The sequence below is a fragment of the Tenrec ecaudatus genome, chromosome 5, assembly GCF_050624435.1.
Source record: "Tenrec ecaudatus isolate mTenEca1 chromosome 5, mTenEca1.hap1, whole genome shotgun sequence".
Classification (NCBI taxonomy): Eukaryota; Metazoa; Chordata; class Mammalia; order Afrosoricida; family Tenrecidae; genus Tenrec; species Tenrec ecaudatus.
In genome coordinates this window covers 152348121-152491419 of record NC_134534.1, presented here as the reverse complement: position 1 = coordinate 152491419, position 143299 = coordinate 152348121, and the positions used below count along the sequence as shown (strand labels likewise).

The window sequence follows — 143299 nt, the reverse complement described above, 5'->3', positions numbered from 1 at the left end:
CTGATAGCTTATCACCGAAGAGCCAGGCTTCTCTTCAGTCTGGACAGGATGGGAGCCCTCCAAGTCTGCTGAGTCATGTGTTTACGGCAAGCATACTTGATCTGCGCAATTATCTTGGGTATTAGCACGGGTCCAGTCAGGAAAATAGAATAAACTGATGGCATTTAAGACATTTCTCACAGAGGAATGAAAATATTTTGAAACTGATTGTGGTAGCAATTGTATAATGCTGCTTGATGTGATGAACCGTGAATGCTATGCTTTCTGTAGCGCTCCCAATAAAACGATTATTTATTTGAAAAAAAATCTATCTCTATCATCTATCTATCATCTATTATCTATCTATCTATCTCGCAAGGATCTGGTGCTGGAATTCTTGGAAACCAAACAGGAGACAGAATCGGAACTCAAGATCAGTGAAAGCAGCAGGAAGCCCTGTAGCCACTGGAACTAGAGAAACAATGGACAGGGAAGGAGGGTGTGTCTGCAGAGCCCAGGCTGGGGCCATTTGGGGACCAAAGCTATTACAGGGGTTACCCGGTAGGCACTAGGGTCTCAGGGAGTAGTTGTAGAGGGTGCACAGAGGGCATTCAGCTCCCTCACCAACCCCAAACACAGGGAGAAAAGGAGAAATACCTGAACTTCTCTGCTCCTCCCACCCTCCTATGTCTCACCTGCATTTTTAATGGGTTGAGCTCAGGTATAAGTCAATTGGCAAGAGAATCTGGGACACATAATTCCCACAAAGGCGGGGACTGGAGCCTAGAACAAATAGACAAAGACTTGCTCCCTGGGAAATGATTCAGCCTGATTCAGCGAGCCTACCCACGGGGCCAGACATACTCATGCATACCTTCCCCGTTGGTTGTACCGAAATACTGCCCTCTCAGCAGACAGCACCATTCGCAGGGCATTTAGAGATGGATCCAGACAGCAAGGATGGGGAAGAAGAGGGACTACTACAGGCTTGGCATGCCCTGCCCCACTACCCAGCACAGAGCACACGGGAAGTTCCTGTGCAGATCTTCCAGGACAGAGCAGCCCCTGCAGCTGGGGCAGCCAGAGATGGGAGGACCGGTGTGTGCAGCACCGTGCTTATTAATGAAACACAGCAAGGAATTGCCTTCTGCCTGAGGCCTCATCCCTGCCCGCCCACTCACCCGCCCCGCAGTGAAATCGACTCTTCCCAGCTGTGCCCTGGGTGGGGGAGCCCCCACCCCCGCCCCCCATGGTTCATTCACAGGAAAAATGACACAGAATCTCCATTCTCTCTGCACCTTTCTTCCCTGTCCTGCTTCGCTAGGATGAATTGCGACTACAGTTGGTGTTACCTGGGGACTTATTTGGTAACTTTTAGTAACTTCTGTGGGGGGTCATTTTCATCCTACTGGGAAAAGGAGGTCTTCTCGGGGCTGGCTGGCGCTCAGGCAAAGAGCTGCATGTGCTTAGGACGCAGGCCGCTGCTTTCCTCCCTCCCACGAGCAGGTTGACACATTCTCTGAAGGATGCAGACTTCACACACTCATCTAGCCGTGGAGAAGGACTCAACTCTTCCACTCCGCTACGCCTACACCGTCCCCGCCCCCGCCCCCACCCCCGAAAGATGTCCTAACACACCTGAAGCCTTGCCTGTGCTCACAGGTAAGACATGGAGATTCAGAGGTAATAGGGCATTATCTACTTCCCCCCAGTCCTGTGTTCAAAGATTTTAATTATGGTTCATTTTCTTACAAGTGGTAATGGCAAGATGCTAATTTAGACTTAAAGCTTCCTCCAATCAACCTATACCCCTCTCCCAGGGGGATGAACAGAGGAAAAGTGGGTGAGCGGCGACAGAGGACAATGTAAGATATGAAAATAATATTATAACTTATCAAGGGTTCATGACAGAGGGCGGGCAGGCGGGGGAAGGAAAGGGAAGAAATTGGGGGCTGATAAAAGGGGCTCAAGTGGGAAGAGAATGCTTTGAAAATGATGATGGCGGCATATGTGCAAATGCGCGAGACACAATGGACGAATGGATGGATTGTGATAAGAGATATAAGAGCCCCAGTAAAAGTATTTAAAAGATAAAATAAATTAATAAAATTAAAGCGACCTGAAAAAAACATACCCATGAATATGTACATCTATAGTTGGCTATATATGTACAGTATATGGATTTATGCATACATACATACACACACAGATACATCTATAGTTGGCTGTACATGTGCGGTAGATGTATAGATACATACATACACACATGCATATATAAAGCAAACACTACAACTTACTAACAATTGCTGGTTTAAAAACAAACAACTTTTTAGTATACAGGTAAATCAGTGAAAGTCAGAACTGTTAGGTTTGGGGGATGTTTTCCCCCCGGCTCTTGCTTCTCAATGCTTTAGGATTCACCCGGCAGAAGCACTTTTGTAAGTCTAAGAACTTTGGTGAGGGGAGAAGGAAGTTTGGGTCACAGTCTCAGGCAGCACACGGGGTCCCTGGACAGCGTGCAGGGCCGCACGGGGACCGTGCACGTTCTGAGGAGCGCCAAAAACCATGTGGAGAATGGCCAGCAAGAATGTGTGCCTAAGTAGAAAGCAAATGTTTTGGGAAAGATGAGGGCAACAATTGTACAAATGTGCTTGACATACAATGGATGGATGGATTGTGATAAGAGTTATAGGAGCCCCCAATAAAATGATTTAAAAAAAAGAATGTGTGCCTGATTTCTTTCAAACCCCTTCATTGCAACCTGGCCCGCTGATTGTCGTTTAGAATAGACATTTAGTGGAGACAAACCCATTCCCCTCATCTTGTTGCCTGTCGGAACTTGTGCGAGGAGCGAGGCTGGCAGAGCAGAAAAGCTCAGGTACTCACAGTGACCAGAGTGGTAGGAGACTGGTAACCTGCACGTTGTCAAAGGCAGCAAACAGGACACCTGGAAGGACAGTCGTCACAAATTTCACTATATTTGTTTGTTTGTTTCTCACAAGAAAAGTTTGAGGGTGGATAGGGGGAGAAAGGGGGAGTTGATTGCAAGGATCTATGGATAACCTCCACCCTCCACCCCCTGCCAGGGTGACGAACAACAGAAACATGGGTGAAGGGAGACAGTAGACCCTGTAAGATATGAAAGTAGTAATAGTTTATAATTTATCAAGTGTTCATCAGGGTGGGAGGAGGAGGGGAAAAGAGAGGAGCTGATATCAAGGGCTCAAGTAGAAAGAAATGTTTTGAAAAGGATGGTGGCAACATATCTACAAATGCGCTTGACACATGGCTGTATGTATGGGTTGTGAAAAGAGCTGCAAGACCTCCAAAAAATGATTTTTTAAAAAAAGTTTGAGTGTGGGGGAAGCCAGCGCCCCACAACTAATCGCAGTGAAGGAGTCCTCAACCACTTCCTTCATTTGTAAATTTTTTATGTATATATTTTTAACTTTATATAGTTTTTTATTTCTGTATCAATCATAGCTTTAAATCTACTTGAGACACAACATGTCATCATTCTGAATCGACTGACCTAGGCAAGAAGAAGAAGAAGAAAAACGGCTTTCTTGTTCAGGTTTGGAAGCTGGATAGTCCAGGACTTGGCCTTGCTTGTCTTCTGAGACTTGGATGAGCTTTAAGGTTAGGAAGACCTTCTTCATTCTCATTCTCTGGCTCTCTCTTTCTCAGTTGTTTCAGTGAAAGTCGGGACAAAAGTTGAGGCTGGTAGGTGCCCAGCTTGAGGCCATGGGTGGAGAATGTGGCCCCTAGGCCTCAGGGGTCTGAGAGAGGGCCCTGAGGGCTTAGCCAGGAATGTGAGCAGTCTTTCCCTCGGGCAGAATACATTGAAGTGGATTACCTAACCAGCCCAGGGACGGGCAGCCTTGCCTGGGTGCATCCTTGATGGCCACTGCCAGGCTGGGGTTGCGTAGTCATGAGTCCTGTGCCCTGGCTGCCTCGGTCACAAGGCCCTGGACCAATCTTGTAAGCTCTTCTAGCTAACATAATGTCTGTGTCTCCATGCTGGCTCCATTCCTACTTCTGTAGTCCCAGCAGCTACTATGATCGCTGGATCCGCCACCAATCATGCTTTTGTGACAGTTTCACAAAACGTTGCCCTCCCCTGTCCTTTGCATCTCAGCAAACCCTTGAATGCCATTGTGACCCTGTGCTAATGGTCTTCCTCATCCAGGTGATGTGCCTTTGTCCTGTTCAAAACTAATAAATGTTCTCCTTAAGTTATATTTGGAATTTGAGGTCTCTTTTGTATTCTAAAATAGAACAGAGATTCCTGTCCTGGTAATTGGGAGGCCAGGGACTTCATACACTTAGACACTCCCCCTACCCAAATATGTACAAATGGACATCATATCTGGACCAAGAATCAAGGCTCTTAATACCTGCTTCTAATTATAGCTAACACTTGTCTTCACGTACACCCGCCAAAAGACTCCTCACATCCAGCTGGGGGTGCAGGCCAAGCTGTCGTGAAGTGAAATTTCTGAATACAGCTCTTCTGTTCATGTTTCCGTCACTCCCACCAAATGATTGGGTGGGGCTATCCTTCCCCACAACCCTCAGGAGAGGGTTTGAGTACTATCTTCATCTATCACCGAAAGAGGAAAACTCAGGAGCCACACTAAAAAGTGGCAGAACTGCCATCTCAACCTGAGCATCTGGGATCCAAGGCTGTCTGTCCACTCCCTGTAGCTTGACGGTGTCGTAAGGGGAGTCTGCTGTGTAGGGCAGGCGGGACAGTAGTTCTTATCACAATCCATACATCAATTGTATCAGGCACATTGATCATTTTTAAAACATTTTCTTTCTACTTCAGCCTTTGGTATCAGCTCCTCTTTTTTCCCTTTGCTCCCCTAGCCTCATGAACCTTTGGTAATTTATAAATTATTTTTATTTTCATATTTTACACCTTCTGCTGTCTCCTTTCACTCACTTTTCTGTTGTTGGTCCCCCTGGGGGTGGTTGTTTTACATATCAAGAAGAATTATACAATCATTACCACATTCAATTTTAGAACATCTCCTCCCCCCCACATCACAATCAGTTCCAGTGCTCCTCCCCCCTCCTGCCGTCATTGTTTACTCCGGAAGCCCCCCTCATTCTCCCCAGCTCCCACGCCACCCCACATTCCCCATAAACCCTTGCATCAGTTATTATCGCCACACACCCACTCCTGTGCTTCACAAACTCGGAAACCTTAGAAACAATAATAAAAAAAAAAGGAAGAAAGAAAGAAAATGGTGCGGAAAAACGGATAATAATATAAAGATAAAAATAAAATATTGCGTAAGAAAGAAAAGACCAAAAAGAAAGAAAAGACCACCCTCAATATTTAAAAAGCCAGGGAGGAAATTTTTGCCGTGGAACAAGCAAGAGACACTTGCACCTAGACAGAGAATCGGGTCACTTTCAAGAGAGAGGCCTGGTCAAGCCTGTGGAGAAAGAGGCTCAGGGAGCAAGTCAGCTCTGACACAGAGGGGGGCGTGGCTCAGTGGGTGTGGGTGTGGGTGTCTAGTACTTCAGGAGGCTTCAGAAAATGTCTTCATCCTTATATTGGGAGCGCTTCAGATATTATAACAATCCATAATTCAAGTTGGTCTAGCATAATTGTACAATTGCTACCACCATCAATTTTGAAATATTTTCTTCTTGAACTCTTTGATATCAGCTCCCCTTTATCCCTTTCCTCCCCCACCCTCCCCCCACAGGGACCCTTATTATATTAGATATTATTTTGCCATATCTTACTCCATCCAATGTGTACATTCACCTACAATTCTGTTATTCATTCTCCTCAAGTGGGGTGATACAGCCATCATTGCTAAGAGTTCCCCATCCCTCTCTTCTCCCCCTCTCCCCGTACCTTCAGGGAATCATTACTCCCTGTCTTCTATTCCTGAAGGGTTTATTGATCTCAGATCCCATGTATCGAATGATCTTAACTACACAAATGAACATACGAAGGTCTAACAAGACTAATGAGGTAAAACTAAGACCATACTAGTGAGGGGAGGAAATATTAAAGAACTAGAGGATAGTTATGTGTTTCATCAGTGCTGTGCTGCACCCTGGATATATCATCCCTTCCATGTGGTCCTTATGTGAGGGTCTGCCCAATTTTCTTACAGGTGAGCTTTGGGCCTCCACTTTGTCTATGCTCCTTCACATCAATGTGACTGCTTGTTTTTGAACTTCTGATACCTGTTCCCGTCGACACCTCGTGATCACACAGGCTGGTGTGCTTCTTCCATGAGGACTTTGTTGCTCCCCTGCTAGATAGCTGCTTGTTTAACTTTAAGCCCCTAAGATCTCAGATGTTATATCCTCTAATAGCCAAGCACCATCAGCTTTCATCACATTTCTTTATGCACCCATTTTGTCTTCAGTGATCATGTCGGGAAAATGAGTATCATACAATGCCACATTATTAGAACAAGCCGTTCTTGTACTGAGGTAAGACTTAAGTTGAGGCCCAAAGTGCCCATCTACTTCATCTATAGATATAGATGATATATAGATAGATATTCATACTCATACATATGCAAATACACCTATCTTTATATAATTACGTATTTTTATCATCTTTTCATTCCATTTTTCATCAACTTTGTGAAGCCTATATATATAATTCCCTGGAAATATAGATAGCATGTAGGGGCCTTGGTGGCACTGTGGTACCGGGTAAGCATTAGACCGCTGACCTCAAGGTAAGAAGAAAGTTACAATATAAATCTATAGAGTCATATCGTGTTTCAGTCGACTTGATGGCAGTGGTAGAAATACATAATTCACACACATGTGTTTCTAAATTTCTTAGATATTTTGAGGTGTAATTATCGTACTTTTCCCAAATGAACAATTGGCTTCGTTTCTTTAAATTTAGAGATTGTAAGCCTAAGGAGTTCTGGTGGTGTGGAGGTAATGTGTTGGACTTCAAGCCTCATGGTTGGCAGTTCAAAACCACCGGCAGCTCAGTGGGAGAACATCTGGGTTATATATGCTCCTAAACAGTTAGAATCTGAGAAACCCACAAGGCATCGCTACGAGTCAGCAATGACTGGTGGTGGGATACTTGGGAAAGGAGCTCTGGTGACATAGTAGTTACGAATTGGGCCGCAATCCATAAGGTTGGTAGTTCAAAACCACCAGGCACCCCTCAGGAGAAAGATGGGATTTCTACTCCAGGTAGTCTCAGAAACTTACACGAGCAGGTCTATCCTGTCCTATAGGGTCAATATGAGTTGACTTGAACTCAATGGCAGTGTGTTTGTTGAGTTTATAGCTGGAAAGAGAGCCATGACGGCATAGTGGTTATGTGTTGGGCTGTGAGCTGCAAGGTAAGCAGTTTGAAACCACCAGCTGCTCCAGGGAAGAAAGGCAAGGCTTTCTACTCCTATACAGTCTCAGAAACCCACAGGTGCAGTTCTACCCTGTCCTATAGGGTCTCTGTGAGTCGGCATGGACGTGATGGCAGGGAGCTTGGATTCCTGGATAAGGAGCAGTGGGGGCACCGTGGGTTAGGAATTGGGCTGTTCACTCAAAGGTCAGTGGTTTTGTTTGGTTGTTTTTTTTTTTTAATTAACAGAATGACTTTATTTTCTGGTCCTGCAAATTTTATATATTCAACAGGGTGGTTTCTTGTGTTATAGTTAAAATTCAACCTCATTGTATAGGTTTGAGTTTTCCTTCTTTGAAAATTGCCAGGTACATAGATTCTGGCATGTGTGTACATGCATGCATGTGTGCCTTGCTTAGTTTTTGATGTCCCTGAGCAGTATAATGGTTAACAACATGGATAGGTGTTCATGGAAAGTCGGGAAGTGTGTGTCTACTCAGAGTCTCCAGGGAAGAAAGCGGGGTGATGCACTTTGAGAAAGCAGTCACTGAAACCCCTCTGCAACATCCCTGTGCAATGACACACATGGAGTCTCCAGGCATTGGTGTGGGTTTGACGGCATGTGTTTGGGCTGGTTCTTTTCTTTTTTTTTAACAGAACAAGTCATTTATTACTCAAACAAGCTTCATTTGTATTTATTTAGCCTTTTGACTCTGTGCTTGTGCCTTCAACACTTTCACCACGATTTTCTGCTCCCTCAATCAGGAAAGCGCGCTTGATCCTGTCTCAGACACATTTAGCGCACATGGACCCACCATAAGCCCTGCTGACGTGTTTTTTGGTTTTGGACAACCTCATGAGAACTTTGGGTCTCACAGCACGGACCCCTCAAAGTTGGCCCGGGCATACGCCACATGCAGATTTTGGCGCTTTCCCGACCTTCTTTGTATACAGGTAAACGATTCTGTTACCAGGGGTTCGGGACAGTCTAGTTTTGTTAGAGGCTGTGTTGTAGGACAGCCTATGCCGGTAGGTCAGACGCTGAACCATTTTGAATGCCTCCACACAGCGTCTCCGGAAGAGAGGGCTGGGTCATTTCTAAGGGGGAGGGGAAGAGAGAATCTTGGCTTCATTTGCTACCCTCAGGCTGGAAGTTCAACTCCACCAGCAGATATATCCTTGTGGGAAGCTCACTCTAGCTCAGTGTGGGAAGCTCACTCTAGCAGCACTGCAGCAAGAAATAGGAGGCAGTCTGCTTAGGAAAGATTTACCACCCAGAGATCCTTCCATCTATCCTTTGGGCCACTGAGTTGGAATCAATGTAATGGCTGTGGGTTGGGGATTAAAGAGCTTATTGTTTAAGAAATGTAACTAGTATATTATTTTTAAATAAATACATCCTATGTTTTCTAGCCACCACGTGTCTGTCAGTTTGTCGTGCTGTGGTGGCGTGTGTGTGGCTGTGATGTTGGATGCAGTCACTAGCATGTCAAATGCCAGCAGGGTCACCCAACTGCCCACTTCAAAGGAAGTAGCCCCGGACAACCTTATGCAGAGCTTTGAAATCTTATCAGGCACTGCAGGCCTAGTGAACAGAAGCCGAACATTGTTGGAGACAGAGCCAGAAGGTGGACCACTTGGGTTGGAGGGCACGCGAAATGAGACTGAGGAGGAGCTGTTTTCTCACGATGACAAGAGAGGTGTAAAGGCTGTAGGAGTGGAACCTTCCAGATCTTCACTTGCCGGTGGGGCATGACTCAAAGTAAAAAGAAACAGCTGCATTGAATGAAGAAGAATGTGCCATCAGGATCGGAGGAAGGCCTCCCAACAGCCTGAGCTAGGCAGATGACACCACCTTGCTTGCTGAAAGAGGGGAGGGCTTGAAACACTTGCTGATGAAGATCAAGGGTTTTAGCCTTCAAGGTGGACTACAGCTCAAAGTAAGGAAGACCAAAATGCTCACCCACTCACTGGACCACTAGACGACATCATGAAAAATGGAGAAAGCGTTGACATCGTCAAGAATTTTTTTTCTTGCTCGGATTCACAATCAATGCTCATGGAAGCAGCGGTCAAAAGGTGAGTTGCATTAGGTGAATCTTTCATTTCTCTGTAGAGCGTTGAAATGCAAGGGTGTCACTCTGAGGACTCAGGTGTCACTCTGAGGACTCAGGTGTGCCTGACTCGAGCCATGGTGTTTTCAATCGCCTCGTACGTATGTAAATGATGGGAATTGAATAAGGAAGACCGAAAAAGAATGGATGCATTTGAATTGTGGTTCTAGCAAAGAATATTGAAAATACCCTGAACAACTAAAACATAACCCTGATCTGTCTTGTAACAAGCACGTGCGGAGCACTCTTGCTCCTCCAAGGCAAGGATGGTTAGACTTCCTTCCCATATGTTACACATGTTGTCAGCAGAAAGCAGTCCCTGGAGAAGAACCTCGTGCTCAGAAAAGCAGAGGAAGGCCTGCGACGAGGGTCCAGCATAGGAATAGTTATGAGGATGGTGCTGGACTGGGCAGTGTTTTGTTCTGTGGTAAATAGAGTCACTGTGGGTTGGAACGGACTCAATTGTACTTAACAATCCAGCAACAACATATTTTCTGACTTTAAAAATAGCGATAATAATTTATAAATGATCAAGGGTTCATGAGGGAGGGGGGAACGAGAAGGGAGGGGGTAATGGGGAGGGAGGGAAAAAATGAGGAGCTGATACCAAGGGCTCAAGCAAAATGCAAATGTTTTGAGACTGATGATGGCAACAAATGTGCCTGACACAATGGATGGATGGATGGATTGTGGTAAGAGTTGTACAAGCCCCCAATAAATAATTTTTTAATCTAGATATTCCCAAAAGGAGATAGATGTATCTCCATCCAAAAATAAAATTTTCTTGTTATTTTGAGGCTAGCACTGTTATAGATGCAATGTCTGTATGCCATGAAAGTGTTATTTATATCCGACATCTAACACATACCACAATTTTGTACCCCGGATTTGGTATGCCTTCACATCTAATCAGCCGGATTAGAAGTGGCTGAAGCGGGGCGCAAGTAGAAAGAAAATGTTTTGAAAAAGATGATGATGACATATGTACAGATGTGTTTGACACAACGGATAATATGTATGGATTGTGATAAGAGTTGTAAGAGCCCCAATAAAATAAAACTTTTAAAAAGGAATTGGCCCAAACCTCTATAATTTTCCGAGAGGTTATGCTCCAACTGATTTGAGTTCTAACAAGACTGACTTTGTGTCTCAAGTTGCAGCGAGAAGGGACCTTTTCTGGTCCCATTCGACTTGCAGGCCATGCGCAGGCAAAATATATTCACACAGAAATCAGTTCGCTGGCTTGGCAGTAACTGCCTAGGAATCTAAGTGGCTCCTTTCCGTTTTGCAGGCAGCTCAGATCCTCTGTATTTGTGCCCAGAACACAGCAGCTGTTGCCGTGTCCCCGTAACCCTCCTGGCCCTGTGGCTGGGCTCTAGCAGAGCAAGAGGCTATGTGCTAAATAGCTCTGGTTACAATTCTTTCTCAATATGGCCTCTCATCTGCTTTCCAAAGGTCAGTAGCTTGAGCTAATGTGTTTCAGGGATTTCCTAAGCAGAGGGAATTCTTAATAATTTAGAAAAAAAGGTAGAACTTCTGGGAGCTGAGAAAACACAAATTTCAAGTTTCTCTTTTTCCCCCCCATTCTTAATTTATACTTTTTACAATACAATTATAAGAAAGATAAAAACTATAAAAGCCCCAACAATCTCAGTATTTCCCCTTCTTCTACTTATCCACATAGTTATAATTGACACGCTGTAATTATAGCATGATACAAATTTGTGTTCTGTCTTTTCTCCTAATCTCATAAATACCTAAAAGAAAAGGAGAAGCCCCCCAACAAAAGTGGAAAACATATATATATATATATATATATATATATATATATATATATATATATATATATATATTTACCAGTGAAACATTTTACATGTATAATTTAATGTCATGAATTACCTTCATCGTATTGGCTAACCATCACCAAATTTTTCCAAATTTGGTTTCCACATTTTTCCATCATCCTCAATAGAAACTCAGTGAGTCAAAAAATAAATAAAAAGAGAAACTCAATGAGTCATCTTTATTTTCTCTCTTATTAATAAATAATAAACTCTGTTCCCTGTACACTTGTCTCTTCTAGATACTTCATATATGAAACATTAAGTTTACAGTGGGAACCCTAAATCCATCTGAGACTCCACATAAATTCAGCCTCCATTGAGTTCTTTCTGTCCACTGATCATGGTGTAAAAACTTCACCCTCAGGCAGAGTGTGTTTGCTGAGACTCCCCTTCCTAGGCCTGGGAGGGGCAGTCTCTCCCTCAGCAACTTCACTGAGTGAGTCTGTGATGGACATTGGAGTACAAAGTTTGCATGGTGATGTCATGTCCCAGCCAAGATGGTCAGAGGACCTCAGAATCAATCTGTGAGCCCTACCAGCATGTGTCCCAATCATGGTCCCTTTCCCACTTCTCTAGTCCCACCTGCAGATGTGATGGATGGATCTACGGCCAATCATGATTTTGTGACAGTTTCCTTTGTATATATGCCCTATGTAACTAGCCATGTAACGGTCAATCCTTTGAACACAATGATTGCATCATGCTGATGGTCTCCCACATCTAAATGGTTGGGTTTTGTCTTTGCCCTGGTTAAGATTTAATAAATCAGTGTGTTAGACAAGGTTCTCTAGAGACAAAACCAGACTGCTAATAATATAGATAGATAGATAGATAGATAGATAGATAGATAGATAGATAGATAGATAGATAGATAACACAAGAAATGAACAGTTAAATTATAAAGCAGTACAAATGGCTCAGGGCAACTCACTCCCGTGAGAGAGTTGTGGGACACTGGCAGTCCTTCAAGTCTTGAGGGCCATCAGGTAGTCCTCTGTAGAGAGAATTCTGGCTATCCCGGCACAGGCAGCAAACAGCAAGGCAGGTCAGCAACAGTCAGGCCACCAACAGTCATTCCTCAGCTCAAGAGATGTAAATTCCAATTGTGTGGCAAAGCAGATCTTGAAGGAACCTTAAATTACAGCAACACAGTCCACAAGTTAGGTGTCCCACAGGTAGTGTAGCTTGCAAATTGAGGCACAGAACAAGCAAGGCAGCCGTACACTGGTCCGATGATCAAAGAGCGAGAGAGAAGAAAGGCGAGGCTTGCCAAGTCATTTGTCTCTCTGCCCTTCAATTAATCCCACATGTGTTTATCGGCCAGGCTGGCACAATAAACTAACTACCTCAATCAGCCTTTCCAAGTAGAAAGAAAATGTTTCGAAAATGATGATGGCAAACATGTGTACAAATGTGCTTGACACATTGGATGTATGTATGGACTGTGATAAGAGCCCCCAATAAAATTATTTTTAAAAATAAATGAAAATAAATAAGCCTTTCTAAATTATATTTGAATTTGGGATCTTTTTTCCCTGAAAAGGGGGTTCCCCTTTAAAGAGGTTTCTTGCAGCTGTTTACCTAGTCTAGTGCAATACATCATTTAATTTATTGACTGCTGTTTCCATGGATGTTTATTGTAGAGGCAAATAAAATAAAAATTTTGACAATTTCAATATTTTCTCTGTTTATCAGGTAGTTGCTTATTGGGTAGATTCTGAAGACTTTTGTTTACTTTATGTTGAGCTGTAAACGTTGATATGTACCATTAAGTGCTTCAATTCCTTGTCTCTCTTTTTAGCAAGGTCATGTTATCTGCTTGAGGACCCCTGATGGCTTAGGAGTCATTGCCAACTTCAAGATCAGCAGTTCAAAACCACCAGCTGCTCCTTGGGAGAAAGATGAGGCTTTCTACTCCCATAAAGAGGTACAGTCTAGGAAATCCACAGGAGCAGTTTTACTCTGTCCTATGGGGTCACCATGAGTCACAATTGACTAAATGGCAATGAGAGAGAGTTACCTGCTAATCGCAGATTGTTAAGGAGCCTTCCTCCAATCTTAGTATAGTCCAATTTCTTGGATTAGTTGCTTGTCATACAGACTAAATCAGGGTGAAAGGATGTCACCCTGACACACACCTTTCTGACTTTAAACCATGAAATATTCCTTTGTTCTCTTTGAACAACTCCCTCTTGGTCTCTGTACAAATCCGGTGTAAGCACAATCGAGTATTCTGGAACTCCCATCTCTTGCCACATTACCTATAATTTGTTATGATCTACAAAATTGAATATCTTTGCATGATCAATAATATATGTATAAACGCAATGTTGGTGTTAACATAATTTAACGACGGGTTCGCTGCCCTACTGACTATTTGAAGTATAAAAAAATTGATTGACTGAAAGGTAGTTATTTATTTCATGCAGTTACCACTTAAAGAGTTGCACAAAACTATTATAAGAGTTTTAAGATGTTAATGAAAAATACTAATAATCTGACAAAAACAATAAGACTGTTATTTTAAGATATTTCCATATTTCTTCTTGATTGGCATTCTCGCTTGAAATATTCTTCGCTTTTATCCAAGCACCACCAGCTGTGTGATTTATCCTTAACCATCTTTTTATTTTTAATCGTTTTATTTGGGGGCTCAAACAACTCTTATCGCAGTCCATACATACATCACCTTAACCATCTTTCCACTGTAGGTGTAGGATCCCATTCCTTTAAAGATAGGTCAATTAGATGATATATTGGAAACAGGTGACTTCTATTTTAGAAACAGGTGATTTCTTTTCTCTGAACATATTATACTAATCTTTGAAAAACCCATTTCTATAGCTTCTTGCCTTTTGGCTAAGATCAAGGGTAGAAAAACCTACTTATGCTTCTGCTGGATTTACAGTAATTGTTCTGACACTATTTTTAGCTCTTTAAGCACCTCAGGAATTTCAAAATTCACTCCTAATATCTTCCGGGAATTTGTGGGACAACACAAAGCTGAAACAAAGGACACAGTGTTGCCCTCTGGTTGTTTGGCACCTTTTCTCTTCACAATATATGTTTGTTTCCTGAAGTAACAAATGCAAGGGAATAAAAAAGCAGTACCCATCAAAAGTATCATGAGTTTTATGAAATGAATAAATAAATATTGCACATCTACTCAAAACCAAATGCACTGCCATCTGGTCGATGCTGACTCATAGGCACCCTATGCTACAGTGCACAGTAGATCTGCCCTGTGGGTTTCTGAGACTGTAACTCTTTACAGGAGGAGAAAGCCTGTCTTTCTCCCGTGGAGCAGCTGGTGGTTTCAAACTGCTGATCTGAGGGAACCAGTGGAGAGTTCTGAGGGGCCACGCAAAACCCAAATACATGGACACCCGCCCATCCCCCCAGAAGAATTCACTTCAGAGGACAGCACTGAAGCTGCTGCTCAGGGAGAGGAACATGTCTGATCAGAGCACATGAGTGCAAATAAAGAGGGAGGAAGAGAGAGTGGAGCACATCCTGGCCCACCAAGTCGTGAGGATGATATTCCCGCTCAGAGCAGTCAATCTACAGAGAAGACCATATTGCAGCCCCACTATGAGACACGACATCCCTCACTGACCCACAGCCCTACAAGGGGGCAGCACTGGAGAGACAGTGTGGGAATTGCTCCCGATCTGATCCCACCACATGGAGACAAAGTACTCAGGGCCTGCACCAGAGCAGCAAGGGATGCAGAGCTTGCTGAACAGAGCAATGAAGTCCCCAGGGAATACCAAAAATAGACTTTGGGGCTAGGGCTTGGCACCCCATCAGACTTGACCAAAAGACACTCCTAAAGGCCAATAAACAGTCCTTGAACTAACTACAAGCTTGTCTTTCTTGTTGTGTTTTGTTTTTTGTCATTGTTTTGTTTTTGTTGTTTTGTTGTATATTGTTGCTTGGTTTTGCTCTGTCTTGTTTTTGTGCATGTTATTATCTCCCCAGGTCTGTCTAAATAAGATAGGCTGGACGAACAATCTTTCTATTTTTTTAAACGTTTTATTAGGGGCTCATACAACTCTATCACAATCCATACATACACAAATTGTATAAAGCACATCTGTACATTCATTGCCCTCATCATTTTCAAAGCATTTGCTCTCCACTTAAGCCCTTGGCATCAGGTTCTCTTTTTTTACCCCCTCTCTTCCCACTCCCCCCTCCCTCATGAGCTGGATGAACAATCTGGAAGAGAAAACAACTGAACCGACAGTTCTGGGGGGGCATGGGAGAGGGGGAGGTTGGGGGAAAGGAAGTGGTGTTAACAAACCCAGGAACAAGGGAACAACAAGTGATCCAAGTCAGTGGTAGGAGAGTGTAGGAGGCCTAGTAGGGTGTGATTAAGGGTAATGTAACCACAAGGAATTACTGAAACACAAATGAAGACTGAGCATGATAGTAGGACAAGAGGAAAGTCAAAGGAAATAGAGGAAAGAGCTAGGAGACAAAGGGCATTTATAGAGGTCTAAAAACAGGCATGTACATATGTAAATATATTTATATATGAGGATGGGGAATAGATCTACATGCATATATTTATAAGTTTAGTATTAAGGTAGCAGATGAACATTGGGTCTCCACTCAAGTACTCCCTCAATGCAAGAACACTTTGTTCTATTAAATTGGCATTCCACCATGCTCACCTTCCCTACATGATCGCTGAAGACACAGCAGTGCATAAGCAAATGTGGTGGAGAAAGCTGATAGCTATCAAAAATATAGCGTCTGAGCTCTTAAAGATATGAAGGTAAACAAGCGGCCATCTAGCTCAGAAGCAACAAAGCCCACATGGAAGAAGCACACCAGCCTGTGTGATTACAAGGTGTTAATAGGATAAGGTATCAGGTATCAAAGAACAAAAAATCATATCATTGTGAATGAGGGGGAGTGCAGAGTAGAGACCCAAAGCCCATCTGCAGATAACTGGACATCCCCTTACAGAAGGGTTACAGGAGAAGACAAGCCAGTCAGGGTGCAGTGTAGCAATGATGAAATATACAGCTTTCCTCTATTCCCTAAATGCTTCCCGCCCCCAACCCACTATCATGATCCAAATTCTACCTTGCAAGTGTGCCTAGACCAGAGGATGTACACTGGTACAGATAGGAACTGGAAACACAGGAATCCAGGGCCGATGATCCCTTCAGGATCAGTGGTGTGAGTGATGATACTGGGAGGGTAGAGGGAGAGAGGGTTGAAAAGAAGGAACTGATTACAAGGATCTACATGTGACCTCCTCCCTGGGGGACGGACATCAGAAAAGGGGGTGAAGGGAGATGCCGGACAGGGCAAGATATGACAAAATAATTTATAAATTATCAAGGGCTAATGGGGGTAGTGGGGAGGGAGGAGAAAAAATGAGGACCTGATGCAAAGGGCTTACTTAAGCGGAGAGCAAATGTTTTGAGAATGATGAGGGCAACGAATGTACAGATGTGCTTTATACAATTGATGTATGTATGGAATGTGATAGGAGTTGTATGAGTCCCTAATAAAATGATTTTTTAAAATTGCCAAAGGCAATCTAAAAAAAAAAACAAAGAAAAGAAACATACAACTTTCTTCTAGTTCTTTAATGCTTCCTCCCTCATTACTATCATGATCCCAATTCTACCTTAAAAATCCATCTAGACCAGAGCATGTACACTGGTGCAGATATAAGAGATGGAAACTCAGGGAATCCAGGACAGATAAACTCTCTAGGACCAATATTGAGAGTAGTAATACCATGAGGGGAAGGGGAAGGTGGGATAGAAAGGGACACTCAAACCCCTCAGGACCAGCGGTGGGAGTGGCGACACTGGGAGGGAAGGGGGTGTAGAAAGGGAGACCCGATCCTGGAGATCTATGTGTAACCTCCTCTCTGGGAGATGGGCAATGGGAAGGTGGGTAAGGGGAGACGCCAGGAAGTGTAAGATAAGATATAATAATTATTTATAAACTATTAAAGGAGCAGGGGAAATGGGGGAGCGGGGAGGGAGGGAGAGGAGGATAAAAAGGAAATCGAGCTGATTCCAGGAACCCAAGTGGAAGGCGAATTTTGAGAATGAGTGCAGCGAATGTATAAGGGTGCTTTGCTCAACTGATGTATGTATGGATTGTGATAAGAGTTGTATGAGCCCCAATAAAAAGATTTATTAATTAAAAAAATAAACAAAAAATAATTATGACCAACAAAAAAGAAAGGGATACCTGATCACAATGATCCACATATAACCCCCTCCCTGGGGGACAGACAACAGAAAAGTGGGTAAAGGGAGACATTGGACAGTGTAAGACATGACAAAATAATAATTTATAAATTATCAAAGCTTCATGAGGGAGAGAGAGTGGGGAAGAAGGGTAACAAATGAGCAGCTGACACCAAGGGCTCAAGGAGAAAGAAAATGTTCTGTGAATGGTGATGGCAACACATGTACAAGTGTCATTGACACAATGAATGGACGCATGGATTGTGATAAGAGTTGTACGAGCCCCCAATAAAATGATTTTTAAAAAAGAAAGAAAACAAGGTGACAACATATGTACAAATGTGCTTGACATAATGATGTATGGATTCTGGGAAGAGCTGTATGAGCCCCCAATAAAATGATAAAAAAAAAATTTTAATCCTCAGGGAACACAGACAATTCCTGGAAGTATCACCCTAAGATAATCTCCAAACCTCATACTAAAAACATCTGCTGAAGTCTTCTTAAAGCACAAACCATAATCTGCTTAACTAGTAAAGAATGTCTGCCTTAAGCACTACGCTCATTTAAGAACTGTGTGTTTTGGATCAAACTGACAACAGTAATTCAAAAGATTAGATAGGAACTTGAGGGGCAGTGAGTTTCTGTTAAGGGGGTGCCGGCGGGGAGTAATTCAGGAAAGTAAAGATGATTGTCCAACAGGAAGAATGTCATCGGGGTTACTGAATTGCATATGTAGAAACTTGAATTGGTATATATATATTTTTTTTTTCTCTTTTTTTGAGGGAGAAGTTCAGCAACGGCCCACTGAGATGGACTGTCTCCATGGCTACAACACAGCCAGCCCATTCCTCGTCTTCACCGCCCGAATTGGTATATATTTTGAGGAGTATATTCTTAACAAAAATAAAAAAAATAGTAAGATGTATAGGATACAATGGAATCCATGACTTATATTGAACTGGCTTGCTCTAGGGTGGGAAGGCCTAAAATATTTTATACATGAACTCTGATGACTCATTTGATTTTATTTCTCAGCAACCCAGTTCTAGAATGCAGGCTGACTATCTGAGGCTCTGTCTCAGAGTAAAATTTTTAAAAGCATTGTTGATAGTTGTTCTGATTCAGCACAATTTAGATTCCCTTTTGGCAAAGAAAGCTGAGTAAATCTCCTCCTTCCGGTCGATAGAGAAAGCTCTGAGCTCCTGGTCCAGTATTTTTCCTTTCAGGTCAGCCTCTGGAAAGTGGGGCCAGGGAGCCAGTGTGCCCACTGGTATTGCCAGAGACCCCTTTCTGACTATGTGACACTGAGGTGGCCTCAGCAAGGTCATTTACAAAATTAAAACTGACTTGTGTTGCAATGGTTTTAACTGGAAACAAAATGAAGGCATGCACATTTGATAAAGAATATATCTCCAGTCTGCATAGCTTCATACATTCCTGCTCGGGTGGCAATGCCAAGAAGCTGCTTTGTCTTCTTTTACCAAACACTGAGTCTGGAGTTTTGGCTTTTTGTTCATTTGTTAAATCCCTTTAAAATGGAGAGCCGAGGGAGATGTAGGCGCTTTGGAGAAGTGGTTAATCCTTCCAGATTGAAGTTGCAACTCAGACTCTTCTCGGTGCAGTAAATTTGTGGTCTCAGTTTTCAGGTCTGGGATTCTGCCAGGAGCAGGATGTGGCCCAAGTGAGGATGTTCTCAAGTAGCCTGCACACAATGTGCCCACTGCCTTGAGTTCATTTCCCTTCATAGCAACCTGACAGGACTGAGTAGAGCAGCTCCATTGAGTTTCTGAGACTTTAAATATTTTTTTTCAAGTTTTATTGGCACATAATCCACATACCATACAAGTCAATCGTATGAACTATGCCAAGAATTGTACCATCATCAGCACAATCAATTTAGAACATGGCTTCCTCCTCCCCCCATGAATAAGTCACCTTTAAAATGGGATGAGTAATCACATTCAGTTCTGGTGCTCCCTCTTCCTTGTTTACTCCCGAATTCCCTCATCCTCTCTATCTCCCAGTCCCGACCCCTGAATTCCCTACAAACCCTTGCAGCAGTTACGATCTCTATGCTCCACAAACTGGAAAACCCAATAGAAATAAAAAATAAACTCAAAATAAAGTATGAAGAGTAAAGTAAGAAGATAAAGATAAGAATACAAATAATGTGGTTGGCCCCAATCCCAACTATGTCGACAGCCCCCTATCCCCCAGAAGAATTCACTTCAGAGGACAGCACTGAAGCTACAGCTCAGGGAGAGGGACGTGTCTGATCAGAGCACACAGGAACAAATGAATGGGGAGGAAGAGAGAATGGAGCACATCCTGGCCCACCAAGCCTTGAGGATGATATTCCTGCTCACAGCAGCCAATCCACAGAGAGGACCACATTGCAGTCCCACTATGAGACAAGACATCCCTCACTGATCCACAGCCCTACAAGGGACAGCACTGGTGACACGGTGTGGGAATTGCGCCCGATCTGATCCCACCACACCGAGGCAAAACAATAAGGGTGTACAACAGAACAGCAAGGGAAGCAGAGCAAGGAAGTGCCCAGGGAATACCAAAAATAGACTTTGGGACCAGGGCGTGGCTCCCCATCAGACTCCACCAGAAAACACTCCTAAAGGTCAACAAACAGATCTTGAATTATTTACAGGCTTTTCCTTTTTTTGTCATTGTTCTTTTTGTTGCTTTGTTTTTCTGTCTTTTTTTGGTGCATATTATTATCTCTGCAGGTCTAAGGATGTCCCAGGTGGCACCCCAGGGCACCTGCAGCCCACCACTGAAGGTAGGACATGTTGGGGAGGGGAAAAGAGGGGAAACTAACCAGTACTCCCCCTACAGGGCATCTCCAAGGCCCCGGTAGGCAGCAGCCAGAGAGATCACATCTGAGAGGCGATCTGGACAAAACCTGGCCACACAGAGGTAGGAGTGGAGCTGATGGGCGGGCAAATCCCCTAGAGCTGCACATGCTGGGGGTGGTAGTTCAAGGCCTGTCTGCCTCTTCCTTCGTCTCCATGCGGTTTAGGGATGGCAAAGGGATGGCAAAGAGTGTGTAGGAAGCCTGGTAGGGCTTGATCAAGGCAATGTAACCAAGAGTAATTACTGAAACCCAAATGAAGGCTGAGCATGATAGTAGGACAAGTAGAAAGTAAAAGAAAATAGAGGAAAGAGCTAGGAGGCAAAGGGCATTTATAGAGGTCTAAATACAGGCATGTACATATGTAAATAAATTTATGCATAACGATAGTGAAATAGATCTATGTGCATATATTTATAGGTTTAGAATTAAGGTAGCAGATGGACATTGGGCCTCCACTCAAGTACTCCCTTAATGCGAGAACATTTTGTTCTATTAAACTGGCATTCCAAAATGCTTACCTTCCCTACACGATTACTGAAGACAAATGGGTGCATAAGCAAATGTGGTGAAGAAAGCTGATGGTGCCCAGCTATCAAAAGATATAGCATCTGGGGTCTTAAAGTCTTGAAGGTAAACAAGTGGCCTTCGAGTTCAGAAGCAACAAAGCCCACATGGAAGAAGCACACCAGCCTGTGTGATCACGAGGTGTCAATAGAATAAGGTATCAGGCATCAAAGAACAAAAAAATCATATCATTTTGACTGAGGGGGGTGCAGAGTGAAGACCCAAAGCCCATCTGTAGGCAACTGGACATCACCTTACGGAAGGGTCACAGGAGGGCGGGGGGGGGGGCGGGGGCGGAGATGAGCCAGTCAGGGTGCAGGGTAGCAATGATGAAACATATTTTTCTACTTCTTTAATGCGTCCTCCCCCCACTATCATGATCCCAATTCTACCTTACAAATCCAGCTGTCCAGCTAGACCAGAGGATGTACATCGGTACAGATAGGAACTGGAAACACAGGGAATCCCGGACAGATAAACCCTTCAGGACTAGTGGTGAAAGTGGGGATCTCAGGAGGATGAGAGAAGGTGGAATAGAAAGGGGGAACCGATTATAAGGATCTACATGTAACCCCTTCCCTGGGGAATGGAGAACAGAGAAGTGGGTGAAGGGAGATGTTGGACAGTGTAAGAAATTACAAAATAATAATTATAAATTATCAAGGGTTTATGAGGGAGGGGAGGGGAGGGAGGGTAAAAAATGAGGAGCTACCAGGGGCTTAAGTGGAGAGTAAATGTTTTGTGAATAATGATGGCAAGAAATGTACAAATGAGCGTGACACAGTGGATGGATGGATGGATGGATGGATGTGGTAAGAGTTGTACATGCCCCCAATAAAATGATTAAAAAAGAAACCCAAAAACTATAGCAAAATAACAGAAAAACCTCAATCAAAAAGCAGAAAATACTAAAAACTAGAATACATTTAAATGGGACAAAGGGGAGAAAATGACAGTGTTATATACTAACCTAAATACATTGCAATGATCCACTTTCCATTGCACTCGGAAGGACAGCAAGGCCATTCACACCTGTAGACTATGGTCAAAGGGGATTCACAGGAGCCTTGATCCATGTGGGGACCCTGTAAATCGATTGTGGACTTTCACTGTCACACATATCCTTCTGCAAATCAGGTGCTCAGAATTTAAATTTTAATACCATTCCCTCCTCCACTCTTAGATTTTATTATTTATAGGAGTCCCTGAGTGGCGTAAATGTTAAAGTGCTTGCCTATTAACCAAAAGGCTCTTGTTTTCAACACAAGCAAAGCTGCCTCTGAAAACAGACCTTGCAATGTGCTCTGAAGAACGTAGAGGCCTGGAAATCCTAGGGAGCCGTGCTGATCTGCGCTCGGGAGCCGCCCTGACTTGGAGCAGACGCGCCTCAGTATGTCTTGGTGTGCATTCTCTGTTTGCTTTTCCTTCAGCCTTGGGTTCTTTTCTGTTTCCCTACCCCCTAGCTCGGCTTCCCTTCTTGTTGCTTCAAGAATTCAATTGTAGTTGATCTTAGAGAATGTACTTAAACTGCTTTACACACTTCTTTTACTTATTTGTATTTATATATTAAGAATTTGGATGATTTGTTTTATGATAATTTTTAATTTTGGTATTATAATTTTGCTTATGTTCTCTATGAAACAAAGATATATACTTCCAGGTAGTCCTTTCAATCCATATTTCTCTCTATTCTTGCCTTTTCAAAGGTCCCCCCTATTCTGAAAGTAAATTAATATCTGAATTTTCATTTTATCACGTATTTGTTTACTCATTGCAGTTTTATGATTTACATTTAACTATTTAAACCATCTAGATTTTATTCTGCTGTGAAGTATGAGGCAAAATTTTTAATTATGTGCCCTTATAGCTAACCAACTGTCATAGTTTCATTACAGAATAACTTTGTCCGGTGACCTGTGATGCCTCATTTATTTTATTAATCATTTTATTGGGGGGCTTTTACGAATCCTATAACAATCCATCATTCAATTGTATTAAGCACACTTGTACATATGTTGCCATCAACATTTCCAAAACATTTTCTTTCAACTTGAGCCCTTGGTACCAGTTTTTGCCCCCTCCTTTCCCCCTCCTTCCACCCTTGTGAATTTTTATCAATTATATATTATTTCGTGTCTCCCACTGTCCATTGTTTCCCTTCACCCACATTTGTTTTTTGTCCCCCTGGGGAGTGGGCTATATATTCAACCTGTGATGGGTTTCCCCTTTCTCACCCTTCTGCCCCTAACATCCCCATACTCTCATGATATTGCTACTCCCACTATTGCTCCAGAGGGGTTCATCTGTCCTGAATTCCTTGTGTCCAGAGCTCTTATCTGTACCAATGTGTGTACTCTGGTCTAGTGGTGTTTGTAAGGTAGAACTGGGTCTTGGTAGGGGTGGGGGGAGGAATCACTCAGGAACTAGAGGAATGATGTGTTTCATCAGTGCTATACTGCACCCTGGTTGAATTGTCCCTTTCTTGTAACCCTTCTCTGGAGGCATGTCTACAGGTGGGCCTTGGGTCTCCATTCCAATCCCCCTCATTCACATTGATTTAATTGTTTGTTTTGGATCTTTTGATAACTGATACCTGATCTGGTTGACACCTCATGATCACACAGGCTGGTGTGCTTCTTCCATGTGGGCTTATTTGCTTCCCTGCTAGATGGCTGCTTGCTTAACTTCAAGCCTTTAAGACCCCAGATGCTATATCGTTTGATAGCTGGCACCATCCACTTTCTTCACCACATTTGCTTATGTACTATTTTGTCTTCAGTGATAGTGTCAGACGGCATCAAAAAGTGCAAGGTTATTAGAGCACAGTGTTCTTGTGTTTAGGGAGGCCTTGAGTAGAGGCCCAAAGTCCGTCTGCTATCTTAATACGCTAACATATAAACATATGTACATTGACCTCTGTCCCTTTCTTTATTAATATATTTGCATATATACGTGCCTATAGCTATACCTCCGTAAATAGCTTTTGCCTCCTCCTTCACCTTCCTCCTGTCCCACTATCATGCTCACCCTCCACTCGGCTCTCAGTAATTCCTCTTGGATACTTTGCACTTGATCAAACCCCACCAGGCCTCCTCGCCATCATTTTAGATCTCTTGTTGTTTCCTCATCCCTGAGTTTGTTTGCTTCCGGCTCCTGTGCTCTCCCGTGTCCCCCCAGGACTTCCGGTCCCGTTGTTTTCTTCTCGTGCTTGTTTGTCTGCCTATCTTATGTAGAAGGACATAGGGCAAAAGGAAAAAGAAAACAAAACCTGAGAGTTTCAGGTTTGTCGGCTGGCCCCTATGAGTGCTTTCCTGCCGGGTCTGATCAGGTACCAAGCCCTGTCCCCCGAGTCAGAAGTCTATTTTCAGGATCCCTTGGAGACTTGGTTGCTTTGCTCCCCTTGCTGCCCTGTTGCACTCCCTTCATGTCTCACCCTGCTGTGCGTGGGGCAGACCAGGCACACTTTCCACACAGTGTCTCCAGCGCTGTGTCCTACAGCGCTCTGGGTCAGTGAAGAAGCATAGTGTCTCCTGGTGGGGCTGGCCCTATGATCTTCTCTGTGCGCATGCTGCTCTGAGCTGGGATGTCATCCCCTGGGGCTTGGTGGGCCAGGTTGAGGTCCACTCTCTCTCTCTCTCTCTCTTTCCCTCTAGTTTGCACCCGTGTGGTCTGGACAGACCTGCCTCTCTTCAGTGCTGTCCTGCGTGTTACATTCTCTGGGGAGGGGACAACATAGCGTGGCTTGGTCCCAGCCCATTGTCCTCTCTGAGTTTGCTGCCCAATGCAAGTGTGCTTCTCTCCAGGCGTGGCGCTCCGGGATGGGCTCTGGCCCCTCTCTCCCTTTCCTGTGCAGACAAAAACAAGACCCTCCATCACCCTCATTTTGGGTTGTTTTTTCCTCTTGGCCCCTCTTTTTCAGTTGGCTGCCGTGTGCATCCCTGGGGCGGGTCAGACCCCTGGGTGATGCCCCATTTAGGAAGACTTGAATCTTACAAAATATTTTCTGCTTTTTAATCTGTCCTTTGCTGGAGCTTTGTTTTGAATTTCACTAGTTTGTCTTTATTGCTTTCATATTTCCTGATCACTCTTACAGATAAACTTTAGAATCATTTTCTAAAAACAAATAAAATAAATTTATTTTCATTGAGATTATATAAATACTATCATTAATTGGAAAGAAATGTCATTTCTTTAGTATTTACTCCTCTTAAAACAGAAAACACATTTACTTATTTTCTTTTAAAATCCTATTTCATCTTTGCCTTTTAAAATAGAGAACACTTTACTATGTTTATGGTGAAAGTTTATACAGCAAATTGAGCTCCCATTTAATGATTTTATATGAATTAATCCTTGATACTAGTTATATTTTCCACAACATGTCTGTATACTCTCATTATTTCCATTTTGTTTTATCTGTTTTCATTTATCTACCTTAATTTCCCCCATATTATTCATCTTTGCTTTAGGGTAAATTTTGACTGTTTGGTCTCATACAGTTGTGTTAGAGTAGACCAGCCTCTAACATACATGGGGGTCCGTAGGAGCAATTGTACGGTTGTAACATATAAAGATCGTAGTAAAATCATTGAAGATGGGAGCGATAGGAGAGTGAAATAAAGGAGTCAGACACTATGGGATTATAAAGAGACTTTTCCCCAGCTTTGTCTCCCCCAAAGACAGGTCACACATTAGAGGCTATTTGCCAGCTCATGGTGGGAGGTCAGATGCTTAGAGACATCCTCCCTGAAGGGGGTCACCTGCCAGACTACCTACTGGTCCCACCACAGGTAGGGCCTGCTCCCTGCTGTTAGGACAACTACTATTTCTCCCTAAAGGCTTACAACCATTAGTCTGGTTCCTGTAGGTGGGGTTCACACCCTACTGATAATGGTTTCTATGGAGATCTAGCGAACAGGTCAAACCAGCTCAGTGACATCCAAAGTTAGGCTACCATCCTGAATCTAGGATCTGTCCTTCTTGTCACATGTATGCCTCCAATCCCTCCTCTTCCTACTGCGTGTATATCCCTAGATTGTCCCCCTCTCATTACTGTATAACCTATAGTGCAACCCCTTCCTGTGACGTATGTCTTTACCTGTCATTAGTGGCTTGCACACGCTCCAAAGATATATAGGCCTTGGTTAGCAATAAAGAACCTCTCTTGGCCTCTTGTCGGTTCCCCCCCTCTACTCTCCTGTCCTCACTCCCCTGTTCCCTTTCCCCTTGCCCTCCTTCCCCTCCCTCTCTCTCCACGTGGACCACCAAGTGAGGCTGAGGTGAGCATGCTACCATGAAATGTGTCTGACTCCATTATTTCAATCTCTCTTCTGTCTCACATGCTCTCTATGACTTTACTATACTCTTTACTTATTATCACTGTATAATTGTGTCTATCAAACCCGCGATTAGTTGTGGGGGGCTGGCCTTTCCCCCCACAAGACACATTTCATGGTAGTGTTAGGTAGGCTAACGTTGGGCTAGGATGTCCGTTAACACATGCCCATTGGTCCGAGCTACGGAAACAAAGGAGTGGCACACTGCACATGCTCAGAAGTTCAGGTTTCCCACCGGGTAGGCATGGGTGGGTGCTGCACCTGGATTGGCCCACCTAGGCCAGGTGAATTCAATTCCGCCAATGGGGTCGACAAGGGGTCGTTCACCAGCCTCTCCGTGGAACCATTGAAAAGGCAGGAGCCCAGACTTTGCGGGACTCTGCGAGCCGTTTCCAGACAGGCTGCATGTTCGTGAGGAGCCTTGCGGGTGCCCGTGTAAACCTGAAACTTCTTCTAATGCTCATAAGACTCACTTGGATCACAAACCAGCCTTCACCGTGAATTCTTTCTCACGTGGAGCCAAGGACCGAGGTGTATCTATCCCCAGAGAGATCTAACAGTAGTATGCTCACCTCGGGATGGCCATGATCTCAGCAGCCACGTCTGAGCAGGCAGAAGGAGGACAGGGGGAGAGGAGAGAGCGTATGCTCTTTATTTCTGACCAAGGCTTATCTATACTTAAGAGGCATGATTACAGGAAGCCACATGGGTCACAGGAAGGAGCTGTACAATAGGCATATGGATCACAGGAAGTGGATGAGCTAGGGGTGTACACATAATAGGAAGGGGAGGGACTAGGGGTACACATGGGATAAGATGGGCGGACTCTAGACTCAAGATGGCAATGTAATCTTGGTCCCCCTTGAGTGGGCTTGACCTTCTCTCTGGGCTCTCCTTCAGGGAAACAACCCACAACCCTTATCAGGAGGGAGTGGGCCCTTCCAAGTGTACAGTAGTGTACTATGGGTAGCAACCAGTGTCTTAGGTTTGACGTATATTTCAGGGAGATAATCTGGGGAAAAACCCTTTTTCATTCCGCGTAGTTGACTGTTCAAGGGAGCACAATATTCCTGGTGCTATTGATTCTATAAAATATTAATGTACTATTTGGAGGAAAGGTGACGTCCAGGATTGGCTTTACTTCCCAGTTCAAAGAATATCTTATACAATAGTCTTAGCAGTTTTGCCTGTCTCAAATGGCCTAATAAATGTTTCATTATTTTCATCATTTTATTAGGGGCTCAAACAACTAATCACAATCCATACATACATCAACTGTGTAAAACACATTTGTACATTCATTGCCCTCATCGTTCTCAAAGCATTTGCTTTCCACCTAAGCCCCTGGCATCAGGTCCTCATTTTTCCCCTCCCTGTTTCCCCCTCCCTCATGAACCCTTGATAATTTATCAATTATTATTTTGTCATATCTTGCCCTGTCCGATGTCTCCCTTCACCCACTTTTCTGCTGTCCGTCCCCCAGGGAGGAGGTCACATGTAGATCCTTGTAATCGGTTCTCCCTTTCCACTCCACCCTCCCTCCACTAGTTTTGTTTTGTTTAAGGAATTTTAGTTTTGTTCTATATTTTTCTCCTATTCTATTCAAGGCTTTCTATTGTGTCCTTGCTCAGAATAATCAGTAGTGATAGCCAGGCACTATCAATATCTATAAGGCTGGCGGTCATGTGTGCTATTAATCTTTTGGACTAATTTCTCTTTGAATCTTTGATTTTCTCCATTCTCTTTTGTGTCAGGCCAGTGGAGATCAAGAGTTGTAACTTAGATGGGTGCTCACATACTTTTAAGACCCCAGATGACATTCACCTAAGTAGGATGTAGAATATTATCTTCATAAACTATGTTATGCCAATTGACTGAATGGTCCCATAGGATTACATTTCCATATACTTCAGTAGAAAATAATTCAAAACCAAAAATTAAGAGCAACTCTAGCAACGAATGTATGAGGGTGCTTTGCTCAATTGATGTATGTATGGATTGTGATAAGAGTTGTATGAGCTCCCAATAAAATGATTTTTTTAAAAAGAGCAACTCTATTCTTCCCATTCATTCTGGTAAATCTTTTAGATTGGAAAGTAAGAATTAATGAGATAAGAAATCTTGACATATTTTTCCCAAATGATTAACTAACCAAAAATGTTGAAGAATCGCTGCAATATAGGATGAAAATGACCTGGAATAATTACTTTTCATAAAATCCTGAGTTGTTCTCCAATATTCTAATAACAGTGTGAATAACATATTAGTTTATTTATATGCATTATCCTAAACCACACAACCCTCTCATGAAGTCATTTATTAATCTTCCTGTAGTATCATGTTGTTGTTATGTCAAGTTAGTCCCAAATTCACAGTGACCCTACCTTTTGGGGCCCTCAAACACCATGGAATTAAAAGTGGAATCCTCGTGGCTGGTGGTGATCTTTAGGATTTTCTTTTTTCTGGATCTCTAGGGTTTTCCTTGGCTGATTTCCAGAAGGAGATCATCAGACCTTTCTTCCTCATCTGGCCTGAGTAATCAGGAAACGACAGTAACACCTGCTCAGCAGCTGAGGAAATGACGACCTTCGCTGACTTCACAGAGGTCAGAAGAACGCAACTTCACATCTACTTTTGAGATGACTCCTCTGAGGCAGAGAGCAGTCCTGTCTCCATCCTCCAACCTTCCCTGTCCTTCTCTGACACACACCAGCCTGCCCACAGCACTTACTTCTCTGCTGGCTTCAACACTCTGCTGAATGGCTGCACAGAACTCACAGGCAGTTCCCACAGGGTTCATTAGGGAAGCCAGCATCAGAAATGTTAAGGATACAGTTCTTTAGCCATGCTGGCAGACACATCTCTCTCTGGTATGCAGTCTCATATATTCAGCCACCACCTCTACTCCATGCAAGGATCTTTTTTTTTTTTTTTTGCAGGCAATACAACCCTTTATTTTAAACCACAAGGAGTCAGCAGGTGGCCACAACTATGCATGTTTCATTAAAATCACATAAAACCTAGGTACAAAAGCACCACGGATTATTGCTCTAGAAAAACTGCATGAAAAATTCAAACATACACAATGAAAACACCACAGTCTGCACAAGACTACAATTTTTAAGCAAGTGCATGGAAAGCTGAATCAATTTTACACACAGCTTCCAAATTGATATTTATTTTAGTTGAGGATGATGGTAATTTCCAAAAGAGCATTCTTATGAGAAGGTAAAATGTCCACCCTTATAGATTTTTAATATGCCGACTAGTAGAATCCTAAAAAAGTAGCATTTACAAAATACTTGGTAAAAATAGCTTTTAAAAGTTGTCCCAGGAGGTACATAAAACCAACCCCAAATTTTCACGACAATTCATTCTCCCTTGTTATCTACAGATTCAGTTTTCCGTGCCTCTTCAGCTTTAGTTTCACCATTTTCCGACGGTGCGGTACCGTCCTTTCCAGCTTCCTGCTTTGCCTCCTCTTCCCCTTCGCACCTTTGTTACTCTTCGCTCCAGGTTCTTTCTTAGCAGATGTTTTCCTTGGCTTAGGTTCAGGTTTTGGCGGAGAAGGTTTCGCTGACAACCTAGCAGACCGTCTTGTAGGCTCACGTTCAGCTACTTTGGGTTCATCTTTGCCCTCTGAATTCTCTGGAGACTTTCTCTTCGGCATGATGACTGCGTTCGTGTGGCCAAAAGTAAAGCAACGGGCTGGCGCTGTGCTGCTGCCGCTGGATGCTACCGCCGCCGCAGCTGCTCACGCGCAGGGGGCATGCAAGGATCTTGAATACACTCTGCTTGTGACTCTTTCTTTCTTTTTTTTAACAATTTATTAGGGGCTCATACAATTCTTATCACAGTTCATACATATACATACATCAATTGTATAAAGCACATCTGTACAGTCTTTGCCCTAATCATTTTTTTCTCCTCTTTTCTTTTTTTACATTTTATCAGGGACTCATCCAACTCTTATCACCATCCATACATATACATACATCAGTTGTATAAAGCACATCCATACATTCCCTGCCCCAATCATTCTCAGAGCATTTGCTCTCCACTTAAAGCCCTTTGCATCAGGTCCTCTTTATTTTCCCCGCTCCTCCCTCCCTCACCCTTAATTCTAAGAGGAAACTTCAGAGTGCTACTTACATTCTACGACAAAAGCCAGTGTCACAAAGTGCTGACATGCAACAGCGGAAATGGATTGCCTGTAGTCTGCAAGTCCAAATCCAATGTCATCTAACTGAATGCTCTCCTCCCCAAATCTCTAGGGGAAGGTGCTTTCTTGTCTCCCAGCTTCTGGTATCCTTTGCTGTTCCTGGACTGGACTGGTGGCTGCTGTTTCCTGTGGTCACCCTTCCTTTGTCTCTCCATTTCTATTTTCTTTGATAAGGACATTGCTCAGATCAGATTAGAACCCATTCTAATAGGAAGTACCTAATATTATCTGACAAACATCTTTAAAAACCCTGTTTCAAATAAGTTCAGATACTATGGATTAGGGCTTTCACATAAAAATTTGAAAACTTTTAATAGTGAACTGAGTAAAGGTTTACAGAGAAAATCAATGTTCTCTTCAACAATCCATACACGTTTTGTTCCATAGAATTTATTGTAGTCCTCAAAATGCATCATCACGTATCCCACATCTTCCCTGTGTTTCTGGTTTCCAGCCCTCCTCTCCTTTCCCCTCCTCCTTTCCCAACTCTTCTGAATTTTGTCCTTGGATAAATGCTGTCCCTTTAATCTCAATTGGTTCATTATTCTAAGAAACATGTACTTCCCAGGTGTAATTGTTGCCCGTATAGACCTATTACTTGGCTGAAAATTGAGTTCTAGGGTTTAAGAGTGTCAGGATCCTAGTCTCAGGCTATCTCTCTGTCCAACCAGCAATTCTGATCTTTTTTTGTTTTAATATGATTTTTAATTTTTGTTCCATATTTTCTTACCATTCTTCCCAGAACCTTCTTCCGTGATACCTTTCAGAGCAGTTGGTTGTGGTAGTTTCAAGTATCTCCATGCATATGGTGACACATAAAAAGGTCAAAGTTATGAAAAATCCTTATATATAACCAAACAGCGTAAGCGAGTAAGCAATTGGGCCTAGGGGCTCAGGATTACGGTCTTGGGGACAAGGTCAACTGGCATAACAGTCTACAAAGACAATGTTCTATATCTTAGTAGGTGAGTAGAGACAGGGGTCTTAAAACGAGTGAGCAAACCATCTATAGTGAAATTATTGGTTTCTCCCTGTCCAGGAAGAAGAGTAAAGAAAATCAGAGATGCCTGGCAACAATTAGTCCAGTAGACTAATGGATTACATAAACATCAGTCTCCAAGATGAGAAGAACTAGATGGTGCCCTGCTACCACAGCCAATAGCCAACAGAAGTGGACCATGATTTGGGAAATATACATTCTGTGAGATAGAAGCTTACAAGATTGGTCCAGTGACTTCCAACCAAGGCAGTCAGATCATGATTCATAACTCTGTGACACCTGGAACAATGATCTCATCAAGAATTCATTCAGGCAAGCCCAGACAGGAGACTGCCTGGGGTGTCCGGGGGTAGGAATCCATTTTCCAAAGCAATCTGTTGGAGGGCAAGATTATTCACTTCCCTAGTCATTGGTCTGGGAGAAAAATGAGGCTTTTTACTCCCCTAAAGAGTTACAGTTGCAGAAACCCACAAGGGCAGTGCTACCTGTCCTACAGGGACTTATGTCAGTGAGGGACTGAGTCAATGGTCAGGAGGAATTCAATGGAGGCTTAATCCACATGGAGACTCTGCAAATGGATTTGCATTTTCTCTGTCAGCCAGCTTGTTGTTGTTAGGTGTCACTGAGTCAGTTCCGGCCCGCAGTGACCCTATGTACAACAGAAGGACACACTGCCCGGTCCTGTAGCATCCTCACAATTGTTCTTACATTTGAGCGCATCCATGCAGCCACTGCATCCATCCAGCCTGTTGAAGGTCTCCTCTTTTGCATTGCCTGATACTTTAACAAGGGCTATGATTGCCTATTTATATGTCAAAAACTTTTTCTGTCTAAAGGAACTTCATAATAGAGCAGGCTGACAAATTATCTTAATAATATTTTAACTCAGCAAAACTCACTGCCATTGAGTCAATTCTGACTCATAGTGACCCTATAGGATGGGGTAGAACTGCCCGCCCCATGAGTTTCTGAGACTGTAACTCTTTTTTTAAATTTTTATTTATTTTTTATTTTACTTTTTAATCATTTTATTGGGGGCTCTACAATTCTTATCACAATCCATCCATCCATTGTGTCAAGAACACATGTACATTTGTTGCCATCATCATTCTCAAAACATTTGCCTTCTACTTGACCCCTTAATATCTGCTGCTCATTTCCTCCTTCCCTCCCCACTCCCCCTACCTTATGAACTCTTCATAATTCATAAATTATTATTATTTTGTCATATATTACACTGTCCGATGCCTCCCCCCCGGCTTCTTCTCTGCTGCCCCTCCCCCAGGGAGGAGGCTATACGTAGATTCTTGTCATCAGTTGCCCCTTTCTACCCTACATTCTCTCCACCCTCCAGGCATCGCCCCTCTCACCACTGGTCCTGGAGGAGTCGTCTGTCCTGGATTCCCTGTGTTTACAGTTGCTATCTGTACCAATGTACATCCTCTGGTCTAGCCAGATTTGTAAGGTAGAATTGGGATCATAATAGTCGGGGGGAGGAAGCATTTAAGAACTAGAGGAAAGTTATGTGTTTCATCGTTGCGACCCTGTACCCTGACTGGTTCATCTCCTCCCCACAACCCTTCAGTAAGGGGTGTCCGATTGACTATCATTGGGCTTTGAGTCTCCACTCTGCACTCACGCACATTTTCAATGATATGCTTTTTTGTTCCTTGATGCTTGATACCTGATCCCTTCGACAGCTCGTGGTCACACAGGCTGGTGTGTTTCTTCCATGTGGGCTTTATTGCTTCTGGACTGTAACCCTTTATGGGAGTAGAAAGTCCTGTCTTTCTCCCTCAGAGTGGTTAGCGGTTTCAAACTGCTGACCTTGCAGTGAGCAGCTGAACGTGTAACCACTGCACCACCAGGGCTGGCATCGTATCATTCACAAAACATTGACATAAATACCTGTGTCAGTCCTTACCATAGCCCTTTGAAAATACCCAAAACCTCTTTCTCTTACAGGGCATGGGTGTAATTTCACGGTCCTATAAATCAAAGTTAGTAACTGTCATTTTGTTTTTGCTATGCTTTGAAGGAGACATACATGAGTTTTGAACCCATCCATGCAGCCACTGTGTCCATCCAGCCTGTTGAAGGTCCACTGTGTCCATCCAGCCTGTTGAAGGTCTCCACTTTTGCAGTGCCCTGATACTTTAACAAGGGCTATGATTGCCTGTTTATATGTCAAAACCATTTTCTGTCCAAAGAAACTTCATAATAGAGCAGGCTGACAGAAATTATCTTATTAGTATTCAGTATTGCAATATTCACATATACAAACAATTCAAGATAGTTTTGCTTAGTGGTGGTTTTGTCAGGTAATTTGTCCCCAGGGCGAGTTCAAGTTTGAAGTGTTAATTCAACTCTTTAGAGACTGTAGGGGCTTCACTGCATGCACTGAGCCACAACAGGAGGCTCACAGCAGGAGGCTCAGTGGAGCTTTCCCAATGTGACCCACTCAGTACTGGGAGGAGTGCTGGCCGGGCCAACTGGTTCAGTCCACAGCTTTGCAAGCAGCGATCAGCAGAAGCAATCTGAGATGGAAACATAAACAGCTGAGCAGATGATAAAATCAGAAAAGGAAGGTTGGCCAATCTCTGAATTTGCACTGGCTTTGGCTTGTCTAGAAGCTATTTCCCCTTTAAGAGTTACTTCCTGAGCACTGATCCTGTGAAAATAATCAGCATTATCTTTAACTGGAGGCTGGAGGGTGAGTCAGGATTCTAAATGCTGGCTGCGGCGCTGAGCAAAGGAGGCCCACTGGTGCAGGAGTTAGCAATGACATCAGCATTTTCCAGAGGCTCCTTAAAATGCTGGGAAACGTGGCTGGTTTTGTGATGTAAGACATGTATCTGATGCCTCCCAAAACTCAGAAGGGCTTTTCGGAAAGGGAATCTAAGAACGCTTGACTTCTGGCCGCAAACAGGTGAAAGTGTTGATGTACTCTGCCTAGCATACAGCACACCTCCCTTAAAGCAGATTACTGGCACTCACAGAGGCACAGGTGAGGTTGCAGTGTAAGAGTGGGTGGGGCTGAACGGCCTTTCTTAAAGGAAGCCCCTCTGTCCCTTGTTTTCGGGTACAAAAGAGACGTCAATCTCAAATATAATTTAAGGTGAACATGTATTAAGTCTTCCATGGGACAAAGACAAGGCCTGAAGAGGCGCATCATGAGTGAGGAGGGGGAGGGCATTAATTAGCACAGGTCTTAATGGCATCCAGAGGCTGGTTGAAATCCAGAACTTTTAAAAAGGACGTGGGAGCCCAAAGGAAACTCACAAAAGCACGGTTAGAAGCAGATCAGTATATCAGTTACAGGTGGGACTAAGAAGTGGAAATGGGGCCATGATTGGGACATGTGCATCATGTGAGACAGAGGAGCTTCTAAGATTGGCATGACTCATGACTGTGACCTCCAGTACAGTGATCTCATCAAGAACACCCCCAGGGGCAAGTTACTAAGGGAAACTGTCCTTCCCTGGGCTGGCTGGAGAGTGGGGAAGGGAGGTAACCCACTAGCACTCTGTCGGAGGGCTGGACTCTTCCCATCCCTTGTCCATGGTCAGCCGGAATTCTATGGAGGCCTAATCCTCTTGAGGACTCTGCCGATGGATTTTGGGTTTTCACTGTCATTCATAGCCTTCTGCAAAGAGGGTGCTCAGAATTTAAGTTCTAATAAACCCTTCATCAATGTCAGGAGTTCCTTATCAATTCCTAAACTTTCATTCACTTTAAGGAACAGCGATCACCAAAAATGTCAACACTCTTGTGTAACTGGGTATGGCTAAATACCCAGAATATATGTTTGTGTGTTTCTAGAATACATATATAAGATGTGTGTATGCGTGTGTATATATATGTTATAAACTAGTAAGAAAGAGGCAGACAACCCAATAGAAAAATGGACAAATTAGTCTTCTAAACAGAGGAAACAAACCAATTAAATCACGGAAACCTGAAAGGGAAAGTTTATAATATACATATGAAATATCCATTGAAATAACGAGATACCAAATGAAAACGTTATACAAAAAAACCTGTAAACAAATGTCCGTGGACTATTTATTCCTAATAGTAAAAAAACCAGAAATAGCCCAGATGTCTTTTAATGGGTTAATAAACTGGTTCATCAACACCAGGGAATACTCAGGCTAAAAAATGTACTGCTTTCCAGTGGATTCCAATGCATGACAACCCTGTAGGACGGAGTGGAACTGCATCATCAGTTCCCAGGACTGCAGTCCTTATGGAGGCAGGCTGATACATGTTGGCGGCGAACAGCAGGGTAGCTGGTGAATTTGAACCATCCACCTTTAGCAGTGAAGGCTTAGCCACTAAGTTGCTGTGTCTCAATCACAAGCAACAACCTGGATGCAGCTTCAGGCGAAGTAAACCCATCCTAAATGGTTACTTATTGGACTTAGTTTCATCCTTGCCACTCACAAACAACTCATTTGTAGCTTAGTCTGACTAGGTTTGTGACTGGAGACACAATGAACAAATGTAAGCTACTAGATTTGAGTTCTCCTTTTCTTACCACCGTTGGATTCATCAGGTGGCAGGCACAACCAGGAGTTTCTTGACGAGGTCTGGGCAGCACTCTGACCACCTCAGTTCTTTTGGGGAGTTTCAGGAAGTCTGCGCAACTAGGTCTGACTTTTTCATTTAAAATGAACAGACTAAATACTCTCCCAGATCTTCGATCTGAATTGATCCAAATAGGGGGGAGTTCTTTTTCAATTTAATCTTAAAAGTCAGTTATTATTTTAGACTATGACACTGCATAAATACATTTATGCATTATAATACTCTCCAAAAACAAACGGAAAAAATAGGGCTTGTAATATGCCATATCAAAGTGAGCTAAACTTAGCACTGTTTTTCCATCTACTACCTCGTTCTAAGGTGCCCTGATGGAGGACACGTAGGGCTGCCAACCACAGGATGGGCAGGTTGAAAACATTGACAGTCTTGGGAACCCAAAGGGGCAGTTAGTTCCACTCTGTTCTATAGGAGCATTATGAGACAGAATTGACTCAATGACAGTGAGACCTAGTTCTAAATTTAAATGATGTAGGTGCTGGATAAGAAATTGTCTTTTAAAAAATTTAATAAATAGAACACCAAAACGTGCTGATTCTGATTCACGGCAACAGCGTGTGTGCAGTCGAGTGGCTCCATAGGGCTTTAGGCAATGCTCTTTTGTACACAGGCTGCACGGCTTTTTTTCTGTCCTTTAACAGTTGTATTGGCACTTCTTCCCTGTGAGATCCAGCCCTACCTCCTGAGGGGCCTACGAGGTGCTTGGGTTGTGTGACTGAGAGCTAAATGAAAGTGACGAGACCATGTAAGGGCTCACCTCTTCTTCCAGGGAGACCTGCACCAGGATGAGGCAATAATGTATTTTCTCATAAGCGTATATGACCTCAGGCATGCAAGCCAAGGTGAGCTCATATGTAACATGAAGGGGCTGTATTAGAGGCATACACATACCAGGGTGGGGGCACGAGCTAGGGGTATCCACGCAATAGGAAGGTGAGGTACTAGAGGCACACACGTGACAGGAAGGAACATACATAACAACGTGGGAGGATTCTAGATTCAAGATGGCAGCCTCACCTTGGTGGTCTCTGGGCTGGCTTGACCTTAAGTGCCCCTGAGCTCTTCTGGGGGTACAATTATGACCCTTATCAGAAGGGAATGGGCCCTACTTACAATGGCACAGTCAATAGGGTCTGATTGCTCTTGAAGACAGTCAGCCTTCAGGCAAGGAGACTTCAAGCAGTTGACCTTCAAGCATATATAGTAGCAGCCAATGTGCTTTCAAGCAGCAAGTTAAAATTGGCATTATGGGGGTTGGAGGGTGGTGGCGGTGGGGAGGATGCCAATGAGGAATAATTTAGGAGGATGTGACAGGAATGCATCTCCAACCTCCCGACGTGAAGGTCTTACTCCATGAGAGCCCGGCCTCCTAGACTCCTTAACTTATGAGGTACAGAGAGTTTGTCTGTCTGCATACATTCTCTTCCCAGTTGTTTCCCACACTTCCACATGTCACACAATCCTATAATTCAATCATATCAAGAGTTGTACAATTGTCATCACAATCAATTATAAAACATTTTCTAATTTCTTGTACTCCTTGCTATTCATGTAATTATTTTTCATAATTGTGGCAAAAATATACCAACAAAACATTTTTCAATTAAAATTTTCTACATGTATAATTCAGGGCCAGTGATTATACTCTTTGTGCTGTAGTACCCTTATTGGCATCCTTTTCCAAATTATTCCAAAATTTCCAAATTCACAATCAGTTCTATTGCTCCCTCCCTCTTCTTCCGTCTTTTATTGTGTTTGGGTGAAAAGTTTACAGGGCAAATTAGTTTTCCATTCAACAAAGTATAAACATTTTGTTTCATGACATTGGCTGCAATACCCTCCGAGTAATAATACACTCTTCCCACTTCCTCCCTGCGTTCCGGTTCCACTCCTTCTCCTTTCTGCCCTTGCAGCCTTCTGAGCAAGTGCTGCCCTTTGACCCCACGAGGTTCATTGTAAGGAGTACTTGCCTTCCTGGTGGTGGTACTCACTCTGTAGGCCTATCCTTGGCTAGAAGTTGACCCCTAGGATGGATTCACTTGCAGCCTTGAAGGATGTCTTAAGGATCTCAGCCTCACAGAGTCCATCAGTCTTGTCAGACCAAGTCTGGTCTTCTTTATGATTTTAAATTGTGTCCTACTTTTTTTGCCTCCCCTCAGTCAGAGACCTCTGCTGTGATTCTGATCAGAGGGTGTGTAGTGGTAGGCTATGCCTTTCTCTGCTCTGCTGGGTGAATCTGGATGGCTGCCAAGTGCTTAATCTTTTGTTCCTTGTTTTTAAGAAAGAACAGGGACTTTACTTTCAAACTTTTAAAACTATTTACATAAAATCATTTTCTAGAGCCAGCTTTCAAAAGTAGAGACAGATTCAATTCAAGGTCACAAAGGAGGAAGTCACCTGCTGAAACATAGTTGGTCCTCAATTATTCCTCAAAGTTGCATACTCCCCTACATTCATCAGGGAGTATTCCACACATTGTAACTTTAAGGAATTAAGGGGCAATTATGGGATTATGTTTCAATCGTTATGAGGATGGTAGCATAGTATTTGAGCATATGGGCTGCCTCTGTTTTAAAGTCTGTCATTGATATTTATTCACTCTGTGACCTTGGGGAGAAGAATCTCTCAACAGTTTTTTTTGTTGAAAATTTGTAACTATGTTAGAAGAGAAAAATAAATTTAAATAGTAATTCTTTTGTGTCAGGCACATATACAGTATTAGATGTTTTTTTTCCATAGTAGTATATGTTACAAGTAATAGACTCAGCTCAGTAAACTATATTTCCAATTCAGATGCAGACATAAGAAGCAGAAAGAAAGTGTCTATTTATTCTACTTAAACTTAGTTATATATTCTACTAGTAAATTCTCAGAGCACCATTGCCTTGCTGGGAGAGCAAACAGGACCTGGAAGAGTTTAGAAAGATATCTGAGATCAATTTAACAGTTGAAATGAAAGCAAGTGCTATGGAATTGCATTTGGATAGAAGTGAGGAGTTGGCAGGTACTGCTGGTCAATTGGTGCCCATTTAAAGGAATCTTGAATTTTGCCGAATCATAGCATTTCGGCTGGTCTTCTCTCAAGATATTCAATCCTTTCTTACGGTTCTTGCTATCCTGCAAGTTTCTCAAGGGCAAGGTGCTCTAAACATTGAATGGAGGGGAGGGGAGGGGCGAGGAAAGGGGCAGAGAATCACATTTCTAGGGGAGGTTAGATTTAACAGGAGTAGGGACCCACTTGATGACCGTGAGTTTAGGTCTATCGTCAAATCCAGTTGGCTGCTTATCTTTTGAATGATTTGCTTTTCCTTAAAGCGTCTCTGGTGAAATAAATGTTACCCAAGGGCATAGCCAGGTAGTATGAACTACTGTAGTTACACCCCATCATAAACTCTTATAATGCCTCACGATCGGTCTGGGTCTATTAATAATCATGGAAAGTAGACACCAAGTAGAGAAGAGCCATTAGCTGTTACTACTCCCAAACAGTAAAGATCTTATTGTTTCCATTACTTCTATATACTTGACTTGTTTAACTATAGGACATCTCTTGCTCAACGCCATCAGTCAATTCTGACTCATAGAGACACCTGTGGCTTTCCAAAACTGTTAACTGTTTATGGGAGTAGAAAACTCACTCTTTCGCCCACGGAGCTGCTGGTGGTTTCGAACTACTAACTCGATTCGCAGCCCAAGTTGTAACCACCACACCACCCAGACTCCTGTAGAACATAGGTTCCTAAACTTATTTGGCCTAGCAACCCATTTTCACGGGGGGAAAAAACAACAAAAGCAAGAAGATTTGAACGTTCTGGATTGTAGTACTCTTAACTGGTTCTCCAGGCATGGTGTGGGCAAACCAGCTGGGACTTCATACAGGGGATCTTGCAGGACAGGGGCTATTAGGGCTTTGGAAGTCATTAAGTGGCCCACAAGGACCATGATATGATTAACCTAGTATGAGATTAGCAATTTCAGGGCCTCTTAGAATTTGAGACTTAGGCTCTTTTCCCTAGGTTTGTGATTAAAAAACAAACAAAACATATGTATGTTCTAGAATACTTTAGTTCATATTGAGCAATTTAAACAGGTTGGCCAGAGCTTTTCAGTTTTAATTATCGTAAACTTAAAAAAAAAAACAAAGCCCCAATCTCTATTACAAGCTATTACTGAACGTGGCCCAGGCAGTGCCAAATGGTTGTCTGGGACTCTATCTTCCCCTTACATACGAGGGAATGTCATGTATGTGCTAAGCAGGCCACAGGGTTGTACAGAGACAGAGAAGTACTATCTTCGCGATCCCAGCGGCCGCTCCGTTCCCTCAGCAAGTACTGATGTGTGTGTGTGGCAGGAATGCAGCATCCGGCCTGGAGAGCGGCAACACCAAGGCCTCCAAACAGCCTTCATGACTTCGTGTTGCTAGGTGTCACGGGGTCAGTTCGGCTCACAGAACCAACCACTGCCAGTCAGGCGGCATCCTCACAATGACACTGCGCCCATTGTTGCAACCCCCGGGTCACTCAGCCTGTCCAGGGCCTTCCTTTTTCCACTGCCCCTCTACCTGTCATCATGTCCTTCTGCAGGGACTAGTCTCTCCGGACATGTCCTGCATGTGACCACGTCTCGCCCTCCTGGTTTCTAAGGAACATTCTGACTGCACTTCTTCCAGGACAGAGTTCTTCGTTTGGCCGACTATAGTACTGTTCAAACACTTTTCGCCAGCACCACAATTCAAACGCGTCTCTTCTTCTTCGGTTCTCCACGACTAACTGACACGAATTGTTAACGAACTTAGACGTGGGTACTGGGAAACCCGGCCTGGCTCAAAAGGTTGGTCAAGCAGTGGGGCCCGGGTGGAGGACGGCTTCTCCGGAGTCCAAGGGAAAAGGGATCGGCTTTGCGCCATCTCCGGGACTCCACAGACATCCTTTCTCCGGCCGCGCTCGTCGTCCACGCCCCCTCCCCCGCGGGGAGCCGGTCTCCGTTGGGGCCCATCGAGCCGCCGCCGGAAGCCCAACGCCCCCCGCCCACTCGGTCCCGTCCCGGGGTGGGGCTGGGCGGGCGGTCCCCAGGCGGGAAAGGCCGCGCGCGGGGCACAGTGGGAAAGGCCGCCGTGGCCGCCGCGCACGGAAGAGGAGGCGGGCCCCGCGCGGCGCTGGGGCAGGGTGGCCCTCTGCGCGGTAGCTCTGATTGGACAGCCAGGCCCCACGCGCTGATTGGCTGCGTGGGCGAGGCGGAGAGAGCCGTGCGCAGCGGCGTGTGTGGTGCCGTGTGCAGACCCGCGTGTGGCGCAGGCAAGGACCCTGAAAATAAACAGCCTCTACCTTGAGAGCCGCTTTCACCCGGGCTGCGTCCGAGCCTCCGCCGCCGCGGACACACTCAGACGCCGAAGGTGAGGGCCCGGAGTGGGGGTTCCAGGCTGGGGGGGTCGTGGGGCGGCCGTCGGCCCGCTGCGACAGGGGGGTAGGGAGGGTGAGACGGCGATGGCGGCCGCACTTTGGCCTGCACGACTGCTGCGTCAGGCGGGGAACTCGGCTGCCACGGCCGCCACGGGCGCAGGGTTTGGGCCCGCCGCAGTCGGGCGGCCTTCCTGCCCTTGCTTCTTTCCTGGGGGGTTGACCTCCGCGCGTCTGGGCCTCGCCGAGAGCCCGGGCCGCGCCCCAGGCCGTAGGCTTACAGTCGGCGAGGTTCCGGCAGGCCTGTGCGCCCTTGGGGCTGGGGCTCTGGGCCTTGGGGGGGGTCGCTGAGTGAGGGACTGAGGGTTAATTTGGCGGGAACTTTCTGGAAGTGGGCTGTGTGGTGGGAAAAGGCCCCGACATGCGGATGGAGGGGGATGGGGAAGCCTTGGGCAGGCCATGTGCCGGGGTAGTGGGCCTGGCGGGCCATGTGCCCAGACGAGAGTTCAGGTGGGTTTAGAAGGAAGGGTCTTGGAAGAAGTCCTTGTGTTGGGGTGTCTGTACGCGCCCCCGAAAGCCTTGAGCCTTTGGAATTCCATTTTATCTGTGCTTGACCGCTATCGTCATCCTAATGTTCACAAGTTAATTGTCCTACGTAGCCATTCGTAAAGGGCCTCAAAGAATCCATTTTCGGGAAATAAACAGGGCCGTTAAAATTCCATCTCCCCCCCCCCCCGGGAAAAAAAACCGAATTTTCCAAACCTCCAAAACATTTTACAGCCGCAGTAGGCTTTTATTTCTTGAGTTAATTAAGCGACTACAATTTAATCCAGAAAGTAAGATGTGAAGCTTAATTAGCCAGCCTTCGTTTCGATTTTCCATAACGTAGAAACCTATTTTTGGATGGCATAATCTCCCACATTTGGGCTTGGGTGTTGATTTTATTATGGGTAAGACATCGTTGTAGCCACATGCTAACCACATGGCCTCAGCCACAGGGTAGTTTCAAAGGAAGTGAACAGGTCTGGTGGTGGTGGTGATGAGCTTGAGGGAAAAAAGTTAAATAATTGTCTATTGACTTAAGGTAGGGTGTGTCGGGCTTTATATACAGCCTAAGAGAGTCTGGGGTTCGCTCTTTAAAAAAATTTTTTTTGTTTCAAGTAAAAGGATCCTCACCTTGCGCCAAATTAGAGTTTTAAAGTTTTTTAAAAGTGGGCTCTCCTCAGTGTATGATGCAACCTTAGATAAACTGACCTTTGAATTTAAATTAGCCTCGTGTTAATCATTTCTCCAAGCACCATGTATTGAGTATAAAGTTTTGAGGGCTTTTAGAAAGATGCCTAAAATGTGGTCATTGCTCTTCGGGCTTTTTCTCCCCCAGCAAAAGTTTGTTGTTAATCTTTCTAAAGAATTACTCTGAGTACATCTTATCAAACAAATAAAAAATGCCTGGGTAGTTTGTGACCTTTATTTTTGTCGCGACTAAGCTCTGTTCTGAAATATAAAATGAATACTTTGATTTTCAAGGGTGGAATTAGGAACTTTAAAACGTTTCTGAATTGCAGTTAGTTGGTGACTAAAAAAGAAAATTAGCCATACAAGGGGGCTTCAAAGGGTTCCTGTGAAAATTGCAATAAAATGTTTTCTGTGTACTTTTGAAAAATACCTCCCCGTGTGTGTTATCTCAGTTACATTTGAAAACTTGAGTCCTTAGATCCAGAAAGTCCACATTCTTTTCATATTATTATATCACAAACAGATGTGCAGACTCTGTAAATTGTTTAGTACTAAATCTGGAATACCAAGGCATATTTCTTTATACTAGTTTTTACAGTCACAGGCAGTGGTTTTTTTTAAGGTTTTGTAACTATTTGAATCCTTTAAAAATTTAATATATGCCGCATATAGATGGCAATGTACCAAATTGTGCTTAACAGCAATAGAACTACACTTTAATAAATGAAGTGATTGCTCTGTTGGCATAAAACTTGACAGAGATGTTTCTCTTGCTGCAGGAGTGAGAGTTATTTAAAACCTTTAATAAAAAATTTTTTTTAAATCTGGCTTCTTCCTAGTCTCCTGACAGTAAGTGGAGAACCCAGAGACTGGTGCCAGTGATCTTGGTCTGCTACGTCAACACTCTCCCATGTTGTATCACTTTATAAAACTAGTCTGGCGGTTAACAAATGTATTGCCAAAGGAAATGCCATTGGAAGATTCCAGTAGTAAACTATATAGCTTCCTGTTGGGAAAACTACTGAAGTAATAGAATGAGCCTTTGGCCACTAAAATCTGTTTTAAGTAGGATATTGCTTAGAGGTTGAGCAAGTGCTACAGTGCTTTCATTCCCTAATTACAAATGAGGGTAGTAAAGTGAAATCAGGTTCGGTTTTTTGGCACTGTGGTGATGCATTTGGGCTCCCTCCCTCTTTTTAAAATAGATTTTATTTTGGGACTCTTAACTCAGCAATCCATATATCAATTGTATCAAGCATATTTGTACATCTGTTGCCATCATTCTTTTCTAGCCCTTGGTATTGGTGCCCCTCCCCCCACATGCTTTTTCAACTTAAAATCTGGGAAAACAAAACGGTATTATATGAATAAATTCAGAGTTATATCGTAATTATATTTTTAAGTAATCAGTTCTATTTTGATTTTTTTCCTATCTAAAGGGAACTACAGAACAAACGATCTTGTGTGTTAAAATGAACATGCATTTTATATTACTTGAATAGTTGTAATGCCTTAGTGACTTTATCGTGAACTTGGTGTGTGGTATTCTCCTGTAAATGATATTTTCCCATCATTTCAAAGCATGTTGATGCTATTTGCCTTTATTAATACCAGTAACTACTACACTTTTTGGTACTAAAACAAAGCCAGTGAATTTTTTAATTCTAGTACTACTTGATTAAAAATGAGTGCCAATGAACAAAATGACCATATAGCTCCTGTGGAATGGAGGCATTCTATTGAGTCCATCCCAACTCAGAGCAACTCTACAGGACAAAGGAGAGCTTGTGAGGTTCCCTAGACTAGAAATCTTCGTGAGCCTCTTGACATAATAAATGGGTTTGAACTCCCTACCTTGTATTTTGTCCACTACACCACTAGGGTCCTTTATCCTAGGGAAATATTTAAAATAAACAATAGGAAAGTTGAGGATATAGTTATTAGCAAAGTAAAAGGTGTACCTATTCTCTGTTTTCCTATTTGTTGTACTTGTTTTTCTACAGGAAAAGAGTGTCATAGTGAGCTATGGGCTGTTGACCTAATGTCAGCAGTTCAAAACTAGCTGTCTGGTCCTATAGGGAAAGTAGGCTTTCTACTTCCTTAAAGAGTTAACATTTTCAGAAACCCACCAAGCAGCTAGCTCTGCTGTGTCCTAAAGGGTCTCACTCTGAGTCATTGATTAAATGGCGGTGGGTTTGGTTTGAGTTACTTTTCAGGGCTTTGCTAGTATTTCCCCAAGATCTGAGTTCCCCAACTCAAAGCACCATGCTGGCCTACCAGCACACCCAGTAAAACTAGTGGACTTTGCCACCTTTTTGGTCATCATTTAGCTTCATTTAGTGTGCCAACATGGTACTGGACAATATTTTAGTAACTACGTGCTCATGCTGGTGAGGTTTCTTGGGGTGGTGGCTTTTTGCTGAGTTTTTTTTGGTTATTTTTCCAGTATATGAAAACCAGGAAAGGTAAATCTCTAGCAATTAACTGGGTTATTGGGGATAGGGAAATGGGGAGCTAATAAGTAAAAGAAGGAAGAAAATGTTCTGGAACTAATTGAAGTGTATGGTATGTGAATTAAGTCAATAAAACGATTTTTAAAAATTAACCACATTTTTCATTGCCTGCATTTTTGACCTGAATGTTGGAAAATAAGACTACAATACAATTCTGAATTCTTATCTTGGCTTCTTTGTTTAGTGCTCACACCAAGGCTCTTTCTGGAGTGAAGTTTGTGTCATGAAAATTTAATAAACAAGAAACTTGAAAACCAGAATAAGTACCTGATTTCTGGTAGTTGAAATTTGGATCTGTTTGGAAATCACCAGGTTTCAGCCATCAGGAGATGAGATTTCAGAGTATATGCAGCGTTAGCACCACTCTCAGCCTGCTCTTCTCTACGTGCTGGCCTGAGTGCTTATCAAAGTCCACCTCTACGCAATCTTAACATCTGGGTGGAGATATATAAAGGTCATAGACACTTGGGGAAGTTTTTGATTGGGCATGTACCTTTTGCTTCCTGCATTAAACAGTGAAAACACCTGACATTGATGTTTGTAGAGCTTATTAAAATTAATTTTTTTAAACTACAATAATTATTAAGATCTATTTGCTTGTGAAGGAGTTCTTCACAAGGACGTTGGGCTATAAAAGGTCCACAGGAGAAAAATCTGCATTTCTAAAGTTTACCTCCTGGAGAAACCCAGTCAGGTTCCTGTGACTCAGATTCCACTCACAGGATGTGAGTTTTTTTTGGGTCAATAGGAACAGCGGGTGAACATTCTCAGCCAAATGAAGATTTATAAAATGCAGGTTTTTATTAAATTCAACACAGTTTTGCCCTTGTTTCTCCTAATCTTAGCTTTATTACCAATTGGCATTCCAAAATGAATAGGAGTGGAAGTAAGTTAATGCTGTTTTGGGTCATTTTTAAGTTAGGACTATCTTTAGAGTTGGTCCTTAATCCCTCTGAAAAGCAGTCAGTCATAGTCTCTAAAAATAAAACAATATTACCTATGATTTCAGGAAGGTGGTAAGAGTTTTCAGAGAGTGAACCATGAATACCTAACAAGAAAAACCAGCTGTCAAGTTGACTTCCACGTAGGAGTACCCCATGTGTGTCCAAGTAGAACTGCTCCATGGGGTTTTCAGTGGTTGGCTTTTTGGGAGGAAATGACCTGGCCCGGTTTTGGATTCAAACCTTTGATTTAACTGAGGAGCACTTACGTTGGCACCATTATTTAGAATAATGGTGTAGTAGCTCTTGGGCATGGTAACAAGAATTCTTGGTAGTGTTTTTGGCCTATAAAAGATAACACAATTGGTTTCATTCAGCAAATGACAATTACACCCCCCCTTCCTCTAGACTGAAAGAAGTAATTGAAATACTTCACGGCTGTCAAAAATAATGGGGTGCTATGTTGCTTCAAGGGAGCTCTGGTGCTGTAGTGGAAACTGCATTGGTCTGCTATTCACAAGGTTAATAACAAGAAAGAAGTTTCAGAAACCCATAGTTGCATTTGTATTCTGTACCATGTCAGAATTGACTCTGGTGGTACTGAGTTTTTTATTTAAATTGGCTTGGTGATGGCTCAAAAGTGAATGAGTTGGTTTCTACCCCAAGGACCATGATAAAAGCATTGTGACAGTGCCATCAGATGCTAACAAAGCTCTCTGGGTCTTGATAGGAGAGTTCCAGACTGGATGATGTGGTCAGGTTCTTTTATAGAATTGGCATTTAAGTTGGCCCTTGTAAGTTGGAAATGATTGTGACAGGTGGAGGCGGGGGCAGGGACAAGGACAAAATTTCAGCCAAGAGCAGTTGTGGAGCCATAATTCTCAGCTCAGAGTTGTTTTGCCTTACTGCCTGAAATTCTTGAAAGAAGATTGTTTTCCTAAAAAGAATACTGCAAAAAGTTGGTGGAAAATGAGATTAAAAGGCGATAGTTTTTTTTCCATGAGCTTTTGAAGCTGCCACATGAACATTTGTATGCCTGCATACCTTTTTTATTGTGCTTCCCTGATAGTAACTGTGTTTTACAAGTAAGGTTTGTGGCAACCTTTCCATGAGTTCATCTCTTGGCGCCATTTTTCCAACAACATGTACTCAACTTAGTGTCTATATTACATTTTTGGTAATTGTCACAGTATCTCAAAATTTTCCATAATGCAGTTACATACTTAATAGACGACAACCAGTGTAGTATAAATAAATAAAAGTTTTACATGTACTGAGAAACCAGAAAATTGGTGTGACTGGCTTTATTGTGGTTTTTGTTTTATTACATTGTTCTGGAAAGAGCCCCAAATATCCCAGTTAGGCCTGTACTCCTTTATCAAGGGTGGCCTGAAAGTATAGACCAGCTGATTCACTGTATGATTGGCTTGGTGAAAATGGAGACGGCAGGTTGCATACATATATGATAAAAATCACTGGAAAGACATCTTAAAAGCGTGTGCCATTGGGATGGTAGTCATTAATTTTCCCCTTTTATTTAATACTTGTTTTACTTTGTTTTTAACTTGCTTTCAGAAACAATTAGATGGCTGAAATTTGCTGATGGGCTAAGGAACATTCAAAACTCTTCTGTTAAAATATATGAAGTTCTGCCTATACCACTGAGCTGTTACTTTTTCTCAGAATAACAAGTAGTAACTAGATTGTTCTGTAGCCAAATGGAGAGAAGAAATACTTTTTTTTTCTAAATGTACTTTATAGTTGATGGTCAAATGATAACAGTTTAAACCAGCTTTCAGTTGGGAGTTAGGAACTACTAGATTTTGCTTAATCAGAAATGTCATTTTGGCCAATTGTCTCCCTACCAGAAATAGTTCTTTTCCTGTGACTCCCTGCCCGATACCCCCTCCCCCACTTTGGAGGTAGGTCCTACAAATAGAGGTGAGCAGGAAACAAAATTTTGTGGAAAAGGAACGTGAGATTGGCTAATCAATTCTTAATAAATTTATCATTAAGTATTTCTATGTCAAAGGTAAACCTAAAATTATAACTACCAACTTTGATTTTAGTGATAACGTGCAATGATACATTTTAACATTGTTTTTCTTTGTTAAACAAGAGCACCTTTTTTTTAAAGGAAGTGTGAAGGGAGAGATTATGGTGGAAACTGTCGTTTCCTTAGCACTAGAAATGCATATTGGGTACTGGATTGTCAGCATGGCATTGGTCTTTTCTAAAATACCGAAGCAAAACTCTACCATGGAGGCAATTCTACTGCCCTCCACCTTGCTCAGGCCATAAATCTTTTATGGGGGCAGAAGCCCTGTTCCCCCTGAACAGCTGATGGGTTTGAGTCACTGTAGTACCAGGACTCCTTGTTAAAAGATAAGCTGCTTAATTGGAAAGTATGGTAATTTCTGGGGTTTTTAAATAGTTAAAAAGCTGAAATGACTGGTTAAACTGGTGAAGATTCAAAGTGACAAAAAATCAGGATGGGAAGAAGAGATGTCATGAGCAGTTATCTGGAGAATTTTGAAGTACAGTGTTTAAAATGAGAGGCTCCACGGCCAATTAAGTTCTAATCAGTAATTTTTACGTACATTATTCAGTGATAGTGGTCACTTTTTCAGTGAGTCATTCTCATTCATTCCCTCTGGTTATACCATTTCTAGTACTCTACTTTCCCTGACCTCTTACCATTACATCTTTACTTTAGAATAACTTTTTGACTATTTAGTGTTTGTTTTTTTCTAAAGGTGGTCATCACTCTGGAGTAATATTTGTTTCATGATCTAAAAACTTTTTTTTAAACCTTAACTGTTCTCTTTGGTAGAGACTGGCACCTCATGTAATTGAGAATACGAACCACTAATAATCATCTAAGAATGGCTACAGAGCAAACTTAACCTCAGATTCTGTAAATGCATTTTAATCTCTTGCTGAATATACATCTGAAACCACTGAACTCTATATATATTTTAATCCCCCAAACTCTTAGTCATACCTGATTTTTTATAATACAAATAGTACATGGCAAAAGTTGATTTCTCTGAAAATTTTATTCCTGCGATTTAAAGTCATAGTATTATTGGAATCTTAAAAGTACTTGACAATAAAAACTTTGAAACTGAAGGAAAGTTTTTTCAGTTACTATTTTCTCTATACTTCAGCGATGAGACAGTAAAGGCTTGCCATTTTTCTGAGAGCCATTCAGGCATTTGTGCAAGAGACTGACTAATTTTGTTGATTTTTTAAAAAAGTCCAATTATTAGGTTGTTTCTAGTTATTGTACATTTAAAATCCATTAGACCAGAAGTTTATCCTATTCATATAAGAAGCGAAAAATCCATTTGATTTAGGGGACGCTTCAATTTTCATGTGCTATATATTTTTAAAAAATCTTTGTAGCTGTGTTTTAAATGGAAGCTTATAGTTTAGGAGCAGGAGGAGATGAAGGGAGAATAGAAAAGATGTCCCAACTAGCATTTTGGTTTATATTATTTAATATTGTGAATTGACTGCAGGTTGACAGTAAATTGATTATCTGTTCAGCAATTCATGCACGTCTGTTTCATGTCATTGATAACAAGCACACATTGGTGGACTTTCCTCCCTGTTTTTCCTGGTTCCATTCCTTCTGAACTTTGTCCTTGGGAAAATGCTGCCCTTTTGAGCAGAGGAGGTGAATTCCATCAGATGGCCCAAAGGATGACTCTGAGCTCTATTTTCTGTGGTTCATCTTAATCTTTTAAGACCCCAGTTAGATATGCAATGTTTTCTTTGGGCCGAATTGACCTTAACCCCTGATTCTGAGCTCTCAGGTCCAGTGTTTGATCATTTTTCTAATGTTTTAAGCTTATTCATCTTCCCTAAACCAATTAGCAAACATTTGGATACTCACATGTACTTAGCACTGTATTAGGTGCTAAGATTACAGAGATAACATTACTTTTGGCCCCTCACTCTGTACTATCACTCCATTGGTTTGGGTTATTCGAAATTTTAGGAACGATAGTTGCCCAAAATAAAGCTAGTAGAATGTAACTCTGAAGGTACAGTACACCCAGACGATGAGTACAAAGATGAAGAAAATGTTCTAAACTGATTGTGGTGATGATAGTACAGATCTTGATGGGATTGAATTGTGTGATATGTGCATTATATGTCAGTAAAATGGTATTTTAAAATACATCCAGTGGATTGGACCTAGAATGAAATAGTATGAATTTCCAATTAAATAGCGCATTGACACTAGCCCTGTAATTCTATTCCTCTAAGAACTGTATTGATTTATATGTCAATTTTACCAGTTTGAAGGATCAAAGACTGTAAGAAAATTTGACCAGGGAGGAGAAGTGGGTATTGCATCTGGTGTAACCCATTGCCATTGAATTAATGCCAATTCATGTGTTACAGAGTAGAACTTCAGACTCTCTGTAATTCTTATGAGAGTACACTTACATACTGTTTTTTCGAAACAATATGTAAAAGGTGTAGGTAGTTTAACGTCTAATATCTTTAATATTTAGGAACCCTAACTGCAGCCATGAGCAGCAACGAATGCTTCAAATGTGGGCGATCTGGCCACTGGGCCCGGGAGTGCCCTACTGGAGGAGGCCGTGGTCGTGGAATGAGAAGCCGTGGCAGAGGTGGTTTTACCTCGGATAGAGGTATTTTGTTGAGTTTTAAAAAATTGAGTATCTCAATATTCACTGGTGTCAAGACTAGTCTAATTATCCCCTTTTCACTCCTTTTGGCCTATAATAGGTTTCCAGTTTGTTTCCTCTTCTCTCCCAGACATCTGTTATCGTTGCGGTGAGTCTGGTCATCTTGCCAAGGATTGTGATCTTCAGGAGGATGGTAAGTGTTTAACCCTTTCTTCTCGCGCTGTGGTGTGGCACTGGGAAGGACTTTTCCACTTTGAGGTTCCATGTTGTCTGGTTTAAAATATTTGAGGGAGGTTTTATAGTCTTGGTCTGCTTCCTTTCGTTATTGTTGAAGCCTGCTATAACTGCGGTAGAGGCGGTCACATTGCCAAGGACTGCAAGGAGCCCAAGAGAGAGCGAGAGCAGTGTTGCTACAACTGTGGCAAACCAGGTCACCTGGCTCGTGACTGTGACCATGCTGATGAGCAGAAGTGCTACTCTTGCGGAGAATTTGGACACATTCAAAAAGACTGCACCAAAGTGAAGTGTTACAGGTAAGTTATTAAAATATTGCTGAAGAAAACATTGCAAATTTTTCTATAAAGATGAATTCTGTATAGATAAACGGACCCTGTATGTAGATTGATACATACATCCCATTAAACTTTAATGAGAGCAAATAGAGTAGTTTCAGCATTCATGATCAGCACCTTACCTGCACAGTAGTTCGTGTTCTGCCAGGATTGCTTGTACCTTATGGCATTTGGACAGGCTGTACAACCACGGGATTTCTTTGTGTTTTAAAAATACATATGAACATTAAAATAATATGAAGCTTCCACAGATTACCTCCTCCTCATAAAAAGAACAATACACAACCAGCCAGCCAATTTGTGATGCCCTATGGCAGTCTCCTGTCCATTTCCTGAGATTGCTTTTGTAGTTTTTTAATTTATATATATACACTTAAACCGTCTTTGGAGTTTGTGAATGTCACATAAGATAAACTCCACATATTTAAAGTGTAGTTATTTAAGTTTGACAGACAACTGCGAAACCCTATTAGACATTACTTTGTAATAAAAGTTTCACCAGAAGCTTAATGTCTTAATGGGGAAAAAAATTAATTTTATGGTTTAAGCTATACGATTGCAAGTAGTTCTCTAATTCCTCCGTCTATCACTATCTACCCTCAAATGTAGAGATTAAAAGTAGGTTTTGTTGTCCGAAACAGAAAAACACGTCTGCTTTGCATAGTATATGTCCCCCACCCCCAATTGACTGTCATATTTTTACCAATGAGAAAATTCTTTTAATTTCCTCTTTTAGGTGTGGTGAAACTGGTCATGTAGCCATCAACTGCAGCAAGACGAGCGAAGTCAACTGCTACCGCTGTGGCGAGTCAGGGCACCTTGCACGGGAATGCACAATTGAGGCTACAGCTTAATTATTTTCCTTTGTCGCCCCTCCTTTTTCTGATTGATGGTTGTATTCTTTTCTCTGAATCCTCTTCACTGGCCAAAGGTTGGCAGATAGAGGCTCCTCCCAGGCCAGTGAGCTTTACTTGCCGTGTAAAAGGAGGAAAGGGGTGGAAAAAAAAAAATCGACTTTCTGCATTTAACTACAAAAAAAGTTTATGTTTAGTTTGGTAGAGGTGTTATGTATAATGCTTTGTTAAAGAACCCCCTTTCCGTGCCACTGGTGAATAAGGGATTAATGAACGCGGAAGAGGCAGACCAGTAGGCCCATGCTGGGTCTCTTGAGATGTTCCCATGTAGGAGATAAAACCAATTTTGGAAGTGTCTATGAACTTCTATAATAACTTTAATTTTAGCATTATGACGGCCTTGGATTGTCTGACCTCAGTAGCTGTAACATCAAGTAACATCTGCATCAGGCCCTACATAGAACATACAGTTGAGTGGGAGTAAACAAAGAAAAACATGACTGTGTGAGAGAGAACCCAGGATAAAAATCTAAACAGGAACAACTTCATCACAGAGTTGATGCCGAGTAATCATATACATGGTGAAGGCAAAGGTTGAGAACACATTTTTTTCCTTAAAGACTTAAATCTAAAGCCCAGAGTAAACATCGATACTCAGAGTTAGCATAATTTGGAGCTTGTTCAGGAATTGCAAAGAAATGCATTTTCACAGAAATCAAGATGTTATTTTTGTATACTATATCACTTAGACAACTGTGTTTCATTTACTGTAATCAGTTTTTAAAAGTCAGATGGAAAAAGCAACTGAAGTCCTAGAAAATAGAAATGTAATTTTAAACTATCCAATAAAGCTGGAGGAGGAAGGGGAGTTTGACTAAAGTTCTTTTCGTTTGTTTCAAGTTTTGATTATTGTATATAATACAAAATGCCATATTAAACAGGGGAATGTGGAGGCTTTAAAGCTGACATCTTGAATCTGTGTGTGTTAGCTCGGGAATGTTTCCAGCAAAGCAGCAGCTATCTACCAGTGCCCCCTCGTTATCAATATGTAAGGTCCAGTGTGGACTTGCGACCCCACTTCCAGTGCATGCTGCCATCTGGTTGGAGCCTGTGTCACTTCATGAATTTGAAATGGTCTCCTCACTTCAGTATCTATGTGCCCAACTAATTGTATCAAGAGCCATCTTGTCTTTTTTTCCATTTCATTCAAAATGCCTTCCATTGCTGCAAGCCTTGTTTCAACAAATACACAAAGCTGAAAACCAATCCTGAAAAGGTTAAATATTTTCTTTCCTGTTCTGCAGAGGTATAGATTTTAAATTTTTTGGCAATTCATATAATACTCTTTAGTTCTGTGTTCATCTTGACCTGTTGAATACCATTGCTGTTTCACCATTACAAAAATTTTCCTGGGCTTTGAAGGTCTGAAATGTTGGATTCCTGGACGTTTGGGGATCTGAAATGGACTTATTAGAAATCACCTGGTTCATTGAATTCCATTTTATAGATGTTTAGAGAGTGTTTAGAAGCTTAACTTGAGTATACATCTAGTTTGAACCTAGAACTCATAAGAAACCTTCCCACAGTAGTAACCACACACTATAAATATAGTTGGTATATATTCTCCTGTTATGTCCTGCATTGCTGTGATTTCTCAACGTGCATCTGTTGTATGCCGCTTTACATCTGACATGTTACGTGTTGATGTCTCAGCTGTGCTTATTCAAACTTTGTGAAAATAGTTGAAACCAAACTGCTAAATATAATTTGGGTGTGGGATAATGGGTTTAGGGTCACACATTGTTTCTGGCCTTATGTAGGAAAACTAAATGCAGCTGTGAACACCATTGTGGCTCTAGCACCTCACTTTTGTTTAATACTGTTTTTTATTCTCCCATATTAAACAGAGCTTTGTGTTGGAAAGATAGAAGGCTTTAACCTTTAGAACCGCTCTGCCTCACACCCATTTCATTGTGCTATCTTTGTTAGAACCTAGCTCGCTTTGCTTTGCAACTTGTTACACATTAAGGACCTGTATCTGCAGACCACAAGTGTTCCTTCATTAGAATTTGTGTTGGCCTTTATAAATGAATGCAGCAGATATTTTATAGGAGAGCTAATTTAGCAGTTGGGAGCCTCGCTGGCTAAGTGAATTACTAACTGGCTGCTAACCATAGGGTCTGCCATTGCACCTCCAGCTGTTCCCAGGAAGGAAGATGGAGGCATTCCACTGCAGGAAACTCACAGGGGCAGTTCTCTGTCTAAAGGGGCACGATGAGTCTGTTAACTCGTCGCCACTGAGTTTTTTGTTTTTATTATTTTTAATGCAGTTTAGGAGTGAAAGAGACTTGGTTTTGAGGTGCCTTTTGTTAACAATTTTCCGAGTAACATTGCCTTGCGTGTCTTAGGCTGACTTCCCATCTTTGTGTGCCTGTGCCATCACGCTGACAAGGCGGAGAGGGAGCAGCTTTGAGTAAGAAAACTGGATTCTTAACAGCTTCTTGAATTCCCTTTTCCCAAGGAGCCTTGGGGCATGGAAGAAAACCAACCCCTTAACATTTCTCTTACTGGCTTTGGCCCTCCATCTCTACAAGTAGCTGAGTAAAGGATTTAAAAGTGTGTTGAAGGGGATAAGGGAGAGAGAAATGGAGGTACGACAGTGAATTATGCCTTGTCTAATGAATAAAACTTCATCTTGCTTTGCCTCCCTCTTCAATGTTTGCTGTCTTGTTGCATACTTGATTAATCTTAATACTCTTTACAACCACTTGTAAATCAGCTAGTCTTCAGTTTTCTGAAGCTTCATTTAACTTAATAGGATTAGTTTACCCAAAACTTGTAGAGTTCAAAGAATAACCAGTACATTGAATACTGCTCCATGAGGATTCAACAACTTGTATTTTTTTTAACCACTTGAAAGTAAGTAAAAATCACACAAAATAACTACAAGATCACAGTAGAAACCTTTATTGAAAATATGAAGTGGGAAACTTCTTGATATCTTCCACTTAGGTTGGTCTACATGCTTCTGAAGATGGTATTTTCTTTAGTGGGTTTCTCTAATGTATTCTGCATTCTTTGGTTTACACCATGTCAAAAGGGGACTCATGTTCCCTTTCAGGGTTTGGGTTTGGGGACCCAAGATTTCTGAAGGGGTGAGGTCGAGGCTATAGGATAGATGATACTTCTGAGATGCTTATGGGACAACCCTTGCCGCCATGAAAGGAACCATTTCTCAGTGTTTAACAGTCTTGGTCTCTGTCATCAGAGTAGTTTTATTTTTTCTTAAACTTCAAGAAAGTTATCAAGAATACTCCCATTGAAGTAACATGAAAGTTGCCTTACCCTGTACTCCCTTGATTGAACTGATTTAGAAAATGACACTGGAAAAGCCAATTTTCGTTGGACCTATTAGTGAAGGTGCCTGTGTTAGTCTGTAGACTAGAGAAAAACCCACAGAAACTCATGTATGAGAGTTTTAGTGTACACTAAGACAACATCCCAACCCAGTGCTGTCCAAGCCAGAGTCCCTCATTAGCCCAATCCATGCAGTCTTCCTGTTTCACAAAACATTGACGCAGGAGGAAAGTAGAATTGGTTAGTGTAAGCCTCAGCGCTGGTAGGGGTCTCCGTGCAGCTGCTCCAGCACCGAGGGCTGCATCAGGGTAGGTCCATGTGGCTTCACAGATGTCTTGCAGGAAATGAGCCTTGCCAGCTGAAGCAGGGAACTGGCTAAGGCTGCTGTACCCTGGTTAGACCATCAGAAAGCAAGACCTAAGAGAGGCCAGGCTCATGGAACCGTACACATCCACCCTTCAGCTAATCCCATGTGTTTATCGGCCAGGTTGGCACAGTAAACCTTAACTAAGTACCTAACAAGATTTAGTAGTTGGTAGAGACGTGTTTAAACCATGCCTTATTTAGAATAAGCCTGTACATGTAAGGGGGTGCTGTCCCACAAAATGAGATTCTCAAAGATAAAAATTGTTTTAGAAAACATTAAAAGTACTCTTATACTAATGGTCAATTCTGCGATTCCATTTGTGGAAATATTTTGGGTGGCTGATAGTACCTCCTTTTTTCCTTCTATGTTAAATCACTGCCCTGTAACCTGCATTCATAAAGTGAGGTCAGGTGAGTAAGGTTCCCCAAACTGGCCCACTGAGATGACTGCGTGAGCCAAGTGCATTGTCATGACTAAAGTAATCCCGTCTGCCACAAACTTTTCAGAACTAAAAAGAAAGCTTGGTTAACTGACCTGGTGAACAAACTCCAAACACACTATCCCCCTCACATTTTTTTTCTTTTTTCACAATTTTTTTTAAAATTGAATTTTCAGGGGGGGGTGTGTGGGGTGTGTGTGTGTGTGTGTGTGTGTGTGTGATATGCATGTGATGCGTGTGATGCACCCGGGGACCTGGAAGTCCAGTAGCAGTACTTTTCTGACTTGCCATCCAACCCCTTCTATCAACTCGTCCAGTGTGGGGAAAGGGTCCTGAGGAGTTGATTGTGCCGTTGTGGAAAATGGGAACAGCGTGGCACAAGGACTTAACTTACCCGCTTGCCTGATGGGGATCAGGAGAGTCAAGGCTCACAGTCCTCCAGCAGGCACATGGTACAGGGTGGGCACAGTCTAGACCAGCGGTTCTCGACCTTCCTAATGTGATGCGACCCTTTAATACAGTTCCTCATGTGGTGGTGTCCCACCAACCATAAAATTATTTTCGTTGCTACTTCATCACTAACTGCTCCTGTTATGACTCGGGTGACCCCTGTGAAAAGGTGGTTTGACCCCCGCCCCAAAGGGCTCACAACCCACAAGTTGAGACTGTTCTAGCATTTAGAGTGAGTCAACAGCTTAACCTTGGATGTCCCTGAGAGCTCTTCAGGGGAACAATCTGATCAGTCCTGGGCATCAGAAGGAAATAACTGCTCCTTGGGTGTGACCGGATTTGGAGAAGGATTTGATTTCTCTTAAAGATAGTCATTAAAGAAAAGAGGCATTTAGTCCCCTAGGGAGTAGCCAGTTGCCTGCCAAAAATCGCTTTATATCAGCATTTTGTGGAGATTTTATTTCTGAATAAGATCATTTTATTCTCTGAACTTTAAGAGAATATAAGATTTTGTCTCTGTATGGGAACTGTCTTTCTCTAGTGCCAGTCTTCCAAGCCCTGTGGTAAAGAGTTTAGAGGTTAGGCATTCCCCACTCCCTTTTGGGTCCTCAGTTTCCTATAAATCCAGCATTTGTTCTGCCCATAGGGGAAAATGTTAGTTTACACATTAAATATGTATACCTGCAGTAAATGCTAAGAAATGAGGTGAGTAATACTGGCTGCGAAGGCTACCAGGTGAGTTTGAGTTGCCTTTGGTTAGTACAGTTAAATACTGCTGGGTCAGTTTTGACACCACGAGCAAGTAACGGCTTGAGTTTGAGCTGCCAAATGTACACATAGCTGCTGATCCTGCATAGTCATATGCCCCCCAGACTGGTTCATCTCTTAATTTTTCTACTCCTACCCCCCAATAGCTGCCTTTGAAGAGATTAGAACCATTTCCTTTTTAAATTAATTTTGTTGGGGGCTCATACAACTCATTACAATCCATGCATACATCCATTGTATGTCAAGCACATTTGCATGTATGTTGCCATCATTCCCCAAACATTTGCTTTCTACTTGAGCCCTTGGTATCAGCTCCACATTTTCCCCCCTCCCTCCCATAGAACCGTTTCCTTGAGTATCTCATCCATAAGGATCTCGGATGAAGTATTGGGCTGCTCATTACAAGGTTTCCACAGTATCTGGCAGCCCCTCGGGGAGAAAGATGAGGCTTTCAGAGCCTCAGAAACCCAGAGGGGCAGGTCCACCCCACTATAGCAAGTGTGCGGAACCTTTTGGGCCAAGGACTATCCGTCTGTTTCTAACATTGCGGGCTGTACTGGTCAAACATTTGATGAACTCATCCCAAATGTGATGGCTGGCATTGCACCTTTCTGGGGAGGGTGTGATGCTAGCCGACATGGATGATGATGTGATGCATGTAGGCTTTCTGCCCCTTCCCTTGTTAAGTTGGAATCAGTCCAACCGACCAGGGGCAGTGAGTTTTCTCCCACATTATCTGTTTCCTCTTATCCCCTGTAGTTTCTGGCCTAGACATTTGGCAGCTTTGTGACAATGTTGTGTCTTTTGTATTGAGCTTCTCTGCAGATTTGATCACTGTGGCAACGTCTCCCAGGTTTTCTTTCTGTAGTGCTACACGTTTTTCTTAGAAATTTACTATGAGCTCTCTTCCCACCACCCGCAAACCAAACTCAATGCCACCCAGTTAGTTCTGATACATCGTGACTACACAACAGAACCAAATACTGCCCAATCCCGGGTCATCTTCAGAATCTGTGCTGTTTGAGGCTACTCTACCAATCCATTCTGTTGGGAATCCACTCCTTTCTTATTGACCTGCTAAGCACCATCTCCAGGAATTGGAGAGAAGTGAGAATTCCACCACTGAACAATCAATGTCTAGAGCACTTGGTCCTTCTTGGTGAAATATCCAAAGTACATGTCGAAATGTCCCCATCCTCACCTCTAAGGCGCATCTCTTGCATAAACGGGGTCACTAGGGGTATTAGTAAGGGGTGCCAGTCACATCCCCACTCTGACCTAGGAGCTCTGTCTTTGGGACAAACTATCATATTGGATAGGGTTAAAGGATCATACAGCCTCCTGGGGAAATAATCCTGAAAAGTACTGCCACCTATCTAGCACCATGAGTGTGGTTTTAGGCCATTCCATTGTTCTATCATGCTAACTGATTCAGGGTAATGGGAAACATGGTAACGACTAGAGAATTTCATGACCATCACATGTTATAAGGGTGATGCCATGAGAGTCCATGGATGGCAGCTTTGTCAGGGTTTCCCTGGAGGGGAGGCAAATATGTTTATCTCGAGTGTTATCCCAAACAGAAAGTTCACTCCTTAAGCAAAGTGTTAGACCCGGGTTGGCTAGAGAAACAGATCCAACATGTCTAAGAGAGAACTTCATCAAGAAGCAGCCCAGCCCAGTTCAGATCAAGTCCATAAGTCTGATATTAGCCCATAAATCCAAGATTAGCCCCCGAATTCCTCTTCAGACGCAGGTAGCACATGTAACAATGCCAAATGCAGGAAGAGCACAGGCTGGTGGGTGGGTGGAAAGTCTTACTGATCCAGTGGTGGTGGAAGCATCTCCAGGGCTCTGGCTGCCATCAGCATGGCTCAATGTGGCTTGTCAACAGGAAAGTGAAGCAGCAGTGAGAGTGTGTCCTGCCTCTCCCTGGAAAGAGAGGGAGTTGCCAGAATCAACATGGAAAGACCCCACTCACAAGGAAGCATCCTTAGGCTGTTACCTGATTGACAGGCAAGGCTCCACCTCTTCTTTATTTAGTGGACATAAAATTATGTAACTACCTCAAGCACTAGTCGTTCCTCCTTCCCTGTCATAAAAACATTTTTATCACATAATTTTGTAACTTTTTCCCAAATAAAGTAATTAGATGTAAAATGCCTTTTTAATAGTTTCTTTTTTAACTGGGAAAAACATTTTTTACTGGCATATAATGTGGTATGAGGTGGGGGACCAGCCCCCCACACTAATAACAGGTTTAGTAGGCACAATTGTATGCTTGATATATGTATTTGTGTGTGTGTGTATATTAATTAAAAGTCATCAAGAGCATGAGAGATAATAGAGATATTGCAATAATGGAGTCAGGTATGTTTCATGGTAGCATTGCTCACCTCAGCCCCACTTGATGGTCCACGTGGAGAGAGGGGAAAGGGAAGGAGGGCAAGGGAACAAGGGTGCGAGGATGGAAAAGGAGAGGAGGAGCCGAGCTGAGCGAGAGAGCTCTTGCTAACCCAGACCTATATACCTTTGGGGGCGTGCCAGCCCACTAATTACAGGTAAAGACATACTTCACAGGAAGGGGTTGTGCTATAGGTAATACAGTAACAGAAAGGGGTGGTCTAGGAGTATACATGCAATAGGAAGAGAAGGGATTGGGGGTATGCATGTGATAAGATGGGCGGATCCTAGATTTAAGATAGCAGCTTCCTAGATTTAAGATAGCAGCTTAACTTTGACCTGTTCTCTGGATCTCCATAGGAACCATTATCAGTAGGGTGTGAACTCCCACCTACAGGGACCAAATCAATGTCCATTGTCCTTCACAGTCAAGAGTGGGGCATACTCCCTGGTGACTGTCTTCAGGGAGGATGTCTGTAAGCATCTGACCTCCCCCCACAATATAATTCACATACAATTCCATAGTTCAATCACATCAAGAAGAGATGTACAGTCATAACTACAATCAGTTTTAGAACATTTTCTTTCTTGTACTCAGCATTATAAGCTCTCCATTTCCCCCCAGTATTCCCTGTCAACACCCCCCACCTGCCTCACCACCCACCCAAGGAATCACTCGTTGCCCTCAGAGCTGGCTGTTGGTCTTAAATCGCTGAACTTGTTAGCAGTCCAATGTGTAGCCACTAGACACTGGTAGTGTCATTGGTTCAGCCAGTGGTGCTTACAACACTTGAGAAAGGGAAACCTTACGAGGATAGGACAGCTATGAACTGAAATACTATAGGAATCCTTGACTTGTGCTCATTACACTCTTAAGTGACACTACACAAACAATAAGGACACTACACAAACAATAAGGGCTGGTGATAGGCCAGTCTTCCAGTAACAATGAGCAAACTTTTGTGTCCATCTTTTTGCCTTTATTAGGTATTTCCTGGAAGTGGGATCATAAAACACTCTTTTGCATTTGGACTTAATTAGCTTAGCATAATGGTCTTAAGATTCATCCATATCAAAGCTTGGTATCAGAACATTTCCTGATATTTCACTACATGTATAAACCACACTTTGCTTAACAATTCATCTGTTGATGGACTGTTGTAGGCACATGAACACTAAAGGTATCGCTGGTAAAGGCTCAGGAGAAATTGAAAAACACGTCACAGGAAACGGAAGTAAAAGGGATCCTATAGAGTGGGGGGAAATGCGCTGAGTTGTGTCCTCTAGTCTTACAGACACAGACCTTGTCAATGTGGGCCTTTCCCTGAGATTTCTGCCTGCTTGCCACTTTCGTTGCATGTAGAAAAATGTAAGGAGAACCGTTAAGCAGAAGAAATAAGGACGTGGTGATTTGGGAATTCCCAGCTAGTGACAGTTTTTCCTGCTGTGTTCTTCCCTTCCCTGCCCTCGTTAGCTGAACTGTGTTCATGTGAGATTTCCACTCAGCCCAATCAAGGTATTCTAAGAGTTTTCTATCATCAGCAGTGCTCTAGTGCCTGCCCATGGTCTGATTCCAAAGCCATTTGCACACCTTTAGGTATCTGTCAAAGTGGCATTCTACTTTGGAAGTACCCAAGTCTGTATGCTTCCTCTTGGCTAGAGGTTTGGCAACACTGTCTTTTTCATTAGTGCTGCGTCCTGATGATGAACTTCCCAGAGAGGAGTAGGGATTACATGACAGCATCTTTAGTCATGTGGGGGCACAACCGACCCCTCACAACTATCACAGATTCGGGAGGCGCAATGCTACAGTTATGACATACAAAGACTATAGTAAAGTCATAGAGAATAGGAGAGAAATAGACATTTCATGGTAGCATGCTCACCTTAGCTCCTCTTGGTAGTACATGTGGAGGTGGGAGACAGAGGGCAGGAGAGGGCACTGAGATTTATTTCTATATATCTTTGGGGGCATGAAAGCCTCCTGATTACAGATAACGACCTACATCATAGGAAGGGAGTGTAACATAGGCAATGTAAGCAATAGGAGGGGGATGACCTAGGGGTGTACACACAATAGTAAAAGGAGGGAAGAGGGGTACATAAGTGGCAAGATGAGCGGACCCTAGACTCAATGTGGTAGCCTAACCTTGGTCATCCTTGAGTGGTCCTGATCTGATCTTGCCTTCCGGCACTCCTTCAAGGGAACAATCACTGTCCTTATCAGAAGGGAGTGGGCCCTATGTAGTGGGCCAGACTATACAGTCTGGTTGCTCTAGATGGCTGATAACCCTTAGGGAGAATAATCTTTAATCTACTTTCGATGACCTAGTGTACAGTCATTTACCATGTGTAGCAAGGAGCATCTTGGGTTTGGTATATATTTGGGGGAGACACCTTGGGAGAAATTTTTCTGTAAGCCACAGTTATGGCTTGGCTTTCTGGGAAGAGCAACCAAAGGTGCCTTGGACGAATGGCTGAGCAATTTACTTCCAAATGATCAACAGTTGTGAAAACCCAAAGCAGTTCTCTGCACACACAATGCAAAGACCCCATGGGGACAAGCAATATAATCTTCAGTCCAATGATTTAAAAGCTAGTCATTGTTTACAGCCTTCTGAAGACCTTGACCCTGGCCTGGTGGACTACATTGGGGTTTAGTTTAAGCCTCATAATCGAGAACGTCACATTGCCCTATTCTAACGACTTTACCAGCAGTATCACCTGTCAAATGACAGTTTTGTAAGGCAAAGATTGCAGGTTCACAAATAGAAGGAGATAAGAGAACAGGAAGGTAAATACTATTTTACGAGTTCCACAGCAAAGGAACATGTATGTTAACAGGCTATATCAGTCATTGAGGGCCGCAGAGCTTGGAAGTAGTAGAAAGTGTGCAGGATCCAGGCTGAGAGTAGAGCCCGGCACGGGCCTGGCACGGAGTAAAATGAAGGGAGACAGGTAGAGTGCTGCTGTAAGCCAGAGGAATGGCATGGACAAAGGCAGATGAGTGGAAGCAGAGAAAGTAAGACCATTTAGCAAAATGGAGCAAGAGAAATGGTGTAATTGGGATGTTCTTGGTTGCAAGTATGAGGAAATCTGCCCCTTACTGTCTTCAGAAGTAATTAATTTGGATAATAATTAAAATTATTATCAAATAAATTTTGATAATTGAAGATAATTAATTTGGGTTCATATAACAAGTTTACTACACTTGATCTTGGCCCAGCAGGGTTATTAACAGAAGGTATAATAGCTGAGTGAGCTTGAGGCCAAATGTCATTGAGCAACTCAATGTCTAGGAATCCTAAAGTGACTGGCATCCAGCAGGAGACTGTTGGAGCATTGCAAACAAGCCTTGAGGCTTTGCTGGGGGGCTTGGCATCAATCAGCATGCCTATGGAGATGGGATAGACTGATGAAGTCCAACGCTCCTGTTCCAGGGGATTGGAGGTCCCCAGAATGTGAGCGTTTCCACATGGCCATAGTGGGCAGGGGAAATGGATAAGGGGGCAGGGGGTGGACAATCCACATGGGTAATACCTCTTGAATCCTGGTATCAGGGACATCTGCATCCTTTAAGAAGCTATTTGAGGAGCATAATCCTGCCTTTTGGAACCAGCTATATAAAGTTCTGCTTATAAGTTATATAAACATAAGTAGAGATTATACTTTTTCCTCCTTTAACACGCACCCTCCCAACAAAAGACCCTCAAATGCAGTGCCTTAAAAAATGTAAGTTTATTTCTTATTTGTCAGAATTAAGTGTTCCAAGGTCTGAGCAGGACTTTAACATGCTTACATTTCTGAGTTCAAGGTGGCTGTTTCTGGGCTCACATTCCTTTAGCCCAGAGGTGGAAAGGCCAAGGGGAAGCTAGACCTTAAAAATTTTTATGACATGCAACATTTGATTCAGTGCCCACAGTTCATTATTTAGTTAACCACCCTTCACTACCTGAGAGGTGAAAAAAAATGTAGTCCCTAAGAGGGTTAGGAACTTGGTGGTACAGTGGTTACTCTTTGGGCTGCTAACTACAAGGTCAGCAGTTCAAAACCACCAGTTGTTCCGTGGGAGAAAGAGAGGGCTTTCAACCCTAGTAAAGTGTTAGTGTAGGAAACCCACAGGGGACGTTCTAACCAGTTCTATAGGGTCGCACTGGCCCTGCTCAGAAAAACAGGCCATTTCAGAGGGAGGGGATGAGTCCGTAAAAGCCCAACTCCTAAGTAAATGGCGTGGGGAATGAAGGGGTTCTAGAAGCCCGCCAGCTCCAATTTCTGAGAACATGAGCCCTTTAAAACCTCCCTGCTAGTCTAATTATAATCAGTAATTTTGTACCCAACGCGGTACATTGTTTTGCATAACATTTGTTATTTTAAAGGGGAAACCGATGATAAGGATCTACATGTGACCTCCTCCCTGGGGGCCGGACAACAGAACAGTGAGTGACCAGATTTTAACCTTGGTAAAGCAGGACCCTATTGACTGGGCGGGGAGGAGGGTTCTTGATTAAAATTTTGGTCTATATGGAGCAACAAAAATTTTCATAGAACGCAAAAATAGTATTGTAATATATTTTAAAAATTTCAACATAAGTACAATTTACAAATATAATACATTAAAATTATGTATAGTATTATTTTATTCTTTGGCATATTTCTCATTTGAGTGAAACTTTTTAGTAGATTGCTGTCATTTAAAAGGTCATGAAATTTTTCACAAGAATTTGTTAAATTATATTTTACACATAAAATGGCTTTCAGCTCTCTCGCTGGTCTCTCCCCCCTCTCTCCTCAACTCCCTCTCCTCCCCTTTTTCCTTTCCCCCTTGTCCTCCTTCCCTCCCCCCTCTCAAAAAAAAAAATAAAATGGCTTTCAAAGTCTCAACACTTAATTGTAATTTTGCTGATGTCCACACTTTATTTACCGTAGAAAAAACGCGGTCAGTCTCAGTATTAGTTAGTTCCTGGTAAGGACAGCGCGTATTCCACAATTTTTAGTGCATTATTGTATGGAACATGGTTTGTTTCAAAATGATGAAATATTTCTAACCATTTGTTCTCTATTGTGATTTTTGCTGATACCCAAGATTTAACCTTTTCCTTATCAATATATATTTTTAATAATGATACCTAATTAAAAAGATCATTTTTGGAAATATTACTATATGGGAAACTTTGAGTAATATGATCAAATGATTTTTGCACATCATTCCAATTAAGTTCTTGTTTTAATGTAACCCAATGAAAATGTTCAATATAATTGTAATGTACCGTCTACTCTTCTAAATAATCTATTCATTTACTATACAACTTTTTAACGTGATTCATGATATCTGCACGATTTATTGCACCTTGTTCTAGCTGACTTATACTATTATGGATAGTTAATGGAAGAAAATTATTTTCTAACTGCTCTTGACACTTAAAATTTTAAATTAACTTAATTTGTTACTTCGATTACCAAAATTTTATCACCTTCAATACGTTTTATAGCATTTTGAAAACGAGCTGCTTGATTGTGTACAAACTCTAGCCAAGTTTTTGAAGATTCCTTTTTAAAAAAACTCTTCTAAAATTCTAGGACAATTATCCTGTGAAAGTAGGATCGCACATTTTCAAAATTCTTTTGACAGCTGGCAAAAGAGCTAACTAGCGCGTTTTACTGTAACCAAATATTTTGATATTCGACTTCCGTAGTTTCACAAAATTCTTCAAGATTTCAACGCGGACAGTGTATATATAGAAATAAGAATGTATTTTAATAACAATATTTTCCACATCTACGGGCAGCAAATCAGCAGCTGTTTGAATGGCATTATGTTATGTATTATGTATACCCCTTCCCGTTCTCCCGCTGTTCCCTAGCTTGTCGTGTATTCTTCCCAAAAATCGGGACGTTTTTAAAACGCCACGGGACGCGGGGCAAATTGTTAAAAATCGGGACGTGGTCACCTTATGTAACCCAGCCCAACAGGCGTTTCAGACTTCCCAGCTGCAAACGCAGCTCCCCACCAGGCTCCGGGCGCTGGTTCACGCAGGCGCGTGGAGGAGCCTCTCCGCGAGCCCCGGGGGTTGTCGCCGCGTCCAAGGACCAATCGCATCCAAACGCAGGCCCCTCCTCTTACAAAGAGGGCTGGTGAGGTACCCGGCCTGGGAAGTGCAAGCTCACGCAGCCCCACACCACGGCCTCGGACATCGTCGCTGTTCACGTCAGAAAGAGCTCTTGTTATCGCGAGAGTAAGAGAGACCTCCTGGCACCGAACTGAAGAAACGTCAGGGCCGCCACGCAAGTGAGATTTTGCCTAAGCCCCGCCCCCCACGCAGGCGTGCGACGTGGTGACGTACAGTTACTCCCGCAAAGTGGCTCGCAACTGAATCCCAGCGTTTCCTTTCCTGCTTCCGGTCCTGCCCTTCACTTCCGGTCTTTCCATTTATACTTCCGACCTAAAGGCCGTTTTCTGCGGAGGCGTAGTCTTCAGTTCCAATCAGGGCCGCTTCTGCTCCGGCCTGCGGCGTTCCGGAGTTCCGGGCCACGCGGCCCTGGGGCGGCGCCCTCTCCCGCACCATGGTGAGTGGGGGAAGGAAGGGATGAAGGGAGGGCGCCCGCTGGGGCGGCTCCTCACCCTTCTGGGTGCTGGTCAGCCCCGGGACAGTCCTGTACGGCCGCTGGCCGCAGGCTTGTCGGTAGCGCGGGAATTCTCTTCCTGCCTCGTTGTCGATGTTAGGAAATTGTAGCCGGATACTGGAACCTTGAGGCTTGCGCTTTACCGTCTCGGACAGTATTTGAGTGCCTTTACACTACCGATGCTACACATCATTACAGGACTAGGAAGTCTCGTTTGCCCGCCGGAGACGGCGGTGGTTTCGAACTGCTGGCCTTGCGGCTAGCATCCCAACCGCACTCACGAGGGCTCCTTACTGTTTACATTATCAAAAAGGGAATTGAGGCTCTGAGACACCCGAGGGCCCTCCCGGAGTCATGGTGCTGAGAGTGGGCCGAATTATATGACCCCGAGTCTCAGTGGAGGTGAAGACCCGCTGTGACTTTGTTTCTGAAGTTATTTGATTTAATAATACCCTAATTTAATAGATGACCTGTTGTCCATCTTCCCCTAACATTATAAACCTCTTGAGAGGAAGATCTGTTTGCCCTTGCATCTTTAATGCCTTGACATATTGCCTCGTTGTGGGATTTTTAAAAAAAGTATTGGGGGCGCTTACAGCTCTTAGCACAATCCATCCGTCCATACATTGTGTCAAGCACTTTTGTAAATATGTTGCCGTCATCACTTCCGAAATAATTTTCTTTTTACATGAGCCCTGGGTATCAGTGCCTTATTTTTTCCTTGCCCTCCCCCACTCTCCCTCCCTCGTGAACCCTTGATAAATTATTATTTTCATACCTTACATTGCCAGCTGTCTCCCTTCACCCACTTTCCTGTTGTCTCCCCTCCTGGGGGGGGTGTTATATGTCCATCATTGTGATTGGTTCCCCCCTTCTCCTGCCACCTTGTAGGACTTTGATAACTAAAGGAATTGCAGAGAGATGAGAAAAGGTATTCAGTGTTTGTTTTGCATTGAGCCATTGAAGAGGCTAATTTTTTTCCCATATAAATGAATGGCTTCACATCACTATAGATTATAAAAGGTTTCATAGAAGTGTGCTCTCCTGGATGGGGGGGGGCAAGGGAGGGATCCTGTACAACCAAACACCTCAGGGGATGTGATGCCTTGCTGTGGAGGCTTAAGGTTATGATTTCCTGAGACATCCCAGTTAATTGGCCTAATAATGACTGGTATTTCTGTTTTACCTCCTAGTTCATAACAGAGAGCCTATGGTCCTAAAGCTTGCAAGACACAATTGATGTCTATGGCAGTGGAGGAACAGGAAGGAGAATCAAACAGAGGAAAGGAAGAAAGGACTAGAGGAGTGTTAGGTTAATGACCTCCTTGAATAACAGCCTCCTTTGCCACGAGACCAGAACTGGATGGTGCCTGGCTGTCACTATTGAGCACTTTGATCAAGGAATCGATAGAAGAATTCTGATCAAAAGAAGGGAAATGCTGAACAGAATTTCACTTTTCATGGGTTCCAGACTTCCTAGAAGCTGGATGAACCCCTGAAATGATTTCTCTAAGATAATCTTTCAGCCTTAAATAAATAGAGCCTCTGAAATCTTAAAACCAAAAGCTATTTTAACTGAACCAGTAAAAGCGTTTGCTATGAGCATTAGGGGCTTGTAAAAAAAGATCTCTATGGGGTCACGTTGGCAACAGTAGCAGTCATGCAGTTTGTCCCAGTGCCGGTTCATGAATAAATAGGAACCTTAGGGGTAGTGAGCATATGTTAATGAGGGAGGAACAACTCCGAAAGGAGGGTGAGATTGATCATACAGTTAGAAAATGAATCAGTGAGTGGGACTTCTAGAAACTTGGAATTGGTGTCTGCCTTGATGTGTGTATTGTCAGCAACACTGGTTGCTCTCCGGGAGTTCATTCTGACTGGGAGACTGCGGGACCGAGGAAAACTGCTGCACGGTTTCCAAGGCTGCAGACAGTCACTTCTTTGTCTTGTGGAGCTATGATGGGTTCAAACCCCGGACCCTACAGTTAGCAGCTGAGTACTTTAACCACTGCACTACGGGGCTCTTTCTCAACAACAACAAAACCCTACATAGGGATTATAGTGGTTCAGTCCAATTGTACATGGTACCATGGATCAGGAATCCACTGCATGGCAATGAAACACTGTAGCAGCATCGTGTTAGAGAAGGAGAAACATTTAATTAAATATATAAAACAGACTTTAATCAACAATTGCATAATGTATTAGAATTCTCTAGAGAAACAGCTAATAAAATATATGAGTATGTCTGACATACTTCAGTACTGTGTGCATTGTGTGTGTGTGTGTGCATCTATATGAGGAGGCTTTAGAAAGTTCGGGGAGGGATGGAATTAAAGATGATGGGAGAAGAGAGATACTGTGTCACAAGAAGCTCACCAGGAAGCCAAGGACAAGGACCTCCCACAGCAGACCCAGAGAGAAAGCCGCCTTCTAGAACCAGTGTCCTGAATTCAATCTGGTAGCATTTTAAACTCTGATAAAACTAATTTCTGTTTGTTATAGAAAAAAATAAAAGACACCAGAATTTTCCAACAAACTTTTTGAAACCCATTTGTGTATATGGACGTGCTGGGATAGATAATTTGTTGCAATGGCCACACAGATTTTAGGGAATATTTGGGATTAGGGGAGCACATTAAGGACTTTGATAGGTTACCACAAGTCAGGATCAGCAAGCAATAAGGATATAGCCAGTGGTCCATAGCAATGCCTCTCCTGAGCCAGCAGCCAAGTCTCTCACCAGTCCTCAGTCTCAGCCACGGGGTCCCTTTGCCTTTGTCTCCATGGGCCCGAATGCAAGCCTGCTTGTCTGTCTGGCCCACAGATCCACAGTGTCCTAACAGATGAGGGGAAGCTGTCCCACGGTCTTGGTGTTGGTCCTCGGAGTCTCTGTTCCACAGTTTCTGATGCACCTGGTTTTGGTGATCTCTGCCACTTCAGACAGATGTCGTGGTGGTTAGATTCCAAATGGTCATGTGTGGTTTTTGTTGTTTTTTTTTCAAGTATCCCGAATAGCTCTTATTGAGACATGGCTTTGATGGAAGTGTGGTTTGTCTTCAGAGGATCATACCCCCAAGGAAAACAACCAGAGCTTCTTGAATGGAGAGTGAGAGTTTTACTACTGGACTGCCACCTCTCTCTCTCTTCAGATCCATAGATAGAGCTTACTTCAATGATTGTCAGGGACTTATAGCAAGACAACATGTTGGCAACAGAAAGAGAGCAGGGTGCAAGTAGAATTTTACTGCCATGCCTATTTGAAATCTAGAGACAGAACACACCCTAAGGAAACCCCTGATTCTTTCTTTTCTCCTGCTTGATTATATTACCTTATGGAAGAACTAGTATCATGTTTGGTCAAATCCCTGGGAATAATAGTCTAGCCAAGTTGATAGAATTAATCTCCAAAAGAGGGAAGACACAACCTTAGCCTTGAAGATGACAGCTTCCGTGGGAGAGCCTCTCTGATTTACTCCGTAATAGATATCATGTTTTATCCACTAAATATTTGTCGAGTTGAAAAGGAGGGTAAGAAAGGAAACTTAAATTGTACTCACTTAAAAAAGAAATCATCTTGTTTACTTTGAATCAGGTAGGGATTTTACATTTGGTACTTATTTTGCTGAGTATCTGTCTGCTAGCTATATGGCTGATAGTTTCATGTAGTCTCATTCAATCCTTGCGACATTCCTGTGGGATAAGAAACAGAATCCCTGGTGTAAGATTGGAACACTGAAGCTGTAAGACACCACGCCTCAGGGATGTGGCAGAGCAGGGGATAGAAATTCACGTTCCTACCACGGCAAGTACTCCTCCTACTCACAGCTCAAAGGACGTCCTCTGACGGTGGTGGTACTAGTGTGGCACTACTTACATACAACTCATCTTGTGGAAGCCAATCCCGAGGCCCCCCCCCCCCCCCGCCAGATCCTGCTGCTGGGGAAGAGACAGGCGGCAAGTACCATGGTTGGTACGAGCCCAAGTGAAGGGCCCTTCCCCACAGGTAAGGAGTCAGAAAAGGACTTTCTGAGGGTGGGGGTGGGGTGGTGACTCCGTTCAAGGATGGAAGATGAATAGGACTTGTGATGTACAAGGGCACAAGTGGCTGCGAGAGTAAAAATTTTAAGAGTGTAATAAGGTCATAGACTTGACCTTCACATGCTGTTCCCTAGTTTCTAGACTGGTTCAAACATTCTGTTTATGAGTGTGTCTTTGTAAACCTTTTCACTGAAAAGTAAATGGGGGTGGGGACGACCTGAGATTTTAAACATTGACATTTTTCATTCCTCTCTCCTAGGCTCGAAATGCAGAAAAGGCCATGTAAGTATCAACTGGCTTTTGGAAGTAAAAAAATTTTTTTTGCAAGTAAATTTTATAGGAACATACTATGTACCAGGGAGTGTTTTTCAGTATTAGAGTTTTTGGTGTATGACCCCTTGGGGAAGCAGTTTCTCTTCTATATGTATTAAAATAGCATTCCCGCATTTGCCCGTTGGTTTCTCTAATCCGTGTTGCCTAGTTTTTAGGCTGTTTTGTGGTCTGATGAGTGGAGTGGTCCACCGCGCTTGCACACAACTGGAAGTCGAAGAGGAACTGGGTATTTACGGACACGGATGGCTTGTAAACCCTACTTCTTTGTGTCCTTAACCAGCCGTTATCACGGTGTACATCTGAAGGACTTTCAAGATGGCCACGAGTTGTCTCTAGGGGATAAGACATCTGTGAGCAGAATCTAATGGCATCTTTTCTGTCCCTGGTAGGACGGCCTTGGCGAGGTTCCGCCAAGCGCAGCTGGAAGAAGGAAAAGTGAAGGTTGGTGCATAACTTCCTCATGAATCGTAAAGTGTCAAAAACGAATTCAATAGCACTCCCTCCTGAGGAGACTTGGAACTCCAGCTCTGACTGCTGCTTGTCTGTGCTTGCTGGCACTCTGCACACTTGAGTTCCAGGAGTTCTGCCCCCCGGCTGGGGCACTGTGATCCCCTGGCTGTTGCTTCCTTCTTTCATTGCTGGCACATAGTTGAGTCCTCTGTTACCCCAGCTTTGCCTTACACTGGCTATTAGTCAGTGAGTATGATGTGGGAGCAGCTCTAAGCTGAAAGTAGTAGATAACTCATGGAGACTTAGCCAGGCTAGGGATAATATATGATATTCTTTGCCTACCTGCCTTTTAAATTTATACACACACCTGTTTATGCTGTAGCTCAAATGTTTTTAATTATGAAATGTTTCAAACAAAAATACAGAGGATGTTATAAAGACGCCTCTGAACACAGACTTACCATTTACCTTCAATGATTCAACTAACATTTTTTATTAAAGCAAATATTCATAGAAAACTTGGAAAATGAAGAAAAGTAAAAAGCAGGGGGAAAGCCTCTTTCATTTTCACTATCAAAAATAACCACAATTATTAACATTTTCTAGGTATTCCTTTGCAATGTTTTTACTTATGTGTTAGTGTAGGTGTCTGTGTTCTAACAGCTATTCCACTAAATACAGTTTTATATCTTTTACTTTAAGTAAAGCAAATATGTGTTCTAAAGGTTAATAGCTATCATTTTTTAAGGTAGTATAAATAGTTCATGTAGTAGATAGAATGTAGTTTATTTAGCCAGTTCTCAGTAGTATAGAAGAGAATCTCCATATACGTAATAGTTAAACATCCAAGTTGCCTCAAGTATAGGGGCCCTGTTCACTGTCCCTCAGACCCGTTGGAGGGCCTGAACAAATTCCTATGCACACTGCACATCTTTTTTTGAAGTGAAAAAACAAATGGGACAAAAACACCCGGCGGGCCGCATGTGACCCACAGGCCGTAGTTTGAGGACGCCTGATACGGATGCTTTTGTCTCTGGTTCTTTTCCTAAAGAGGAATCGTAGCTTGTGATTTAGGCTTGATCAGAACCCTCTGGAACTGAGACTTCAGCTGTGTGCAGACCAGGTGTGAACCAGGTGTGAGTGTTGCAGAAAGCTTGTTTGCCAGCGCCGGGGCAACACATGTGTCTTGCTTCTCCCTAGGAAAGACGGCCCTTTCTTGCCTCTGAGTGTACAGAGCTGCCCAAAGCTGAGAAATGGAGACGGCAGGTATGTTCTGGGTAAATCTGATCTTTGTAGAAATTATGTCTCTGATTTAATTTTCTTACCTGTTTAAACCAAAATTCGAACTATTTTTAGCTACTAATTTGGAATTACATTTTTATATGATTTTAGGAATATTAAAAAGTCATAATTTTTTTAACCTTTTTTTATTGAACAGATTATTGGAGAGATCTCTAAAAAAGTGGCTCAAATCCAGAATGGTAAGCTGACCTTATCTCGTTAAAGTGCTTGCTTCTCAAGTTCATCATTAAGTTACCAGGAAGGACATCTAAGACCTGAAAGCACTCTCGATCTGTGTAGTACAGTTGACATTTTTACCGCACTTACTAAAAGCAGAATACATTCTTAAAAAGTGCACATGGGACACTCATTAAGATAGAATGTATCCTGAACCGTACACTGTAAGGCATGCAGACAGTTTTCCTATTTATAACAGAATTGCCCAGGAATCAATAACAGAAAAACTACTAGCAAATTCCCAAGGATTTGGAAATTTAACCACATACTTCTAAATAATCCATGTATCAAAAAGGAAAGTCAAATGAGAAAGTACTTTAAATTGTTTGTGAATGAAAAACCAATAACATCTCAAAATTTGCAGAATGCAGCTAAAGCAGTACTGTTTAGATGATCGATAGCATTAAAGTATTAAAAAATAAATGTCTCAAATCGATAACCTAAGTATCTAACCTACAAACTAGAAAGGAAAGTAAGTTAACCCCAGTGCATGTACAATGAAGGTGATGGCAGAGAGAAGGTCAGAAGTCAATGTGGCCAGGTTTTCCTCACTGGCTGCTGGTTTCCAGCTGCTGGCCTCGCATAACCACTCTGCCACCAGCAAATCAGAAAGATCAATGACGTTGATAGGCTTCTAGCCAAGAAGGATCGAGGATACAAATTACCCAACATCAGGGAAGAAATTGGGACCAGCATCTCAGGCCCTAAAAAGATAGTCAAAGGGACCAAATCCACTGCCATCGCATCGGTTCCAGCTCACGGAGAACCCGCCGAGGGTTGCAAGGCCGGGACTGTCTGGAGTGACTGGTCGTTTGAGCGGCCCACCTTTTCATTAGCAGTCCAAGGGCTAATTAGGGAATATTATTAACAGCCGTATGCTCATAAATTCACCAACTTGGACGACAGGGACGAATTCCTTGAAGGACACAAGCTACCAACCCTGACTCAAGGAAAGTGGTTCTTAATTGGAGGCGATGTTACCCCTCAGGGGACATTTGGCTGTGCCTGGAGAAGTTTGGGGTGTAACAGTTCAGGAGTGGAAGGGACGGCTGCTACTGGCATTAATTGGGTAGGAGCCAGGTATGCTGCGAAGCACCCTGTAACTCAGAACAATTACCTCGTCTCACATGTCAGTGGTGCCACTGCTTACCAACACTGCTCTAGAAGAAATAGGTAACCTGAATGGCCCTGTGTCTATCAAAGAGATCGAATTCAGTGAAAAAATATTCCAACGAAGAAATCTCTAGGCCTGACAAAATAATAATAATTTATAAATTATCAAGGGTTCATGAGGGAGGGGGATGCGGAGAGGGAGGGGGAAATGAGGAGCTGATATTAAGGGCTCAAGCAGAAAGCAAATGTTTTGAGAATGATGATGGCAACAAATGTACAAATGTGCTTGACACACGGTGGATGGATTGATTGTGATGAGTTGTACAAGCCCCCAATAAATGATTTTAAAAAGACGTCTCTAGGCCTACATGACTTGCTAGTGAATCCGACCAAACATTTAGAGAAATAAAGCCAGGTATACACAGTCTCTTCCAGAAAATGGAAGAAGTTTGCTAAAATCAGGATAAAGACATTTCAAGGAATGAAAAATTGTAGACTGGAATGCCTCATAAATGTCCATATGAAAATCCTCAAATTATCGTCATGTTAAATCCAGCAATATGAAAAAAGATAATACATCCCAACTCTAACTCAAAGAGTTGATCTTTTCCTTAGTCTTAAGCAAGCTCAAAACTAGAGGAAGACCTTTTTATAGAATGAATCAGAGCTGAGAAGAGTCTGGATTTATCAATAGGATCCAAAGAGAAAGGTCCATTCACAGCTGTGGCTTCCAAGGATAACTCGTGATCCACTTAAATTCAAGACAGAAGTAATCCCAGAAGGTGTAAAGCAATTTTTTGGGGATTCAAAGGACACGATGATCACGGGCTTAATAGGAAGACGTTTAAGAAAACTGAAAACTGCGCTGGTGAGGAATTTTTCTCCATCATGACTGCATCTGCTCCCTGTGTGCGGGCTAGCAGGGGCTGTCGTGCCAGTTTCCACGGGAAGCCTTGCCCGGCATCCTACAGCCTGGATGTTGCCCTTCAGCCTTCCTTTTGTTCCTCACCTTGAAAGGGAACATGATACGGGGTCCCTTGAGGATCAGAGAGCTCAGGGTTCTCCAGGGAAAGGTTCGAGAGATGATGGAAACATCACTTAGGAAATGTACAGACCTACCCTGAGGACATAGAAACAAGAAACCCCAAACTTGCTGCCACCCAGTCAACGCCGACTCAAAGCGACCCTAGAAGACAGGATAGAACTGCCCCTGTGGGTTTTTTAGGCTGTAACCTTTTTTAAAAATTATTAAAAGATCATTTTATTGTGGACTTACAACTCTTATTACAATCCATACATCAATTGTATCAGGCATATTTGTACATATGTTGCCATTTTTGTGTGTGTGTGTGTGATCCAAGTGAATTTTTAATAAAGGATAAAGCAGTTTCAGGCATTATAATAAACAACAGAGAGAGAGAGAGAGAGAGAGACCCGAGGCACCCCTCGCACCCCTGGGCCCCTGTGCGGAGCTGTGTGTAGGAGCTGCTGGGAGAGAGAGTCGCCATCATTCTTTGCTAGAGAATTACTTTCTATTGAGCCCTCAATATCAGCTCCTCTTCCCCCCCTTGGGGTCCCTTGCTAGATTATAAATTATTATTGTTCTCATAACTCACACTGACGCTGTCTCCCCCCATGGTTTCTGCTGTTCTTCCCCCTGGAGGGGGGTAAAGGCTGTAACTCTCTACAGAGTAGAAAGCCCTGGCCCCTACAGAGCAGCTAGTGGTTTCAAACTGCTGACCTTGCAGGTCGCAGTCTATTGTGTAATCACTACACCACCAGGGCTCCCAGAGAAACAGTAGCTACGCGTTTTGCTTTTGTGTTTGTTTGGTTATCTTCTGGAGCAATACTCCTTGACTTACTCTGTTACTGTGTTCATGGATTGGGAGACAGACAGTAAAGACATCAATTCTTTCTCTCTTCAAATAGAACTGTAACTAAAAATCCCAGTGGATTTCATGTTTATGTTGAAATCTTGAAGAAAGTCTCTAACTTTTCCCGGGAGAGCTGATCCCAACAGATTGCTGCTACTAGCATTTGCTGACATTTGCTAGGCTTTATTTGTTTATATCAAGATTTTGCTATTTTAAGTGGGAATTCAGGATTTGTCCAGTTTATAGTTCTTCAGTTGCTGATAGGAAGAGATTTTTTTTCTCTCCCAACACTAGTGGGCACTTTGTTCATATTTTTTTGCCCTTCTCATTTATTTTTCTTATAAATTGCAATGTATGTGTGTGTGTGTATAATTAAATTTTAAAATATTTTTAATTGGGAGTTAATACATATAGCATCATTCCATAGCTCAATCACATGAATGACTATTTTTATGTTGTGTGCCTTTGTGAATATCTCATTGAGGATTATTTGGCAGAGTTGATAATGTTTTTTGTTTTGTAGCTGGTTTAGGTGAATTCCGAATTCGTGACTTGAATGATGAAATCAACAAACTGCTGAGAGAAAAAGGACACTGGGAGGTCCGGATAAAAGAACTGGGTGGTCCTGATTATGGGGTAAGTGAGCAGCAGCCCCAGGGGCGTTTCGCTTGTGAGCTGGTGAGCTTTGTGCAGGGTGAGTAGATCCCTGTGGCTTTGCAGCTCCTCACCCAAACCTGCCGGTGCCGAGAGCACTGCGCACATGACAGGGCTTGAAAAGTGCCTGCCACCCCGCGGACAGGGAACGGGAAACCCATGGAGAGTCTGCTGCCGAAAATTCCACAGCCTTTACGCCCGCACACCCACTAACCCGAGGCTCTTGAATAAGCCACTGAATCTCTCAGTGCCTCAGTGCCCTCTTACATCTCCCTTAGCTGAGCTCCTTGGGAGTTAGGCATAGCCAGGCAGTGAGCCGTACCCTTCTGTGGAGTCTTGAAAATGCCAAGTTCTAGTTGGAGCAGTGGCTGTTACACCTTTAGGACCATTGACCCATTGCAAATCCCACACATGCTTTATAATCACCACCCGTTACACACACAATACTGAGAAAAATACTACCTGTGATATACTTTGATGTTTTTCATTCTGCCCTGTGCTTTATTTATTTATTATTTTTCACTTAAATGATCATTTTATTGAGGACTCTTACAACTTAACAATCCACACATCGATTGTATCAAGCATATTTGTACATAGTGTCGCCTGCATTCTTTTCTAGACATTTGCTTTCTATTGAGCCTTTGCTATCAGCTTTTTAGCTCTTCCTCCCCTCTCCCCCACCCTGGTGACCCCTTGATAAATTATTGTTATTTTCATACCTTATACTGACTGCTGTCTCCCACGGTTTCTGTTGTTTGTCCTCCTGGGGTGTGTGTGTGTGGTTATGTGTCAATCATTGTGATCGGTTTCCCTTTCCTCCCCTCCCCTCCCTACCTTTCCTCTACCCTTCTGATATCGCTACTCCCATTTCTGTTCCTGAGTTCTGTATGTTGTGAGCCCTTCTCTCTTATTTGTACCTGTGCACATACTCTGATTTAACCAGAAGTGAAAGGCAGTACTGGGGTCATGAAAGTGGGAGCTAAGGAAGCTTCAAGGAACCAAAGGAGTAGTGTGTGTTTCATTGGTGCTTTACTGTGCCTGGTTGACTCATCCCTTCCCTGGGACCCCTCTGTGGGGCATGTCCCATTGTCTACAGATAGGCTTTGGGTCTCGCTCCTACTCCCCTCATTCTCAATAATATGTTTTTTTTGTTTGTTTGTTTTGGGTGTTTATTTTTTAAATGATGATTATGACCCACTCAATTGATTTCATGACCTACCAATGGGTTTGATCTCCAAGGTGTTCCAGAACCTAGCCCATTCACTTACCTTGGGTCCTGGGAACCGGTGGTATCTAATCGGTGGGCGGTAGTATGAGGGGTTGTGAGGAAATCATGTCAGTGCCATGTCTGACCTCCTTCAGTTACACAAAGGCCCCACTCCAGACCTTTCCACGGATCATTCATTCCTATGAGGCAGAGGTCTGATGGGCCTCTACTGTCCAACCTTCTCTGTCTTATTCTAATACCACCCGTTTCTCTACAACATTGTACTTCTCTGCTAGGTCTCATCATCCATTACAGGGGCCACAGAACTCATGGGCAGTGTGCACCATTATGGGGCTTGTTAGGGAAGTTAACAGGTTATAAGTCAGCATCAAAAAACATTAAGGATACACATTGTCCTTTTGTCTGCAGCTGCACTTCTTAGCCACACTGGCAGACAAATCTTTTTCTGGTCTTCAGCCTCTTAGCCACTTGGCCCCTTGGCCTCTGTCCTGCTTTGGCAAGTGTTACAAAGCTGCTTTGGTTCTAAGAATGCCCAGAGGGCACCCCATCTACAAGCCAGCCTCCTGTCCAAAGGCACTCAGCTTCACTAGTTCTGCGAGTGAGAAGCCTGCGGCTCTACCTCAGAGTCTCAGTGCTGTGGCTTCTGTGCTTCTGCTGCTGCGGCCAGCTATGCTGGTGACTTGTCTTTCTCGATGCCTGTCGGGTTCTCTATCCGTGTTGTGCAGTGGCTCACTTCTTCCCAGTGGGATGGCAAAGCCGACCAGTCCCAGAGTTGGACTCCTCTGTGTCTTATTTACATCTTCCATGGACTTTTCGAAACCCCTCCGACATGATAAGAAACACATAATAGTTTTCTGCATGTTGCTCTTTCTACCTTTATGACAGTCTAACAAAAACCAACTCTCTTACTTGAGTCCTGGCTGGTTCATTTTTCCTTTGCTCTTGTATTGAGCGCCTCTTGTGTTTCAGGCACTCTGCTAGGAACTTTCTCAAGGGTTGTTGCACTGAACCTCTTTAGCAGTCCTGTGATTAAAGTTTATTTTTACTGTCAGACTGCTTTAACGTCATGTGGAGCTTTATTAACCCTCCTGGACAGTGGACCTCAAAAGCATTAGAAAATGAACATGTAAAATATCCTTAAGTTTTAGCACCTAAACTATTCATGTCTTTATATTTTTTCTTCCCGATTTATTTTTAAGACTTGGGAAAATTCACATTGAGTGAATAACTGATGTGTAGCAATCTGGAATTTATGAATTCAAAGTAGGTTTCACTTTTTGAACATTTGATCTGTTACTTTTTAGCACCGAGAGGCCTGGCCTGATGTTGACTTGACAGAAATGGCACCCCGATCCCACTGGCGCTTTTAACAAGCCCTTGGCTGCTTTTGTCCTACTCCAAAGAGATGCCTACTGCCCTCCTGGCAATTTGGGCAAACCGGCTGGTGATGGCAGAGGTGATCTCGAGAAGCAAGCAGTCCACACAACTAAGAGTTTTCAGTGAGCGTCTAGGCAATTTCCTGGCTTCTTCACACACCTAGGCCAGCACAGCTTTGTGCAATGATGCACCTGTGCAGTGACTGTGCCCCCTGCTGTTCAGCCACGAGGCACTGCAGTTCCACTGCACCCCACCTAACTCCACCTTGCCTTCAAGCCTTGGAATCCTTTCTCCTTCTCCATTTGTGGTTAAAAATGGTTTAAAAAATTTAATTTTTGGCGAAGAAAGCTGATGGTGCCCGGCTATCAAAAAATATAGCATCTGGGGTCTTAAAGGCTTCAAGGGAAACAAGCAGCCATCTAGCTCAGAAGCGACAAAGCCCACATGAAAGAAGCACATCAGCCTGTGGGATCACGAGGTGTCAAAGGGATCAGTTTTCAGATATCAAAGAACAAAAAATCATAGCATTGTGAATGAGGGGGAGTGCAGAGTGGGGACCCAAAGCCCATCTGTAGACAATTGGACATCCCCTTACAGTAGGGTCATGGGGAGGTACAGTGTAGCAACAATGAGACATACAACTTTCCTCTAGTTCCTAAATGCTTCCTCCCCCCACTATCATGATCCCACTTCTACCTTGCAAGTCTGGCTAGACCAGAGGATGGACACTGGTACAGATAGGAACTGGGAACACAGGGAATCCAGGGCAATGATCCCTTCAGGACCAATGTTCTGAGTAGTGATGCCTGGAGGGTAGAGGGAGAGTGGGTTGGAAAGGGGGAACCAGTTACAAGGATCTACATGTGACCCCCTCACTGGGGGATGGACAACAGAAAAGTGGGTGAAGGGAGAAGTCGGACAGGGCAAGATAAGACAAAATAATAATTTATAAATTATCAAGGGTTTATTATGGAGTGGGGAGCGGGGAGGGAGGGGAAAAATGAGTTGATGCCAAGGGCTTAGGTGGAGAGCAAATGTTTTGTGAACGATGAGGGCAATGAATGTACAAATTTGCTTTACACAATTGTATGTATGGATTGTGATTAGAGTTGTACCAAGCCCCTTTTAAATGAAAAAAAATTAAAAATTTTTTCACAGTAAAAGCAATACCGTATCACTGTAGACCATTTATAAAGTTCAGAAAAGCATAAAGAAGCAGAAGAAGTTTAGCCATAGTCTCATTTCCTGTTTACAGCCACTGGAATGCTTCCTTCTATTGTTTGTCATTCTTTCTGGTTTTTTTCCTGGTGGGCCTCAGCTCATTATTTCCATTGTTTTTTCTCTGAATGCTTTCCTGTAGTGCAGCTCATGCTTGGCCTCTGCTTTTTGGCTCCATTTTTCAAATTTATTTTCAGAGTAGTCATTGTGATTATATTGTATCTTTTTTTTTTGACCTAACACAATAAACATTTATTTCTTATTCACATAAGGGTCAAACGTAGATTGATTAGATGGATTTGTTTATGGAGCAATTAATAACAAAGGTTTCTTCTACTTTGAGGTTCTTATATCTGCAACATGTGGCTTCCAAATACACCAACCTTTCCGTATCAAGCTCTCCACGGGTTCCCTGCTCCACGCCGGCATGTTGCATTCACATCTTGGAGCACTGGGTTGAATGGTCCCTCTTTCCCTGTGGAGATATAACCAATACCCTCCCCTTGGGTGGGTTAGTGCCCTGTGCCCCCGCTACCCATTTCTTTATTATTATTATTTTTTCCTTTCCCCACCTCCTTTTTACTTGGCTACCATATCTATCCCTGTTTTTGGTCTGGCTTTTAAAGAAATTTTTCTGTGCATGTTTAATTAGTTCATAGTTGTATGTTCTCCATTTACCTAACAGTTTTTTATGTCAGCAATCAAGAAAATAGTTTCCTATTAGTAGTCATTTCATTAAAAAAAAACCTTTTAAGAAAAAAAACAAAAACTTTTGAACTCATAAATAGGACCCAGAACTTCTATAAATCTTTAGAGTTATAAGTTTTTGATAATTTGCTGTACTGGCTTGATCATTTTCTGTGGGTACCTTGAGTTTTTTTACACCTCTTGAACAGATTGAAAACATCATGTTCCTTTATTCCTTAATACCTCTGTGTAGATTATCTACAAAGAAGAATTTTTTCTTATATACCCTTGGAAAGTCTTCAAACTTTAAGGCCTTTAACCTCTATATAGTAATTGTTATCGACTCAGTTCCACAACAGTGGACTTGTTTTTCTTTTTTCTAATGAAAAAAAATCATTTTATCGGGGCCTCTTACAGATGTTAAAACAATCCATAAATCAATTATATCAAGCAAACTTGTGCATATGTTGCCGTCACCACATCATCATTTCTAAAACGTTATCTTTCTACTTGATACAATATGGATTTTTTTTATCATAATCCATACGTATATCAGTTGTATAAAGCACATTTGTAAATTCATTGCCCATTATTTTTCTTTAAAATTTTGATACTTTTTCTAAAAATTTATTTATTTATTTAAAAATTTGATTCTTATGGTATATTTTTCTCCTTGGCTATTTTAATTGGAGCACATGCTACTTTTAGTTGTTGATATTATTTATAATGGATAGAATATTTTTTTTAGAATACCTTTTATGGATGTATTTCATTTGTCTCTGACTCTAATTTAGGTTGTTGGTAATTTTTTCTTAAGCCTGTGTCAGCTTATGTACGAGTTTCATAAGAACTATAATTAATAAAATATAGAATATATGAGGGTAAATAAAAAACTATTGCTGTAAAATAATAGAAACTCTTGTTGAACAAAATATAAAAATGGGAAGCTCCTCTCGCCCCTTCCCCCAACATAGCTTCCATGTAGGTTGTATGCTGCTGAAGTGGTGTGTCCATTTTAACTCTTCCCCAGAGAATTCTGAGCTCTTCAATTGATACTGTGTCAAAATGACAGTGTTGACATCTTCGAGGGACTCAAATCATGTTCCATTTAAATGTTCTTTGAATTGAGAACAAAAAGAGGTCAGAAGAGTCTGTATTGTAGGTGAGGTAAGGTTTCCATGGAAATTCTCCTAGGATAGCCCTTGATACCTTGAATGAGCAGGTGTATTGTCAAGATGGGAAAAAAATCTCTTGGTACAACTTCTTTTTTTTATTTTATTTTATTTATTTTTTTTATTTTAACAATTTATTGGGGCTCATACAATTCTTCTCACAGTTCATACATATACATACTTCAATTGTATAAAGCACATCTGTACAGTCCTTGCCCTAATCATTTTTTTCTCTTTTCTTCTTTTACATTTAATTAGGGACTCACACAACTCTTACCACAATCCATACATATACATACATCAATTGTATAAAGCACATCCATACATTCCCTGCCCCAATCATTCTCAAGGCATTTGCTCTCCACTTAAGCCCCTTGCATCAGGTCCTCTTTTTTTTTCCCCCTCCCTCCCCATTCCCCCCTCCCTCATATGCCCTTGGTAATTTATACATCGTTGTTTTGTCATATCTTGCCCTATCCAGAGTCTCCCTTCCCCACTTCTCTGCTGTCCCTCTCCCAGGGAAGAGGTCACATGTGGATCCTTGTAATCAGTTCCCCCTTTCCAACCCACTCACCCTCCACTCTCCCAGCATCGTCCCTCACACCCTTGGTCCTGAAGGTATCATCCACCCTGGATTCCCTGTACCTCCAACCCTCATATGCACCCGTGTACAGCCTCTGTCCTATCCAGCCCTGCAAGGTAGAATTCGGATCATGGTAGTTGGGGGGAGGAAGCATCCAGGATCTGGGGGAAAGCTGTGTTCTTCATCGATACTACCGCACACCCTAATTAACCCATCTCTTCTCCAAAACCCCTCTGAGGGGATCTCCATTGGTCGACACTTGGGCCTTGGGTCTCCACTCTGCACTTCCCCCTTCATTTAATATGATATATATATATATACATATATACACATACATATATACATATACACATACATACACACACTTATATCTTTTTTTTTTTTTTTTGCATGATGCCTTATACCTGGTCCCTTGGGCACCTCGTGATCGCACTGGCCGGTGTGCTTCTTCCATGTGGGCTTATTTGCTTCTGAGCTTGATGGCCGCTTGTCCACCTTCAGGCCTTTAAGACCCCAGACACTATCTCTTTTGATAGCCGGGCACCATCAGCTTTCTTCTTGGTACAACTTCTTATATCTTTTACTCACCAACGTAGTTTTTAATTTTTAAAAAACTTGCTAATAACTCCCCATGATTCTCCTATGTCCTTCAAGAATACCTATCAAGGTCACCCCTTTGTATTCCCCCAAACCACCCATCATAACCTTCTGAATTGACCTCTTTGCCGTAAATTTAACTGGCTCAACTGATTCCCCTTGGAAACGACAATTAGGGTTTGGACCTTTGGTGTGAAGTCACCCTAAAAAGACGCTCCGGATTCACCACCGTCAGCTTGATGCTGACTCATAGTAACCCTACAGGGCCTTCCCCGGGGGGTTTCCGGGACTGTAACTCTTTACAGGAGTAGAACACCCCTTCTGTGTCTCCTAACAAGCCTAGGAGTAGTGTATTCCCGAGTGAAGATGTCGACTGGCATCCACCGATCCCAAAGACTTGGTAAACACGGTTTGTGTGGCATAAACGTGTAATGTGTGACCTGGTATTAGTAGCAATTGATTTTTTACTTCCTGTCATATTCGGTAAGGGGTTATGCTGTAGTTGACTCTCAGGTTACCCCTTACTGTCAAACAGCACCACTGGGGAGAGTGGCACAGCAGCAGGCAGGGTTTTGTCCTGTGAGTCACTGTGAGTCAGAACCAAGGTGCCAGCACCGAACAACAATCGTGTTAGAGATGTAGGCTGGCAGGTTTTGTTTAAAGAGTAACAATGTGTAATAACTTCCTCTGAACATACATATTTTCCACAGTTAGTATTTTTACTGTAATAAATATGTTTAAACATGGAGTAGTGGGTGTAAATATCAGATTCATGTTCTCTTTTTCCCTCCAATAAGAAAGTTGGTCCTAAAATGCTGGATCATGAAGGGAAAGAAGTTCCGGGAAATCGAGGTTACAAATACTTTGGAGCAGCAAAAGATTTGCCTGGTGTTAGAGAGCTGTTTGAAAAAGAACGTAAGTGACTCGTATCTGTGAAGGTTTTCGCCTCTGGTTGGTGGTATCATACGAACAGGTAGGCTGCATGCAAGGTGCTCATCCTATATTATTTCCTAGCTACGTAAGAGTGTCATAGTGTCGGAATTATTGTCCCATTTCCAAATGAGAAACCTAATTCATGAGTTGAATTCGCAGGTCGTAGGCAACATGATTGGAGCTGAAAAATAAGCCCAGAATTTGTTGATGCCAAATTCCTTCCTCTCTGCACATTGCAGTCTGTCAGTCTAAATTGTAATTTCCCTGTTTAAAGTTTCCCAAACTATCAAGGTAGACTCTGAAGGTTATCAAATCAGGTTTATTGTTTCAGTGACTTAGTGGAAAACTGTACTTGAAGGACAAAAAGACTCTTGGGCAGCACCTTAGCATGTGAAGGTGGACCACAGTGGAGCTACCCTGCGTGCGTAAGGGGAGCCTTCAGTTGCTCTCGCCTCCCCCACTGACCCCCAAGGAGCTTGCAGCAAAGCTCGGGGCTTTCAAGCGTGCAGCTTGAAATGACTGGTCTAGAGTTTTAGTGCATTTGAATTTTTCAAGTGTGATGGAAAGAGAGCTCTGGGACTGATCATGTTTACGTGTTACTTTTTAGGCGCCCTGGGGCACAGTGGGTTATGTGTCACTTTGTTTTAGTAAGCCTTCCCTCATCATTCCCCTCTTTGTTGGTACGGCAAGCACTACTAGAGTGAAATCGGTGACATCTGTCAGAAGTGATGGGGAAGCTCAGCACTATCAGTGAGACAAGGCCAGGGGAAGAACAGATCATCATTCGCTTGTTTGTAAGCTCAAGTTGAAGCTGAAGAAAATTAAAACAAGTTCACAGGAGCCAAAGTACTACCTGGAGCCTCTCTCTCCTGAATTTGAGGCCATCTGAAGAATACAGTTGATGCATTGAACACTCGTGACTGAAGACCAGACAAGTTGTGCAGTAAGATACCGTGAATGAGGAAAGCAAAGGGGCACTAAAAAGAAGAAAGAACAAAAGTGGGTATCAGAAGAGACTGAAATTTGCTTTTGGACGTAAAGTAGCTGCAGTGAACTGAAGAAGTGATGTGCTAAAAGACTGGACAGAGATTTCAGAGGGTAGCTCGAGGAGATCAGGTATTACAGTGAAAAAATATAACCAGTGGGAGTAGAAAACCAAAATGCTCAGCATTGCTCAGTCTGACAGAAATGAAGAAAAATGTCCACTCTTGAGTCACACACTACTGAAGGACTATGGGCGAAAGATGGAAGCATCAAAAGAAGATAGCAGGAATACAGTCACTGTGTAAAAATTAATCGGTTGACTTTCAACTGTTTCATGTAGCATATGATCAAGAGCAGACAGTACTGAGAGAAGTCAAAGCTACACTGAAAGTACTGGTGACAAAAATTCCAGGAATTGAAGGAATAACAATGGGAATGCTTCAGCAAATGGATGTGATGCCCAGAACAGTATTGGATAGCTACTTGGCCAACCTATTGGAAACAGATCTAAAAATGTGCCCATTCAAGTAAAATTTACTGAAGACAATTGAATAATCATTGCAGCCGGCTGTCAGCAGAGAACTGCCAGAGATGCAGGCGCTGGTCAGAAGCAGCTGCAGGCTGAGGACTCTGTCATGCTGATCTCAGATGGACCTCGGCTGAGAGGGGGATTAGCACAAGGATGCTTTTCTATGTTCTACTGACTGTGCGAAAGCTTTTGACTGCGTGGTCATAACAAATTCCAGGTAGTACCATGAAGAATGAGAAACCCAGAGCACTTCATTGTGTTCATGTGGGCCCTATACATAGACTATTGAAACATTAAAGCAGCATTGTCGGGGCTCAGTATATCACATCTCACGTGTATCCAGCTACTTAAAACTGCAGGTTATTCCTGGTTTTCACTATTATAAATAGTGCTGTGATACACTTCTTTGTACACTAAGCTTATGCTAGGTTTTGTTAATTTTGCTTTTAATTAGGAGATGGGAAGTAATTCAGAGCTTTAAGCATTGACGTGTCCAAGGGTTGTACCACACTATACTACCGGTACCCTAGCAAAGTATCGGTTACACTTAGCTTCACGGACACGTGTGCTTTGTGGGTGCGTAACTCTGTTCAGGATGTAGTAGGTTGTGACTTGGGACACTCAACTCATTGTTTTTTTTTCTTTTAGCTCTTCCTCCTCCAAGAAAAACACGAGCGGAGCTCATGAAGGCCATTGATTTTGAGTACTATGGTTACTTAGATGAAGACGATGGTGTTATTGTACCTTTGGAACAAGAATATGAAAAGAAACGTAGGTCTACGGGAATTACATGACATTATAGGTGACGTCTAGTCTGTCTCCTTTTGAGGGCGCTATGAGTTGGTATCTACTGGACAGCGGTGGGAATGGAAGTTCAGGCTAGAATGGGGTCTTTTTAGTTAATGAATTCAAGAGTGTGTATAATTGTTATTTTCTTCTTAGTAATGATGAGAAGAAGAGTCCTCAGTTAGACTCTTAGCTCTTGGTGGTTTGAAATTACCAGCTGCTCTGCAGTAAAAGGGCCTGGTAGTATAAATACAGGCATGTACATATGTAAATATATTTATATATTGGGCCTCTACTCAAGGACTACCTCAGTGCAAGAACACTTTGTTCTATTAAACTGGCATTCCATGCTGTTCACCTTCCGGACACGATTGCTGAAGACAAAGCGGGTGCATAAGTGTGGCAAAGAAAGCTGATGGTGCCCAGTTGTCAAAAGATATAGTGTCTGGGGTCTTAAAGGCTTGAAGGTAAACAAGCGGCCATCTAGCTCAGAAGCAACAAAGCCCACATGGAAGAAGCACACCAGTCTTTGTGATCATGAGGTGTCAATAGGATCAGGCCTGAAGCATCAAAGAACAAAAAATCGTATCATTGTGAATGAGGGGGAGTGTGAAGTGGGAAACCAAAGCCCATCTGTAGGCAACTGGACGTCCCCTTACAGAAGAGTCGCGGGGAGGAGATGAGCCAGTCAGAGTGCAGTGTAGCAATGATGAAACATACAACTTTCCTCTAGTTCCTAAATGCTTGCTCCCCTCTGCTTCCACTATCATGATCCCAATTCTACCTTAAAAATCCTGTTAGACTAGAGCATGTACACAGGTACAGATAAGAGCTGAAAACACAGGAAACCTAGCATAGAGAAACCCCTCAGGACTAGTATTGAGAGTAGCGATACCAGGAGGGTAAGGGGAAGGTGGGGGGAAGACGGGGAATCGATCACAATGATCTACACATAACCCCTTCTCAGGGATGGACTATAGAAAATTTGGTGAAGGGAGACATCGGTCAGTGTATCATGAAAAATAATAATTTATAAATTATCACGGGTTCATGAGGGAGAGAAGGTGGAGAAGGGAGGGGAAAAATGAGAACCTGATACCAAGGGCTCAAGTAGAAAGAAAATGTTTTGAAAATGATGATGGCAACAAATAGACAAATGTGCTGACATTGGATCGATGGATTGTGATAAGTTTTATGAGCCCCCAATAAAATGATTAAAAAAACCCCCAAACCTGGTGATTTGCTCCTGGATAGATTACAGCTTTAAAAACTGTCCTCTAAGGTCATTATGAGTTGGAAGTGAATCAGTGGCATACAGTGCCAACAGCACCTATGAAACAGGGCTGTGTTGAGCCTGAGGCAGGTTGGGAAAGTACACAGAGTTACGTGTGTTCTGGTCCATGAACACTGGAATTCGCCACACTGATTCTAGCCTGACCTTTCTTGAAACTGCGAAACGGTGTCCAATGTAGTAGCCTGTAGATGTGCTTTGACGACAGCAGTGATGGTAGGTGTCATTTTCTGAGGGCTTCCTTCAGGTCAGACTCTACTACGTCTCCTTTTGAGGCTTCGCAGTAACTCAGAAATAAACTGCTGTTAACCCCTAACCTCCCCATGGAGCTGAGTTCGCTGGAGCTCTCCCAGGCAGCGTGCTCTGTCACTGCTCCCGTTTGCTGGTGGACATGTGGGACCCACTCTGACTGTGGAGCTGGTAAGGATCTTTATCAACAGCTGCCCTATGGAAACTTCAAGCCAGGCTATTGAAACCATAGTGCCGCTCACTTCTATTTAAGGGTGTCCCTTTCCAGGATGACTTCTGGGCTTTTCTTCGTGTGATGTTGGAAGCTTTCCCAGAGACTGCATTCAGTAGCACCTGCTTTCTCTGTTCTTCAGTCAGAGCTGAATTAGTGGAAAAGTGGAAAACAGAGAAAGAGGCCCGGCTGGCAAGAGGAGAAAAGGAGGAGGAAGAAGAGGAGGAAGAAGAGGTCAACATTTATGCTGTCAACGAGGAGGAGGTATGGGCTCCGGGGAGGGGTGGGATTGCCTCACTGTTGAATTGAGAGGTGGGGGTAGGAGCAGGAAGTTCAACTCAACTGCTCCTGTCTCAGCTGCCTTGTCTGGAACATGGATATGAAAACTATGTCGCTGCATTATAGGGAGGTTTCCCCAAAGGAATGGTCATGAGCGCACTTTATAAATTGTGCTTTGCCCCAGGGATGATTCAGTTATCAGACATAGACCCTCCTTCCTTATCTTTGGCTGTTGGACATAGAATATCCAGTATTGGATGTATAAATACATTTTCTTTTAACTGGAAGAGCCTCTGGCTCTCCGTTGTTTAGCATCGCCATTCCACAGACGGGAAACCAGCTTGGGGCAGAGAAGGGATGTGAGTTCATAGTCAGAGGTAGAACCTCTAAGGTGGTACCTCTCAGCTCTCGGGTCTCTTGCAGTGCCTGGTGTGTGCAGGTGTCTATCCTGGGCAAGTCCAGACCGCTACAAACTCGTTAGCCTAAAAGATAAGAGTCCCTCTTGTACAGAGGACGAGTCAGGTCCTACATGAGGAGCTTGCTGGGATATCCCTAACAAGGAGGGAGGCCCGGAGAGGTGTGGTGGCTTAGTCAAGATTAACCAGAAGATGGAGGACCTAGGTCCTCGTGATATAGAAGCAGCCCCGGTGGTGTAGTGGTTGTACATTGGGCTCGATCCTCATGGTCGGCAGTTGGAAACCAGCAGCAGCTCTGCGGAAGAAAGCTCGGCCTTTCAACTCCTGTAAAGAGTTATAGCCTCGGGAACCCTCAGGAGTTCGCTGCGAGTCAGCAGAGGGGTCTTATTTGTTTGTCGTGCATTAAGTCCAAGATAATGCCGTCAGCAGTCTAGCCTATTAGCTTTGTCTTCCCTTGCCCTGCCCTCTTTGGCAGTCTCCAAAGTCTGCTCTCTCTGCCATGAAAGTCTGTATCTTGTTTTTGAAATATTTTGGTCTCTTGTCTCCAGGTCCGTCCCTGCCATGAGGGCCTTCGTGGAGTCGGGGTTTCTTTTTAGGGATGCCTCATTTCCATTTCCTTTGGGCACAGCGGTTGTTTCCATCTGCTTGCTATTGAGAACCAGGCTGGGATGATCGTGGGTGTGCATGGGTCTGTTTGTGTTATGACTCCTTACTTCTCTAGGGAGTGTACTACTCAGCCGAGGGGTGCTGGAGTCTCTGTGCTCAGTGGTGGGAGGGAGCGCCACTCTGCTCTCCCCTGTGGTTGCATAGTGTCCCGCCTGCCGCGTGGGAGGGTCCAGTCTCGGCACCTACTCCAGTATGTTTTTTTCTGGTGTTTGCTTTTTGAAAACTTTACTGTCATTGCCAGGGTGAGGTGGTATCGCATCCTTCCGATTTGCATCTCTTAGATGAAAATGATCCCAAATATTCCTTGTGCCTGGATGTCTTTGGTGAACTGGCACTTCTTTTATTTTTTTTCCAACTGGCCGTGTTTAAAGAAATGGGAAAACTAACCACCAACTTTATGTGGACAGGAAAGAGGCCCAGGACACGCAAAGAGCTCCTAAGAAGAAGAAAAGAGGAGCACTCGCTCTCCGCCCTCAGTGCCTACTGCACACCTACATTCGCCAAAGCAGTCCCTTACCAAGGCAGTGACAGGTGCACAGAGCAGCGAGCCCAGAAATGAGTCCATTCGAATTGCATTTTATGTAGAGATTGCTTTGGGGTAGTAGTTACGCTTTCACAATATTGAGACTTCCTAACCATTCTTCAGGTTCTGTCTGTCTGTCTTGGTTTGCTGGGTAGTGTTTAGTGAGCAGCTTTGACTCCGGATTGGGTCGGGACCCTAAGTTCGAAACCACCAGCAGCTTCGAGGGAGCAAGAGTCAGCTCTCTCCTCCTGTCAGCAGTCCCAGTGGTCGTGAGGAGGCATCATGGACTGATGACGGGGAGAACAGTGTTTTGCGGCTATCTTAGTTCTGATCTTTGTTTCCTCTGTTCAGTTAGGTTCTGAAGCAGTATTTCATCTTTTGGGTGGCTATTGTAGATGCTATTGTTTCTTGATTTCCTTTTCAGAGTTTTTTTCATTAGTGTACAGGCAAATACTATAAATCTTAGTATACAGGAAACATTGATTTTTGTGTGTGTGTGATGATCTTGTATCCTGCAATGTTGCTGAATCTTTCAATTGTTTCCATTTTTTTGGGTCAAGTGTGGAGTTTCCTGCATACAGAATCATATCTTCTACAAGTAGAGTTTACTTTTTCTCTCTGCCAATTTGGAGCCTTTCATGTCTTTTTGCTGTGTGGTAGTATGGCTAAGCTTCCAGCACAGTATTGAGTAAGAGTGGTGAGAGGGCACATCTCAATACTTTCAGTTTCTCCCCATAGAGTGAGATGGTGGACAGTGGTTGGCATATAGGGCCGTCCTTATGTTGAGAAATTTCTCTTCTAGACCTTCGTTAGTGTTTTTATCTTGAATGGGTGGTGGATTTTCTGCATTAATTGATATGATCAAGTAGTTCTTATTTTTTTAATTGAGATTGCATTGGCTGCTTTCATACCTGTATGAATCCCACATAATCATGATTAATTACTATTGTTATTTTGGATATACTCTTGAATTCTATCGGCCAGAAGTTTTTTTTCACATTTTTTGTGTGCATCCTTTTAAGGGATAAAAAAACCTCAAAACCAAACTCACTGCCATAGAGTTGATGCCAACTCACAACCACCCTGCAGTACAGGGTAGAAGTGCCCCTGAGAGATGTGAGACTGTAACTGTTTATGGGAGTAGGAAGCCCCGTTTTCCTCCATGGAGCGGTTGGTGGTTTCAAACTATGCACCGTGAGGATCGTAGCCCATTATGCAGTCACTCTGCCGCCAGAGCTCCGTCATAAAGGATATTGGGCTGTAGTTTCTATCCTGGTAATAGCTCTGCCTGGTTTATGCTTCATAAAGTGAGTTCAGGAGTTTGCTGTCTTTTTCTATATTATTTAAAGAAGTTTGTGTAGAATTGGTGTCAAATGTTCTCTGAATACTTGGTAGAATTTCCTGGTGAAGCCACCTGGCCTTGCACTTTTCTGTTTGAGATTTTTTAATGATCTGATCTTTATCTTATTTTGTTATGAGTCTGTTGAGGTTTTCTACATCTGTGTCAATTTGGAGTAAATAGTATTTTTTTAGAAATTTGTTTATTTCATCTAAGTTTTCAAATTTGAGTAGTGTTTCTTAGTAATAGGTTATTATCTTTTGAATTTCACTTAGTTCTGTTGTGATGTTACCCTTTTCATGTATTTTTCATATTTGAATCTTTTCTTTTCCTTTCATAAGTTTACCAGTGTTTTGTCACTTTTGTTAATCCTTTCAAAGAACTGACTTCTTTTTATTTTTTACCCCCTATTTTTCTGTTTTCTCTTTTATTTTTGCTCAACTCAATATGCTTTCTTTTCTCCCGGTGATTGGAGGGTTATTTTATTGCTTTTGTTTTGGGTGGAGAAGGTGCTGAGTTCAGGCGTTGTCTGCTCCTTTTTCGTGTTTCATGTGTGTGTTTCTTGCTAGAAGTTGCCCCCTGGATGCTTTCGCTATTTCCCAAAGGTTTTGGTATGTGGCGTTTTTGTTCCCATTTTGTTTCAAGGGATTTTTTTAGTTTATTTCATCAGTTGCCAGTAGTTTTTAAGTAGTGCTGTTCGGTTCCCATGTATTTGATGTTTTTCCTTGCTCTTTTATAAATTTCTAGTTTTATTGTATTGTGGCCTGAACAATGGATTGCAAAATCACAGTGTTTTAAAATTGATTAAGATTTGCTTTGTATCCAAGCATGTCTATTCTAGGGAATGTTCTGTGTGCACTAGACAAGTACGTACACTGCATTGTTGTTGTGTGGAGGGCTTAGGTATATGTCCAGGAGATCAAGTGGGTTAAGTGGGTTTAGTTCCTTTGTGTGCTTACTGAGTTTCCTAATGATCTGCCCTTTCTCCAGAGGGGCGCGCTGCAGTCCCCTACTAGAGAGCACTGTATGTTTCACTTGTCAGATATGTCCGAGTGGGATTAATGTATTTCGCCGGTCCTCATTGGGCCAATATAAAGGTGACCTTGGGATAGTTCTGGTACAAATTTTAAAGTGTATCTCAGGGTGATCGTCTTAGGGAGTCTCGTCTCCCACGTTTCTCTCCCCTTTGGTTAGTATCTCATATTTTGGGCTCCAATCAGAATGGTCAGTAGTGAGTGGCAGCCAGATCCCATCTAGTTCTTTTGGTCTCACTGCCAATGAGGCCAGCACATAGGTGGGCTATTCACCTCAACACAGTTTCTTCTCTGAGACTTTGGTTTTCTCCGTCCCCACCCGCACCCCCAGGAGTAGAGACTAATAGTTACAGCTTCCTTGAAAGCTTAAAAAATCCCGCACTCTGCCCACTTCACTAGGGTGGAGAACATGAACTTTAGGAGCTGTATCATGCCAGTGAACTGAGCTATTCCTTGAGACTTAGTCTTACCTGCTGTTGAACTTTATATATTCAAAAGCCTACTTTTGTGTCTAGTTCATATTAGGTCTACTGCCAATAGGGCCGCAAGGGGCTGCGCCCTAAAAGGCTGGCAGTTGGACCCCACAGCTGCAGCTGGGCCGCAGGAGAGAGGTGAGGCGGTTTGCCCTTAAAGATTGGAAGCCTGTGGAGCACGCACATTTGTCGTGCCCTGCAGGGTGGCCACGAGTAGGGACAGACTCCGTGGCAGTGGTTTGTTTGAGGTGAAGCTTCTTGGGGTGGTTTTGGTGGGTAAATGCAGCCCTTTCTGTTGGAGTGTGTCTGTGCGAAGGTGTGCAATTACTGGATCACTGGGTTGGCATAAAGTTAGCTTGAGTAGAGGCAGCCAAACGTTTTATTGAGTGGCGGTGCCAGTTTGCATTTCCATCAGCAGTGTGTGCGAGGTCCCATCCAGAGAGCTTACTTTTTAAATTATTATTCTTTCTTTCAGAGACCTTAAAAAGCTAATTCCATCAGGGAGCCTGTGCTGAGCCCCCAGTGCCTCACAGCCGTGCTTCCTTTAAGCATTTGGTAGTCCACATTATTTCCTTTCCTCACTAGTAATATGTATTGACTCAGGTGCATCAAAAAGTTATTAGATTTTCAAAGTGCAAAACTCAGAACGGTGTATATCAGGATATTAATTCATTTAGAGAGTCTTCTTCCTGCCCATTGCCATCTACCTGGTTCTCTCTGCTGTTAGCAGCTTCTATTGTTTTATCTCCTTACCAGAAAGGCCGCGGAGTACACAGGGTTCTGTGCCTTCTTTTTAGCTTAGCAGAGCATCTTGAAGACTGTTCTTTTATTTCCTTCTTAGTCATCAGAAGGAAAAGGGTTCAAAGAAGCTTTCTTCAAAGCAACTTGAATATCTTGCTATCCTAGTACAGAGCTTCCTCCTGCTTTAAAAAATTTTTTTATTTTATTTTAAAAGAATTGCCTAGTCATGCCTCTCATACAGGGCCAACATTGATCGAGCCGGTCTCTTACTGATGGGCTTGGGGGTTGTCTGTTGGCAGTCTGATGAGGAAGGTGGCCAGGAGAAAGGAGGGGAAGACGGGCAGCAGAAGTTCATCGCTCATGTCCCAGTTCCATCGCAGCAGGAGGTAAGATGGGGGCGGTGACCTGCCCTGTCGGTGGCTTCCCACGTGCCGGGGACATTCATCACAAAGTAGACTCCACCAGGTGCTTGTGTGGACTTTCTTCACCTTGCTCATTGGTTCAGGCAGCTCTGTGTCTGTACATGACGCTGTCCTTGTGGACTCCAAGGAAGCCACCACCTCTGCTTTTGATGGAACCCATCGGGTGCCCCTCCCTGGTGCCAGGTGTGCTGCAGGAGGAGGCTTGGAGGGGCCAGCGGGATGGATCCCTCTGATGGACGCCCTTCTGACAGAGCCTGGGGACTTCGCTGAGGAGGGATACCTCACCCCCTTTCTCTTGGTGCCCACAGATTGAGGAAGCGCTTGTACGAAGGAAGAAGATGGAACTCCTTCAGAAATATGCAAGTGAGACCCTGCAGGCTCAGAGCGAAGAAGCCAAACGGCTCCTGGGATATTAGGGCTCGGCAAGGCACTTATTGGGCTCCGTGTGCTGACCTGTGAGACCTCTGCCCTCATCGTCGTTTGGAGACTGCAGGCAGGCAGGCAGCCAGGAGGCTTTACCTCTGACGCTCTCCTTGCCTCTTGTGCTAACAGGCGGGTGGCATCTGTCCCTTGCCTTCTCGTAGCCACCACCTTTGTACACATATTGTGGATCCATATATTTTGGCTCTAGAGTGTGTATGACAGATTGCTAACTAGCTGCCTGTGTTTTAATTAGCCATGTCCTGTGATTTGGGCAGGGGAGAATCGGTTTGTGGCCAGCATTAACAAGTGCAGTTTTCTTTGAGAGGACCTGTGTAACTTCTCATGGACAGGAGAAGCCGTCCCAGCCCTGCTCCCATTGCCCACTTGTCCGTAGTCAGCCTGAGTCGCCTCCTTGGACCCAGTGTGCTCCCTGCCTTTTGTGGCCTGGTCTTGCTCATTCCTGCCAGGGAGGCGGACTTTGAGTGCATTACTTCTGTTTTATAAATCGTGTAAGAGCTATTTTTATTAAAGAATTTTGTATGACAGGAAGGAAGCGTCTTGTTTGCAGCTTGATCCCTGTGTTAACCACTGAAGCAATGGTTGCATGAGACTGTGAGGTTCAGAGCCCCCCAAATGACCAGCTTTCCTGCTGTCCAGAACACAGCTCCAGTGTATGAGATGTCGGGGCACTGGGATCAAGCCCCAGACTTCACCTCTGAGCTGAAGTGGGGGCAGACCCCATCCTCTCCACAGCCCCTTCTGTGCTAACTACTGAACCGCCTCTCATAGGTCAGGGGACTCACGTGGAGGTGTGGTAGCCTCACATCACAGCTGAGCTTTTTCCCAGGAAGACTAGATAGAGGTTGTAGCAGGTGACATTGCTTGCTGGGGACCCACACTTGGGGGCTCCTGGGAGCCCAGGGTCAGACCAGTGGGTATCCTTTGGGCCAGTATTCCACCCTGGCTGTGTGGACAGCGCTTCGGGCATCACACACCGGCTTTCCAGCCACAAAGTGTAGTCAGAGAATGGCTGTGTAGAGGGCTCAGGGGTCATGTCTCTTTAAGGAGGCCCAAGGCAGCAGGGAGTCCTGGAGAGGAAGTGAGCACTGAGCTAGTGGATGTGGGGTTTGCTCTGCAGACCAGAGGCCGGACCAGGCCAGGAGGGACAGCATGGATTAGGAGGGAGGTGGGAGATTTCAGAGTTGAGGGAACCTGACTCTTGTGAGGCTGTGAGGGTTCTAGAGAGAATCCAGAGGGGAGGAGCCTCCTAGCAAGCACCTGAGGGTGTGCAGGTAGGAGGGAAGGCTTGAAGCTGGAGGCAGGTCAGGTCAGGTCAGGCCTGGCTTTGTGGGCAACTCAGGAACCAGTCTTTGCTGAGGCTCCGCTTCTGCCGCCTGTTTCTAAAAGCTAGGACCAGGCCTGGTGTCTTGAGTTGGCCCTGGGGTATTGCAGTGTCATGGTGTGATCAGAGGCATCAGGCAGGGGCTATGGTGACAACCTGTTACAGTTTGACCAGCTGGAGCCATGTGGAGCAGCTGGGCTTAAGCCCTGTGACAGATTCTCCTTACAAGGGCCCGTGTGCCGTGAGACTGCCCAGCATTTAGATGGAAGTAGAGGTCAAGTAACAGGCCTACCTTCCCAAGGAAGGTGGGGCTGTGGGCCTTCCTCAGTGCTGTCGGTGGATTCTATAGGCTCCAGGGATGGCCAGACAGAGGAACTCCCTGGGCCAGCCTTCAGGTCTCAGAATACCACCCTCTAGTCCTCCACCCCTCCCACCTCTCCTAATGCTTCTCACAATGCTATCCAGAGGGCATCTCATTTGCTGAGGACATCTGAGGACACTGGACTTAGGGTGGAGAAGACACTGGAGGTCATGCAGGGACACGGTTCTCTTCCTGCCTCCCCCAAACCTCAAAACCAAACTCACTGGTATCAAAGCAGGGCTGACTCATAATGGGTTTCCAAGACTAGAACGGTTTGTAGGAATAGACAGCCCAGTCTTTCTTCTGCAGAGAAGCTAGTGGTTTTGAACTGCCAACTATACCACTTCAGCCCAATGTTTAACCATTATACCACCAGATCTCCCCACTGCTTTCACACACTGTGTACTCATCTATCCACGGTCCCCAGAACCAGTCCCTGAAGTCCTTTGGCCAACAAACTATTGAACAATTTAGATTAGTTCAAGTTCTGCCAGCTGTTTTGGAATGGCGCTGTTTCCTTGGATACATATACATGTCCATATCCTCCCCTTCCCCCACCCCAACGTACCCCAGGGATTGTAAAACACCAATGTGTTTGGCCCTGTTATTTTGCCTTTAGGCTCATCACCACTTTATGGGAGGCTTGGTGCTCCTCCCCCAGCACCGCAGCCCCTTGAACCCTGCCCTTTGACCTCACCTGGTCCTGCTTTTGGGCAATTTATAAACTCGGAAGGCATGGCCTCCTATTGGGAAGGAGAGGAGCAGGCTTGTTCTGTGTCACTTCCCATCCCCTCAGTACCTGTACCCGGAACTCTGGGCTCTTAGGTAGGTCCTAGGGAAGAGGAACCGCAACACCTCCCTGCTTCCCCCTAGGGCCCCAAGAGAAAAGTGGAATACGGGAGTTTTTCAAGGTTTTCCATTTAATCTTTTCTCCCCAGCACATTTTACTAACCACTGACTGAAGCAGAAGCCAGAGATAGCCGAGAGGTCACCTCTGACCTTCAGCCAACGGCTCTAGCACCCCACCCTTTCAGGCATCTTCACCCACACCCTTCATGTCGCTCTCCAAAGTACTTCTAGAAAGCTGACCGTGGGGGTGTCGGGTTCCTGTACAGGCCCTTGGCTGTTACAGCTGGGAAGTGGGAGTGAGGAAGGAGGGAGGGGTAGGCAGGCATTAATACAATTTGTTGAACAGAGTTGTAGTAGTGTGAAGAGGCTTCCTGAAGAGGTGAGTTTTTAGAATCATTGGAAAGCCTTTTGGGAGATAGGTCCTATCTAATCTACAGACACTGTGGGACTCATTTTTCAGAGGATCCCTGATTCACTAGAGCCTCCGGAACTGCCTGCCCATCACAGACGTCTCACATCCATCAGGGGCAGTGCCTTCAACCACTCATCGGCAATTTTTGGCAAAGGGATCCCCCAACTCTCCGTGCACTAGCCTTCCACCAAATAGGGCTCCCTTCTTCCCTTTTGAGAATCCATGAACACATCCATCAGTTCTCAGCCCCACAAGTGCGTTGGCTTTTCCCCTATTTTGTCATCAGTTTTGGGTCACTCTTTTTCTGTAACCGGTTATAACTTTTCCCTCTTCACTGTGGGTACATACAGGGAGTCCGCACTGTTAGTGTGTCCTGCGGGGACCTATCAGTGGTTACTCCTGCGCCAATGATCCTGAGCCAGAGGAGGCCATCGGGGCCTGGAAACTGGACCTGCAGACCCAGACACCCCCACCATCCCCTCAAGTCCGGAGGGCAACAGGTGGCAGAGCCCAGGGAAGCTGGCCAGGCTTTCTGGGGAGGTGGGTGGGGCACTGGCTGGGCTGGTCTGGGTTATTGCAGGAAGGAACAAATCGGCTCAAGGGGGCGTGGCGAGGTGCCAAAGACCTCTGGGTGTGGGCAGGGATTGGGGCGGGGCGGTGGGCGGGGCATCTAGCTCGTGCTGGCTTAGGGGCGGGGCTAGGGTGGGGTGTTGACTCGGGGTCGGAGGTCGGCGAGTTAAGGAAGCACGAAGGGCAAGTCAGCCAGGGGGCGGGTTCGAGGGCGGGTCTGGGGGCGGAGACTGGGCGAAGATAGGCCCGGGGGCGGAGTCGGGCCGGGGGCGGGTCCGAGGGCCGGCCTGAGGGCGGGATTGGCCGGGCCTGGCCGGGAGTCGGGGGCTGAGCGAGGCTGCTCCCGCGAGGAGCCCGGGTCGGGCCGGAGGTGGGGCCCGGCGGGGCGGGGCCCGGGGCGGGGCGGGGCCAGTCTTCGCCTCACCAATCCTCCAGGTGCCGCGGCGGCTCCACGTCGCCAAGCGGCGGGTGGCCCGGCACGGACCGAGTTTCGCCCGCGGCTTCGCGAGCCTAGGCCGGCCCTTCGGCTCCGCGAGGTCATGGCGGGGCCGGGCCCGGGCCCTGGGGACCCAGACGAGCAGTACGATTTCCTGTTCAAGCTGGTGCTGGTGGGGGACGCGAGCGTGGGCAAGACGTGTGTGGTGCAGCGCTTCAAGACGGGCGCCTTCACGGAGCGCCAAGGCAGCACCATCGGCGTCGACTTCACCATGAAGACGTTGGAGATCCAGGGCAAGCGAGTCAAGGTGGGGAGCCCGGCCGGGCAGACGGGGCCCGGGCTCGGGGGGCGCGGGTGGCGCCGCGGCTCTCGGCGGCTGCTTCGCGGCCCGGGCCCCGACGGGCCGCTGGAAGGTTCGTTCCCCCGCAGGCGCACTGGGGGCTTCGTAGAGCCCTCGGCCGCGGCGAGCGACCGTGGATGGTTCCGGGGTTTCTTGCACATTCTTTTACTTTCCCTTTCTCGCCCATCTCTCCGAGCAGGCCTGGGCCTCGGCGGTCCGGGCCAGGCTCAAGCGCGCGAATCCCGTCTGACCCCGGTTCTTCCCCAAAGCTGGGGTCCTTGGTTTCGTGTGTGAGGGGGCCCTCGCCCTCTTGAGCTCACGCCCTGAGGAAGACCCTGGCTCTGAAGTAACTCCCCCCGCCCCCACCGTGGAAGGCAGCCTGAGAGGGTGGTTTCTGTCGCTGCCTGGAGCCGCGCCCTGGGGTGCTGACCCCTCCCCACGGAGAGCCGCTCCCGGGGCGCGGTGGCAGCCCGCCCCCACCCGGCGCAGCCCCCTCCCCCCGTGGGGAATCGGGCCCGACAACGACACCCCGGCTGCCCACGGAGGGATCAGGAAGTAGTTGCGTCTACCACCCGAGGGCCCAAACTTGTCGGCCAGAATGTCCAGCCTGGCCACGCCTCCCCCGACGGTCTCCGGGCCCGTGGGGGGACGGCACGCGCCGTGGCCCCCGCCCCTCCCCCGCGGCCCGGGGCTGCGTGGAAACGGAAACCTCGCGGGTGCCGGAAGGTGAGGATGAGGCAGGACCGTGCTCGCCGGGGCCTCCTCGTAGCGCCCGCGCGACGGAGCTGCCGTGTGCTCGTGGACTGTCCTGGGAATGGCTCGCCAGCTACCGCTTGTGATTGAGGAATCCGGTGCCAGGGCAGCGCCCGTGCTAGTTCGCCGTCCCTGTACAACGCGTCGTCGCAGCCCGGCGTGGCTTCCAGTTCAGGGGCCCAGAGCAGGTGCCGTTTCCGCGCCTCGCAGCTGGGGAGAGGAATCGCGACCTGTGCGGCCGGGAAGCGGAGCCAGGTCTCACCCAGCTGACCAGAGCTCACCCAGCTGGCCGCTACTCTGGCGCTTGGCTGCCGTTGGCCTGCAAACTATGGTTTTTGGCCAGGATCCTTAGCAGGTGGTCTTTGTTTCAGTAAAATTGGGGGGCCTTGCTGGGTGTGGCCTCCCTCCTGCCCCACCATGCAGAAAAAGGAAAGCAAGACTTGGCCTCCCTGCCTCTCTGGAGGAGAGGTGACATAGGAATCAGACTTTTGACGAGTGTTTTCCAGGGTCCCGGTTTCTGTGTGATTTGGGGTCTCCTTGGACAAGGAAAGCAAGCTGCAGGCAGGAGTTCCGAGTCCCTGAGGACCATCCCCTTGAAACAGGTAGCTATGGGAAGGGCTGCTGCATGCATGGAGTGTGTCCCTGGAGGAGCAGTTTGGGAGACTCAGGTGCTGCCAGCGCGGTGGCAGGGGAAGTGGAGTGTTAAAATACAGCCCTACAGACCAGCCTGTGTTTTCATAAGCCCTCTGCTCACTCCCCAAGGGTGGCAGCCCTCTGCTGAAGGTGGTCAAGGAGGGCAGAGTGTTCTTGTTTACCTGGTAAGATAACAACTTGTGCCCAGCAGAGCTCAGGGTGTAATTGCTTACCCAAGCACAGGTGATGCAATGGAGGGCAGGGCAGTTAGTTATTTCTTTGCCTACGGCCACCTCCTATCTAGATTGTTTCCTCTGAGATCAACTGAGACTGGGTGCAGAGAGGTCAGCCTGCTCAGACTTCTTATAGAGTAGCTGCCCATTATCACAGCCTGTGCTGTGCTTCAGCCACCTTACAGATGTGCACCCTGCCTCTCTGGAGGCTCTATCATTAACCACGTGCACAGAGGTGAGACGTTATTTTCTTTTGGCCTCTTCTTCCCCCCATTTGGAGTAGGACATGAGAAAGCCTTTGTCATTGTTCACCCCTCATTTTGCAGTGAGGGAAGAGTAGTGCACCTCTTCAAGGCTCAGCCACTTCCACCTGAGTTGAAAGTGAGCAGCCGGGAGCCGGGAACCTGGTCTTTCAGGTCAGGATTTCTGGGGTCTGCTGACTCAGTCCGAGTATCACCTTTCCTCTCTGTAAAAGCCCTCGGAAGTGTGTTCCAGTAATGTGAGTTTTCAAAAGTTAGGTTTATTGAGGCTCAATTTACCCACAGTAAAATTCCACCCATTGTGAGTGTACAAAACCAGAAAACCTGCTGCCATCTGGTTGGATTCTGACTCAGCGACCCTGTATAGGGTTTCTGAGACTAATTTTTTTAAAGCTTTTTATTGTGATTTAGGGGTTTATATTTCAGATGACCATTTTTGTATTCAACAATTTATCTAGCCTCCCAATACCTTGCCCTGGACCTCCCCCTTCCCTTCCCTTTTTGGGTAAGATACTATCTTCACCCAAGGTAACACCTGTTTACTATCTAGCCTAATTACTTCTAGCCCATCTCACCCCCCACCCCTCCTTTGCCACCTTTCTTTTCCACACCTGGTAACCATCAAAGTCGGTGTCTTTGGGTATGAAAATCCTTATCTTGATTTTCTTCTTTTTCTATGTGAGCTCAAACAATATCCTTTTGTGATTGACTAACTCCACTCAACAGTGCCCTCCAAATCTTTCCATTGTGAGTTGCTTCAGGCGTTCATCATCATTCTGTAGCGATGCACAGTATGTGTATGTACCCGGTCTATTTATCGACTTGCCCTGCGATGGGCATCTAGGTTGTTTCTGGCTTGCTGTTGAGGTGCGATGAAGCTGAGTGCATATGTCAGCTGGTGCTTTGGGCCTTATTCTTTGGGGCTTTCTGGGTCATGGCATTTCTGTTCCCAGTTGCCATACTACAGTCCTGGTACTGCTTTATAGTCCCACGAGCGGTGGACGAGGGTTCCAATCTCTGCACATCCTCTCCAGCATTTCTTTTCTCTGTTGTTATTTTTAAAAATCTTGCTGTCCATGCTAGTGTAAGAGTGGCATCTCATCATTGTTTTGATGTGCATCTCGGATGGCCAGTGATCTTGAAGCGGTTCTTCATATGTTTGTTGTTGGCCTCCAGGATGTCTTCTTTCTCTGCCCGTTTTAAAATAGGACTATTCACCTTCTTGTCATGCCCCTAGCCAGTTACTCTCTACAGTCTACCCAGCCTGGATTTCAGATACAGGAAATCATACACAGCACAAATAGGAAGCCAACAAACAAAAACCCAACCACAGTGACACGACGACACATGGAACACCTCAGTCAAAAGCAGAACGTATTAAAAATGGGAAATGACTTTAAAATGGGGCGAAAGGGAGATCAAATGATAAAGGGTGTTCCGTTTCACCGTCGCTGCATCTGCCATTGTCGGACAGCAAGGCTATCTCATCCTCCACCGTGTCTTGTATTCAGGAGGCCCAGCCATCCCTTTAGTCTGTGCATTTGTGTGTTTGTATGCGGTGTCCAACTCAGGAGGGTTGCCTCTGGTGAAGGGACGCCAGGGGTGGCCAACGTAGCGTAGGACCCGACTGCACATTTCCTCAGTTGGCGGTGAAGATGGCGGGGGTTGCTCTGTGCTGCTTGATCCTCTGCAGCATGTGCATGTAGCCCAGTACACGTGTCCTCCAGTTCATAACCAGTTGGAGTCTAGAGTCGATCCACTCCAGCCACTTTTTCCTCACTTTTTGGCCACCATCTTCCTGTCTTAGGTGTGGGATGGCCCCCAGCCAGGAGCAGCTGCCAAGATGGCCCAGGAGGAAGCAAGCCCTGTTCTATAAATGTTGACAGACGTACAGTCAAGTCACCACCCCTAAGACAAATGGCTGTAGAGCATTTTCCATTAACCCCCAAAGTCTCCTCTGTTCCCTTTCACAGTCTGTTTCCTCTCCTTACCCTGAGCCCCTGATGTCTTGTCCCATCTTTCAGTTTTAGCGTACTTTTTCTTTTTAATTTGTGGGGAATATGCACATAATAAAGCCCATACTGATTGATTTCTATATGTATAACTCAACATTTAGCTCCAGCCTTTAATTGCTCAGGTTTTGCTACTTCTATAGAAAGCAAGTCCGCATCACAAAAGGATGCCTACCTTTCCAGGCTCTGTCCTGGGCTTAAGAAACACCCCACTATTTCCCAGCGCTTGTGTGGTCATCCTGGGTTTATCGGCACTTTAAGGAACCTTAGCAATAGAACGCCTCGTGTTTTTCCAGCTCTTTCAAGTTCCAGTGCTGCAGCAGCTAGGAAGACTGCGTTTAGAAGGGTGTTTACCAGCTTCCCACCAGCCAGAACAAGAGTAGTTTTATATTGATGCTCCACTGTGTGTAAATTAAGAGTACCACAGCTAAGAAACGAAAAAGCATGAAAATCACAAAGTTAATTCCATGTTATTTATTTACTTATTTATTGCAGAGAGAGGCCTTTGTTTTCTTTTTCTGCATACACAGGTCCATCAGGCCGGAGGTTAGAGGGTTGGGTGTGGGTGGGTCAGATACCTCTGCAGGGACAACAAGGTGCAGTTCTCCAGCCCCAGCAGCCATTTCACCTCTTGGGCTGGCCTCACTGGAGTTCTAGAAGATCCACAGGTCCTGGGTGAGCAGTGAGAGGGCTCAGAAGCAGAAGGCTTCTGTAGGAGAGGAGGATCAGCAGAGGTCGGGAGAAGCCAGAATCCAGGGTCAGGCCTGGTCGAAGTTGAGTGCCTTGGCTGGAGGAGTTTCTCCTCACCCTCTAATAACCACTGATCACTGTTGACGGTGGAGTCGTTCAAGGCACTGCTTCTTTAAGGGGTGACCCCCGGCGTCAGGGAGCTGCTTGTCAGAGGGGTTGCTGGAGGAAGCCACAAAACACCAGATGCTATCATCTGGGCCCCTGCTTGGGTGACTCAGTTGGGAGGGAGATGCTGAGCCTTCCTGTACCTTTCAGTTGACGGCAGCCTTTCTCTGAGCCACTGTGTTCTGCGATGGCACTGCTGATGAGATTAGGTCACCTTCAGTCGCTTTTCAGCAGCTCTCAGTCTCCCTGTTTCCACCTCCGTCCACTTCCCATCCTCAGGAGAAGACTCAGCCATGGGACGCAGATGCATCATTAGCTCCCCAAGCTCCATGAAGGCAGTGCCCACGCAGAGAAACTCTCCGACCCTGGTGGACGCTGACCTCTTGGCCCTAAGCACCCCTCACAGAGATGCCACAGCCGCCATTCAAACCAGGACCCAAGTGATCTTATTTCTAGAGTGATTTCAATGTAACGAGAAACCTACTAAACTCCGCTTCTCCTGAGAGATTGGCTCTCTCACCAACTTCCTCTCTTACCTCTCATCACTGCCCTCTGGCCATCCTCATTTCTTCTGCCCTTCCACAAAGCCAGGTTCACTTCAGCCTCAGCGTCCGTACATTTGCCCCCTGCAGATGCAGCTCTTCTCATAACTGCTGCTTCCTCATCATCAAGGTCCCGATATGGACTCCCTCTTCAGAGAGCCCTTCCCTGACCTCTCAGTTCCTCTGTCCCATTACACTCTTACCAGTACTTGAAAGTGCCTGGCTGCCTGGTGGCCCCAAGTGCAATGTGGCCCCAAGTGGTGGTCTGTTTGCTTTCTGCACTTGTGAATCCCTGCACTTAGAATAGTGTCTCACACATGGTGTTCAATACATGTCTGTGAGTGGCTGGTTTTTTTTTTACATAGAAGTCAAGACACATGAAAAGACTGATTTACTCAAATTCACCTACAAGTTCAAACCAAGATTGAACCTTGGGCTCTGACTGGCGTCTAAGCCCAGGGCTCCTTTTTAAACTGGACCACCTTGTATGTTTACAGTGGTGGCCCTGCGTTTCTCTGCAAGTTGGCGAAGCTAGTAAAAATACAGTCGTTGCTTACTGAGAGAAGAATATGGACTTGGGTTTTAGGCAGATTTTTCCATACTAAGTATTGAAACCCAGAAGAGTTTCAGGAAACTAGAACCTCTAGGTAGCTCCAAACAGCTTTAGGCCCAGCTAGTCTGGTGTAGAAGGTCTTGTATATAACGGTTATTCCATGCAGGCTCATTTGACTCAGGCTACTCAGGCTGCGCTTAGAAAGTGAGTCTGGTGCTACCAGTCACCTCCAGATGGGGAGTGTAAAAGACGGCGAGGTCAGCTGCCTGAAGGTCTGGGCCTTACTTCCAGCCCTGCCACAACCGTGGGCAGTTGTTCATTTGCCCTTGGAGGCTTCCTCATCTGTGCAAAGGGACTAATGATCATGGCTCTGCCTGTTAGGGCTGTGGACAATTCGGAATACTTTTCAACGATTTTAAAGTTTCTTTTACATATTTTTGAATAGATAAAATAGTCACCGCGTTCAGAATTTCACAATCTAAGGTATTTGAAAGGGCATAATATGGAAAGCCACCCTTTGTCCCGGGTGGTACAGAGGGTTGACTGGTTTGGACCCACTTGGGGTGCCTTGGAAGACAGGCCTGGAGAGCTGTGTCCGGAAGGTTCCTGCTTCGGAAACCGCGGGGAGCAGCTCTTCACTCAGCAGAACACCGTCAGCTCTGTCCATTTGTTTATCTGGAAAGTGCTGCTGTAAATAGCATCTAGGAACGGGCAACTGTGAGGAAGCTTCAGAAGTTTGTGGAAAGCTGCTGTTGTTTTTCACATTCCGTTTTCGAAGGACTCTTTGAAGCCCCTCAGACAAGGATTGATTCATTATTGCATTTGTTACCGCTCCTCAGAGCTCAGTTGATTAGCTGACTCCTTCCCTGCTTCTTCACCGCGCCCCCCCCCCCCCATCTCCCAGGAAACTGCCACCAGTTATAAATCCCTAAAACATCCAGACCTTTCCTCTGCTCACTCTTATCTGGGGCAGCACAAAGGCCTCTTATGTAAACTCTGTTTTTGCAAAACTCTGGGGACAAAGGCACAGAGGTTAGTGTTGTAGAATTGTACCCCTGTTCTTTGGCTTGAGATCAGGGTCACTCTCCACCTGCTGGAGATCTCTTTCACAAAGGTAAAGTTTATGCCCTTGAGCTTGGGCCTCCACTTTCTGGACCTTTGGCCTTGCACTCTCACTTCCCCTGACCTGATGAGCCCAGCTATCCTTGCTTTCATTGTTCCTGGGACTTTCAAAGGTGGGCTAGGGATGGGGGTTCTTTTAAAAGTTTGCATGCTCAGGCCTTCCCGTCAAGGCTCTGGCTTTGCTCTTGTGCTTTGTGAATTTAGATAAAATTAGGTGACTGTTTTGGTTTTGATCAGAAATAGCAAAAGAACTGTTAGATAAGAAAGAAGTTCTAGGTCATGCTGATTGTCTGAAGAAATCCATTCTTGATACCAGTGACAGCCGTTCTCCGGGTAAAAGAACAAACCTGGCCTTTGGAGGCTTCGTGTGCTTCTTGTAGTCCAGTGGAAGATAGTAGGAGGAGGGTCAGCACTGGAGCCACGCCACACCCGATTAAAATCATGGCTCTGCCTCGTTGTCACCAGGGCATGCACCCTCCCCTCGTGCATGTGTTTCATCTACAGCGTCGCTGCCTTCCAGGCCCTTGCGCAGTACCCTGGAACTGATGCTGGTGCAATTACTTGCTAAGCGGGAGTGGCATGGCCAGTCAGGAAGCCCCATTTCTCAGCCTGGCTCCTTAGCACATCTTAAGCAAGTCACTTAATTGCTCTCTTTCCTGTCCATAAAATGAAGACAGCAATGTCTGTTTTGCCTTCCTTCCCAGGATTTTCTGTGTAAGAAAAGGCAACAGCCAGACTCCGGGGGAGGGTGTGTGTGTGTGCGCTAGCGCTGGAAAAGAGGTCTCAGTAGTGGTTCTGAATCACTTGGGGGCTGCACAGAAGGGAGGCTTGAACAAAATCCTTTCTGGTTCTCCATCATGACTCAGGATGGAGACCTGCTTTGTAGCCTCTCTCTGTTCTTTGGTCATTAGACAGTGTCAGGTCTTCCTTCTCTTCCATTGACCTTGTGCCATGCAAGGCCCTTGCTGATGTTGTATTTTACAGGACGCCTTATGTGAGTCTGGGGAGACTAGAGAAAAATTCATAGATACTCGTGTGTATAAGAAAGAGCTTTATATATAAGAGCAATTAAATATTGAGAGCATCCTAGCCCAGTCCAGATCAAGTCCATAAGTCTGATAGTCCATATGCCCTATACCAGTCTATCAAGTCATCTTCATGCAGCACATGCAATGACGCTGAATGCAGGAATATCACAGGCCAGTGGATCCAGTGGCATTGTAAGCATCTCAGTGCCAGCAGGGGTCTGTCTCCACGTGGCTGCTCTAGCTCCGGGCACTAGCTTAGTTCCATGTGTTGGTAGAGAGCCTCTTGGAGTGAGCATGTGTTCTGCCTCCAACAAGCTGTTCTGTCTCCTTCGTGCCTCCTAATGAGGTCATCAAGCTGTGATCTGATTGACAGGCTAAGCTCCACCCCTTCACTCTTAAGCCTCAAATTGACAATAGATTATGTAACTACCATACACCTCACCTTCAATCAACATGTACCGTATCCTACCAGTTCTCACGGCTTCCGTACACATTGTACCATTTGATGCACACAGTCACCCTGGGAGAGAGGATCCGGGTTTTACAAAAGAGGACATGAAGGCCTGTATGGGGCAAAATCAGAACTGGAACTGAGCCTTTTCGGTTCTTGTCTTTGAGGTGATTTTTCCTCATTGCTGTGTTATGCTCACTTCCCCTATCGATTACCTGACCAAAAGGAAGGTAGGGTTAACTTAAAATCTTCATACATTGTATTTTGCATTTTGATTAGCTTTGTGATATTGACATCCTAATGCCAGGGACTGACTTGACTTAAATAAATAAATAAGTCCTAAGTGGTGGAACAGGGCATTGAAGATTTATGGTGTTGGAAACCCGATATAGGGTGGCTATGAGTTGGAATTGGTCCAGCAGCAGTGAGTTTGGTTGCTTTTTTGCTATGGTTAAACACTCAACTGCTAACCAAAAGGTTGGCAGTTCAAACCCACCAGCAGCTCCAGGGAAGAAAGATGTGACATGAAGATTTAGCTCCAGTCTTAGTTCCAGTCTTGAAAACCTCATGGCAGTTTTAATGTTGCTCTAAAGGATCACTGCACTGTGAGTCGGCATCAGTGGTGGAAGATCCATGCCAATACAAACACGCTCTCTGTGATCTCCCTGTGTTACTTTGCTGAATCCTAGACACGGGCATCAGCATCAGTTCTTAGATCAGGTTCGTACCACGCCACCTATGGAGTGTGACTGAACAGGGTGTGACTCCTCTTTAAAAATGACAACCTGGGGCTTCGGTGCGTATTTCCCAAATGTTTCAGCAGTTCTGACGCTGCCCATTCAGGATTATCTTCTGATAATTTCTTGTGGCTGGTGGCTTAGAGGGATATTCGATGATTAAAACCAGTCAAAAAGGCCATCAGCGCTCACTGTAGTGTTTGCAGTTCTTCAGTCAGACATGAAATACAACTGGTTTCCTCTAGGCCAGGGGACTGAACTCGGGCCTTGAAGGCAATCCCCGTTTCTTCTAGGCAGAGTCCAGTTCCTGGAATAAGCACACTGCTTTGCAAGGCCCCTGCTGTGGAAGGGGACAAGTCACCTAGATTGGACAGGTTCTCCAACGAGTAGCCAGACTGTTGTAGGTCACGGCTTCTCCTTGCGTCAGTGCCCTCCTCTGTTAGTGAGGGTGGTGGACAAGACAATCTCCGGAACCTCTCCCGCCTCACCAATACCATCATTTTCTGAGAGAAATTCCTTGCAATTTCAAGTCAGATAACGTTACCCCACCGTTATCAAGATGAGAAGTATAAAAATGAAATATTTTAAATATTTAAAGTTATCTGTTTATGTTTTTAATAAAAACTTTGGTTTCACTTGTTTGATCTTTACTTTTTGGTCAGAGAGTTTTAGCTATGTATGATTACAATGACAAAGATGTTATGACAGAAAATGGGATCATGTAAACTTCAATTTGCTAGTTGTGGATTACTAATTTTACACTATAGGGAAAATTCAATCATGTAGGAAGTAATCAATTTTATTATTAGAATGTCAAGGTTAGTACTTCAGTGTAAACTCTGGTTCTGCAGTGTTCTTTTCTCTCAGAATAACCCTTAGTGAGTACTGGCTGAATGAATCAGTGAGTAAGGGACTGAGTGATGGAGAGGAGAAGGGAGGGGCACATCTGAGCCAGGGTATATTTGGATATCATTAGTATCTGGGCTGAGTTTATCGGGATTCTTGACATGTAGAATTGGGCTCCAGGGTGTAGGGCACCTGGCATTTTTTTAACAAAGGACACAGGGGAGAGGAAGTGGGGAGAAGGGAAAGGAGGGCCCTTGTGGGAATTCAGAGTTCTGTTGGTCCTAGGAAGGGAGGATGCTGGGGTAGACTTCAGGGCTGTTTGCTTTGTGTTAGTACATATCCCGTGCATTTTATCAACATTATTTATTGTATAAAACTTATTTGCTTAGTTATTTTTTCTAGGATCAAAGCTTCATTTTCCCTTTGTTCTTCTACATAACAAAGATTTCTCTGAGAATTTTAGTCTGAACCACGGCATTCAGGAGATAGTTAATACCTTGTAGGTGAAAAGTTGCTTTTAATAAGTCTTTACTCGAGGAGGGTGTACGGTCCCTGGTGGGGCTTGATCAAGGGCAATGTAATGGAGAGGAATTAGGAAAGAACTAGGAGGCAAAAGGCATTTAGAGAGGTCCAAATATAGCCATGTATGTATGTAAATATATTTATATATCACATAGGGAAATGGATCTATGTGCATATATATATTTTTTTCTATGTGCATATATTTATAGATTTAGGTAGCAGACAGACATTGGGCCTCTACTCAAGTACTCCGTCAATGCAAGAACACTTTGTTTTAATAACCTGGCATTCCGTGATGCTCACCTTCCCAACACGATCGCTGAAGACAAAAGGGGTGCATAAGCAAATGTGAAGAAAGCTGATGGTGCCTGGCTATCAAAAGATATAGCATCTAGGCTCTTCAAGGTTGAAAATAAACAAGCAGCCATCTAGCTGAGAAGTAACAAAGTCCACGTGGAAGAAGCACATCAGCCTGTGTGATGATGAGATCAGTGGGATCAGGTATCAGGCATCAAAGACCCAGAATAAAAATATATCGATGTGAATGAGGGGGAGTGAGGAGTAGAGACCCAAAGCCCATCTGTAGACAATTGGACATTCCCTCACAGAAGGGACACATGGAAGAGACAAGCTAGTCAGGGTGCAGTATAGCACCAATAAAGCATACAACTTTCCTGTAGTTCTTTTATCCCCCCCCACTATCATGACCCCAAATCTACCTTATAAATCCAGCTAGACCAGAGTATGTACATGGGTACGGATAAGAACTTGAAACACAGGGAACCCAGGACAGAGAAACGCCTCAGGACCGATATTGAGAGTAGTGCTAGGAGGGGAAGGGGAAGGTGGGGGAGAAAGCGAGAACTGATCACAATGATCTACATATAACCCTCTCCCAGGTTAGATGGACAACAGAAAAGTGGGTGAAGGGAGACATCAGACAGTGTAAGACATGACAAATAATTTATAACTAATCGAAGGTTCGTGAGGGAGGGAAGGGGAGGGAGGGGAAAAATGAGCTGATACCAAGTGCTCAAATAGAAAATGTTTTGAAAATGATGGCAACAAATGTACAAATGTGCTTGACTCATGGATGGAGGTATGGATTGTGATGAGTTGTACAAGCCCCCAATAAAATGATTTACAAATAAATAAATGCAAGTCTTTACCGAGATATAATCCACATACCCTAAAAGTCCCCCATTTAAACTTTACATTTCAGTAGATTTTAATATATTTATGGGTTGCACAACCATCACCCCAATCCATTTGAGAACATTTTCATCACTCCCTAGAGAAACCTCCTACCCATTACAGTCTGCCATTCCCCCCTTAAGTAAGGCAGCCACTTATCTACTGTCTGCCTCTATGGCTTTGCCCGTTCCGGAGGACACATTTCAGATAAACGGAGCCAGACCGCCTGTGTCCTTTTGTATCTGACCATTTCACTGAGCACAGTGTTTCAGATAAGCTCTCCAGGCGAGGGCTTTGTCCTCCTAATGTGCCTACACATGACCTGTCTGTCTTGGAGGGTGGAAGGACTCGGACTGCATTGACTCTTGGGTGGTTTCCTTTTTCCACATAACAGGCTGTGGCTCAGCTGGCCTTTGTTGGAGTGGTTTTTCTTTCATGTCTCCCTCTATTTTGAAATGCAAAGGGGTTTCAGAAAAAGTAGTGGAGAACGTGAATGAAAAGATAATAGAATTTTTCCAGTGACCCTTTGAAGCTCCCTCATATGCATGCTTGTTCTGCTCATCTCGTTGAATTCTAAATGCATATGTATTTTTAATCATTTTATTTTGGGCTCATACAACTCTTACCACAGTCCATACATACATGAATTGTGTAAAGCACATTTGTACATTCATTGCCCTCATCATTCTCAAAACATTTGCTCTCTACTTAAGCCTCTGGCATCAGCTCCTCATTTTCCCCTCCTTCCCCGCTCCCCGCTCTAAATGCATAGTTAAAGCTTAAAAAGCATATACAGTCTAGAATTAGTATCTCTTTCTTAGACCTTGTGAAATGGGAATAGTAGCATCAGAATCTAACTTTAGGGGGTAATTAAATCAAGACCAACACCCAGAGGGCTGCTGCCTCTGAGGTGGAAGGGCAAGCATACTTCGACTCTCTAGACTTATTTTTTCTAGCAATTCTGACATCAACACTCCTCTATTTCATTGCTGGCCCCAACAGTCAGTATCGCCAAGGACCAGTATCAACAGGTTACAACTCGGGATGAGGATGAGGAAGCCCATGGGTAAAGTCTGTCTTCAGTGCAGTACAGGAATACCTTTCAGCTACCTCAGGCCAGGTTCTTCTTGGCCCTGCCACCTGTCACTACAGATCAGCTCTGCTCTTAGGCCCTTTCTGGACCCCAGTGTGGGTGACCTTGGCCTGTATGACCGCACTTTTAGGAGAACCCCTTGCCTTTCCCCTCTGCTGCTGCTTCCTGCTGGTTCTTGCCCTGCTTCTTTCGGTTGGAAAATCCTATGGGATTGGCTGCTTAGATACAAAATTTGTCAAAAGTCAAGGCCTGGTCTCTTCCACAAACCCTTGCTGGAGGCCACAGGCATCTCATTTGCATGACCTATTGACCAAATCCCTGCAAGGTGCATACTAATGATCGTACAGGCTGTTTACAGCTCACTCAGGAAATGGTAATCAACCAGCTCTGGATGGTGGAACACTGCACAGGGAGCTAACTCCGCGGGCTGAGGGGGACAGTCTCCCAAGTCGATTTTCCGAAGAGCCAACATTGAAGGACCGTGTAAGTATGAGGGAAACTTTAGGCATGTCTTTTTGATTGTGTGTGGCTATACGTTTTTCTCCGAATACTCCCGCAAGTTTTTGGTTTTGGAGAGAGAGAGAGAGAGAGAGAGAGAGAGAGAGAGAGAGGTGCTGGGTAGGACTTGCCCATCTGGCACCCTGTGACAAACACTACACGCTGAGGAGATTGTTGTTGGTGTCTGGCGCCATGCACAGCGGCCCTGTGAAACACTGCCTTGTACTGGGCCGGCCTCACAGTGGTTCCTCCTGTGTTTGCAGTGTTGCAGCCATGGTGTTGATGCATCTTGTGAGGGTCATTTACTTTTTTGTGACCCGCTGCCAAAATGATGGCCTTCTCTAGGGACTGTTGCTCCTGATACCATGCCCTAAATAGGTGAGACAAAGCCTTATCAGTCTCACTTTAAAAAATTAATTATTAATCATATTATTGGGGGGGCTCTTACAAGCCTTACAACAATCCATCATTCAATTGTTTTAAGCACACATGTACATATGTTGCCATCAACATTTCTAAAACATTTTCTTTCTCCGTGAGCCCTTGGTATTGGCTCCTCTTTTTCTCCCCCCACCCCCACTCACTCATTCTCACTTTTAAAGAGCCTTCTGGTTGTACTTGTTCCAAAACAGAGTTGTTTTATAGTCTCCAGGTACAATGAAAGGAAGCCTCACCTGGTCCTGCGCTACAGTGACTTTTAATTTGTGAACCAGGAATTGGAGTATGTGACCTGATAGGTACAAGTGACATGTATTGAAAAAGTCGTGTCATGTGGTTGCCATGGCTGAGTGTACTAGAGATGCACCCCAGTGCTACAGGGGCAGACGCTTGGGGGGTGCAGTGGATTAAACAGAGGCTGCTAACTGGAAGGTTAGTGTGTTAAATCTACCAGCTGCTGTATACAAGAAAGATGAGCCAGTCTGTATAACTTGGAACCTTATGAAGCAGATCTGCTCTGTCTAGTATATAGGGCCACTGTGAGTTGGAATTAACCCCACAACAGTGGGTTTTGTAGCTATAGGAGCCCAGAAAGGCAGGTGGGATTTTTTTAATGCTGATACTTGACCACTGTGTTCTGTTTATAAATAAGGCTGCAGAGCTAACGATGGCAACAACACTTCCCTTGTAGGGTTGTTGGAGGATTCAGTGGAAATGGCTTGGTAGTTGGGAAGCAATTAACAGCATGCTAGGCATGGCACCTCATGGGTTCTCAGAGAATGCTAGAACCCTTCATTTACAAAGCCGCCTCACGTCCATGCTGCCAAAAAGCCTGGGGAGATGGGCGGACCATTTTACCGATGGGCAAGCTTAGCTAGGGCTTTCTCGGCACCGCCAACGCAGCAGAGCAGGAGCTTTGGGACTTTGGTTTCTCTTGCACGTTGCATTGAGGGAGGACCCTGCTAAAGAGCACTGCTTTAACCAAGGGCAGAGCGACATCTATGACCCTTGGATCTTGAGCAGCTGTGGTTAGGGGAGGGAGGAGTTTGAGTCTTTCCCAAGCCCTTACTGCCTGCCTCTCCCCTCAACTCCCTGGGCAACTAACCTTGTAAGTCTAGTCTCACTTCCTCCTCTCTCAGTGCCTTTATTTACCTCTCTGCCCACAAGTGGGTGGTCTCTTTCCCTTGTCAATATATGTGGATAGGGGAGTAGAACATTGTGGAAAAGTGGAATGAACAGAAAGTGGAATTCCCCCCACCCCCAAACATTTCCCTTTTGTTTTAGCTATTTTGTGGCATCTTTTTATTACTTTCAACAGTGAACATCTCTCTCTCTCTCTCTCTCTCTCTCTCTCTCTCTCTCTCTCTCTCTCTCTCTCTCTCTCTCTCTCTCCCTCTCACTCACTCACTCACTCACTCACTCACTCACTCACTCTCACTCTCCTGTGGCTGTTTTGCAACATTTCCCTTCTGTTTTAGCTATTTTTTGACATCTTTTTATTACTTTCAACAGTGAACACCTCTCTCTCTCTCTCTCTCTCTCTCTCTCTCTCTCTCTCTCTCTCTCTCTCTCACTCACTCACTCACTCACTCACTCTCACTCTCCTGTGGCTGTTTTGCAACATTTCCCTTTTGTTTTAGCTATTTTGTGGCATCTTTTTATTACTTTCAACAGTGAACACCTCTCTCTCTCTCTCTCTCTCTCTCTCACTCACTCACTCACTCACTCACTCACTCACTCACTCACTCACTCTCACTCTCCTGTGGCTGTTTTGCAACATTTCCCTTCTGTTTTAGCTATTTTGTGACATCTTTTTATTACTTTCAACAGTGAACACACACCTCTCTCTCTCTCTCTCTCTCTCTCTCTCATCTGTGGCTGTTTTGCAACTCCTGAGCTGAGCTCTTCTGGAGACTTCAGTGGGAGGAGTACCTAGCCGCCTGCCAGAGGGGTGGCGCCCAGCTTCACTTCCTGCTTTGATTCAGCACAACCCAGGACAGGGTGAAAAATAGCTCAGAAACTTGTATTTGGGTCAGTCTGGCCAGTTTTTAGCGTTTGCCCTGAGAACTCTTTCCCAAGGTCTGTGAATGGAGAACGAGGACATTTCCAACCATGGCCTGCCTCCTTACTCAGGAGAGAGGTCCTTGGTCGCCACTGAGAGAACAGTGCTTTGCGCAGGTTCTGGAATTAAACTGGCAACAGCACTTTTACCCTGATACGTAGGGAGACAGCTCACTCCATGGGACCACTGGCTGTGACTCCCTGGAAAGCCCCTTTCAGCCTTGCCATAGTTTCTCTCTCTCTCTCTCTCGTCACCTGACTCTCAAGACCTGTCATCAATCGATTATTTATTGGGGGTCTCCTGTATGCCAGGCACTGTGCTGGGTTGGGTGGTACAGTGAGGAATACATTGAGTTCTCCCCTCACACCCATCCTGCCAGACCTACAAGCCAGGAGGTCACACCCTGGCAACCCTCCGCTCATTCCCATCCTGAAGCCTACTCACCATCTGGCCCACAGACAGGTTGCTTGTTATTTACTGAGTTAGGCAGGATCTACTTTTCTGATTGCCACTCATTCCACCAACCCTTTATCTTAGTGTTTCATGTTCCTTGCCCGCTACAAAGTCATCTTAGTTTGGGACACTAGACCTAAGTGGATAACTAATACTCTGTGGTGTGTGTTGTTAGAGAGGCAAGAGTAAGGGCCATGGAAGCATTGGGGGGAGTATATCTCTATCTTTCTATCTATCTATCTTTGGGACTGGGACACAGACCTGGCGTATCATCAAAACCATACTGAAGCCTTTACTTTTCACTAGAGTCCTAAAGTGGAGGTGAGTTCTCCAATGGGTTATGCTGAATGCAGAATTCCTAGAAAACTGAGATATAATGAGAATACTAATACTAACCTATCGTGGCATGGAGACTGGGACAAGGTGAACTGGGAGTGGCTAGGTGTGGTTACTAGCTGTGAGACTGCTTCACACAGGAGGGCCCCGAGTCTTCCCGTGGCCAAGGGGAAGGCTTCTCCAGAGTCAGGCAGAGCCTGACGTGCAGGACTGAAACCTCTGCTGTCTCAACTCCTCCAGCCCACCTTAGCCCACCCCACTTGAAGGTTCCACTGAGGCTCAGGTGTTCTTTTCCGACCTCCCGGAGCCTCACCTTGCCCTGTGTACCGCAGATGCTCTGGCCTGCACCCCAGAGAGAAGTCAGCACCTAGAGAATGACCCCACAGAGAAGTTGTGAGACAAGGTAGCCCGAGTAGGGCAAGTTTGATGTGCCAGGCTAGGGGCAAAAGACCATGGGAGAAGGTGAAGTTTATTCGTGTTCTGAAGTCCCTGTGGGCTTGTCAAAGGAGGGAGCGTGCAGGCAGAGAGCTTGTGGGGGCTGGAGAAGTTGGGTGTTGGGGTGGTTGGTGGTTTCATCTGGCAAATGTTCTGGGTGGTTTAAGGCTATGTCCTCTGGAGAGTGCAAACACCTTCAGCCTCAACCGTTCGCAAATGATTCAGTGGCCGCTTTCCTAGCTAATATTGGGACCCGGGTGGGCAGGGTACCTGGCTGTTTGGGCAGAACTGAGCACTGACTACAGGCCTGGACCATGAGGCCAGGTGGGGGTTTGAGCAGAGCTACAAGATAGTCGTGATGCGCTAGGACAGTAGTTCTCAACCTTCCTAATGCTGCGACCCTTTAAGATAGTTCCTCATGTTGTGGTGACCCCCAGACATAAAATTATTTCCGTTGCTACTTCTTCACTGTCATTTTGCTACTGTTAAGAATTGGGTGACCCCTGTGAAAGGGTCGCTTGACCCCCCAAAGGGGTCTCGACTGACAGGTTGACAACCACTGCTCTAGGAGTTAACACCTGGCCGCCACATGGAGATTGGACTCTGGGTGTACAAGGAATGCCAGCCTGGAAGGGAGTTGACTTGTCATCATCCTGGTGAAAGGCCAGGGGGCCGAGGTGGTTTATGGGCTCTGCTTCCAAGATTGGGGGAGCACTGAGGGGGGCTTAGAGGGTGCCCTGTGGTCTACCTTAGGCAGTCCTGAGGTAAGGGCTGACCTTTTCAGTCCACGGTCCATGGGGGGGCCTGTTGTTGTATCTACTCGGTTCCCTTCCTCACTTACGTGTTCCTCAAGAAGCTAACCTGGTTGGATCAGACTCATTAAACTTTGACCCAACCCCTCCACCCCCCCCCCGCCCTGATGAAATGGCAGAGCAGGCTGGGCCGCGGACACATGGTGGTGCATCTACACTCGGTCAGGGAAAAGAGACCAGCTCTGGGGCTTAGTGTGTCCCCCTCCTCTTGTGTCCCTTGGAGGGTGTGTAAGTGAAGTGACTGAACCCTGCAGACAGCCCCTGACCCTGACAGGACCATTCCCCACTTAGAGGCAGAACTTTCAGTCTTGCCTTTCGACCTCCGCCATTTCTTTCTTTATAACCTTTTGCTGTACTTGAGGTAACACTTACACAGCAAATTTACTTTGCCGTCAACAATGAATCCACAGGTTGTCTTGTGACCCTGGCTGCTGCTCCTGCCACGTGTCATTTCCAGCTGGCTCTCCCGTTTTATCCCTCTGGCCGGCCTGCTCTGCCCGCCCTGCTGTCTTCTCATCTTTAGTTTTGGGCAAATGCTACCCATTTGGTTGGTTGGTTGTTTTTAAATCATTTTATTAGGGGCTCATACAGCTCTCAGCACAATCCACCCATCCATTGTGTCAAGCACATTTGTACATATTTTGCCGTCATCATTTTCAAAACATTTTCTTTAAAATTTTTTTAATAATAAATCATTTTATTGGGGCTTATACAACTCTTATCACAATCCACACATACATCAATCGAGTAAAGCATTCCTTATACATTCGTTGCCCTCGTCATTCTCAAAATTTGCCTTCCACTTGGGTTCCTGGAATCAGCTCATTTTCCTTTTTTTCCCTCCCCCTCCCTTCCTGCTCCCCCCTCCCTCAAAACATTTTCTTTCTACTTGAACCGTTGGTATCAGCTCATTTCCCTCCCTCCCTCATGAACCCTTGATAATTAGAAATTTTTTTTCATGTCTACACTGACCAATGTCTCCCTTCACCCACTTTTCTGTTGTCTGTCCCCCTGGGAGGGAGTTATATATAGATCATTGTGATCGGTTCTCCCTTTTTCCCCACACCTTCCCCTTACCCTCCTGGTATCACTACTCTCATTATTGGTCCTGAGAGCATTTAGGGATTTTTTTGGTTGTTTCAAATTTCTGTTCTGCTTTTTTTAAAAAAAGTTTTATTGGCATACATATGTAGTTCAATACTTCACAATCAATTTTAGAGCATATTTTTTCCTTTCTTGTACTCATTGTTATTGGTTTCCCATTTCCCCCCAACTTCTCCTGCCATAGCCCTAAGAAACCATTAATCTAGAGGAAAACCTATATAAAAAGAAAGCAGAAAATATTATAAACTAGACATTAAAAACGGGTCCCCAAAGGGAGATCATATGCTAAAGTGTTGAATTTTAATCTAACTGCATTTGCAACCATTCACTCTCCAGTGTACTCTGCTTGATAGCAAGGCTGTTCACATCCGCCCCCCCCCACCCCCTCGGGTGACAGGGGATTCCCCAAGAGGCTTAATCCATGTATATTTCCCCTCCACTGTTTTTTTTTTAACTGAAACAACTTTTAAATGGGCCAAAAGAGAGAGCAAATGATATGATATTGCATTTAAACCCCCTCCACCTGCCATAATCAACTTTACAATGTTCTCTGTGTAATAACAAGACTATTCATATCCCTCAACTATGTTTAGGGGATTCACCAGAAGCTTAATCCCTGAGGGGATCCTGCACATGGATTTTGGGCTTCTACTGTCATCCAGTGCCTTTTGCAAACCAGATTTTTCACAATAGAAGTTACAATATCATTCCCGCCTTTGGATTTGGATTATGTTGTTTCCAATCCTTGAATCACACAGGCTGGGGTGCTTCTTCCAGGTGCACTTAGCAGAAACTTCACTTAGATGGCTGCTTGTTTAAAGACAAGCCTTTAAAACCTTAGACGCTATTCTTTCTGATAGCCAGGCACCCTCTGGCTTCTGAAGCACACTTTCCTAGAGCATAGCGTCCATACATACCTGCAGTGGTCTTTCCATGAAGGCGAGCATCAAAAGCAGGGCCATAGCACAAGAGCTCATTGTTCTTTGGGGCTAGAATTAAGTGTGAGCCCCCAATCCATTCCTATATCTATGCTTTATATGTGTTTCTGCTTTATCTTAAGAGACATCATCATTATTTTATGTTGGAGAACACTATCAATTATCCCCCTGGAGCGTAAGAAGATACCGTATATACTCGAGTATAGGCCGAGTTTTCCAGCACCTTTTTTAATGCAGTTTTTGTGGTAAAATTTGGCCTCTCGGCTTATATTCGGGTTGGCTTATACTCGAGTATATGTGGTAATTTCACTGGTAGTGTTGTTAATTTAGCCAGTGGCATAGACTTGAAAACACAGTTGAGAAAAGCAAATGATACAATATAGGCCGGCTACAAATTGCATTACCCGAATTGTTGGTTTGAACAGATTAAACTCGAAGTGACGGGGCACTATGTACACAAGCGGTGGGGTTTGTGGTAGGCAGAGCTTCTAATGATATCTGTTCACAATGGCAGAACCCTGCCTGCCAGATGACCACACCCACGCCGTCCTACAGCAAGGAGGGCGTTAAGATAGTGAGGAGGTGCTAGTTGTAACCCACCCGTCCTTGGACACTCTGGAGGCGAGAGGTGGGACTAAAGCCCAATGAGCACCAGCTCTGTACCCTTGGGAGAGCAGTCCCTGCTTCTGCTCACACCTAGGGGGTTTCAGCCTGGCGTCCAAAGGCCTGCATCCCAGCTCACTTAGTGGGGTTTCCACAGGAGGTCCTGCGGTGGCTATGAAGGATGTTGTGCACCTTGAAAGAACAGTCTCAAGTCCACAGGGCCTGGGTCACCAAGGTACCCGTTTGATTTCATAGAGTGGCGTGCTCTAAGGTGCACACGCCGTTGAGTCGGCCCTGACCCACGGCAACCTGGTCCTGCGGCAGCCTCCCAAATGCTCTTACCTTTGAACCCATTGTTGCAGACACTGTGCCAATCCTCGCCACAGTGCTTCCCCTTTTCCACTGCCCCTCTACTTTACCCAGCCTGATGTCCCTCTCCGGGAACTGGTCTCCTGGTGACATGTCCGGAGTTTGGAGGTGAAGTCTCAGCAACCTTGCCTAGGAGCGTGCTGGCTGCCCTTCCCCCAAGACAGATGTGTTGGTTCTTTTGGCAGGCCCTGGTACTTTCAGTACTCTTCGCCAACTCCATGATTCCAGTGCATCTATTTTTTTTTTTGGTCTTCCTTTTTTTAGAGCTTCGTTTCATGAGCGTTGCTGCTTCCAGGGATTACATGATTGAATTACATTCTGAAAACCAAAGCCGCGTGTATTTTTTCCCCAAGTCTTATGGTTGTTTACAGAGGGAGAATTCATCTACTACCAACTACTCTGCCAGAGCGCAGAGCCACTCCCAGAACCTTCTGCAGACCTACTCTGATTGACATTGGCTGGCTTCTAGGATGAGAAAGTCCATGTACAGGCCCAAAGAGAGGAAGGAGCCGGACTGGTGCACAGCCAACATAGTAGCTGGCCTGGAACCCCCAGCCTGGGGTCCTTGAGCGTGTCGCCCAGAGTTTAGGGGGAAAGTGTGTACCCACAAAGGAGCTCTTACTGTTACAATTCCAAAGACTTAACTCCGAATACGGCTTCTACTGCCCCTGCCCTGGCGGCAAACCTTCTCTGAGTCACCCTTTCCTCATCAGAGCTGAACCATGCGTTGCTCTTGAAAGACTCAGAAGGCTGTTTCTCGCCTCTCCTGTGTGCCTTCTGCCACGGTACTGGGCTGGTGGCTCGCCCAGTGGAACACTGCTTGCCTTTGGTTTGTGGCATTGGGCTCCCTGTTTCCTGAGTCCAGTTGACCAGAGGCCTCCTTTTTCCTTTAGCTGCAGATTTGGGACACGGCCGGCCAGGAGAGGTTCCGCACAATCACGCAGAGTTACTACCGCAGTGCCAACGGGGCCATCCTCGCGTACGACATTACCAAGAGGAGCTCCTTCCTTTCCGTGCCTCACTGGATCGAGGATGTGAGGAAGTACGCAGGCTCCAACATTGTACAGCTGCTGATAGGTGAGTTTGGAGGGACTCGAGCTGGGCTGTGGGGAGCACTGTCTTTGGGACCCTAAGCCTGTCTCAATCTCTGTCTCTCTACGTTATTGTAGTAGAATACATGAAACAAAGCATCTCTTATTTCTGTGGTTTTCAATGACATTAGTTATGTTCACTGTTTTTGCAAACACGACCTCTGTTTCCCACTTTTCATCACCCATAGCAGAAGCTCAGTGTCCCCTGGAAAATGTTATCCCCCCCCCCTTTACTTTTCCCTCCAACCCCTGGTCATTACTGGTAACTTTGGTCTCTGTACATTGGCCCCTTCTAAATAGTTCATGCCTGGAAGTGGGAGCCTCCAGTGTTTGTCTGTGTCTGACTGTTTCACTCAGCATGTATTCGGAGTTCATTCCTTGTTTGTTTTGTTTGGGTCCTCCCTAAAATCATAATCCAAAAGTCAATCACTTTGAGATTTGGGGAGAATTTTACAGTAGCTTCACAGATCACCACGTAGCACGTGAAGAAAACCCTTTAAACCCGATGAGCGAAGTGGAGCCAGGGGCGCGCTTTCAGACTGATCATCTGGGCTCTTGCTGTCGGAAAAGAACAGCAATCAAAATCACATTCTTTTTTTACATTTTATTAGGGGCTCATACAACTCTTATCACAATGCATACATATACATACATCAATTTTATAAAGCACATCCGCACATTCGCTGCCCCAATCATTCTCAAAGCATTTGCTCTCCACTTAAACCCTTTGCATCAGGTCCTCTTTTTTCCCCCTCCCTCCCAAAATAACATTCTTATAAACAATACAAAATGTACAATAACTTTTTAATAGAACGGTGATCACAAAGCTAAGACGCAGAGGTTCGAGTGGGTCCAAATGTCCAGCTTCACCAAACTGGATCATCTCCGTCGACTCCTCGCTCCCTCAGTGCTGTCCTTCCTGTCGTCCGGTTCCGTGATGCGCGGCACCATCTCACAGAATCGTGAACTGTGGAGGAAAGGGCTCCTGTAGGAGCAGAGACGAGCAGGTCCCCGGTCTGTGGACCAGGCATCAGTCTCGACCCCTCTCCCGACTCATATGGTTGCAGGGCCTGACCAACCTGAATTGACAAGTCACCTGCCAGGCCACCAGTTGACAAGGCTCTGGAAGCCAGCAGATCTGGTCAGGCTGCTGGCGAAACTCAAGAACCGGAGGTCAGCTGATCAGCTAGATGCAGGATTCGGATAAGAGTCAAACATGCTAGCTGCGGTTCTCAGCCTTCTTAATGCTTTCACACAGCTCCTCGTGTGGCGGTGACCCCCACCGTAACACTTCTTTTGTTGCTACCTCATCACTGCCATTTTGCTACTGTTATGAATCAGGCTACCCTGGGAAAGGGTCGTTCGACCCCCAAAGTGACCGCGATCCACAGGTTGAGAACTGCTGCTCTAGAGCATTCATAATGCGGATGCACCCACAAGAGAATGTTCCTTACTGAGCAAGGCAGTGTAAACATGGGCAGGGGAGACAGGATCCGAGTGGAGATTATAGTCATACTCTAGGAAGGCAGTGACTCCAGATGAATCCGCCCTCATTCTGCTTCGTCAGTGGAATAGGCTACACACTCCAAGACGGGGTTGCCACCACAGGTGTCTCCCGGACAACAGCCCTCAGCCTTTGAAGTAATTCCAGCTCCTAGCGACCCTTAGAACAAGGTGGACTTGCTGCTGGGGGTTTCCAGGACTACCACTCACTACGGAGTGAATAGCTTTATCATTCTCCAGGAAAGTGGCTGGTGGATTTGAAACACTGACCTTGTGATTATCCATCCAGTGCTTAGCCCACTCTGCCACCAAGGCTCTAACTACAGGTATAAAGCACATCACAGATTGGAGGATATGGCTGGAAGAAGCCCTAGTAGCATAGTGGTTATGCATTGGGCTGTTAATCGAAAGGTCAGCAGTTTGAAACCATGAGATACCCCATGGGAGAAAGACAAGCCTTTCTGCTCCGATAGAGTTACTGTCTCAGAAACGCACAGGGGCGGTTCTACCCTGTCCGATAAGGTCGCTATGAGTCAGAATTGACTTGATGGCAGTGAGTTTTTTGGTTTATGGCAAGAAGAGCCTTGCTAAGTAGTTCACTATATCACAAAGGCAAAAATACCCAACCACACACCCCACCATCAGTTGATTCCAGCTCACGGTGCTGAGATAGCAAATTTTTATGAGAGCAGACATCCTCATCTTTCTCCCATAGAACTGCTGGTGGTTTTGTACCTTGTGGTTGGTTAATAGCCCAGCATGTTTACATCAAAATAGAAAGCTTGACCAAAAAAAAAAAAAAATAACTCAATGCCAGATTTCATGGTTCACCTCCCCATTATCATGTGTCCGGTATTTCCACACCCCCCCTCGCCCGTGCTGACTGTGGGGAAACTGGGACTTGGTGGTGGTGCCTTCCCAAGGGTCACAGCAGGTGGTGGGAGCCAGACCTCAAACCCAGGGGCTGCAGCTCTAGAGGCTAGTGCTTCTCCAAGCGATGGCCTTCAGATCTTGAACAAAGCAGCAGACCACCTCATCCTTGTGTAAAGAGAGCACGAAACGAGGCCTAGAAGGTAGGAAAGGAGCTGTAACCTAAAACAGCTGTGCCCTCTGGCCGACAGAGGAGCAGGACCCTGGGTCTCAGGACAGGTGTGTGCAGCGTCCGTGTGGCTGACCAAGTTAAACCCGACCTTCCTGTGCAGGGAACAAGTCGGACCTCGAGGAGCTCCGGGAGGTGCCGCTGGCTGAGGCACAGAGCCTGGCCGAGCACTATGACATCTTGTGTGCCATCGAGACGTCGGCCAAGGACTCGAGCAACGTGGAGGAGGCTTTCCTCCGGGTGGCCACGGAGCTCATCATGCGGCACGGCGGCCACATGTTCAGCGAGAAGAGCACCGACCACATCCAGCTGGACAGCAAGGATGTCTCGGAGAGCTGGGGCTGCGGGTGCTGACGGGGGCACCCAGGCCGGGCCTCTCCACCTCTGTCTCTGGGTGCCAGTGGTTCCCGAGGGGCCAGAGAGGTCCTCCTTGCTGGTGGGAAAGTGGGACACCTTCTGCAGGGGCTGCCAGGCTGGGGGCCTGGCTTCATGGTCTTCACATTCCAGATCTCTGCTGTCCGGGTGGGCAGGCAGCCGGGAGGCTGTGAAGTGCCCTTCCTAGGGATGTGGCCTCGGGTCACTCGGGGCCCCTGTGTAGCAGCAGAGAGGCAGAGCGATTCAGCAAGCAGACCCACAGGCTGCTCTGTTGGTCCCTGCCCCAGAGCAGCCTCACCTCTCAGCTGAGGAGACATCTGCCTTTCTCCACTGCCAGCTCAGTTTGCAGACTCCGTAGGGCTTGGCTTGCTGCCTTAGATACCACCTCCCATGTGCTCTAGTGTCCCATCAGCATCACGTGTGGAGTCACAGCCACAGTCAATGGGGACTATCTCCTGGCTCCGACCCAGGGCTTGGCACTCAGGTTGCAAAGCCAGTCCATGCTTTAGCGCTGGCTCCAGGGGGCTGGGTGGGGATGTGAAAGGGACAGATGAGGTCTAAGAGGGACCCTCGGGCCACCCAGTCCCACCCCAGGTGCCAACATTCTTCCAGCTTTGACCACAGGCGCCAGCTCCCTCACTGGTCCCAGTGTAGCTTTGGTGTGTCCCTCACCTAAACAGAGGTGAAACCCTGGCTGTGCTGGGACAGGCCATTTTCACCCCTGGCCCCCCAGCTGCCTCACCCGAGTCCGGGCTGGGGGTTCTGGACATGCTGGAGGGCTTGTCTCCCCTGTACTTAACACCTTTCCCTGTACTTAACAGCTCTGCCCCTGCTTCTGTCCACCATTATTTGGTCCCCCTTGAGTGACCTCTGCTCAGGTCAACTCGGCCTCCCTGCCCCTGCACCTCTTCCTCCCACCCCCCATGTGCCAGCCCTCCCCTTTGATTCATGTCATTTCAAACTCTCACAGTGGCCCTGTGCACAGCAGACCTGCCTCTGTGGGTTCCTGGGGTTGTCAGAAAGCCTCCTCTCTCTCTCGGGCAGCAGCTTCTGGCCTTGCAGGTAGCAGCCCAGCTTGCTAGAACCCCACAAATGGCCCAGCTGGACACACCGAGGGCGCCTGCCTTGCCCTGGGTTCACTCCCTGGCCACAGTCTCTAGCCAGCAGGAGTGCTTTCCTGTACTCCTTAGCCTGAGGTGTCCCCTGAGGTCTGGACTGAAGCCATTTCCCAAAGGCTTTAGTGGAAGCACTCTTTCGTGCCCTCCTGCCTCAGACACAAGCCATGTTAAGAAGGGGTTTAGGCCCCTGAGTGGGTTGACTGAGTGTGAGGAGGTAGCTGGCTTCTGTATTTCCCCTCGGGGCGTGGGGGGTGGGGGCTCACTATCTGAAAGGGACCTCCTGGCCTTGGGAAATGAGGAAGTAGGTGAGACAACCCAACCAGCCCACTTCCCCATGGCAGGCTTGGCTTTCTCCCAGGCAACCTGGAGGCAACCTGGAGGCAACCTGGGGCTTCAGGGCCAAGGGAGCAGTGTAATCTCTTCCTTTGTTTATAAACTGAGCAGGAGCTGGGGGTTGGTGGGGAATTGGGGAGAAGCCTGGGGCAAAGCCAGGGAGGCTGGGAGGTTCCCCTGTAGCCACCAGGACTGGAAGGAAGGCCACCTGAGGCCTGGATAGGGCTTCAAGATCAGAAGGGAGGTTGGGGCAGAGCAGGGACTTGAAGTGTAGACTCCTTAAAGTGTTGTATTCTGGGAGGCTCCCAACCAGCGAGGTGGATTTTTTGTCCTCCCAGAAAGGGATTTGGACTCCTAAGAAATGGGCCCCCGCAGAAGTGGAACTGGAGGAAGCTCCTAATTCATATTGAATTCAGTTACTCTTCCCCAAGAGGACCACCAGGCTCGGTCCCCTCCAGCCTGAGCCCCTGCCCTCTGCTCCCTGCCAGGCCTGGAATGTTGCGGTGGGGAAGCAGGTCAGCTTGCCCAAGGATGCGATTTGCATTTGGGAATTTTTCATGTTACCTATTTATGAATCTTTATATCAAATCTATTTTTTAAAACATGGGAAAGTTGCCTTTTTGGAAAATTCGCAGAGCCAGAGTGTACACATTCAAAACCCATTAAACAGATTTCTGTAATAAACCAATGGCGCCTGACTGGTTCTCTCACCTTTGAGCCTAGGCCAAGCCTAGGGTACCACATCCCCACTAAATGGTCCACTTGTCCATCTCCTTGCTCTTTAGGCCTGACCTACACCGCCCCCACCACCACCACCACCACCACACCCGCCTGTAAGGCCTGCCTGTGCCCAGACCCTGCCAGGATTCCAAGGCTAAGAAGCAGCCAGAGCCCAAAAGGCAGGAAGGCACTTAGATGTATCCCATCTCTGTGAGAGTAACACCCTAATGCTTCAGGCAGGGACACACCTCTGTGGGCCTAGGCTCCTCAATTGGAAAACAACATACCTGTGTTGGGGAGTGGGCCATGTGGTGAATGGTTTGGTGACACATTGGGGCGTTTGGCCCAGCACCCTTTGTGTGCCCTGCAGCTGTGAGGGAGGGCTTGCTAGCCCTGTCTTGTGCAGGAAGCAAATAGACTAGGGCCAAGTTCTTTGTCCAAGCCTTGCAGCCACTAGAAATTTGAGAGTTGAGGGCCTGCTCTGCCCTGCTCTGCCCTGCTCTCGGCCACATGCCCAAGCGCGGTGGTGTGCCATCAGGTTTGTCCCTACCACAGGAGGCCCATCATCCCCATCAACTGAGTTTCTCTGGGGTCTGTGTCTGGTTACTGGGGGAAGCCTGCACAGAGACCACCGTGCAGTGCTGGGGACCCACTGGCTGCTTCTACAAGGAGAGGAGGAAGGGCTGCCTTGCCCTGAGAAAAATCAACAGAATGGGTGTCACACCAACATCCATTCATACCCCTTACTGGTACTGTGACCTCCTGCCTGTGTCCACCCTGAGCCTGGTATCATCAGATGGATTACGAGCTCCCCTCCTGACTGCACCCTGGGAGCTGAAGGCTGGGCCAGGGAGCCCCGTTTCTGACTGTAGAATGCACTGACCGGATTGAGGAAGGCTCACAAGTCTGCATCAGGTCACAGGCCCAGGTGTTCGCCAATGGTCTTGGTGGGGAAGACAGGCAGGCCTGTATTGACCTCTACATTCAGCTAAATGCTGACAGGCCCACTGAAGCTTTGAAAATGACATGGGAGGCCATTAACTGACCTCTGGCTTCCTGATTGCCACCAGGCAGGGGTCAGACAGGCTTTTGCCCTCTTTACCCTCGTCTGACACCCCTCAGTCCTCTCATGGTATTCTGCTTTCATTTGGGGCTCGATAATCCATTGTAAGGGTCACACAGAACTCAGATAATAGCCACAATTATAGATGCTTATTAGGGAAGTTAATAGGCTCCCAGCAATCAGGATCAATAAACAGGATGGGCACAGCCATTTGTCCACAATTATACCTCCATAGGCAGCAGCTAAGTTTCCACCCAAAGCCTCCCAGCCGCATGGTCCCTTAGCCCGTGCCTTGGTAGACCAGGAACCCCAGCTGGTTCCATAGTCTCTGCCTCACAGGTCTGAGTCTTAGTGCTGCTCCTCTGTCCTCGCTCAGGGTTTTCTGTCTTGGCTCCGGCTCGGCCTGCCTCCTTTACTCCGCCCCAGGGTCTCCGTGCACAGATGTGATGTTTCTGGGCCCTTCAGACATGGAGCTTGAAGGCGCTGCACCGCCAGCAGCTCCTCCAGCGGTCCCGGGATTTGTCCGCTTCTGCATGGTGCCAGAAGGGCGGTCATGAAAACTGACCAACCCATCCCCTGTATAAGGTGGCACATGCCCTATTTGCGTAGTCCCACCCCCAGCCATTTGGTGGGACTTACAGAGATGGATAGAGGAACCTAATAAGAAATTTGCACTCCGCAAGGAAACCTGGTCACAGGGCCTGAGCCCAGCCACCCCACATGCCTCTAGAGCGGTGGTTCTCCACCTTCCTCATGCTGCGACCCTTTCATACAGTTCCCATGTGGTGCACACCCTCAGGGTCCTCCCCTCTAGAACCCTCAGCCTCACAGGAGTCAGTCAGGTTCCTCAGCTCTGAAATCTCCCACCTCCCTTCTGGTCCATGCTGTCCCTCCTGACCTGGTCCGGCCTCTGGTCTGCAGAGCAAACCCCACATCCACTAGCTCAGTGCTCACTTCCTGAGACCCTCTCCAGGACTCCCTGCTGCCTTGGGCCTCCTTAAAGAGACATGACCCCTGAGCCCTCCACACAGCCATTCTCTGACTACACTGTGCGGCTAGAGAGCCGGAAGCGCTGTCCACACAGCCAGAGTGGAATCCCGGCCCAAAGGGGCCTGACCTGAGCTACGGGGAGCCCTGCGTCCCCCCACTCCAGTGTGGGTGCCTGGCTAGCATTGTCACCTGCTGCAGCCTCTGCTCTTGGGTCTCCCTGGGAGGAAAGTTGGGCTGCAAAGGGAGGTTCCTACACCTCCACGTGTGACTCCTTGACCTGTGAGAGGAGGTTGCTGGCTTGCTTTCTGTTGTTGACACGGGGTTGCGAGATGATGGGTTCTGCCCCCACCTCAGCTAAGAGGTGAAGTCTTGGGCTTGATCCCAGTGCCCCGACACCTCATACCCTGGGGCTGTGTGTTCTGCACAGCGGTGGCTCTGAACCTCACAGTCTCATGCAGGGCTTCTTAAACTCTTTCCACTCTCAACCCCTTTTTGCCTGAGAAAATTTTAGGTGGCCCTGGGTATATTTGGATACCTCATTTATGAAATTGCATAAAAAGCTACACAAATTAAACATTTACTACTAATAATCATAAACACTGACAATAAATTATGAATCATAAACCACAAAATTAATTTATGAGGGGTACCCCCCAAAATGGATTTTTTCCAAAGCTATGTATTTGCATATTTTTATATAAAATTATTTTAATGGTTTTCTTTTTTTTTGGCTTTCCACAACAATTTATTATTTATTTGTTTTTTTAAAATAATTTTTTGGGGGACTTGTACAACTCTTTTGTATTTAAAATTTTTTAATCATTTTGTTAGTGGCTCATACAACACATCACAATCCATATGTACATTAATTGTGTAAAGCACATTTGTACATTCATTGCCCTCATCATTCTCAAAACATTTGCTCTCCACTTAAGCCCCTGGCATCAGCTCCTCATATTTCCCCTCCCTGCTCCCTCCTTCCTCATGAACCCTTGATAATTTATAAATTATTATTTTGTCATATCTTGCCCTGTCCGACGTCTCCTTTCACCGACTTTTCTGTCCCCCAGGGAGGAGGTCACATGCAGATCCTTGTAATCAGTTCTCCCTTTCCAACCCACCCTCCCTCCACCCTCCCAGTATCGCCACTCACACCACTCATCCTGAAGGGATCATCTGACCTGGATTCCCTGTGTTTCCAATACCTATCTGTACCAGTGTACATCCTCTGATCTAGTCAGACTTGCAAGGTAGAATTGGGATCATGATAGTGGGGGAGGAGGAAGCATTTAGGAACTAGAGGAAAGTTGTATGTTTCATCGTTGGTGCATCGCACCCTGACTGGCTGGTCTCCTCCCTGAGACCCTTCTATAAGGGGATGCCCAGTGGCCTACAGATGGGCTTTGTGTCTCCACTCCGCACCCCATCCCCATTCACTATGATAAGATTTTTTGTTCTGATGATGCCTGACACCTGATCCCTTTAACACCTCGTGATTACACAGGCTGGTGTGCTTCTTCCATGTGGGCTTTGTTGCTTCTGAGCTAGATGGCCGCTTGTTGACCTTCAAGCCTTTAAGACCCCAGACGCTATATCTTTTGATAGCCGGGCACCATCAGTTTTCTTCACCACATTTGCTTATTCACCCCCTTTGTCTTCAGCGGTTGTGTTGGGAAGGTGAGCATCATAGAATGCCAATTTAATAGAAGAAAGTATTCTTGCATTGAAGGAGTACTTGAATGGAGGCCCAATGTCCTGCTACCTTAATACCAAACCTATAAATATATGTACATAGATCTATTTCCCCATCCTCATATATAAATATATTTGCATATGTACATGTCTTTATTTAGACCTCTATAAATACCCTTTGCCTCCTAGCTCTTTCCTCTATTTCCTTTTACTTTCCTCTTGTCCCACTGTCATGCTCAGTCTTCATTTGGGTTTCAGTAATTCCTCTTGGTTACTTTACCCTTGATCACACCCTACCAGGCCTCCTACACCCTCCTCATCACCGATTTGAATCACTTGTTCCCTTGTCCCTGGGTTTGTTAACACCACTACCTTTCCCCCCACCTCCCCCTCTCCCATGTCCCCCCAGAACTGTCAGTCTCATTGTTTTCTCCTCCAGATTGTTCATCCAGCCTATCTTATTTAGACAGACCAGCGGAGATGATAACATGCACAAAAACAAGACAGAGCAAAACCAAGCAACAATGTACAACAAAACAATAACTACAAACCACTGACAAAGAACAAAACAAAACACAATAAGAAAGAAAAGCTTGTAGTTAGTTCAAGGTATTTACATTTTTTATAAAACAACCTTATCCCCTTTAAAGTACCCTCTATCACACTTTTTAAAATGTCTTTTTAAAAAACATTTTATTAAGGACTCATACAACTCATCACAATCCATATATATATATATATATATATATATATATATATATATATATATATATACATACATCAATTGTATAAAGCACATCTGGACATTCTTTGCCCTAATCATTTTCAAAGCATTTGCTCTCCACTTAAGCCTTTTGCATCAGGTCCTCTTTTTCCCCTCCCTCCCCGCCCCCCCCCATCACACTTAATACATTTGTCAAATCTACAATTCCATTCCTGGAAATATTTTTCAAACTCATCTGTTTGGATGGCTGACAGCACCTCCCTCATTTTTTCTTCATAAAATCACTCTCATTCCATGTCCCTCTGCATTTGAGGAAACAAAAAGAAGTTGCAGGGAGCTAGGTCAGGTGAGTCAGGCGTGTGGGGCAAGAGAGACATGCTGCTTTTGCGAGAACCTGGCTCACTGAGATGGCTGCGTGAGCAGCTGCATTGTTGTGGTAACAAAAACATTTGCCACAAATAAATAGAAAGCTTGATTAACAGTCTGACCTGGTGGAACGAACTCCAAATGCACTGAGTCAATATTTTCGCCCATTTGGGAAGTTGAGGGACGTCCAGAATGAGGTTTGTCATCAATCGATACTTCACCTTTTTTGAAACAAGAAAATCACTTGTACACTTGAGTTTTTCCCATAGTGTTATCCTTGTAAGCTGTGTTCAACATCACAACAGTTTCTGCGGTATTTTTCCGTGAGCAGGAAACAAAATTTCACAGATGCATGCTGTTCTCTTAAATCGGCTATCACAAAAAACGAAGTTTGAGTGAAACTGCTTTTATGAAAAAATTCACTGTTTCCAGAGCGAACCTTCCCTGGCAACGCCACTGGGTGCACTAACTCAGAGCGAGTTGTTGAATGCTCGCTTAGCAGGAAAAGTATGTACTAAGAAAGCTCTGCCCAGCAGGTAATTTTACATATAATTTTACCATTTATTAAAGACTAATAATAATGCTGACTGATGAGGTGAATGTGCTTGTTTATTTTGACATAAAGAATGAAAACTTGGTAGGATATTTGATACTGCAGGACATAGAGCGTCTTCAAAAACAACAGAAAAAGAGAAAAGCCTGTAGTTAGTTCAAGGATTGTTTGTTGGCCTTTAGGAGTGTTTTCTGGTCGAGTCTGATGGTGTGCCAAGCCCTGGCCCCAAAGTCTATTTCTGGTATTCCATGGGGACTTTGTTGCTCTGCTCCCCTTGCTATTCTGTTGCACGCCCTGAGTGTTTTTCCTCAGTGTGGTGGGGTCAGAGCAGGCACAATTCCCACACTGTCTCCAGTGTTGTCCTCTGTAGGGCTATGGGTCAGTGAGGGAGACTTATTTACTTTCTTGCCTAGCTTTTTCCAGCTGTGTCCCTTGGGAGCTCTTTCAACTTGCCTCCTGTGCCCCCTTAATGTGCTCCTAGGGTCCACATTCCAGAACACTTCCAGGCGCATGTGCATCCATCCTGCCCCTGCCCTGGACCAGCCATTTCCCTAGGAACCCTCATTCCTTCTCATTGAGATGCCATGGTCTCAGTGAATGCTAGGTGTGCTCACTGCTACCTGGGTGGTATTGTTTCTAGCCCCTCTCTCAGGAGTCAGCATACCTACTAGCAGTGATCGGCAGTTGTGATCCAATACATGGCATGTGGTTGTCCTGTGGCTCTAGTCTCTTAATCTGGAGCATTTCTCAGCGTTCAGCTTTTGTGACATTGACATCTTGAAAGAGCTGGAAATTACGTGGTATTCATGTTGTGACCTCGGGGCTGAATTGGGCACCCTGGTGTGAAGACCAGCCCCCTGGACAAGACCACTGATACTCAGTGGCCCACAGGAGTCAAGGCTTCTTTCTGATTCCCTAGAAGATGTAGGGCACAAGTAGGCAGTGGGCAGCCTTATGGACAAGACCATGTGATGACAGAGGCAGAGACTGGAGTCGTGTGTCTACATAGCTACAAACCAAGGATGCCAAGGACGGCTGGAAGCACTAGAAGGTACGAGAGAGCAATGAGACAGCTGCTGCCCTAGAGCCTTCAGTGAGATCATGGGCCTGCTGACACTGATTTCAGACTTGGGGCCTCTCGATCGGTGACCCAATACATTTCTGTTGATTGCAGCCACTCAGACTGCGCTAATGTGTAACTGCAAATGTAGGCAACTCACATGACGGGGAGCAGGAGACCTCGCCCTAAAGTCTGCTCCTAATTGGCTATGTGCCAGGAAGTGAACTCATCCCCGGACCTGCTTTCACCCTAGCAGCTCCACATTGGGTTACTTTACATATTGATTAGGTTTCCATATGAGATTTAAATAAACCCCCCTGGTTGATATCCCAGGACGCTGTGGTTCTGTGGCTGACTTATACTAGAGTGTGAAGTACTGATGGTACAGGGCTGATGGATTTGCCAACTCAGCTTTCTCTTGGAGGTGGGCAGGCAGCACAGATGAATGAAGTGCATGGGGTGCAGCCATGGCAGTGTCCCCGGTGATGGTGACTGGAGTCGTGGGAGTTAGGGGAGGTGCTGGAGGGAGCGTGCAGGGAGGTGAGAAGGGAGAGGAGAGAAAGGGCCATGCTAATATAGGAGCAAGTAAGGTAAGAGAGAGCCCTTAGGGAGGCTGAGGAAGAGTAGCCCCAGGAGTAGGAGGGTAACCTGAGAGTATGGCGTCTCAGAAGTTAGAGGAGGACTGTTTCTTTTCTTTTTAAAATGATATTATTGGGGGCTGGTACAGCTCTTATCACAATGCATGCATACATCCATTGTTTTGACCACATTTGTACATATGTTGTCATCATTGGTTTCAAAACATTTTCTTTCTACCTGAGCCCCCTTCCCCACCGTCCCTCCCTCATGAACCCTTGATAATTTATAAATTTTTTCCCCATCAATGTCTCCCTTCACCCGCTTTCTGTTGCCGTCCCTTAGGGAGGGGGTTTTATGTAGATCATTGTGATCAGTTCCCCTTTCTCTCCCTACCTTCCGTTTCCCCTGCTGGTTTAGCTACTCTCATTATTGGTCCTGAGGGGTTTATCTGTCCTGGATTCCCTGTGTTTCCAGCTCTTATCTGTAACCGTGTACACGCTCTGGTGTAGCCGTATTTTTCTTTGAGATAGGAAATACATTTTATTTTAAATTATTTTATTGGGGGCTCATACAACTCTTATCACAATCCATACATCCACCCATTGTGTCAAGCACATTTGTACATTTGTTGCCCTCATTATTCTCAAAACATTTGCTTTCTACTTGAGCCCTTGGTATCAGCTCCTCATTTTTTCCCTCCCTCTCTGCCTCCCCTCCCTCTCAGTCTCCCCCTCCATCATGAACCCTTGATAATTTATAAATTATTAGTATTTTTGTCATGTCTTACACTGTTTGATGTCTCCCTTCACCCACTTTTATGTTGTCTGTTCCCTGGGAGGGGTTTATATGTAGATTCTTATAATCGGTTCCCCCTTTCTACCCTACCCTCCTGGTATCACCACTCGCACCACTGGTCCTGAAGGGTTCATCTGTCTTGGATTCCCTGTATTTCCAGTTCCTATCTGTACTAGTGTACATTCTCTGGTCTAGCCAGATGTGTAAGGTAGAATTGGGATTATCATAGTGGGGGGAGGAAGCATTTAAAAACTAGAGGAAAGTTGTATGTTTCATCATTGCTACCCTGCCTGCCCAACTGGCTTGTCTCCTCCCCGCTACCGTTCTGTAAGGGGATGTCCAGTTGCATACAGATACAGATGGGCTTTGGGTTCCCATTCTGTACTGCCCCTCACTCACAATGATATGATTTTTTTTCTGGGTCTTTGTGCCCTGATAGCAGATCCCATCCACACCTCAAGATCACACAGGCTGGTGTGCTTCTTCCATGTGGGCTTTGTTGCTTCTCAGCTAGATGGCTGCTTGTTTATCTTCCAGCCCATAAGACCTCAGATACTATCTCTTTTGATAGCCAGGCACCATCAGCTTTCTTCACCACTTTGCTTATGCAATCATTTGTCCTCAGCAATGGTATCATGGAGGTGAGCATCACAGAATGCTGGGTTGCTAGAACAAAGTGTTCTTGCATTGAGAGTGTACTTGAGTAGAGGCCCAATGTCCGTCTGCTATCTTAATACTTAACATATAGACATAAGTACATAGATCTATTTCCCTATTGTTATATATGAACAGATTTGCATATGTACATGCCTGCATTTAGACCTCTGTAAATGGGAAGGCCTGTTCTAGAGCGGTGGCTTTGCCCGTGCCCTGTGCTGCATCAGTTGCTACAGTAGCTGTGTGCGTGGCATTGTGACAGACTACCCCAGAGTGCAGTGTCTTGAATAGGACAGACGTCTGCTGCTTTCTCATAGCAGTCCAGAAGTGGGGGGGGGGGTGTCCCAGAGGACAGAAAGGGGGACTCCATGAGGTACTATAGAGTGCTGGCTGATGCAGGTGTGTGCGCTCTCCCTGACGAAGTGTCCATTTCTGAGCCCCAGGCTTCCGTTTCAATTATCCTCAAGGAAAGGGGCACGGACGTGGCTTTGCCTCGAAGGAGATGGCTTAGGAGCTACCCAATCACTCTTATGCATCCTCATCCCAGTGGCCTGAACTCTCTCTCTCAGCTCCTAGCAGCAAAAGGATGGGGAGACCTTCTAGCTGGGTATCATTTGACCTGCTGAAGCCGGTAGGGGGCCTGAGGGTGGTGGTCTGTGAATACACGGGGGGGGGGGGAGGAGGAGGATAGAATTCCAGGAGCCCAAAGGAAATGGCATTGTTCGGACTACTTGGTCTCTTGGGAAGAGTGGAGGGCCACTTTCTCTCGTCTCTTCCTACCCATCACTGCCCTACCATGGACGGCCAGAGTGCACTTATACAGAGTGTGTGTGTATGCAGAGGTTAAACCCGTTTCTCCTGACAGCCACATCCCCCTGCGAATCCTGGGAGCTTCTTCAGGGGGATGACCCAATGACCTTTGGAGTCTGGGGTCAAGAGTCCGGGGCTAGTGTCCCCAGGGGGAGGGCCTGGCCATCGACGCATGCAGCTGCTTTCTCAGAATGGACAAGGCCCGAGGCTGGCTCCTCTTTTAGAGAGAAAGGGAAATTTATTCTCATCTAGTTTGAAATATCAACCTCAAAGGCTAAGGGGCCCCTGATCCAAGTCATAAGAGTTTTAGTTGCTTCATAGGCATGCAAAAGCTGGTCAGCGAATAAGGCAAACCAAAGAAGTATTGCTGCCACGGGGTTCGAGTGTTGGCCAATAATATTGACTACACCACGTGCTCGCAGAAGAACAGACAGATCTGCCGGGGAAGAAGCCCAGCCAGGATGCTCCTTACAAGTGAGGCGTGGGAGACTTTCTCTCACATACTTTGTACAGGGGAGCAGGAGGAGGACATCAGACTGGGGACAGGAGAGGGTGGGGGTGGGGGGAAAGAGCAAGACCCTGACCGTGATGGATTGATAAGGGGGCCACACCCATTGTGAGCTGGAACCAACCCAAGGGCACTTAGCGACCACCAGGAGCTGTGATGAAATGCATTTGGTTGTTAAATGGAGCCCCGCGTGGCCCTTCTGAAGCAGTTGCACCAGGTGACCTGCGTGGCCCTTCTGAAGCAGTCGCACCAGGTGATCACGCAGGCCAGGCGAGAGTAGGGTGGGCCCTAACCTCTGTCCTTCTGCGTGCTGAGTTATCGAAAGAGCAGCGTAAACTGGACGCAGATGCAGCTACCAGCCTGAGGACACCAAGGGTGGACGGTCTGGAGGCAAGAGAGACACAGAAGAGCTTTCCCTGAGAGTCAGCGCCCCGCAGACGGGCTGTTGCTCTCCCAAGCTGGGGCAGAACATGCATTTCTGCCCTTTAAAGGCAGCCTTGCGGTATTTGTAGTCACGGCCACACTAGACTACAAAGACCGTCTTTCCGGGAGCCACTGGTCAGACGCTGAGTGTCAGCAGGAAACCTTGGTTTCAGTAAACCACAGAATTGGCCAGTGGTTGTCCCCCTCACCACCCGAAGCCCTTCTCCATGCGCAGGTGGATCCTGGCAAGGCCTCCGGAGGCGAGGGTGAGGATCGCCTTGGGGCTATTGGGGGAGCTCGGGGCAACAGCAGAATTGGTGTTTTGGCTACGAGGGGCACTGTGCTGGTGGTTGCGTGGTACTTGGGTGACTGGTCAGTCGGGGGAGGGAGCGAGAGGGGTCTGATGGGGGCTCCTTCAATGGCGCTTGCTGGGATGGTGGTGATGGAGTGATGTCGGTGACAGTGGAGGTAATGGTGGTGAGGAGGGGGCATTAATAGATACGGGGAACCTGGAGCAGGTGTGGGCTGGAGGGGCCAGGAGTTGCAAGGGGGTGCATCTTGGTCATGGTGGGAGGTGCATCCCGCGTGACTGGAGCTGGGGTGGATGGCAGGGGTCGGGGTGTGTGCACGTGGCCATGTGATGGTGGCCTTGCTGGGGGGAGCAATTGACAGGCCTTGTGCAGGAGGTTTGAGAGGATGCTGAATTCAATGACCAAGGTTTCCCCGGGCTCCCAGATCTCAGGAGACCTCCCTTCTTGTTCTTCATCAAGAGTTACAGCCCCCAGGGGGAGAGGAGGAAGAGAGAGAGAGTTTGAGGAAGAGAAACAAAGAAAGCAGAAGAGAGGCAGTGTGGGACTTGGGCAGGATGAAGTCTTAGAAGCCATGAGGTGTGGTCAGTCTCCCCTGTTTCCTCGGCTCTCAGTGAGTCCCGCTGTGCCCCTTATTGCGGCCTTGTGAAGGCAGACTTGTGTGGAGCTTACAGAGGGACTGTGTGTTTCCATGACAATAGCTGGGGGCTGCCCAGAGCGGAGCAGGTGCTGGGAAACAGGTGCCTACAGTTCCTGACAGGTCAGGAGACTGACTTGGAATCCCCAGCGATTGTGGAATTGGCAGACCGGCATGATGGAGTTCATGTGGCTAAGAGTTCCAGGGGACCAACATGCTCCAACTGACCTCTTACGACAATATGAATCTGGATTTACAGAGGAAGGCCTAGTGGGTTGCAGATGGTCAACACACATAGTGACTACCGAAAGGTCGGCAGTTCGAATCTACCTACCCATTGTCGTGGAGTCATTTCTGTCATTGTCTGTCACAGAGAGATCTTAGGGGACATAGTAGAACTGTCCCTCTGGGTTTCTGAAGCTGTACATCATTACGGGAGCCAACAGCCTTATCTTTCCCTCATGGGACAGCTGGTGGCTTTGAACTGCTAGCCTTGCAGTTAGTAGCCCCACACGTGTCCCACTACACCCTTAGGGTCCTGAGTACTGAGAGTACCTTGGTGATCTATTTCCAAAAATTCCCAAAGAAAAGCTTGGTGGTCCGTATCTGAGCATCCGGTGGAAACCCTATGGAGGAGCTGGATTCTGACGCAGAGGGGCCCCTGGGACTTGAAGTGGGGCGACAGCAACCGGCTTTTGGTTTCAGAAGGAGCCAAACCCGTGTGCCAAGAGGAAAAAGTCTCGCAGTTCAGATAAGACAGCAGAGCAGCTGGTTTATTTGGGGGCACTGGGGGCTGTGGCCTCTGGGTGACAGGGTCAGGCTCAGTGCTGGGGTCCTGCAGTCATGCACAGCAGGCCAGCCAGGAGTGCCAGGCTTAGTGCAGCCACGACCACCAGCGCCACGTCCCACCAGACGCTGGGGGACGCCCAGGAGGCCTGCAGCTGCCAGCCACAGTTGCCCAGTTCATTGCCAGTCAGCTGGCTGATGGGGCGGTCGGCGACTAGGCTGGGGCTGGCGCAGTGAACAAGATGCAGGTCCTCAGGTGCGTGGTCCTCCAGCCAGAGGCGCAGGTAGGTGAGGCTGCAGTCACAGTGCCAGGGGTTGTGTTCCACATTGAGCGTCTGCAACTGGAGTATGTGGTCGAAGGCACCTGGGGGCACCCTGTGCAGGCTGTTGTTGGCCAACAGGAGGTGGCGGGTGTGAGCAGGCAGTGTGGGCAGCACCGTCAGCCCCTGGCCCGTGCAGTCCACCCACAGCCCCATGGTCTCCAGGGACTGGCACGTGCAGGGCTTGGGGCAGTCCTTGATGGCCTCCACCATGGCCCCGAGCAGGAGCAGGGTCCCCCAGGTAGGCATCTGAAAGCTGGTGGAGGGCAAAATGGTGTGAAGGAGGGCCCAGCCCCTACTCTGAGAGCCACAGGAACTGAGCCCGGGGACCAGGGGCCACTTACAGTGCTTCTTGGTCTCACTTCTACTTCTGTAAAGTGGCGTGGGGTGTGCCTGCGTGGGCACAGTGGGTGGGCTCTGGCTGAAGGTGGAAGGTGGGTGTGGTGGTTAGTCAGTGGGGAAGAACTGGATGATGATGATGGGAAACGGGGCAGGGAGTGAGAGTGTGGTGGGGCTCAGAGGGTGGAGGGCAGACAGGAAGGATGGGTGTGGGGAGGTAAGGGAGCAGGTTCTGGGGAAGAACTTGGCCCCTAGTAGAGACCCCGCCCCTCCTGAGAGGAAAGATGGCCCAGTAAGCCCCAGGCCTGAACCCAGAACAGGACAGGCCTTGGAGAGGGCACCCCTTCCCTAAGGTAAGTCCAGTGCCTGGCCTGGACTAGGTTTCCAAGGACAATTTCAAGAAGGCATAACCAAACGCTGCTGGAGTCGAGGCAATGGTGCCTCCCCGTGAACACCGCACCCCTGAACACCGCACCCCACCCAGCCCTGCTACTGAGGAGGATCAAGTTAGGGACGGAGCCTGGGAGGTCCGACCCCCCTCTGAGGTCTTGCACCACCACCCACCTGAGGGGAAGGGGCAGGCAGTGCTAGCGAGGGAAGGCAGCGAGGTGCTTACCTGTGAAGGTCCGTGCTCTGTCTGTGGCCTGATGAGAGCGCGTGGGGCGGCTCCTCCGATGGAGGGAGGAAGGAAGCTATGGAAGTGCCTGCCTTATCCGCGGACAGCCCTGCAAGGCCTATCTCCAGAGGCAGGAGACACCCGTGCCTGTGGCTGAGAGAACCGAACCACAGGCTCACGTGGCTTGGTTGAAGGGTGTCCCCCGCAGATGTCACAGCACCATCATCCTGTGACGGGGTTCATACAGGGCCCCAGCCTGGCCTGAGGAAGCTGGGAAAGCTTCTGGGAGGGAGGGCCCCTGAGACCAGCAGCCTGACTCCCTGTGTACGTCTCACTCTTGCTCATCTGTCAAATGGGAGCACTCCTTCCTTTCCTGTTTGCCCCACATAGGGATGGGCTGGGCAGCTCCCCCGAGGCTAATCGAGGCGGAGATACACGCGCGGGCCAAGGATCTCATGCGGGACTGTGAGTGATTTTCACATCTCATCTGTTCTTCTGAATAGGTCCAGAGAACATCTTCAGGGGCCATGATGTCTGAGTACCTAACATTTCTGGTCCCTTTTCTGAACAGAAGTGTGGGCCCGGAGCTCATTCTATGGCAGGCATTCTTTTCTAGCTTGACTTTCCAACCACAGTGCCCTTTGGCCTTTGTTTCCTAAGACCTCTACTCAGGAGAGTCGCTTCAATGTTCTCCTGAGGGTAGTGACAGCTCCCTTATAAAATCGTGTATTTTTAATTTTCTTTCTTTTTAAAACATTTAATGGGGGCTCGTACAACTCTTAACACAATCCATACATACATTCATGGTTCAAGCACATTTGTACATTTGTCATCATCATTCTCAAAACATTTTCTTTCTACTTGAGCCCTTGGTATCAGCTCCTCGTTTCCTCCCACCCTCCCCGAATTTTTAATTTTCATATGCTTGGATAGGATAAAACATCAACCCAAATGAAACAGAACAGTAAAATCTGATACCGAATTATATTTGTAAATTTAAACATTAATGCATGCATCATGAAACCTGTTGTGAAAAACTTCACTCTTAAGAAATAGTTCCTAGTAGGTAAGTCGAGAGTTTGCAGAGATAGCTAAGTTCCCACCAGCAGGGGGAGTGGTGTGCTTGACTTTGGGAAAATGTGGACCGAGTTCTAGCAACATCAATGGTCAGAGCCCCTGAGGCAGGGGTGCCAGTGAGCAGGGATGGACCCCCCTTGGAGGGGGATGTGCCCTGGGGTCACCCTCTGTGAATAGGACCGATGTTGGTCAAGAGGCCAAACACACGAAGAGGCTCCAGGACCCATAGTCTGGAGCTGCTCTGAGGCATTTAGGGCCAGAAAGGAAAACTGAACCCACAGCTGCACCACCAGGTGAGGCTCCACTGAGCAGGGCCAGAACCTGACTCAACCAGGGCAGAGGGACTGTCTAGCGGTACTGCTTTTTCAATCATAGCAAATGTTTTAGACCAGTGCCTGGAGGAGGACATCGTGCTTGGTAAAGTCATGCAAGAAGACTTGGTCAGTGAAAGAGAGGAAGACCCTCAACCAGATGGATGGACACAGTGGCCGCCGCAGTGGGCCCAAGTAGCACAGCCCTGGGGAGGCTGGTCAAGTGTTTCCTTCCCCTGTGTGAAAGAACTGCAGCAAGTCAGAGCCGACAGGACAGGGCCGAACCCACGTTACCACGTCAGCCATGCCACAGGGGCCGTGTGAGGACATTACTTGTGCCCATCATTTTTAGCCATTGCTCTTCTTAGTTCTGACATTTCCCCATCGTCCAGAGGGTTTTTGTTAAGATGCGGTCCCAGCACCTGACGCCAGGGTGATCAAACGGGCCGTCAAGGGCTAAGGGCCCAAGGGGTGCTTTAAACACACTGACATCTGTGAGCCCCTCAGAAATACTCCCTGTATCCACAAAGAACTGGGGTCCTTGTAGTCACGGCTGAGAGACCCATATCAGTAGCTGCCTATAAGAAGCTCTAGTGGTGCAATGGTTGAGCACATCAAAAGGTTGGCTGTTTGAATCCCCTAGCCACTTGGCAGGGAAAAATAGCTGGCGATCTGTTCCTGTAAAGGTTCCAACCTAGGAAACCTGGAACAGCCCTCCTCTGCTTGTCAGGTCATGATGAGTTGGAATCAGCTAAGAAAAATACATATACACACAGCATCCCCCCAAATTATGTTGGGATACAAACCCCTATAAATTGTGGATATTATCCCATTTGGGAATAGTTTTTCCTTGTTATGTTAGTGTGGCCAGATCAATGTAGAGTCCAAGGGGGTGCCCCCCAAAACAGGATTTTTTTCAAAGCTATGTATTTACTTTTTTTTTTTTTTTTTACAAAACAACCTTATTACTTCAAAGTACATGTCCCTCTTCATTCGAGGAAACAAAAAGAAGTCGCACCGGAGCCAGGTCAGGTGAGTCAGGTGCATGGAGCAAGAGAGTCATGCTGTGCTTTGCCAAAAACTGGCACACTGAGATGGCTACCTGAGCCAGGTGCATGGTCATGGTGGCAAAACCAGTCCCCCACCTGCCACAAAGCAGACCTTTTTTTTTTTTTTTTTTTTTTAAACAATTTATTAGGGGCTCATACAACTCTTACCACAGTCCATGCATATACATACATCAATTGTATAAAGCACATCTGTACATTCTTTGCCCTAATCATTTTCTCTTGTTTTCTCTTCTTTTCTTTTCTTTTCTTTTTTTTTTTTTTTTTTACATTTTTTTTTTCTTCTTTTACATTTTATTAGGGACTCCAACAACTCTTACCACAATCCATACATATACATACATCAATTGTACAAAGCACACCCATACACTCCCTGTCCCAATCACTCTCAAGGCATTTGCTCTTCACCTAAGCCCCTTGCATCAGGTCCTCCTTTTTTTCCCCCCCTCCCTCCCTTTTCCCCCCTCCCTCATATGCCCTTGGTAATTTATACCTCGTTATTTTGTCATATCTTGCCCTATTCGGGGTCTCCCTTCCCCCCTTCTCTGCTGTCCCTCTCCCAGGGAAGAGGTCACATGTGGCTCCTTGTATTCAGTTCCCCCTTTCCAACCCACTCACCCTCCACTCTCCCAGCATCGTCCCTCACGCCCTTGGTCCTGGAGGTATCATCCACCCTGGATTCCCTGTATCTCCAACCCTCCTATGTACCAGTGTACAGCCTCTGTCCTATCCAACCCTGCAAGGTAGAATTCGGATCATGGTAGTTGGGGGGAGGAAGCATCCAGGATCTGGGGGAAAGCTGTGTTCTTCATCGATACTACCTCACACCCTAATTAACCCATCTCCTCTCCTAAGCCCCTCTGTGAGGGGATCTCCATTGGCTGACACTTGGGCCTTGGGTCTCCACTCTGCACTTCCCCCTTCATTTAATATAATATATATATACACATACATATATACATATACACATAAATACACATAAATACACACACTTATATCTTTTTTTTTTTTTTTTTTTGCATGATGCCTTATATCTGGTCCCTTGGGCACCTCGTGATCGCACTGGCCGGTGTGCTTCTTCCATGTGGGCTTATTTGTTTCTGAGCGAGATGGCCGCTTGTTCACCTTCAAGCCTTTAAGACCCCAGACACTATCTCTTTTGATAGCCGGGCACCATCAGCTTTCTTCACCACATTCGCTTATGCACCCATTTGTCTTCAGCGATCCTATCATGGAGGTGTGCAGTCAATGATATGATTTTTTGTTCTTTGATGCCTGGTAACTGATCCCTTTGGGACCACTCGATCACACAGGCTGGTGTGTTCTTCCATGTGGACTT

General features: G+C 45.4%; 4 protein-coding genes and 3 pseudogenes across 5 annotated transcripts; 3 read left to right on the top strand and 4 right to left on the bottom strand.

Annotated features, from left to right (window-relative positions):
- Nucleotides 1–8015: 8015 nt before the first annotated feature.
- Nucleotides 8016–8394, bottom strand: LOC142448985 (large ribosomal subunit protein eL34-like; annotated as a pseudogene).
- A 20926-nt stretch (nt 8395–29320) lies between these two features.
- On the bottom strand, nt 29321–30050 carry LOC142448984 (high mobility group nucleosome-binding domain-containing protein 3 pseudogene; annotated as a pseudogene).
- Nucleotides 30051–41351: 11301 nt separating this feature from the next.
- On the top strand, nt 41352–53262 carry CNBP (CCHC-type zinc finger nucleic acid binding protein). 2 transcript variants are annotated; one of them, XM_075550107.1, is made up of 5 exons: nt 41352–41509; nt 50733–50852; nt 50971–51063; nt 51205–51403; nt 52179–53262. In XM_075550107.1, the coding sequence occupies exons 2-5, from the start codon at nt 50750–50752 to the stop codon at nt 52294–52296; spliced, it is 513 nt and encodes a 170-aa protein (XP_075406222.1). In that variant the 5' UTR covers nt 41352–41509; nt 50733–50749; the 3' UTR covers nt 52297–53262. The 2 variants fall into 2 exon arrangements, with proteins under 2 accessions (XP_075406222.1, XP_075406221.1); XM_075550106.1 differs by having other exon boundaries at nt 50733–50873.
- A 13224-nt stretch (nt 53263–66486) lies between these two features.
- On the top strand, nt 66487–95397 carry ISY1 (ISY1 spliceosome associated protein). Its single transcript, XM_075550103.1, has 11 exons — nt 66487–66644; nt 71002–71024; nt 71465–71516; nt 72726–72791; nt 72964–73006; nt 76554–76666; nt 84347–84464; nt 86644–86766; nt 88675–88796; nt 94303–94389; nt 94734–95397. The coding sequence occupies exons 1-11, from the start codon at nt 66642–66644 to the stop codon at nt 94839–94841; spliced, it is 858 nt and encodes a 285-aa protein (XP_075406218.1). The 5' UTR covers nt 66487–66641; the 3' UTR covers nt 94842–95397.
- Nucleotides 95398–98796: 3399 nt separating this feature from the next.
- RAB43 (RAB43, member RAS oncogene family) lies at nt 98797–126243 on the top strand. Its single transcript, XM_075550104.1, has 3 exons — nt 98797–99125; nt 120934–121117; nt 123837–126243. The coding sequence occupies exons 1-3, from the start codon at nt 98922–98924 to the stop codon at nt 124085–124087; spliced, it is 639 nt and encodes a 212-aa protein (XP_075406219.1). The 5' UTR covers nt 98797–98921; the 3' UTR covers nt 124088–126243.
- LOC142448531 (BPTF-associated chromatin complex component 1 pseudogene) lies at nt 103808–120572 on the bottom strand (annotated as a pseudogene).
- Nucleotides 126244–138265: 12022 nt separating the features above from the next.
- On the bottom strand, nt 138266–138799 carry GP9 (glycoprotein IX platelet). The gene has a single exon (XM_075550764.1). It carries the CDS (start codon nt 138797–138799, stop codon nt 138266–138268), a length of 534 nt encoding a protein of 177 aa, XP_075406879.1.
- Between the last annotated feature and the right edge of the window lie 4500 nt (nt 138800–143299).

Bases quoted from the DNA above. Each gene is read 5' to 3' on its own strand.
- CNBP (XM_075550106.1), top strand. From the start codon at position 50,750: ATGAGCAGCAACGAATGCTTCAAATGTGGGCGATCTGGCCACTGGGCC. The intron at 51,064-51,204 runs GTAAGTGTTTAA...TTATTGTTGAAG, and splicing joins TTGTGATCTTCAGGAGGATG to CCTGCTATAACTGCGGTAGA. The intron at 51,404-52,178 runs GTAAGTTATTAA...TTCCTCTTTTAG, and splicing joins ACCAAAGTGAAGTGTTACAG to GTGTGGTGAAACTGGTCATG.
- GP9 (XM_075550764.1), bottom strand. From the start codon at position 138,799: ATGCCTACCTGGGGGACCCTGCTCCTGCTCGGGGCCATGGTGGAGGCC.
- ISY1 (XM_075550103.1), top strand. The intron at 76,667-84,346 runs GTAAGTGAGCAG...CCCTCCAATAAG, and splicing joins TGGGTGGTCCTGATTATGGG to AAAGTTGGTCCTAAAATGCT. The intron at 88,797-94,302 runs GTATGGGCTCCG...GTCTGTTGGCAG, and splicing joins ATGCTGTCAACGAGGAGGAG to TCTGATGAGGAAGGTGGCCA.
- RAB43 (XM_075550104.1), top strand. From the start codon at position 98,922: ATGGCGGGGCCGGGCCCGGGCCCTGGGGACCCAGACGAGCAGTACGAT. The intron at 99,126-120,933 runs GTGGGGAGCCCG...TTTTTCCTTTAG, and splicing joins TCCAGGGCAAGCGAGTCAAG to CTGCAGATTTGGGACACGGC. The intron at 121,118-123,836 runs GTGAGTTTGGAG...CTTCCTGTGCAG, and splicing joins CATTGTACAGCTGCTGATAG to GGAACAAGTCGGACCTCGAG.